Raw genomic sequence first — 144,179 nt, forward strand, 5'->3', positions numbered from 1 at the left:
GGAATCGAACCTGGGACCCTGGTGCTGTGAAGCAACAGTGCTAACCATTGTGCTACCGTGCCGCCCTTTGTGAACCTTGTTGATATATTTTGTTACTTGGTGATGGTGGGTTATAGTTCTCTCAGGGAGTCCGAGTTACTGTGGCAACGTGCACTTTTATGTGCATGTTGTAAACTGGAGTTATGGACCTTGATGGTAGAGTTTCCAACATTCTTGCCATTAGATGGGTTGACCAGGAATGCCTCCCGCTCTTATCCCCTGAAATTGCATTTGTTGGAAGGATTCATGGGTTCATACTCAACCTGCGGAACAGTGACACAGTGGTTAGCACTGCTGCCTCACAGCGCCAGGGATCCGGGTTCAATTCCGACCTTGGCTGACCACCTGTGTGGAGTTTGCACATTCTCCCCGTGTCTGCGTGGGTTTCCTCCGGGTGCCTAGTTTCCCCCCACAGTCCAAAGATGTACATGTTAGGTAGATTGGCCATGCTAAACTTGTCCCTTAGTGTCCAAAAGGTTGTGGGGGTTGTGTGGGGCAGTGGGCCTAGGTGGAGTGCTGTTTCAGAGGGTAGGTGCAGACTAGATGGAGCGAATGGTCTCCTCCTACACTGTAGTGATTCTATGACTATCTCTGTCTATGACTGCTTGGCTGCATAATGAACGCGCCCTCCTTGACCATCAAGTCCTGGACTGTACTCGAAAAAGATGCCACCTACACGATAGGTTTTTATTGATGATAGCAAGTTTGAAACTTTAATTGTTTACAATATTGTTTTTTCAACTTTCCCTGTGAGGAATCTACTCCAAATGATGTCTGAGAAAACCTCCTGGGTGACAGTATCAGCCACTCTCACTACATTTTTTATTAATGCAGACAACAGAAATAGTATCAGAAATAGCCAGTTGTACAGATTATTTTGCTGACGCATAAACATTTTTAAATCAAGAGAAATCATGCATTTGTGCCGATAGCCAAAGTTTACACATTTTGGAGAATGTCTGGGATACTATTGGAATATAACCAACAAAAGCTGTGCAGCCTTTCGACCTTCCCCCTTCCCCCAGGAGCAAGTAGTTTACCGGCGAGTTTCCACAGTGGTGGTGGGGGAGGGGGGGGGGGGGGGTGGGGGAGGGGGGTGGGGGGTGGGGGGGGGGGGGCTTGTCTTGTAATTGTCAACCGTAACTCTGGTAGAAGAGCCACAGAAAACACGAAAATGGGGTAAATGCTGGACAATCCTGGTGGATCCTCACCCTGAGTGCCTCCTCCCCACTCCGCTCAACCCAGATCGAGTTAATACATGTACAAAGCGAAAGCAGATTAAAGGTTGGAATTATTGGCCTGATTAAGTGTGTGCTGTTCATTCCAGCTGCAAACACATTATGCATCCACGGATATTCGCTTTCGCCTTCTTTTGCACAGTGTGAAAAACATGATTCCAGCGGTTAAACACATAACAGTTGGGACAACGATCATGATCCAAGTTTTCTTTGCTATACGGTAGCCTCCGGGATTCACAATCAATTTCACATTGATGGAGACCTTGGCTATATTAGATATCTTTGAGGACTGATTGATTTTGTCGTATGCACGGACAGCAAAGTAGATGTTTGTCCTATTTTGCAGCCCAGTATCCTGAAGGATAATTGAGACTGCTTCCCTCGAGCCAAATGGTTGTGGCCTCATGTTGGTCAAGTTAACCAGCGCGGCGTTTGAGAAACTGTCCCGTAGCTGTCGGAGGCTGGCACTCATTCTCATCTCATAGCGAGAAGCTGAGAAAAGAGGAAATGGAAAAGGATTGGAAATAAACGAATGCATTCATGCACAATTAATAAGGAATTGGATTTCCATTACTTAAATAAACACAGCACGAAAGCAAGGAATTTATGCTAAATTGACCAGAGTTGGCCAGCTTTGCACCGAGTTCAGGGTCCTGAATTTGAGGAAGAGTGTCACGATTTTGGAATCAGTGTGCGTACGGGGCCGCTATTGCGACACTTCAAATCAAAACAGGAAATTCTGAAAATGCTAAGAAGGGCAGTCAGCGGGAAGATTTCAGGCCCGTGACCTTTCTTCAGAACCAAGAAACTGAGTTATGCGGAGAAACTGGAGTAGCGGTGACTGTTCTCAGAGCAGATTGAGGGAAGATTTAACTGAAGGAGCTTTTGCGGTGATTGAAGGGTTTGAAGAAGATGGGCGCGATCAAACAGCCATGCGTGCTGTGGCACAACGTGGCCAATGGAAGCCAGGAGATCCCGCTCCCGGGACCTACCCGGCTCACAAAGCCTCATGAGATCTAATGCGAATTGTGGGTGGAATCACTTTTTGGCGAATCTGCGCCCAAGGCTTTGGGATCAATCGCCTTCACCTCGGAGTAGTCGGGTCAGCACCTTTCAGTGCTGGTGTTCGCAAACAGAGACCATATGGAATGGTACTCCTGGGAGTCTCCCAGGGGATTAGAGGCTAACACAGGTGCATGCACGTTTGGCAGGGTGGTACCCTGGCACTTCCTGTTGCCTCCCAGGCACAGCCAACCTGGGTGCCAACCTGGCACTGCCAAGGTGCCTAGGTGGCATTTCCAGCTGGCAGGGGCACTGCCAAGGTGCCAAGCTGGTATTTTCCGTGCGGTGGTGATCGGGCCGGGGTGCCCTGTGTGGGTGTTTGGAGGAGGTGCGGGGAGGACCCAGGGACCCCCTCATAGTGAGTTGGGGCTTATGGAGGGTGCACTGACGTACTCACTTACCTACCCACAATCACTATCAATCCCACTACACTGAGGAGTTCCAGCGATTTACAAGTTAACCAAATTGTTGTGGATCTGGAGTCAAAAGTCCCACTAAGGCCAACTAGCACGAAGCGGGCTGTTGCAGAGCTGCATGTTGGAGACCCAGCTAGCCTGTGCTACTAAAAGAAAGTCTGTGTCTTCTAATAGGGAGGTCTATTTTGGCTGAAGTAGATGCTGAAATTCTTTGCAGCAGTCTCCATGGTTCTAGAATACAGAACTGCAGACCTTGATGCAGGAAGAGAACAGGAGGAGAGAGAGTTAGGTCCTCTCTGTGGTGATATCATGGTTGTGTTGTAATTCACTGTCTGACCAGTTGGAGTCTCATAAGTATATAAGTGAATGTTAGAGTCAGTTGACCTCAGACTGACTGGAGACTGGAAGAGAGAAGTTCATACTGTTATTCATCTGTTGTTTTGTGTATAGTTGACCCACAGTTAATGTTAATAAATTGTTTATAGCTTTAGCTACAAGTGTTCTTGTAATACAAATCAGGCCATCCGACAAGAACATTACACTCTCTATCAACAGGATGCCCTCCAGACAACTGGAGAGGAAATGGGAGCAGAGGGCCATCACAGTCCATGTTAATAATGTTGTCCTGAGGAACTGGATGCAGAGCCACCAGAAGTTCAATCACCTCACACGTATAGTCAAGGTCAACGAATGCATCTTCAAATGTCACATTCCACCATTCTTTCCACTAGCCTCAGACACTAGCTCAATGCACCGCATCCCCCTCACTTTCCTACCCATCATTTATCAATCAGGACTCATACCTGCCATCACAAAATACTTCAGATGCTGGAAATCTAAACTAAATCACAAAATGCCAAAAACACACACTAGATCCTCCAACATCTTTGGAAAGAGCAAGAGTGTTAACATTTCAGAGAGCCAACACACCACCCCCTTTCCACCCACTAACCCTTTCCTGCCATGACTCATCTGTGCCTGGGTCCATGGCGATTCAAGATCACTAACCTGAAATGTTAACTCTGTCTATCTCTCCACAGACACTGCCAGACTTGCATTTTTTGTTCATATTCCAGAGTTCCAACATCTGCATTACTTAATCTGATTTTCGGTGTCAGAGATCCTGAGGAGACTTTGTTTAAATTCATTTACGGGATGTGGGCGTCGCTGCTTGTTCCTTCTCTGCTTCTCTCTCTCTCCCTCTGAGTTCTGGTTCTGGTTCTGCCTGCTGTTCCCTTTCTTCGGGTTTATATATTTTTCTAACAGTTATTAAGTTTTTATGACTTTAGGGGACAGTGAAAACAGCGCGAGAGGTGAGTGAGCCGGGAGTCTGAAAACAGCGCGGGAGCTGAGTGAGCCGGGACAGTGAAAACAGCGCGAGAGGTGAGTGAGCCGGACAGTGAAAACAGCGCGAGAGGTGAGTGAGCCTGGACAGTGAAAACAGCGCGAGAGGTGAGTGAGCCGGGACTCTGAAAACAGCGCGGGAGATTTAAAAAGCGCGGGAGCTGCGAGTCGGAGCGGAGATTTTAAAAGATCGCGGCCTAGTTTCGGGAGCCGTTCGGAGGAGGAGGAGCAGTCTCTGTCAGGGAGAGAACCTGAGAACATCTAAGACACTCAGAGGGTAAGAAGAGTAAGTGATTTTTACTCATTTTTACTTTTATACCTTTTTTCAAATTGTGTGTGTCGGGGGGAAACTGAAGTGACATCACAGAAAAGCTGTGGCCTGAGTGGCTGGTTGGGAATCTACACTAAATTAAAAAAATTAAGCATTGGTAACTAATTAAACATAATTACTTAATTATAATTTAGAGGGATATCTAAGACAGAGATCGGAGAGTACTAGATTTAGCTTTCGCATTTCTATTAGAAATCTAGTGCTAGGAAACAGATAGTTAACAGTAACTTTGAAAAAAAATGTTTAATATATTTTTTTTAAAAAAATTTTTGAATTTTAATTTTAATTAATTGACGCAATGTCAGTTAGAGGGGTGCAGTGCTCTGACTGTGAGATGTGGCAGGTCCGGGAGGCTTCCAGCGTCCCGGATTGCTTCATCTGCAGAAAGTGCACCCAACTGGAGCTCCTCACAGACCGCATGGTTCGGTTGGAGCAGCAATTGGATGCACTTAGGAGCATGCAGGTGGCGGAAAGCATCATAGATCGCAGTTATGTAAATGTCGTCACACCCAAGGTGCAGACAGAGAAATGGGTGACCACCTGAAAGGGCAGGCAGTCAGTGCAGGAATCCCCTGTGGTTGTCCCCCTCTCGAACAGGTATACCCCTTTGGATACTGTCGGGGGGGATAGCCTATCAGGGGAAAACAGCAGCAGCCAGAGCAGTGGCACCACGGCTGGCTCTGATGTTCAGAAGGGAGGTTCAAAGCGCAGAAGAGTAATAGTAATAGGGGACTCTATAGTCAGGGGCACAGATAGGCGCTTCTGTAGATGTAAAAGAGACTCCAGGATGGTATGTTGCCTCCCTGGTGCCAGGGTCCAGGATGTCTCCGAACGGGTAGAGGGCATCCTGAAGGGGGAGGGCAAACAGGCAGAGGTCGTTGTACATATTGGTACTAACGACATAGGCAGGAAGGGGCATGAGGTCCTGCAGCAGGAGTTCAGCGAGCTAGGCAGAAATTTAAAAGACAGGACCTCGAGGGTTGTAATCTTGGGATTACTCCCTGTGCCACGTGCCAGTGAGGCTAGAAATAGGAAGATAGAGCAGCTAAACACGTGGCTAAACAGCTGGTGTAGGAGGGAGGGTTTCCGTTATCTGGACCACTGGGAGCTCTTCCGGGGCAGGTGTGACCTATATAAGAAGGACGGGTTGCATCTAAACCGGAGAGGCATAAATATCCTGGCCGCGAGGTTTGCTAGTGTCACATGGGAGGGTTTAAACTAGTATGGCAGGGGGGTGGGCACGGGAGCAATAGGTCAGAAGGTGAGAGCATTGAGGGAGAACTAGGGAATAGGGACAGTGGGGCTCTGAGGCAGAGCAGAAAGGGAGAAGTTGCTGAACACAGCGGGTCTGGTGGCGTGAAGTGCATATGTTTTAATGCAAGAAGTATTACGGGTAAGGCAGATGAACTTAGAGCTTGGATTAGTACTTGGAACTATGATGTTGTTGCCATTACAGAGACCTGGTTGAGGGAAGGGCAGGATTGGCAGCAAAACGTTCCAGGATTTAGATGTTTCAGGCGGGATAGAGGGGGATGTAAAAGGGGAGGCGGAGTTGCGCTACTGGTTCGGGAGAATATCACAGCTGTACTGCGGGAGGACACCTCAGAGGGCAGTGAGGCTATATGGGGAGAGATCAGGAATAAGAAGGGTGCAGTCACAATGTTGGGGGTTTACTACAGGCCTCCCAACAGCCAGCGGGAGATAGAGGAGCAGATAGGTAGACAGATTTTGGAAAAGAGTAAAAACAACAGGGTTGTGGTGATGGGAGACTTCAACTTCCCCAATATTGACTGAGACTCACTTAGTGCCAGGGGCTTAGACGGGGCAGAGTTTGTAAGGAGCATCCAGGAGGGCTTCTTAAAACAATATGTAGACAGTCCAACTAGGGAAGGGGCGGTACTGGACCTGGTATTGGGGAATGAGCCCGGCCAGGTGGTAGATGTTTCAGTAGGGGAGCATTTCGGTAACAGTGACCACAATTTAGTAAGTTTTAAAGTACTGGTGGACAAGGATAAGAGTGGTCCTAGGATGAATGTGCTAAATTGGGGGAAGGCTAATTATAACAATATTAGGCGGGAACTGAAGAACATAGATTGGGGGCGGATGTTTGAGGGCAAATCAACATCTGACATGTGGGAGGCTTTCAAGTGGCAGTTGAAAGGAATTCAGGACCGGCATGTTCCTGTGAGGAAGAAGGATAAATACGGCAATTTTCGGGAACCTTGGATAACGAGAGATATTGTAGGCCTCGTCAAAAAGAAAAAGGTGGCATTTGTCAGGGCTAAAAGGCTGGGAACAGACGAAGCCTGCGTGGAATATAAGGAAAGTAGGAAGGAACTTAAGCAAGGAGTCAGGAGGGCTAGAAGGGGTCACGAAAAGTCATTGGAAAATAGGGTTAAGGAATATCCCAAGGCTTTTTACACGTACATAAAAAGCAAGAGGGTAGCCAGGGAAAGGGTTGGCCCACTGAAGGATAGGCAAGGGAATCTATGTGTGGAGCCAGAGGAAATGGGCGAGGTACTAAATGAATACTTTGCATCAGTATTCACCAAAGAGAAGAAATTGGTAGATGTTGAGTCTGGAGAAGGGTGTGTAGATAGCCTGGGTCACATTGAGATCCAAAAAGATGAGGTGTTGGGTGTCTTAAAAAATATTAAGGTAGATAAGTCCCCAGGGCCTGATGGGATCTACCCCAGAATACTGAAGGAGGCTGGAGAGGAAATTGCTGAGGCCTTGACAGAAATCTTTGGATCCTCACTGTCTTCAGGGGATGTCCCGGAGGACTGGAGAATAGCCAATGTTGTTCCTCTGTTTAAGAAGGGTAGCAAGGATAATCCAGGGAACTACAGGCCGGTGAGCCTTACTTCAGTGGTAGGGAAATTACTGGAGAGAATTCTTCGAGACAGGATCTACTCCCATTTGGAAGCAAATGGACGTATTAGTGAGAGGCAGCATGGTTTTGTGAAGGGGAGGTCGTGTCTCACTAACTTGATAGAGTTTTTCGAGGAGGTCACTAAGATGGTTGATGCAGGTAGGGCAGTAGATGTTGTCTATATGGACTTCAGTAAGGCCTTTGACAAGGTCCCTCATGGTAGACTAGTACAAAAGGTGAAGTCACACGGGATCAGGGGTGAGCTGGCAAGGTGGATACAGAACTGGCTAGGCCATAGAAGGCAGAGAGTAGCAATAGAAGGATGCTTTTCTAATTGGAGGGCTGTGACCAGTGGTGTTCCACAGGGATCAGTGCTGGGACCGTTGCTCTTTGTAGTATATATAAATGATTTGGAGGAAAATGTAACTGGTCTGATTAATAAGTTTGCAGACGACACAAAGGTTGGTGGAATTGCGGATAGCGATGAGGACTGTCAGAGGATACAGCAGGATTTAGATTGTTTGGAGACTTGGGCGGAGAGATGGCAGATGGAGTTTAATCCGGACAAATGTGAGGTAATGCATTTTGGAAGGTCTAATGCAGGTAGGGAATATACAGTGAATGGTAGAACCCTCAAGAGTATTGAAAGTCAAAGAGATCTAGGAGTACAGGTCCACAGGTCATTGAAAGGGGCAACACAGGTGGAGAAGGTAGTCAAGAAGGCATACGGCATGCTTGCCTTCATTGGCCGGGGCATTGAGTATATGAATTGGCAAGTCATGTTGCAGCTGTATAGAATCTTAGTTAGGCCACACTTGGAGTATAGTGTTCAATTCTGGTCGCCACACTACCAGAAGGATGTGGACGCTTTAGAGAGGGTGCAGAAGAGATTTACCAGAATGTTGCCTGGTATGGAGGGCATAAGCTATGAGGAGCGGTTGAATAAACTCGGTTTGTTCTCACTGGAACGAAGGAGGTTGAGGGGAGACCTGATAGAGGTCTACCAAATTATGAGGGGCATAGACAGAGTGGATAGTCAGAGGCTTTTCCCCAGGGTAGAGGGGTCAATTACTAGGGGGCATAGGTTTAAGGTGACAGGGGCAAGGTTTAGAGTAGATGTACGAGGCAAGTTTTTTACGCAGAGGGTAGTGGGTGCCTGGAACTCGCTACCGGAGGAGGTGGTGGAAGCAGGGACGATAGTGACATTTAAGGGGCATCTTGACAAATACATGAATAGGATGGGAATAGAGGGATACGGACCCAGGAAGTGTAGAAGATTGTAGTTTAGTCGGGCAGCATGGTCGGCACGGGCTTGGAGGGCCGAAGGGCCTGTTCCTGTGCTGTACATTTCTTTGTTCTTTATTCTTTATTGTAAAGTAACATTTTTCACTTTGATTGTAAAAAGTATCTTTGATCTAAACATTCTCATCCAACTAAGTATTCATTTTGACATGACCTCAGCTCTCAGATCTCTGATTACATTGTTTCCTTTGTGATGCTCAAAATGCTTTGGTTTTAATAGAGGTGTGAATTTTAATTCCTGTCATTTCTATAGTTTTATTTTCCAATTGTGTCCTCAGCTCATAATTTTGACTTTGATTTTGGTTTTGAATTATGTTTTGTGTAGACTGATAAGTTTTCTTTAATTTACCTGGTAATAGCAAATGTTCACAACTAGAATTCTCACCAAATTCAACTGAACCTCACCCTTCCCTTTCCCAGCTGCTCACGAAGATAGTTACTTTCAATGAAGGTGTGAGCCATTGTTTTTGGCTTCATTCAAAAACCTGTTTGTCTTGTTTGCTAAGCCTGCTTGACCAAGGCTATCTGCATTTTACAATCCTCTCCTGGCAGCTGCTGTTAACCCTTTGTGGGATCTTTCCCTGTATCCTCTCGTGTTTCTCTCAGACCAGATATTGCCAGACTTCCATGTTTCAAATGACACATCTTTCCATATTTTCAGTAACAAATGGCAGAGCAGATTCAAAGGGTCAGGTGACCTATTCCTGCTTCCAGGTCCTAGCCCCAAATTCCTACATTAAATATTAATTTGCCTCATAAGATGGACAATATGCATTGATACTACTGATGAAGAGCAATCGTGTTCCGTTAATGTACTGAGCAACATTTATACCTCAACGCTCCAGTCATTTATTTCATTAATTTGTTTGTCAGACTAGCTCAGCCCACAGGTCACACCACACACCGTGACTAGCCAATGGCACAGCTTTGTCTGCCTAATCCGCCATATCACCGAGGCTTGACTCAGTCCTCCGTATCCCTTGGTCCCTCTCTTCCTGCGACTGGGCAATTTTCTTTCATGTGTGAAATCACCACTGATCAGCCAACGTCATCAATCATCTGTTCAAACCAGTCCGAGAAAGAAAACCTCCTTTTCAGTGACATGAATTTAATAGCAATTACCTGCTCCCTCATCGCAATCTTCTCCTGGCGCTGTCCATTCCAGCTCAACTTTATCTTGAACTATTATTGCTTGAAGGTCTGTGATCTTACACGGTGGAAAGTCAACAGCGGGTGTTTCCGGGGAAACTAAAGCTCCTCCTGGTTGGACCCGGCTGAAGTTTAATTTATCCGGATTGTCCGTGTCGACTGGAGGTGTTGGGTGATTCGGATAAATATTGCCTGCATGAAAAGAAAGACACCCATACCTTGGATCCAGATTACTTAGACTTAACATTTAACAAAAAGCTGCATAAAATCATGGAATCATTACAGCAGAGATGGAGGCCATTTGGCCCATTGACATGATGCCATGACAGGTCTTCGTACAAAGGCCTTTCCTACAATTTCCCACAAGATATATTGCTGATCTGGGCTAAGCAGTGTGGCAAGTTGGGAAATTTTTGAAGGGAAGTTCCAGCATTCCCTCATTGTAATCCCAATTTAATTTACCAGGCATCGTTAGGGAATAACGAGTAGATCTACACACCCAAAGAACTATTTTATTCTGAATTTTTCTCCATATTGTTTTATTCTGATTTTCTTCTTTCTCTAAACCAAAAAGTTACAGATGCCGGGAACTGGTACAAAAGTAGAAAGAGGTTCTGATGAAAGATCATCAATTCTTTCTTTCTCTTTCCTCAGCGGCTACCCGACCTGCCGAATATTTCCTGCTTCTTTCATTCCAAATGTCACCTTGTTGTTTTCTTTTCTTTTTATGCTGAATCTTCTTTCTCTCTGCTGGGCTTATTTTGCTCTTTCTTTTGTCTTGTTCTGAAATGTAATAACTGCTCACACTTTGCTTCTTGGTTTGGCTCACTTTTGGGTCGAATTCCAGTGCGAAAGGGACAAAACACATGAACCCCCCGATAGCTCCATGTAGCAACGGTAGGCCACAATTTCACAATGATGACCCTGTGTATCGATTGTTAAATAGAGCAAGCTAGTTGCCATTGTATAGAATTTTATGATGTTGAATTTGAGTCGCCAGGTTAAAATGCACTTCAAATGTGACAGAGTTGTGGCTGAAAATCCTTTTCGACAGAAAGGGGTAATATCAAGAAGGAACTTAATGTAGTGTACATAAGGAAATATGCTGCTTTAAAAAAAATTCATTTACGGGATATTGGCGTCGCTGGTTAGGCCAGCATTAGTGGCCCATCCCTTGTTGTCCTTCAGAAGGTGGTGGTGAGTTGCCTACTTGAACCGCTGCACTCCTTGGGGTGTAGGTGCACCCACTATGCTGTTAGGGAGGGAGTTCCAGGATGTTGCCTCAGCGACAGCGAAGGAACGGCGATATATTTCAAGTCAGGGTGGTGAGTCTCTTGGATGGGAACATCCAGGTGGTGGTGTTCCCAGGTATCTGCTGCTCTTGTCCTTCTAGATGGTAGTGGTCGTGGGTTTGGAAGGTGCTGTCTAAGGAACCTTGGTGAGTTACTGCAGTGCATCTTGTAACTGGTACACACGGCTGCCACTGTTCGTCAGTGATGGACGGTTTGAATGTTTGTAGAAGGGGTGCCAATGAAGCGGGCTGCTTTGTCCTGGATGGTGTCGAGCTTCTTGAGTGTTGTTGGAGCTGCACTCATCCAGGTAAGTGGAGGGCATTCCATAACACTCCTGGCTGTGCCTTGTAGATGGTGGACAGGCTTTGGGGGGGTCAGGAGGTGAGTTACTCGCCGTAGTTGCCACAGTATTAATATGGTGAGTCCAGTTCAGTTTCTGCTCAATGGTAAACCCAGGATGTTGATAGTGGGGGATTCACGATTGGATTGGCACCCTTTCCACAAACATTTACTCACTCCACGACCGACAACGGTAGCAGCACTGTGTACCACCTCCAAGGTGCACTGCAGAACCTCAGAAGTGGGCGTGACTTGGCTTCCCCTGACGATCCTACACTTCAAATGAGGACTCTGGGAACATGTACGCTCCACATTTCTGAAGAGACCCGAGGGGAGATTCTACGACCCCCCCGCCGGGGCGGAGAATCGCCGAGGGGCGGCGTGAATCCTGCCCTGCCGCCCCGACGCCGGCTGCTGGATTCTCCGGAGCTGGTTTTTCGGCATGGGTGGGAATTGGGTCGCGCCGGTCGGGGGCCGTTGGCAGCGGCCCCCTCGGCGATTCCCCGCCCCGCGATGGGCCGAGTGGGCCCCCGTTTTCAGCCAGTCCTGCCGGCATAAATTACACCAGGTCCTTACCAGCGGGACCTGGCTCTGCGGGCGACCTGCGGAGTCCTCGGAGGGGCGCGGGGGGATCTGGCCCGGGGGGGGGGGGGGGGGGGGGTTGCCCCCACGGTGGCCTGGCCCGCAATCAGAGCCCACCAATCCGTGGGTGGGCCTGTGCCGTGGGGGCACTCTTTCCATCCGCGCCGGCCGCTGTAACGGTCCGCCATGGCCGGTGATGGCGCCAGTACACGCTGGCGCTCCCGCGCATGTGCCAACCCCGCCGGCGCCGGCCTAGCCCCTGAAGGTACGGAGTCCACACCTTCCGGGCGGCCCGACGACGGAGTGGTTCACGCCACTCCTCGGCGCCGGTACGGCCCACCCCACCGGATAGCGGAGAATCCCGGCCCTGGTTTGGGAGTCCAGGTGAGAAATACAGAGCTCTGGTGCAAGGTCAGGAAATAGGAGTGGGTGGAAATCTAAGTTTTGGTCCAATGTCATATCTAATAACCCAACACTTATTACATTGGCGGCACGGTATACAGTGATTAGCACCGTGACCTCACAGCAGCAGGGACCCGGGTTCGATTCTGACCTTGGGTAACTATCTGTATGGAGTTTGCACTTTCTCCGCGTACCTTTGTGGATTTCCTCCGGGTGCTCCGGTTTCCTCCCACAGTCCAAAGATGTGCAGGGTAGGTAGATTGGCCATGCTAAATTGTCCCTTAGTGTCTGATGATGTGCACGTTAACTGGGGTCACAGGGATAGAGCGGGGAATGGGCATAGGTTGGGTGCTCTTTCGGAGGGTTGGTGCAGACTCGATGGGCCAAATGGCCTCCTTCTGCACTGTAGGGATGCTATGGATTTTAGGATAGTGTTCTATCAATAAGAGAAGTAACAGACATCAGAACAACCCTCCACCCTACCCCATCACTATCCTTCCACTTTAGGACCTGATAAGAGCTGTAAGGACTGACATGAATTCTTGCACTTTATTGTGAGAAAATGTGAGCATTGTGCAAGTTATCTGGGCATCACAGATAGGAATTCAGACAAATAGCACTTAGTTCATACAGTGAACATATAACTCATACATCATCCTGGTATAAAATTGCATGCCACAGTGCGGGATCTCTACACACGCTACCATCTCATTGTCAAATGTGTATTACCGTTTTCCAAGAATCCTGGTATATACAGGGAAGGTCTCCCTGTCATCTTTACAGTCGCATCCTTTCCCTGCACGCGCACTTTAAGGGTGTACCTTCCTATTCCATTAAACTTGTGGAAATACTTGGTGTAGATGCCATCGTTTTTGACAATATCGGCACCTAAAGACATGAAACGGTAAACAGATGTACACTGAGATGAATAATAATACTGGACAGAAGTCTTGTTAAAATGGGACCGTAGTCAGCTCACAGAGTCAGATTGTACCATCTAAACTCAATTGTGCTAGTGAGAGTGATGTGCATCTGGACGATGTAATTTCAGGTGTGTCTAAAGAGGCAATGTGTAGGTGGAAATTTGAGATGTTCAGCATGGATGAGACACATTGGAGGAAGGGCAACACCCAGATTCGATGCTGTATCACTGTTGGGTGTGGCCAAGAGCATGATGGGAATACTTTTCCCCAGTAACCGGAGGGAGAAATCTACTTCTCTCACCAAGCAGACAGGGCTGGGATGATGAACAGCAGCAGCTTTGTGCCCAGGCCCTGGATTCAATGTAGGAAGTGGTTTAAAACAGTTCCTGTTGTTCAAGCCCTTCCCCTGCTTGCTTTCACTGTGTCTAATGTAGCATTCTCCACCACTCACTCCTCCCATTCAACTTTCAGCAGCATCCAATGTTTATCACTTCCCCAGTTATCTATCCACCATTATAACACACTCCCATCCTTGCTCGACATAATACATGTGTGTCATTGTCACCCTTTCCAAACAGGCTGTATACATCAGGAAGGGGTCAGTTAGCTGGATTAGCTCACTTAGTTAGACAGCTGGTTCATAGAACATAGAACATACAATGCAGAAGGAGACCATTCGGCTCATCGAGTCTGCACCGACCCACTCAAGCCCTCACTTCCACCCGATCCCCCGTAACCCAATAACCCCATCTAACTGTTTTTGGACACTAAGGACAATTTAGCATGGCCAATCCACCTACCCTTCACGTCTTTGGACTGTGGGAGGAAACCGGAGCACCCGGAGGAAACCCACGCAGACACGGGGAGAACGTGCAGACTCCGCACAGCCAGTGACCCAGCGGGGAATCGAACCTGGGATCCTGGCACTATGAAGCCACAGTGCTATCCGCTTGTGCTACCGTGCTGCCCACGTGTTGCAGAGCAAGGCCAGCAGCGCGGGTTCAATTCCCGTACCACCTTCTGAACCTTCGCCTGAGGTGTGGTGACCCTCAGGTTAAATCACCACTAGTCAGCTCTCAAAGGGGAGAGCAGCCTATGGTCCTCTGGGACTGTGGCAACTTTCATACATCAGGTGAATCTCTGACATGTTCCTTCTTGGCTCTTTGCCTGAAGAGAAAGCACAAAACCCAAGGAAACAGCTCAGTACTGGAGATGGCCTCCACAAGAAAAGGCTCAGCACTGGAGATGGCCTCCACAAGTAGTGCAGTTCACTGATACAGAACGGGATGGATGCCCATCAGTGAATATCCCTCCCAATTGGAGATGGAAGTCAGGAACCTCATCATAGATTATCATAGAATTTACAGTGCCGAAGGAGGCCATTCGGCCCATCGAGTCTGCACCAGCTCTTGGAAAGAGCACCCTACCCAAGGTCAACACCTCCACCCTATTCCCATAACCCAGTAACCCCACCCAACACTATGGGCAATTTTGGACACTAAGGGCAATTTATCATGGCCAATCCACCTAACCCGCACATCTTTGGACTGTGGGAGGAAACCGGAGCACCCGGAGGAAACCCAAGCACACACGGGGAGGATGTGCAGACTCCGCACAGACAGTGACCCAAGCCGGAATCGAACCTGGGACCCTGGAGCTGTGAAGCAATTGTGCTATCCACAATGCTACCGTGCTGCCCCATCTCCTCATCGGTAGCTGGTGACAGAATTACAAGTCTCTCTGTCACACATATGCTGAATGTATATCATCAATGACTTGAACAATGAGAGGACAGATTATGGTGAGAGCCAAGATAGTGACTCACTTTCGGTAAGCACAGCCCAAGCTCCATCAGCGGTTGTTACCTGGCCAGATGTGGAATGTTGAGCCCACAAACTCACCTGAAAGGATCATTTATTCTTTTCATGGTGTGTGGGTGTCACTGGCAAAGCCAACACATGTTGCCCGTCCCTTTCAGCCCTTGTTGGACCATTTCAGGGGGCAGTTAAAAAGCCAACCACCTTGCTGTGCGTCTGGGGCCAGACCGGTTAAGGATGGCAGATTTCCTTCCCTAACCAGGTGGTTATTATGACAGTGGTTTGATAATCGCCGCTACTGAGGTTGGCTTTAGAACTCCAAATTCCCCCAGCTGCCAGGGCGGGATTTGAACCCGTGTCCCCAGAGCACTGGAATGGGCCTCTGGATTGCCAGTCCAGTGACGTTACCACCAAGCCACCTTCTCTGTGCCCCCAGTTGCTGCACCCCCATAAAAAAGAAATTGGAGACTATCTGTACCCACCCTGAAGCGGGGAGCTTGCTGCCACATTGCGATATTTTCTCCCCTCAGCGTCAGTTCTAACCACGTCCACCACTTATTCAGGAGATATACCTGGTCAGAGTAAACAGACCTCTTCCGATGCTCCACCTGAGAGAGCTAAGGCACAGTATACAGGGAGTCACCAGCCCTTAAATCCTGCCTCGCTCCCTGTGTCGATGCTTTGGCGGAGTGAGAGGAATGCTCCACCCTCACAAGGCCTGCTTATGAGGTTGGCAGTGAAAAATGCAGAGCTGTCACAGCTAAGCCATGTCAACAAGCCTTTCTGTACTTCCTTTTGAATACTTCTTATGCAAAAAAAGCTATGTGGTCATATCCACATTTCAGATACGGACAACATTGTGGTGTTCTTTGTGTTGCTTATTTAGGATGTTTGGCGTAGTGTTCAACAAAGACCGCAGTATAGCTTTAACTTAAACAAAGCTATGATTTTATTTACACTACTAAACTGGAATTTGACACTTAGTCCTTAAGAATACAGAATTGATCAATAACATTTAACAACACTCATCTACTGCTAATCTCACTACTGGTAGAAACTACTATCTAACAGACTCGCACTACCTGCTCTTATGACTTTCACTAGCTATCTCCTGCATACACCCCTCCCCCAAGGTTTAGCACCACTGCCTTATACAGTTGCATCTGCACTCCCTCTAGTGACTACTCTCGACACAACCCTTAATACTGATAGTTCCGATAATACCACAAACATGAGCACACAGTCTATTTCGCAGGGTCACATTATTTATCTTACCTAGGCCATCATCAGAAAGGTTCTGTTCCACTGCGGGACCATTGGGTCGTTCAATTATTGCAGTCACTTTCACAAACAGGATGGGTAAAAACCCTTGACTGACCTCGGCGTAGATTATCATCGGGCTAGTCGAATCCTTTCTGTTGATGTGTGCATTGACCCTTACCGGGGGAACTTTCTCATTTGCTGCTCGGGATGTTACCGTGATAGTTATAACCTGTTCGGTTCCAAGATTCAGGATATTGTATTTCCAAGGTCCAGTCTGGGGAACGAATATTCGTTGTTAATTGTGGGACAGATAGGAAATCCCCGCGCCCCCATGATTTGTTCAGGAAAGTCTCCCAGTTCAATTGATGTTCTGTGCTGACTGAGCTGACCTCAGCCAAATCTCTACATTTGGCTCCAGTGCCGCTCGCTGGGGAGGGAAGGAACGTTGAGGACACGCCTGCCCCTGACTGCTCTCCAGGTAACAATCTTAGAAACTGGTCTGTATGAAATTCAGTGAACTCAGGGTTGGATCTTATTGGGGTGTCCCCCATGAGTTAAGTCCCAAGGCTGTTGCTGAGATTGAATTAATGTTTTGTGGTTCCCAGCATTCTCAATAATGCACTGGACGTGTGTGCCATATTGAAGAGCTACATTTCACACTGAGGGAATAACCAGGAACAGACACCATTGGCGATTGTGGGAACCTCAGACAACAAGAATTGTAAAGGAGCAGCAGACTGGAGAACATGGGAGCCGCAGCAGAATCAATAAATGATGTTAGAGTGACATTGGGATCAGCACAGGGGGAGGAGCAGGAGAACATAAGTATATAGGATATACATGATAGGATAGGAGCAGGAGGAGGCCTTTTGGCCCTTCGAGCCTGCTCCGCCATTTATCACGATCATGGCTGATCATCCAACTCAATAGCCAAATCTTGCTTTCTTCCCATAGCCTTTGATCCCATTCCCCCCAAGTGCTATATTTAGCTGCCTCTATATATTCAATGTTTTAGCATCAACTATTTCCTGTGGGAATGAATTCCACAGGCTCACCACTGTTTGGGTGAAGAAATGTCTCCTCATCTCTGTCCGAAATGGGTTACCCTGAATCTTCAGATTGTGACCCCTGGTTCTGGACACACACACCATTGGGAACATCTTCCCTGCATCTACCTTATCTAGTCCTGTTAAACTTTTATAAATGTCTAAAAGATCCCCCCTTATTCTTCTGAACTCCAGCAAGAATAATCCTAAACTAGTCAGTCTCTCCTCGTATGACAGTCCCGCCATCCCTGGAATCACTCCCTCGAGAGCAAGAACATTCTTCCTCAGAGAAGGAGACCAAAACTACACTCAATATTCTTGGTGTGGCCTCACCAAGGCCCTGTATAATTGCAGCAACACATCCCTGCTTCTGTACTCAAAACCTCTCGCAATGTAGGCCAACATTCCATTAGCCTTCTTTACCTCCTGCTGCACCTGCATGCTTACCTTCAGCGACTGGTGCACAAGGACACCCAGGTCCCGCTGCACACTCCCCTCTCCCTATTTGCAACCATTCAGATAGTAATCTGCCTTCCTGTTTTTGCTTCCAAAGTGAATAACCTCACACTTATCCAAATTAGACTGCATCTGCCATTGATTTGCCCACTCAACCAACCTGCCCAGATGATGCTGTAGGATCTCTGCAACCTCGTCACAGGTCATCCTCCCACCCAACTTGATATCATCTGCAAACTTTGAGATGTTACATTTTGTTCCTTCATCCGAATCATTAATATATAGTGAATAGCTGGTGTCCCAGCACCGATCCCTGTGGCACCCCACTTGTTACAGTTATATTACACTTTAAGGTAATATGTTGTTATTCTTTGCCTTGTGATCCAGAATGGTTTGATGAGTAGATGATAAAGAAACCACCAATCTTTATGTTGAAGCAAAACTAATTTATTGAATAACGATTAAATTAAATAGAGTTTGCACACTCTACAGAGCTATAACTATTAATACAGTAATCCATAATCTAATATTAACTAATGATGTACTCGAGCTACTTCTATCTCTAACCTTAACTATTCCTAGAGCTGTGATCAATCCCTCTCCTCTGCTAACACTGCCCAAGATTCCCTGAGGTCTGATATTTATACTGTGAACTGGTGGTGCCCTCTAGTGTTTGAATTACACTGATATGTAATAATTTGCCCTTCACTGGTATACCTATATGCATATCAGTACAGTTACTGTCTGCCAATTTGAAAAGGACCCATTAATTCCTACTCTCTGCCAACCAGCTTTCTATCCACCTCAATGCACTTCCCCCAATCCCATGTGCTTTAATTTTGCACAATAATCTCTTATGCGGTCTTTGTCAAATGCCTTCTGAAAGTCCAAGTACACCACATCGACTGGCTCCCCCGTGTCAACTGTACTGGTTACATCTTCAAAAATACCAACAGATTTATCAAGCATGATTTTCCATTCAAAAATCCATGTTGACTCTGACTAATCCTGCCACTGCTTTCTAAATGTTCCGCTATAAAGTCCTTGATAATGGATTCAAGAATTTTCCCCACTACCGATGTTAGGCACACTGGTCTATACTTCCCTGTTTTCTCTCTACCTCCCATTTTGAATATTGGAGTGACATTAGCTACCCTCCAATCTGTAGGGACTGTTCCAGAGTCTATAGAATTTAAAGTATCAGTGATTTGTCATCGGACTTGTGCGACTGAACCAAACCAAGTGGTCACATACGTAATTATACTGCTAAACTCTTAACTTTGTCAAAATGAAACTATAAATTAAAACCAGATCAGAAAATTGGTGTAAAATCAAAAGTCAATTTGATCATTTCTTAAATATTTAGAATGGACCAAATGGCCTCTTTGTGTGTTGTAGTCACTCTATGGGCAGAGGTTTATGTGCCCCAGGCGAGCACATGTCCGAGTGGAAGTACGTAAAATATCGCGTGATGATGTAAAATATCGAGGGCATTATCCGCCCTATTGCCCAGAATATTCCAGTGCCTTTGAAATCATTAAGTTGCCCATGGGCAGAATAGGCAATCTATTGTCCAACATTCTCCATCTCGGGTGACAAGTGGAAGGGAGGGGCGCGACCTCTCAACCTGAACGTCCCTTCCAATTTGGGACACCCTCCCCTCCGAGACTTGGAAGCTTTGGCCAACCACCACCACCCCCACCCGGCCCACCATCCCGTGATGCAATCACTACTTCCCGACCGCCCCAGGACATTGCCAACCATTCCGTCCCAGAGACCTCCAGGATTTACCTTGGGAACAGTCCTGGGACTCAGTTCCAGTCAGAGAGCTGCAGTATCTCTTCTGGCCACTGCAGCAATGTGCTTGGAGGAGTTGGAGAGCTGTCGACCTACCAGATTGGCCAACCAACACTCAATTGAGCCCGAAATGGCAGTGGGCCTCTGAGAGTTGGCAGGAGCGCAGTACATGCTGACTCTCAGGATGGCGCGCCTGCGGCACTCACCATCATAAACATTCGACTACATGATTCCATTTTAAGTTCATTTGCTTCATTCCATTTGTCATGTGTCTTCAAATGACCAATAACACACAAAAGACTGTTCTATAGAATGAGATTGTGTCTGAATGGAAGATGAATGGCAGTAGGTCGGTTGCACTTAGACAATACTGCCAGAGATAACAACGTTACATTGACAAGAAATAGACTGCAAAACATAAAGAATTGAAGGATGCAATTTGATCCATACCTGGGCAGTGCCGTCAATCTGAAGGCGGGCTGTCCACACAGTTTGATCTATCCTAAAGTCACCTTTGTTGTGAATCTTTCCATTGGGTTCGTGTACAAAGATATCTGGTGTCTGCTGCCCCCATGTAACTACAAAAAACGTATTATTCCCAACAGATTTATCGATGAAAACTGTACCATTCAACCAATGGCCGTTGTCAATCTTTGTTCCAGAACTTTCAAGCTGGGAGCAAACAAACAGAATCATTATATTTTTACAGAAAAGCACTTCACTTGGATGGCGCAAGAATAATTGCAAAGCCATTATCCAACCTGAATCGCTCGTTTGCTCGTGTCACCATTTCCTGATACTAATCCAGTGAAAGAATCAATTAGTCCATTTGTATCCAGGTTATCTGTGGCGGCAAACTGTAAACCCCCTAAATAATGAGAAAGAGAAATATCTCAAACACCGATAAAACCCATGGCCTAAGTAAACGAAGAACTTAGTTAAGAAATCGGCATCAAGGCGTTTAGCAATGTGACAGAATCTGCCCAGTGAAAGACAGTTAGGAATAAACTATTAAACGTTTCTGAGCTGATTTTAATACTGCCCATCCAGCAGTAGAAACGCACCTTGGGTTTGGGGTACCTTCAATGTTGTTCCACCATTTGTAATCTTTAGACATCTAGGGACTCAAGTCCAGGAATGTTCACATATACAGTATCCTTCGAACCAGTTCCACTATTCAATAAAATCATGAATAATCTAAACCCCAATCCAATCCCTCAAACAAATCTGATACATACAGTTATGAATTGAGAAAGCATTCTGTGCCTTTTATGAGGTAACTTGGCACACAATGAGACTGATGGGGAGCGGACCCAAAAGTGAGAGCACAGTGGAAATGGTGAGTGGGATCAAAGGGCACGAGGGGTGCCTGGGTTCATGGTTAACTAACCGTGTTTGAAACAAAATCAATGTATAATGTCACGGGAAAGCAGAGAGGTGATTCGTTGGTGAATATTTTCTCTCTTTCTTTCTCCAAACAAAGGTAAAAGAGCTGGGATGTGCGGAAACATGAATCAGGACATGTAGAACTGTAAGTGAAACAGAAATAGAGTTAACATCAAATGGTTATATGAACAGACGCAATGTGCAGGGGTAAGAGGAAAAGGCAGGAGAATGGTACCAAATCATAATGCTCATTTGGAGAGTAATTGCAAACACAATGTGCTGAATGGCCTCTGTCATGTGAGAGTACCTTTAAGAAATAGATGTTTAAGCAATGTACCTTTAAGAAATGGAGCTGATCATATTACTGAAGTGATGTCAGAGGGTGGGGGGAGCTGAGCTCACTTCTGCTTTTTGGAGTTTCAGTTTGAGAAGGCAGCTGGGAGTGTCTGTGTGTTTTGCTGAGAGCTGCAGGAAGAAACACAGAGATTTTGCAATCCAAAGACTATAAATGTATTGAATGTAACCTATAGTGCTCCTATTTTTGAAGTGTTTTGGATGTTTAAAGGAACAGTTTGAAGGATTATTTAGTGTTGTAGTCTTTTGGGAGTTATCTTTGAAGTAATGGGTGTTAAGATATTCAATGTTTGTTTTAGAAGGGTGTAGAAGCCAGGTATTTCCAATACACCTAATATAGATAAAAGATAGCTGTTTAAGTGTAAATATTAAGCCCCAGTTTTAAATTAAGGATTGAAGAGACACATATTCTGCAAATTAATTTTACATAGTTTAAAAGTAACACCGAAGTCTGATGAAACAAACACTTTTAACTACATTTCTTCAAGGACAAGGGCTGAATTCCATGGCAACGAGGTGACAAGAGTCCAGTAACTTAAAGGCTCTATTGTTCTCTTTTTGGGCCATTAGTGATTACAGCGTGAACCACATTCCATAACTTATAAAGCTGACAGTTTATAAATCCTTCAGAATCAAATATATTTGATTCCAACATTCTCAAAACATAACAATTTCTAGATTGAAACAGACTTTGATTTGCATTTTGCAAGTCATTTACAATAGCCAAGCCAGCATACAACCAGTTTTTTGCTGGCTTTGATAAAGCACCATATCGCATTCTTTAACATACACGAATATGCAGATACGCAACAAATAGAAGTAATGTCACATATTGAAAATGGACGGCTTGCCGTCAAATCAAATGTGTTTGAGTCTAACCCAAACCAATTAGGATTATATTGGGGTGTGATTAGATGATTTAAGACAGATATGAAAGGGTATAACTAAAGAAGTTTCGGCCCACCATTTTGAGTTTTAGTTTGAGGTTTAGTTGGGGATTAGTTTTGTTGTAGATTAGTTTTTTTAGGTAGATTGGGAGAGTAGGTTTTTGTGGGTACTTTGTTAGTTTTTTGTTTTGTTGGTTTGAAGCTGAAGATTAGCTCTCTCTCTCTTTTTTTCATATTTCATTTTCAGTCTTTGACTTTTAAAAGTTATTGTTGAGCTGTTTGCCTAAGCAAGAAGATAATATCTGTGATTCTTTAAAAGCTTCAAATTGTCTACGAATTGCCTTTTAAATGACTTTCAAATTGTAACCAATAGAAGACAAATAAAACAATTTTTATTGGCACCTGAGAAGTTCTAACTTAAATTTCTGCTGAGTTCCAGTAATCGCAAAGTGCTGCTGGTAACTGCATGGTAGAAATCCTTCAACTGATTAACTTGAGTTCATAGAATAAACATTGTTTTGTTTTAAAAAACACTTGTCCATTTCTGCTGTATCACACCTGGAGAGTACGCTGTGTGCTTCCCACACCACAATCTATTAAAAGTTGTGGGTCGGTTGAACTCCATGAAACACTTTGGGGTTCTGTAAAACCCAGACCCATAACAATTGGGGGCTCGAGGGGGTTAAAAGTCTATTGATTGGATTGGCTTAACGAACTTAAAGACAGTGAGGGGTGAGGGGTGGTTGATTTTTAGGTGTGGTATTTTAGTTTAAGTGGGGAGTGTGTTGTGGACGATGGCTCTTTCATAGGCTCAGAAGTTTTTGGGGTGGACACGGTAACACGCAATAATTTACGGACAGCGACTAAAAGCAGACTGTTAGATTTGGCAAAAGCATTGCAGTTAACATTTCCTGGCAAAATGCGAAAAGATGAGGTACTTACCGCGGTAGCTGAGCATTTAAATTTGCCTGAGTTACATTCTGACTCATTAGAAATGGCAAAGCTCCAGTTGCAGATTAAGCAATTTGAACATGAAAAAGAATTAAAGCAGCTTGAATATGCAATGAGAGAAAAAGAAAAGGAGAGAGAAGAAAAAAACAAAGAAAGAGCTAGAGATAGAGAGGAAAAAGAAAAAGAGAGAGAAGAAATAAACAAAGAAAGAGATAGTGAGGACAAGGAAAAAGAGAGAGAGTTTGAACTTCATAAAATTGCTATGAAACATGAAAATCAGTTAAAATTGGCAGACGCAAAGGGAAACATACAGTTGGATGAGATTGATGAGGATAGTGAGACAGAGCGTCATAGTCGAAGACATGGTGGAGATCTATTTAAATATGTCCAAGTATTGCCAAGGTTGACGAGAAGGATGTAGAATCCTTTTTCATTTCATGTGAGAAGGTTGTGAAACAAATGAAATGGCCACAGGACATGTGGGTATTACTGATTCAAACAAAGCTGGTAGGTAGAGCGAGTGAAGTGTTTGCATCACTACTGGAGGAGGTATCTGGAACATATGAGGAGGTGAAAAAATCCATTTTAGGTGAGTATGAGTTAGTGCCTGAAGCTTACAGACAAGGTTTAGAAATTTAAGGAAAGAATTTGGTCAAACAGAGTAATTTTGATAGGTGGATAAGGGCTTTGAAAATAGACCAAACGTATGAAGCTCTCAGAGAAATTATACTTTTGGAGGAGTTGAAAAATTCAATTCCTGATGTAGTGAGAACTCATGTGGAAGAGCAGAGGGTTAAAACTGCAAGATTAGCAGCAGAAATGGCAGATGATTATGAATTAATTCATAAATCAAAGCTTTCCGACATCAGTTTCAGCCGGAGAGGGATAGAAACTGGGGACATGAGAAATACTCAAGTGGTAAAGGTAAAGGTGATCTGATGGGAGACAATAAAGAGAGTGTACCTCTAGAAATCCAGGAGGGTGGACGAGAAATGAAAAGTTTCAAATGTTTTCACTGTAATAAACTAGGCCATGTAAAGTCACAGTGTTGGTGGTTGAAGAAAAGCACTGGGAAGACAGATGTGGGAAAACAGGATAAGACAGCGGGGTTTGTTAGAGTGGTAAAGGAAAGCCCAAGGGAAGTGAAGGAGGTGCAGACGATTGTACAGCCTGTTCAAGGAGTAATTGATAAGAAGGTGCCAGATGTCTTTACAGAATTTACTTGTGTGGGTAAGGTTTACTCATGTTTATCAGGAGGGGCAGGTAAAGAAGTCACAATTTTAAGAGATACAGGAGCTAGTCAATCTTTAATGGGAAGAGATGAGGAATTATGTAGTTTGGGAAGAATGTTGCCAGGAAAGGTGGTGATATGTGGAATTCAGGGTGAGAGGAGTAGCGTTCCATTATATAAGGTAAGGTTGGAAAGTCCAGTGAAGAGCGGTGAAGTGGTAGTAAGAGTAATAGAGAAACTATCTTGTCCAGAAATACAGTTTATCTTGGGTAATGATATAGCTGGATCGCAGGTGGGAGTGATGCCTAATGTGGTTGATAAGCCAGTGGAAAATCAGACAACTGAAGTGTTGAAGGACGAATATCCTGAGATTTTTCCGGATTGTGTAGTAACAAGGTCGCAAAGTCATAGGTTAAGACAAGAGTAGAAATCAAAGAGTGAAGATGAAGTGGAAGGGCAGTTACCAGAAACGATTTTTGATCAGATGGTCGAAAAAGAACAAGAACAGGTGGAGGATGAGGTGGATATTTTTAGTTCAGGAAAATTGGCGGAGTTACAACAGAAAGATGTAGAAATAAAACGGATATATCAGAAAGCATATACGGAAAAGGAATCTGAAAGTATACCAGAGTGTTATTACCGTAAAAGTGATGTCTTGATGAGAAAATGGAGATCTGTACATATGCAGGCGGATGAAAAGTGGGCAGAAGTTCATCAAGTAGTATTGCCGGTAGGGTATAGAAAGGAGGTGTTGTGAGCGGCACATGAGGTACCAGTGGGAGGTCATTTGGGGATAAGGAAAACTCAAGCTAAAATCCAGAAACATTTTTATTGGCCTGGACTACATAAAGCTGTAGTTCAATTTTGTCAATCATATCATACATGTCAAGTGATGGGGAAACCTCAAGCAGTGATAAAACCAGCACCCTTAATACCCATTCCAGCATTTGAGGAACCTTTCACAAAGGTCCTAATTGATTATGTAGGACCGCTTCCTAAAACAAAAAGTGGGAATTAATATCTTTTGACTATAATGGATGTGTCTGCTAGGTTTCCAGAGGCCATTCCAGTACGTAATATTGCAGCTAAAAAGATTGTGGAGGAGTTACATAAATTCTTTACTAGATATGGACTACCCACAGAAATTCAATCGGATCAAGGATCAAATTTTACCTCAAAGTTATTCAAAGAAGTTATGGATAGCTGAGGAATAAAACAATTTAAACCAACTGCGTACCATCCAGAACCGCAGGGAGCGTTAGAAAGGTGGCCTCAGACATTAAAGACAATGTTGAGGGCTTATTGTCAAGATTATCCAGAGGATTGGGATAAAGGAATACCATTCGTACTATTTGCAATTAGGGATGCACCTAATGAGTCAACCAAATTTAGTCCTTTTGAACTAATTTTTTGTCATGAGGTAAGAGGACCACTTAAATTGATTAAAGAAAAATTGGTGGGTGAAAAATTGGAAATTACACTATTGGATTACGTGTCAAATTTTAGGGAATGATTAACTAGAGCAGGTGAATTGGCTAGACAACATTTGAAAGTTGCCCAAAATGTGATGAAACGGGTAGCGGACAAGAAATCCAAAGTTCGTAGTTTTGCGAGTGGAGATAAAGTTTTAGTGTTGTTACCAGTGGTAGGTGAGCCTTTAAAAGCTAGGTTTTGTGGACCTTATCAGATTGAAAGGAAATTAAGTGAGGTGAATTATGTGGTAAAAACAGCAGATAGAAGGAAGACTCACCGAGTGTGTCATGTGAATATGCTTAAAAGGTACTTTGAAAGGGAAGGAGAGGAAAAGGAGGTTTTAATGATTCTAACTCAAAGTGACGAACCAAATCCAGATGACTGAATCTGACAGACCTCAAATTAAATTGGAAAATAAGGATGTTCTTAAAAATTGGGATGAATAGTTCAGTTATCTTCCAGAGGAAAAATGAACTGACCTGAAAGAGTTATTGATATCATATGGGCAAGTTTGTAGAGATAAATTGGGAAGTACTAAAATGGCTATACATGATGTAGATGTGGGAAATGCTGCTCCTATCAAACAACATCCATATGGACTTAATCCTTTAAAATTGGCACGGGTTAACAAAGAGATTGAGAGTATGCTTAAAAATGGCATAATTGAAGTGGGTTGCAGCCAATGGAGCTCACCCATAATGATGGTACCTAAACTAGACAGTACCCAACGGTTGTGTTTTGATTTGATTTGATTTATTATTGTCACATGTATTAGTATACGGTGAAAAGTGTTGTTTCTTGCATGCTGTACAAACAATGCATACCGTACATAAGGAAGGAAGGAGAGACTGCAGAATATAATGTTACAGTTATAGCAAGGTGTAGAGAAAAGATCAACTTAATACGAGGTAGGTCCATTCAAAAGTCTGATGGCAGTAGGGAAGAAGTGTGTGTGAACTATAGAAAGGTGAATGCAGTTACAAGAACGGATTCTTATCCTATCAGACAGCTACTGCGTGTCCTTGATAAGTATGTACCTGTCAGGCAGGGAGGAAGTGATCGAGCAAGGGAACCATGGTTTAATAAAGCAGTCGAAACACTTGTCAAGAGGAAGAAGGAGGCTTATGTAAAGATGAGACATGAAGGTTCAGTTAGGGCGCTCGAGAGTTACAAGTTAGCTAGGAAGGACCTAAAGAGAGAGCTAAGAAGAGCCAGGAGGGGACATGAGAAGTCTTTGGCAGGTAGGATCAAGGATAACCTTAAAGCTTTCTATAGATATGTCAGGAATAAAAGAATGACTAGGGTAAGAGTAGGGCCAGTCAAGGACAGTAGCGGGAAGTTGTGCGTGGAGTCCGAGGAGATAGGAGAGGCGCTAAATGAATATTTTTTGTCAGTATTCACACAGGAAAAAGATAGTGTTGTCGAGGAGAATACTGAGATTCAGGCTACTAGACTAGAAGTGCTTGAGGTTCATAAGGAGGAGGTGTTAGCAATTCTGGAAAGTGTGAAAATAGATAAGTCCCCTGGGCCGGATGGGATTTATCCTAGGATTCTCTGGGAAGCTAGGGAGGAGATTGCTGAGCCTTTGGCTTTGATCTTTAAGTCATCTTTGTCTACAGGAATAGTGCCAGAAGACTGGAGGATAGCAAATGTTGTCCCCTTGTTCAAGAAGGGGAGTAGAGACAACCCCGGTGACTATAGACCAGTGAGCCTTACTTCTGCTGTGGCAAAATCTTGGAAAGATTTATAAGAGATAGCATGTATAATCATCTGGAAAGGAATAATTTGATTAGAGATAGTGAACACGGTTTTGTGAAGGGTAGGTCATGCCTCACAAACCTTATTGAGTTCTTTCAGAGGGTGACCAAACAGGTGGATGAGGGTAAAGCAGTTGATGTGGTGTATATGGATTTCAGTAAAGCGTTTGATAAGGTTCCCCACGGTAGGCTGCTGCAGAAAATACAGAGGCATGGGATTCAGGGTGATTTAACAGTTTGGATCAGAAATTGGCTAGCTGGAAGAAGACAAAGGGTGGTGGTTGATGGGAAATGTTCAGACTGGAGTCCAGTTCCTAGTGGTGTACCACAAGGATCTGTTTTGGGGCCACTGCTGTTTGTCATTTTTATAAAGGACCTGGAAGAGGGCGTAGAAGGATGGGTGAGTAAACTTGCAGATGATACTAAAGTCGGTGGAATTGTGGACAGTGCGGAAGGATGTCACAAGTTACAGAGGGACATAGATAAGCTGCAGCGCTGGGCTGAGAGGTGGCAAATGGAGTTTAATGCAGAAAAGTATGAGGTGATTCATTTTGGAAGGAATAACAGGAAGACAGAGTACTGGGCTAATGGTAAGATTCTTGGCAGTGTGGATGAGCAGAGAGATCTCGGTGTCATAGATTATCATAGAATTTACAGTGCAGAAGGAGGCCATTCGGCCCATCGAGTCTGCACCGGCTCTTGGAAAGAGCACCCTACCCAAGGTCAACACCTCCACCCTATCCCCATAACCCAGTAACCCCACCCAACACTAAGGGCAATTTTGGACACTAAGGACAATTTATCATGGCCAATCCACCTAACCTGCACATCTTTGGACTGTGGGAGGAAACTGGAGCACCCGGAGGAAACCCACGCACACACGGGGAGGACGTGCAGACTCCGCACAGACAGTGACGCAAGCCAGAATCGAACCTGGGACCCTGGAGCTGTGAAGCAATTGTGCTATCCACAAGGCTACTGTGCTGCCCCAATAGTGAGTAGACTGGGGCGGTATTTGGCTGGGTTGGATTTGTCCTGTTTTTGTGCACTGGACAGACTTGGACAATTTTCTACAATAGCCTAGCTGTACTGGAACAGCTTGGCTGGGGGGATGGCGAGGTCTGGACCACAAGTTTCATACTATTGTTGGAATATTTTCAGGGCCCATAGCCTTGGCAGGATCCAGTGCCTTCAGTCATTTCTTGATATTGTGTGGAGTGAGTCGTATTGGCTGAAGACTGACATCTGTGATGCTGGGGACCTCTGGAAGAGGCTGAGATGAATCATCCACTTGGCATTTCTGACTGAAGATTGTTTTGCGAATGCCTCAGCCTTGTCTTTTGCACTGATGTGCTTGGCGCCTCCATCACTGAGGATGGGAGTATTTGCAGAGACTCCTCCTTGAGTGAGTTGCTTAATTGTTCACCGCCATTCACGGCTGGATGTGGCAGGACTACAGAGCTTAACTCTGATCCCTTGGTTGTGGACCGCTTAGCTCTGTCTATTGCTTCTGCTTATTCAGTTTGACATGCAAGTAGCGTTGTGTTGTAGCTCACCAGGTTGACACCTTATTTTACGATATGCCTGGTGCTGTTCCTGGCATGCTCTCCTTCACTCTTCATTGAACCGGGGTTGATCCCCTGTAATGGTAGAGTGGGGGATATGCCGGGTCATGAGGTTACAGATGGTGGTTTAATACAATTCTGCTGCTGCTGATAGAACATAAGAACTAGGCGCAGGAGTTGGTCATCTTGCCCCTCGAGCCTGCTCCGCCATTCAATGAGATCATGGCTGATCTTTTGTGGACTCAGCTCCACTTTCTGGCCTGAACACCATAACACTTAATCCCTTTATTCTTCAAAAAACCATCTATCTTTATCTTAAAAACATTTAATGAAGGAGCCTCTACTGCTTCACTGGACAAGGAATTCCATAGATTCACAACCCTTTGGGTGAAGAAGTTCCTCCTAAACTCAGTCCTAAATCTACTTCCCCTTATTTTGAGGCTGTGCCCCCTAGTTCTGCTTTCACCCGCCAGTGGAAACAACCTGCCCGCATCTATCCCATCTATTCCCTTCATAATTTTATATGTTTCTATAAGATCCCCCCTCACCCTTCTAAATTCCAACAAGTACAGTCCCAGACTACTCAACCTCTCCTCGTGATCCAACCCATTCAGCTCTGGGATGAACCTAGTGAATCTCCTCTGCACACCCTCCAGCGCCAGTACGTCCTTTCTCAGGTAAGGAGACCAAAACTGAACACAATACTCCAGGTGTGGCCTCACTAACATCTTATACAATTGCACTATAACCTCCCTAGTCTTAAACTCCATCCCTCTAGCAATGAAGGACAAAATTCCATTTGCCTTCTTAATCACCTGTTGCACCTGTAAACCAACTTTTTGCGACTCATGCACTAGCACACCCAGGTCTCTCTGCACAGCAGCATGTTTTAATATGTTATCATTTAAATAATAATCCCTTTTGCTGTTATTCCTACCAAAATGGATAACCTCACATTTGTCAACATTGTATTCCATCTGCCAGACCCTAGCCCATTCACTTAGCCTATCCAAATCCCTCTGCAGACTTCCGGTATCCTCTACACTTATTGCTTTACCACTCATCTTAGTATCGTCTGCAAACTTGAACACATTGCCCCTGGTCCCCAACTCCAAATCATCGATGTAAATTGTGAACAGTTGTGGGCCCAACACTGATCCCTGAGGGGCACCACTAGCTACTAATTGCCAACTCGAGAAACACCCATTAATCCCCACTCTTTGCTTTCTATTAATTAACCAATCCTCTCTCCATGGTACGACTTTACCCTTAATGCCATGCATCTTTATTTTATGCAGCAACCTTTTGTGTCGTACCTTGTCAAAGGCTTTCTGGATATCCAGATATACCACATCCATTGGTTCCCCGTTATCTACCGTACTGGTAATGTCCTCAAAAAATTCCACTAAATTAGTTAGGCACGACCTGCCCTTTATGAACCCATGCTGTGTCTGCCCAATGGGACAATTTCCATCCAGATGCCTCGCTATTTCTTCCTTGATGATAGATTCCAGCATCTTCCCTACTACCGAAGTTAAGCTCACTGGCCTATAATTACCCGCTTTCAACCTACCTCCTTTTTTAAACAATGGTGTCACATTTGCTAATTTCCAATCCGCCGGGACCACCCCAGAGTCTAGTGAATTTTGGTAAATTATCACTAGTGCATTTGCAATTTCCCTAGCCATCTCTTTTAGCACTCTGGGATGCATTCCATCAGGGCCAGGAGACTTGTCTACCTTTAGCCCCATTAGCTTGCCCATCACTACCTCCTTAATGATAACAATCCTCTCAAGGTCCTCACCTGTCATAGCCTCATTTCTATCAGTCATTGGCATGTTATTTGTGTCTTCCACTGTGAAGACCGACCCAAAAAACCTGTTCAGTTCCTCAGCCATTTTCTCATCTCCCATTATTAAATCTCCCTTCTCATCCTCCAAAGGACCAATATTTACCTTAGACACTGTTTTTTGTTTTATATATTTGTAGAAACTTTTACTATCTATTTTTATATTCTGAGCAAGTTTACTCTCATAATCTATCTTACTCTTCTTTATAGCTTTTTTAGTCGCTTTCTGTTGCCCCCTAAAGGTTTCCCAGTCTTCTAGTCTCCCACTAATCTTTGCCACTTTGTATGCTTTTTCCTTCAATTTGATACTCTCCCTTATTTCCTTAGATATCCACGGTCTATTTTCCCTCTTTCTACCGCCCTTCCTTTCTGTTGGTATAAACCTTTGCTGAGCACTGTGAAAAGTCACTTGGAAGGTTCTCCACTGTTCCTCAACTGTTTCACCATAAAGTCTTTGCTCCCAGTCTACCTTAGCTCGCTCTTCTCTCATCCCATTGTAATCTCCTTTGTTTAAGCACAAAACACTAGTGTTTGATTTTACCTTCTCACCCTCCATCTGTATTTTAAATTCCACCATATTGTGATCGCTCCTTCCGAGAGGATCCCTAACTATGAGATCATTAATCAATCCTGCCTCATTACACAGGACCAGATCTAGGACTGCTTGTTCCCTCGTAGGTTCCATTACATACTGTTCTAGGAAACTATCGCGGATACATTCTATAAACCCCTTCTCAAGGCTGCCTTGACTGACCTGGTTCAACCAATCGACATGTAGATTAAAATCCCCCATGATAACTGCTGTACCATTTCCACATGCATCAGTTATTTCTTTGTTCATTGCCTGTCCCACCATAATGTTACTATTTGGTGGCCTATAGACTACTCAGATCAGTGACTTTTTCGCCTTCCTATTCCTAATTTCCACCCAAATGGATTCAACCTTATCCTCCATAGAACTAATGTCATCCCTTGCTATTGCCCGGATGTCATCCTTAAATCACAGAGCTACTCCCTTACCATCCACTCTGTCCTTACGAATAGTTTGATACCCTCGGATATTTAACTCCCAGTCATGACCATCCTTTAACCATGTTTCAGTAATGGCCACTAAATCATTTCCCTTATTCCGAATACTACGAGCATTCAGGTAAAGTCCACTTAAGTTGGCTTTTATACCTCTGTTTTGAATCTTAACACCTCGATCAGTATCCTCTCCTAAGTTATATTTCCTCTTCACTTAACTCCTAATTTTCCATGTCGTTGAACCCATATCTTCATGTAACAACCTGCCGCGTCGCTTACCATTTATGTTTTTACTTCTCGTTTTATTCCTTTTAGTATTACTGGGCCTATTCACTGAGCTCCCCTCAGTCACTGTACCTTGTACTGTCACCCTTTTTGATTTTTGACTATGGCTTCTCTGCCTTACACTTTCCCCCTTACTGCCTTTTGTTCCTGTTCCTGTTTTACTACCTTCCGGCTTCCTGCATCAGTTCCCACCCCCCTGCCACATTAGTTTAAACCCTCACGTAGCCCACAGTGCCTCATGGATACCCAGTCTTGAGTTGATAGATCTGTTCAAAGTTTAGCCCAATGGAGGGTATCCTCAATGTGAAGAAGGGATTTTGTCTCCACAAGGAATGTTTGGTGGTAACTCCGACTGATAATGTCATGGACAGATGCATTCAGAGGATGAGGTCAAGTGTGTTTTTCCCTCTTGTTGGATCCCTCACCACCTGTCATAGACCCAGTTAGCAGCTATGTTCTTTAGGACCTGGGCAGCTCGGTCTGGGGGTACTACCGAGTCACTCTTGGTGACGGACATTGTAGTCCCCCACCTAGAGTACATTTTGCACCTTGTCACCCTCAGTATTTGCTCCATGTGGTGTTCAACAAGGAGCAGTACTGATTCATCAGCTGAGGGGGGTTGGTAAGAGGAAATCAGCAGGTGGATTGCTTGCCCATGTTTGAGGTGGTGCCATGAAACTTTGACAGAGTCAATGTAGAGGACAACTCCCTTGTGGTAAACCACTGTGTTCCTATATTAAGGGTTGTACGGTAGAACCTGCACTACAGGTTCACCTGGGCCCCTGCATGCTAGCTCCGCCCAGGAGCCGGGTTATAAATATGCGTGGCCTTCAGCTCGCAGCCATTACGTCAGCTGCTGTAGGAGGCCACACTTTAGATATTAATCAAGCCTCAGTTTGAATTCAACTTCGTCTCCAGCCAAATTGATCGTGCCTCAATTTATTAGTATCTGATTCAGAAGATGGACATCCGGATTAAACCAGATCGCCTGCAGCTGGATCCACACGCAAGCGACGCCAGAAAGGAATTTCAGCACAGGCTAGCTTGTTTTGAAGCGTATATCAACGCGGGGCCGACCCCTGTTCCAGAGGCTCAGAAGATTCAAATCTTGTACTCCAGACTCAGCTCTAAAATCTTCCCGCTGATCCAGGATGCGCCCAATTATGCCGACGCTATGACTCGACTCAAAGAGAGTTATGAGCAGAAGACGAACACGCTCTTCGCCAGACACGCGCTCGCAACGCGTACTCAACTACCTGGTGAGTCAATCGAGGACTTCTGGAGGGCCCTGATTCCACTAGTTCGGGACTGTGACTGCCAGGGTGTTACAGCTAAGGAGCACTCAGATCTCCTTATGAGGGACGCTTTTGTAACTGGGATTGGAGCCGATGTTATCAGGCAGCTGCTCCTAGAAGGGGCCACGCGCGACCTCGCAGAGACTAAAACACTAGCATTTTCCATGACGGTCGCCCTGCGCAATGTACAGTCCTATGCCCCCAACCGCGTGGCCCACTCCTCCTACGCTTCATGGGCCCCACAGGCAGCTGCCCCAGCAGGGACACTACCCACCCAGTACGCCCGCGCTACGTGCCAGCCGGTGATCACCGGGGGGCCCCGATGCTATTTTTGCGGCCAACAAAGATACCCCCGCCAACGCTGCCCAGCCCGCGCTGCCCTTTGTAAGGCCTGCGGGAAGAAGGGCCACTACGCAGCGGTGTGCCAGGCCCGCTCAGCGGCAGCAGTCGCCCCCACACCCCCCGGTCATGGATAATGGGCGCCGCTATCCTCCCCTCCTCCCAAGGCCATGTGCGAGCAATGAGTGCCGCCATCTTCTCCCCCGCACCAGGCCCGCTCAGCGGCAGCGGTCACCCCCACCTCCCCCCCGGTCACAGACAATGGGCGCCGCTATCCTCCCCTCCTTCCCAGGCCATGTGCGAGCAATGGGCGCCGCCATCTTCTCCCCCGCACACCACGTGCGCTTCATGGGCGCCACCATCTGGCTCCACCCCCGCAACGTGCATTCCATGGGCGCCGCCATTTTGTGACCCCCAGGACCTCCGGGCGCCGCCATCTTGTCCACCCCGCAGCACACGGAGACCAACGCCATTTCAGGACCCCGACGCAACGGCCGCCTCACTGCCCAACGATCAACCACGACTCGCATCCATGGTAATCGACCAGTCCAGACCACACAATCTGACCAATGCATCCACCAGCGTGAAAGTCAACGGCCACGTGACCTCCTGCCTACTGGACTCCAGGAGCACCGAGAGCTTTGTACATCCAAATACGGTAAGGCGCTGCTCCCTTAAGGTACACCCTACCAATCAAAGTATCTCCTTGGCCTCCGGATCCCATCGCGTAGCGATCCGGGGGTACTGCACGGTCACGCTCACAGTCCAAGGCGTAGAGTTCCACAGTTTTCGCCTCTACGTCCTCCCTAACCTCTGTGCTGCACTTATCCTTGGCCTGGATTTTCAGTGCAACCTCCAGAGCCTGACCCTTAAATTCGGCGGACCCTTACCACCCCTCACTGTGTGCGGCCTCACGACCCTAAAGGTCAATCCTCCTTCCCTCTTTGCCAATCTAACTCCAGATTGCAAATCCGTTGCCACCAGGAGCAGACAGTACAGCACCCAGGATAAGGCCTTCATCAGGTCCGAGGTCCAGCGGTTGCATTAGGAGGGAGTCATCGAGGCCAGCAACAGCACCTGGAGAGCTCAAGTAGTAGTGGTTAAGTCTGGGGCGAAAAATCGAATGGTCGTGGACTACAGCCAGACCATCAACAGGTACACGCAGCTCGACGCGTACCCCCTCCCACACATATCTGACATGGTTAACCAGATTGCACCGTACCGGGTCTTCTCAACGGTGGACCTGAAATCTGCTTACCACCAGCTCCCCATCCGTAAATCGGACTGGCCAGACACCACCTTCGAGGCAGACGGCCGGCTATATCACTTCCTTAGGGTCCCTTTCACCGTCACCAATGGGGTTTCGGTCTTCCAAAGGGAGATGGACCGAATGGTCGACCGGTACGGCTTGCGGGCCACGTTTCCGTACCTAGACAATGTGACCATCTGCGGCCATGATCAGCAGGACCACAACGCCAACCTCGCTAAATTTCTCCGCACCGCCACTCTCCTCAACCTCACGTATAACAAGGAGAAGTGTGTGTTCTGTACAAACCGCTTAGCCATCCTCAGCTACGTGGTCCAGAACGGAGTTCTGGGGCCCGATCCCGACCGCATGCACCCCCTCATGGAGCTTCCCCTCCCCCACTGCCCCAAGGCCCTCAAACGCTGCCTGGGGTTCTTCTCGTATTACGCTCAGTGGGTCCCAAACTATGCGGACAAGGCCCGCCCACTCATACAGTCCACTCATTTCCCCCTGACGGCAGAGGCCCAACAGGCCTTCGCCCGGATCAGAGCTGATATTGCCAAGGCCACAATGCACGCTGTAGACGAAACACTTCCTTTCCAAGTAGAAAGCGACCCATCAGACGTCACCCTTGCCGCCACCCTCAAGCAGGCAGACAGGCCCGTAGCATTCTTTTCCCGCACCCTCCATACCTCCAAAATTCGGAACTCATCCGTCGAAAAGGAGGCCCAGGCTATCGTTGAGGCTGTGCGACATTGGAGGCATTACCTGGCCAACAGGAGATTCACTCTCCTCGCTGACCAACGGTTGGTAGCCTTCATGTTCGACAACACGCAGCGGGGCAAGATCAAAAATGACAAAATCTTGCGGTGGAGAATCGAGCTCTCCACCTATAACTACGAGATTAAGTATCGCCCTGGCAAACTCAACGAGCCCCCAGACGCCCTATCCCGAGGTACATGTGCCAGCACACAGGTAGACCGACTCCGTACCCTGCACGACAGCCTTTGTCACCCAGGGGTCACTTGGTTGTACCACTTCATTAAGGCACAAAATTTGCCCTACTCCGTCGAGGAAGTAAGGACGATCACCAAGGACTGCCAGGTCTGTGCGGAGTGCAAACCGCACTTCTACCGGCCGGACCGCGCGCACCTGGTGAAGGCCTCCTGCCCCTTTGAACGCCTCAGCGTAGATTTCAAAGGCCCCCTTCCCTCCTCCGACCGACACATGTATTTCCTCAGTGTGATCAATGAATACTCCCGTTTTCCCTTCGCCATCCCATGCCCCGACATGACTTCTGCCACCGTCATTAAAGCCCTTAATTCTATCTTCACTCAATTCTAGCTTCCCCGCCTTAATCCACAGTGACAGGAGATCCTCTTTCATGAGTGATGAGCTGCGTCAGTTCCTGCTCAGCAGGAGTATCGCCTCCAGCAGAACGACGAGCTACAACCCCCGGGGAAACGGACAGGTAGAAAGGGAGAATGGGATGGTATGGAGGGCTGTCCAGCTGGCCCTACGGTCCAGAGGTCTCCCGGCCTCCCACTGGCAAGAGGTCCTCCCTGATGCACTACATTCCATTCACTCATTACTTTGCACTGCTACTAACAGTACACCGCATGAACGCCGTTTTGCATTCCCCAGGAAGTCCACATCCGGGGCATCACTCCCAACTTGGCTCACAGCTCCGGGAACGGTGCTTCTCCATAAACATGTGCGGCTCCACAAGGCGGACCCATTGGTGGAAAGGGTGCACCTGCTCCACGTAAACCCACAGTACGCCTACGTGGCGTTCCCCGACGGCCGCCAGGATAGTCTCCCTCAGGGACCTGGCACCAGCAGGTTCCACCCCCACACCACCCCCGTCGCCCCTGGCCCCACCCTCCCCCGCCGCCCCATCACCCCCCTAGGACCGTCCGTCCTCCCCCTGCCCACCCCCGTTGATGAAGAGGATTTCGGCACGCTCCCGGAGTCAACTTCGACCACGACAGCACCAACATCGCCGGCTCCACTTCGTCGATCCCAGAGGACGATCAAGGCGCCGGACCTGCTGAACCTCTGACCGGCCCATCGGTTGACCAGAGACATTTTTTTCCCACTGTTCTGTAAATATTAAAGATTGCGAATTGTATCTAGTTATCCACCACCCCCGCCGGACTCAATTTTAACAGGGGGTGAATGTGGTAAACCACTGTGTTCCTATATTAAGGGTTGAACGGTAGAACCTGCACTACAGGTTCACCTGGGCCCCTGCATGCTAGCTTCGCCCAGGAGCCGGGTTATAAATATGCGTGGCCTTCAGCCAGCAGCCATTTCGTCAGCTGCTGTAGGAGGCCACACTTCAGGGGCGAGATTCTCCGACCACCCGCCGGGTCGGAGAATCGCCGGGGGCTGGCGTGAATCCCGCCCCCGCCGGTTACCGAATTCTCTACCACCGGATATTCGGCGGGGGCGGGAATAGCGGCGCGCCGGTTGGCGGGCCACCCCTGCGATTCTCCGGCCCGGATGGGCTGAAGTCCCGCCACTAAAATGCCTGTCCCGCCGGCGTAGATTAAACCACCTACCTTACCGGCGGGACAAGGCGGCGCGGGCGGGCTCCGGGGTCCTGGGGGGGGTGCGAGGGGTGATCTGGCCCCGGGGGGTGCCCCCACGGTGGCCTGACCCGCGATCGGGGCCCTCCGATCCGCAGGCGTGCCTGTGCCGTGGGGGCACTCTTTCCCTTCCGCCTTCGCCACGGTCTCCACCATGGCGGAGGCGGAAGAGACTCCCTCCACTGCGCATGCGCGGGAATGCTGTCAGCGGCCGCTAACGCTCCCGCACATGCGCCACCCGGAGATGTCATTTCTGCGCCAGATGGCGGGGCACCAAAGGCCTTTCCTGCCAGCTGACGGGGCGGAAATTCGTCCGGCGCCGGCCTAGCCCCTTAAGTTTGGGGCTCGGCCCCCAAAGATGCGGAGCATTCTGCACCTTTGGGGCGGCGCGATGCCCGACTGATTTGCGCCGTTTTGAGCGCCAGTCGGCGGACATCGCGCTGTTTTCCGGAGAATTTCGCCCCAGAAACTAATAAAGCCTCAGTTTGAATTCAACTTCGTCTCCAGCCAAACTGATCGTGCCTCAGCCCTCCCATATAGCACTGTGCCTCCACCTCTGCTAGTGATGGTGGTGTCTGGGATATTATCATAGAATCCCGACAGTGCAGGGGGGAGGCCATTCAGCCCATCGAGTCTGCACCGAACCTTGCAAAGAACACCCTACCTAGGCCCATACCCCCACCCTACCCTTATAATCCAGTAACCTCACTTAACCTATTGAACACTAAAGGGCAATTTAACATGACCAAGCCACTTAACATGCACTTTTTTGGACTATGGGAGGAAACCAGAGCACCCGGAAGCAATCCACACAGACTCAGGGAGAACGTGCAGACTCCACACAGTCACCGAAGGCCGGAATTTGAACCAGGGTCTGTGGTGCTGTCAGACAGCAGGGCTAACCACTGTGCTACGGTGCCACCCTAAATGTCTTTAAGATTAAGACCATAAGAGCACAAGCGGGAGACATAGCAGTAGGCCATTGGGCCCATCAAGTCTGCTCTGCCATTCAATGAGATCATGTCTGTTTGTGAAAATGTTTGAATAAAGGATTTTTTTTTGAAGCTATAGAAAAAGATCCACTTGATGCGGAGACAAGAATTGCGGACCAGAAAGATAAGATAGCTCCTAATAGATCCCACAGGAATGTTAGAGGAGAGGTCTTCACCAAGAGACTGATGAAAATGTTGAACTCAATCCTGCTCAAGTAGTTGAGATGATGTACATATGTCCATTTGAGGATGTGGGAGAGAAGCATGGAGAAGAAAGGAATAAAAGGATAGATTGATGGGGTGAAATCAAGGTTGGAGCAGGCTTAGGTGGAGGTTCATTATTAGCAGGAACCCTTTGCACTGAATGGCCAGTTCCTCTATGTAAAATATTATGTAATACTATGCCACTCATCTTAGTGTAATCTGAACACTTTGACTTTTGGTTCTCCATTGTGTTTGCTTAATTATGCTATTATTCAATCTTGTGTGACATTGCTTACGATAAATTAAAAATTACACTGCATTCAGTTTCCTTCTGGTTAGCTGTGTTTGTGGCTAAAACAGGGCAGCACCAGGACAAAAAACATTCACCCAATCCCACCAATTTCCCATCGGAGGTCGACCCAGTAATTGGAATGCAATCGCATGGAATTCCCTATTTCAGCTGCGATGTTGGCTAAATCATTTTAAGCATCTTAACGCTTCCACCATAATGAAAGGGCCTTTCAGCGTTTATTACCTGTCATGTTTGACAGCTGTTCCAACGCTACGGCCGCACTTGGTCCTAATGCTATAGTGTGGACAACTGCCCCACTTTGTTTAACCTCGGCGAAGCAACTGCTTATTCCACTGTCCTCCCCATCAGTCAGCAAAATGATTTCATCACCGCCCGTGGCACCGTCATCACCGCGAAGTACCTACAAAACAGTTAGTTACTGTCAACACGGGAAAATAATGTGTTGTTGAAAGTTCCTTCAGCTTATCAAATGTTACCTGGAATCCAGACCGAACACCGGCACAGATATTTGTTCCGCCTGAAGCTGATTTCGGTAGCAGTCGGACAAGTTCTTTCCTCACATCATCATTATCAATCAATTTCAAATGTGTTTGAATACTGGCACCACTGCTAAAAGTGACAATTCCAACTTTCGATTTCACTTCAACGATCTGCACTAAGAATATCGCTGCTGCTTGTCGGAGTCTGTTAATACGATTCTCCTATTTAATAGAGAGAACAATGCAATATTTGCAGCACGGTAGCATAGTGGTTAGCACAATTGCTTCACAGCTCCAGGGTCCCAGGTTCGATTCCGGCTTGGGTCACTGTCTGTGCGGAGTCTGCACGTCCTCCCCGTGTGTGCGTGGGTTTCCTCCCACAGTCCAAAGATGTGCAGGTTAGGTGGATTGGCCATGTTAAATTGTCCTTAGTGTCCAAAATTGCCCTTAGTGATGGGTGGGGTTACTGGGTTATGGGGATAGGGTAGAGGTGTTGACCTTGGGTAGGGTGCTCTTTCCAAGAGCTGGTGCAGACTCGATGGGCCGAATGGCCTCCTTCTGCACTGTAAATTCTATGAAATATGCGGCGTTCAATAATTTATTTGGTTTACTTCTACATGGTATTAAAAATAAAATTTGGAAAAACTAATTTAAACTGGTCGACTGTGAGCAGCTCAACTGGACCCGATCCAATTTCCATTGAAGAAAGCAGCCGTTGATAATTGATGTTTATTCCAGCAAGCAGACTGCTTGGCCCTGGATGGTCATTGTTCTTCTAGCTGCACTCAGGCAAGTGGAGAGCGTTCAGGCACACTCCTGATTTGTGTCTTGTTGCTGGTGCTGAGGGGAGGTGGTGGTGATATTAATAATCTTCATTAGTGTCACAAGGAGGCTTACATTAACATTGCAATGAAGTTACTGTGAAAATCCCCTCGTTGCCACATTCTGGCGCCTGTTCGGGTACACGGAGGGAGAAGTCAGAATGTCCAATTCACCTAACAGCACGTCTTTCGGGACTTGTGGGAGGAAACCGGAGCACCCGGAGGAAACCCACGCAGACACGGGGAGAACGTGCAGACTCCGCACAGACAGTGACCCAAGCCGGGAATCGAACCCGGGACCCTGGCGCTGTGAAGCAACAGTGGTAACCACTGTGCTACCGTGCCAGTATAGTGGTATTGCCATTCGCCTGGCCTACATGTAACTCCAGATCTGTCATGATATTCAGACATGCACATAATGAGACAACAGACAGGCAGCTAATGAACACAGAGAACAGGACATAACCAATCAGCGGGCAGAACACTTGGGGGTGGTTTCCCACTATAAAAGGCACGAGGCACTCACACTCCATCTCTTTCCACTGGGGACATCTACAGAGTGAGTCAGGTGTATATATCACATAACACCTCCAGCACGTGGGGAAGAGCTAGTCTGGTTCAGTCAGACAGAGTAATCACACTTAGGTTTGCAGAGAGTTGAACTTACAGAGAACTGTGCTAACTGTGTGACAGGTTCAATAAATCAAATTGAACTAACTTCAAGATCTGGGGCGTCATTCTCCGACCCCCCGCCGGGTCGGAGAATGGCCGTTGGCCGCCGTGAATCCCGCCCCCGCCCCGCCGAAGTCTCCGGTACCGGAGATTGGGTGGGGGCGGGAATCGGGCCGCGCCGGTTGGCGGGACCCCCCGTTCAATTCTCCGGCCCGGATGGGCCGAAGTCCCGCCCAGAAATTGCCTGTCCCGCCGGCGTAAATTAAACCTGGTATTTACCGGCGGGACCAGGCGGCGTGGGCGGACTCCGGGGTCCTGGGGGGGGGGCGCGGGGCGATCTGACCCCGGGGGGTGCCCCCACGGTGGCCTGGCCCGCGATCGGGGCCCACCGATCCGCGGGCGGGCCTGTGCCGTGGGTGAACTCTTTCCCTTCCGCCTCCGCCACGGCCTCCACCATGGCGGAGGCGGAAGAGACACTCCCCACTGCGCATGCGCGGGAAACTTTCAGCGGCCGCTGACGCTCCCGCGCATGCGCCGGGAAACTGACAGCGGCCGCTGACGCTCCCGCGCATGCGCCGCATTTCCGCGCCAGCTGGCGGGGCAACAAACGCCATTTCCGCCAGCTGGCGGGGCGGAAATCCCTCCGGCGTCGGCCTAGCCCCTCAATGTTGGGGCTAGGCCGCCAAAGATGCGGAGCATTCCGCACCTTTGGGCCGGCGCGATGCCCGTCTGATTGGCGCCGTCTTTGGCGCCAGTCGGCGGACATCGCGCCGTTGGGGGAGAATTTCGCCCCTGGAGTCTATTTCAGTTATAGCTGCATCCAGTTGCAGCCCGTGTTATCTCAGTGTGCTTAACACAAGATCCACAGCAATTAGGGAAGGTTATTAAATGCTGGCCCAGCTTGAAATGCCCACATCCCATGATATGAATTTTGTTTATGAGTCCCAAAAGGAAAACTCAGTTCGGACCAGTGTTCCTATTTTCCTGTTTCACTGTTGTTTTTTCCATCTGGAAATACCCAGCTTCTGAACTCCTCTAGCTTCCTGTCTGAAAGTACACAACAGTCCGGACCTGCATCTAAAACAACGCTTTCTGTGAAATACACTTTGCAAAAGGTCTTACCGACCCCATGCTTCCGGATGTATCAAGGACTAAGCAGATCACACGGTCTTTGGCCTGTAGGATTGTAAATGTCGGTGTCACCGAACCAGTGTGGGGTGGGCGATTGTTTCTGAAATCCTCTGACTCTCTGATCACTTCCCAAATGCTCCTGTAATCGCACATTTTGTTCTGCTTGGTCGGTGCTTCGGGATTGTGAGTTTTATTGTCACAGAATTCAACCACCTAGGTATTTGGAGAGAACGAAAATGCCATGGGTTGAAGGGGCTTCAGGGATAACAGCGCTGCTTAAAAGCACTAAGCAAAGTCTCGAAAAGCATGAAAATCTACAACAAAGATATAAAATGATGGAAATACTCAGCAGGTCTGACAATATTTGTGGAAACAATCCTTGTGGTGAAGGCACGCTCACAATGCTATTAGGGGAAGTGTTCTGGATTTTGATGCAGTGAAGTTAAAGGAATGGCGATATATTTCAAGCCTAGATTGTACGTGATTGGAGCAGAATTTGTTCCCAGGGGCCAGCCCTGCTTGTCCTATAAAGAGTAAATATCAGGGGCGGTATTCTCCCGTACCCGGCGGGGCTGGATGGTGCGGTGTGAACCACTCTGGCGTCGGGCCGCCCCAAAGATGCGGAATCCTCCGCACCTTCAGGGGCTCGGCCGGCGCCGGAGTGGTTAGCGCCGGCCGGCCGGGGTGGAAGGCCTTTGGTGCTGCGCCAGCCGGGGCCGAAGGGACTCCGCCGGCCGGCGCGGGTCCGCGCATGCGCGGGAGCGTCAGCTGCTGACATCATCCCCGCGCATGCGCAGGGGGGAGGTTCACATTCGCGCCGGACATCGCGGAGGCTTACAAGGCCGGCGCGTAGGAAAAGAGTGCCCCCGCGGCACAGGCCCACCCGCGGGTCGGTGGGCCCCAATCGTGGGCCAGGCCACCATGGGGGCACCCCCCAGGGACAGATCACCCCGCCCCCCCCACCCCCCAGGACCTGGGTGTCCGTCCGCGCCGCCAGGTCCCACCGGTAAGGCACCTAATCCAATTTACGTCGGCGGGACCTGCATAGAACGAGCGGGACTTCGGCCCATCGCGGGTCGGAGAATCGTCGGGGGGGGGGGGGGCCAATGCGAGTGGCCGGCGACTGTCGGGGCGGGATTCCCACCCCCGCCAAATCTCCGGCGCGGGATTCCCACCCCCGCCAAATCTCCGGCGCGGGATTCCCACCCCCGTCAAATCTCCGGCGCCGGAGAATTCGGCAGTCACGCCGCCCCCCCCCCCCCCCCCCCCCCCCCCCGGCGATTCTCCGACCCGGCGGGAGGTCGGAGAATCCCGCCCCACATGTTTGGGAGGGTTTGCTGTAAAAGGCTTTGCGAGTTACTGATGTGCACCCAGCAGCGCATACACCTCGCAGCGATGGTGCACCAGTGATGGAGGGAGCGAATGTTTAAGGTGATAGATAGGCTGCCATGTCCTCGATAGCAGTACATTTCTGGAATGTTGTTGCGGCTGCCCCTCTCCAAGTGCAGAGCATTCCATCCCAGTCCTCACTTGTGCCTTGCAGTCAGGGTGGGAAGATGAGCAAATCACTGCAGGATCTCCAACCCCTCACCTAATTTTGTCGCCACGGTATTTATACGGCTGGTGCAGTTCGGTACCTGGTCAGTGGCAATCCCCAGAAGGTTGATGGTGGGGATTGGGCAATGGTAGCAGCATTGCACAGCAAGTGTGCTGGCTAGACGCTCTCTAGCTAGAGATGGTCATTGCTTTGTACTTTTGTGGCACTATTTGCTACTTATCAGCCCAAACCTGAATGTTTTTGCTTGGCTTGCTGCATGCGGCTACGGTCTGCTTTGTTATTTGAAGAATTACGAATTGAATTGAAAACTACGTATTCAACAGCAAACAGCCCCGAATGCAAGGAAAATCATCGATGAAGCAACTGAAGGTAACTTGTCCTGAGAGGCTGCTCAGAGGAGGTCTTGTAATAAGACCTGGGGCTAATGTAATAAGCTGTGTAAGTGTTACAAGATCTAAATTGTGAACGATATTTGAAAATAGCGCCTTCTGGTAACTCCACTTACACTTGGCAATCCCTGTAGGTACATTATTGAAGAGGATGAACTCTGATCCTTCGCCGGAAAGAATTTGCAATCCCCTTTCGGCAACCCTGTGTTGGCATCGTTGTCACAAACCGAACAAGAGCTGCCAGGGCATTCAGCAGTCTTTCCTGTTATTTCTTCTGAACATCTAAAAGTCAAAATAATATTTTTTAAATGCATTTGATTCCGGGTAACACTTCTCGTAGAAGAGATCTATTAATGAGTTGGGCCATGTTTATGCAGACAATACCAAGGAGTGAAAACTCGTTGAGACTTTGGCCGGGATTCTCCGTTGCGAGTCCGCCCCGCTATCCCGCTGAGAGCGAGGACGGAGAACTTGGCCCTCAGCTAAATCTCCCATTCATGGCAACGGGATTGGAGAATCCCGCTGCCGTGAACGGACAGAGGATTCCGTCCTTATTTTCATTTTTCATCATTTCATCAATTATGGCCTCTTTCTCCCAACACTGGGCGCGATTCTCCGCAAACGGCGCGATGTCCGCCGACCGGCGCTGCCCCAAGCATCACTAATTCTCCGGCCCGGATTGGGCTAGCAGCGGCGTGACGCTATCCGCGCTGGCTCATGTGGTTCACGCCGCACGGCGTGACGGCTCAAAAGACGCGCTGCTCCCGCCACCCGACCAGAAGACCCGACCGGATGGCCGCCCGCCGCGCAGCCCCTAGGTTCCAAAACCGCGACATCGAGGCGCTCCTGGACGCAGAGGAGCAGAGGAGGGAGGCCCTGTATCCCGGACACGGCCGCAGGGTCGCCCCACGCCACAGCCGACGTCTGTGGAGGGAGGTGGCAGAGGCCGTCAGCGCTGTGGCCCTGACATCACGGACTGGCAGCCAGTGCCACAAGAAGGTGAACGACCTCGTCAGGGCAGCCAGGGTGAGACCCCCCTCCCTGTCCGATATCCATATCCCCCATATCCCCACTCCCCCATATCCCCCCTCCCCATATCCCCCATATCCCCCCTCCCCCTCCCCATATCCCCTCTCCCCCATATCCCCCCTCCCCCATATCCCCTCTCCCCCATATCCCCCTTCCCCCATATCCCCCCTCTCCCATATCCTCCCTCCCCCATATCCTCCATATCCCCCAAGTGAATCCAGCCCTAACCTTAACCTCTGCAATGCACGCGCAACCGATGGCGTGCATTCATATACCTGCCTAACACTGTTGCCTTTTACCCCTGCCACCAACACCGCCCCCCCCCCCCCCAACAGGAGAAGCGAACACACAACACCAGGGAGCATGTGAGGACTGGAAGAGGCCCAGCTGATGAGAGGCCACTCACCGAACATGAGGAAAGGGCCCTGGAACTGGCTGGCGGGCCTGAGGACCGGGAGGTTACAGATGCAGAGGTCGGCGGCCCACCAGCAAGTGAGCCACCGACAGCATGTCCCCATATCCCCCCTCCCCCATATACCCCCTCCCCATATCCCCCATATCCCCCCTCCCCCATATCCCCCCTCCCCCAAATCACCTGATCACTGCCTGCGTGTCTAACCATGCATGCTTCATTGTGTATCGCAGGAGCAAACGTTGGGGCACCCATCCCCGCAGATGCAGACCGCCTGCAGGATACCCCTCGGAGGCCATGGGAGACAGAGAGACCCGGACCCTCTGGCATGTGACACTCGCAAGATGCCCCACAGAGACATGGGATACGGAGAGACCTGGAGCAACAGGGAGACGACGCCCCCATCTCATGCGGGTGCGGCAACGCAGGCGTGTGCCACCCAGCGACGAGGGGGGCAGCCACAGGCCCCCGTCGCAGCCGAGCCACGAAACCACAACCCAGGACACCCCGACCCAGGACACCCCTACCCAGGAAACTGAAATACCGGACAGTGACACAGAGTGGATGGGTGGAGACGAACCGCCACCCCAAAGTACCATGGACTCAAAGTCGGACGATGCGCACGACACAACGCCACTGCTGTCACCAACACCCTCCACCATCACAGAGACACTCACCTCGGTTGGGCACTTTAGTGATGAGGCGCCTGGTACACTCACTGGTGCGCACAACACAGCCGTCCCGGTACAGCAGGTGGAGGTAGGAGCAGCAGAGGGGCCGGGCGGTCGGAGGGCAGCCCGGCGCAAGCGAACATCTGCCGCCCAGATGGATCCCGGGTTCCTGGAGTTACCACACCCACACATAGATCCGATGCAACCACCGACCCGGAGACGAGCGAAGAGGGTGACGGCCGGCTTGCGGCGGCTGCAGTCGCAGGTGGAGGAGTCCACCCTCATCCAGGAGCTGGGAGTGGTGCCGGTCATGCGTGCCACCCAGGCCGACACCGCACGGGTGGCGTCCGCGGTGGAGGCAATGGGTGCGACGGTGTCAGACATGGGGAACGGTTTGCGAGGTCTGGGGCTTTCCGTGCAGGCGGCGTCTGTGGCCCAGGACATGGCTGCCCAATCACAGGAGGCCATGAGCCAGCGCCAGCGGCAGATGGCAGAGGCACTCAACGCCGTGGCCCAGTCTCAGCAGGCCATGGCCCAGTCTCTGCAGGCCATGGCCCAGTCTCTGCAGGCCATCGCTGAGGGCATCGGCGCCATTGCCCATGCGCGAGCCGGCAACAGTCACAGACAAGGATGGGCAACTCCCTGAGCTGCATGGTTGCAAACCTGCAGACCCCTGTCGATACCAGCACGGGCCTCCAGGACTGGCAGCGCCAGGTGTCGGGGGGGCATCGGATGGCCAGTCCGTTCGCATCCCCCACCCATGTAGAGGCCCGGGGGCCATCGGGCACCCGAGGGAGGAGGAGGTGCTGTGGTCCATCCCGGGTCCCCCTGTAGGGGAGGCCCCGGAACACCTCAACACCTCGGGCTCCCCCCCTTCCGTCCCTGGTGCATCGGGTGGGCAACGGGCAGGACAGGCTGGCAGGTCACCATCCCAGTTGCCCAGGCCGCAGCCTGGCCCATCTAGGCCAGGACGCCCCAGGAAACGGCCGGCAAAGGGATCTCGGGTGAGAGGGCAGGAATCACAGGAGTCCACCTCCAGTTCTGCTGTACCGTCTGGGGAAACACCTAGGCATAGTCAAAGGGCCCGTAAGGACAAACAATTAGACACTGAGTAAGTTGGCACGGGTGCAGGGCACAGATGAGTTTTAGGGGCTAGGGCACGTGCATGCACTGCTTTTGTTATTAAAGTCAATGTTACACCTACAGAAGCTGCCTTTGTGCTCTGTCCAAAGCGTGCGGGGGTGTCATGTACGTTGAGCGCAAGTGTGTGTGTGAGGGGTGGTCTTACCTCGGCCCCAGGTGAGTCTGCCCCCTTCCCCCTGGGCCGCCATCAACATCCCCTGGGCAGAGGACGGAACCGTGCGCTGCAGTGTCACAGCCGCATGCAGGGATGGTCCGGGTGGATGGTGGTACTGTGGCCATGGGTCAGACATAGTCCAACGATGTGGAGCCAGGAGCTCATCGCAGGGCGGGTTGTCATCATCCTCCATGGCCTGCAATAGACACGTGTCCACCGGCGCCCGTGATAACCCGGCCATTGTGCCGCATGTGGATCGGCAATGGGGGGGGTGGTGTGCATGCGGGTGGGGTGGGTGGGGTTGGGGAGGGGAGTGAGGGTGCTGGGTGGGTGGATGGGTGGGGGGGTGAGGGTGTTCGGTTGTTGCCATGGTGTGCGGTCTGTGGCCATACTACCCGATTCCCACGCCCCTCTAGTCAGTGAAGTGGGCGTCTATCAGCCTGTCCCGTGCCCGCTGGCCCAGCCGGTAACGGTGGACAGCCACCCGCCCATGTCTAGCCCATCTGCCCTGACCATTGCCCCCATCCCCCTCATCTGGGGATGACTGCGCCTCTTCCTGCTGCTCCTCCACTCCGCCCTCCTCTGCCTGCGGCACATCGCCCCTCTGCTGGGCTATGTTGTGCAGGACACAGCACACCACAATGATGCGGCCGACCTTATCTGACCAATACTGGAGGGCGCCCCCAGAGAGGTCCAGGCACCTGAAACTCATCTTCAGCACGCCAAAGCACCTCTCGATCACACCCCTTGTCGCTACATGGGCATCATTGTAGCGGTTCTCCGCCTCATTGCGTGGCCTCCGTATAGGCTTCATCAGCCACGACCGCAATGGGTAGCCCCTGTCGCCCAGCAACCAGCCCCTCAGCCGGGGATGGCATCCCTCGTGCATGCCGGGAATGTATGACCGCGACAACATGTATGAGTCGTGTACACTGCCCGGTACCGGGCCCAGACGTGCAGGATAATCATGCGGTGATTGCAGACCACCTGGATGTTCATTGAATAGGTCCCCTTCCTATTGGTGAACATAGAACATAGAACATAGAAAATACAGCACAGAACAGGCCCTTCGGCCCACGATGTTGTGCCGAACCTTTGTCCTAGATTAATCATAGATTAACATTGAATTTACAGTGCAGAAGGAGGCCATTCGGCCCTTTGAGTCTGCACCGGCTCTTGGAAAGAGCACCCTACCCAAACTCCCCTCCCCGGCACGCACCTCCCCGTCCCCCTCCCCGTCGGTCATCCTCCCGTCCCCCATCCCCGGCACGAACCCACCCGTCCCCCTCCCCGGCACGCACCTCCTCGTCCCCCTCCCCGGCAGTCATCCTCCCGTCCCCCTCCCCGGCACGCACCCCCCCGTCCCGCTCCCCGGCACGTACCTCCCCGTCCCCCTCCCCGGCACGCACCCCCCCCCCCCCGTCCCCCTCCCCGGCACGCACCTCCTCGTCACCCTCCCCGGCAGTCATCCTCCCGTCCCCCTCCCCGGCACGCACACCCCCCGTCCCCCTCCCCGGCACGCACCTCCTTGTCCCCCTCCCCGGCACGCACCCCCTCGTCACCCTCCCCGGCAGTCATCCTCCCGTCCCCCTCCCCGGCACGCACCTCCCCATCCCCCTCCCTGGCACGCACCCCCCGTCCCCCTCCCCGGCACGCACCTCCCCATCCCCCTCCCCGGCACGCACCTCCCCATCCCCCTCCCTGGCACGCACCCCCCGTCCCCCTCCCCGGCACGCACCTCCCCATCCCCCTCCCCGGCACGCACCTCCCCATCCCCCTCCCTGGCACGCACCCCCCGTCCCCCTCCCTGGCACGCACCCCCCCGTCTGCCTCCCCGACACGCACCACATCGTCTCCCTCACCGGCACGCACCTCCCTGTCCCCCTGCCCGGCACGCACCCCCCCGTCCCCCGTCCCCCTCGCCGGCACGCAGCCCCCCGCCCCCCCCATCCCCCTCCCCGCCCTCCCCATCCCCTTCCCATGCACGCACCCCCCCCCTCCCCGGCACGCACCTCCCCGTCCCCCTCCCCAGCAGTCATCCTCCCGTCCCTCTCCCCGGCACGCACCCCCTCGTCCCCCTCCCCGGCACGCACCACCTCGCCTCCCTCACCGGTACGCACCACCCCCCCCCGGCACGCACCTAACCCTCCCCCTCCCCGGCACGCACCCCCCCGTCCCCCTCCCCGGCAGTCATCCTCCCGTCCCCCTCCCCGGCACGCACACCCCCCGTCCCCCTCCCCGGCACGCACCCCCCCCCGTCCGCCTCCCCGACACGCACCACCTCGTCTCCCTCACCGGCACGCACCTCCCTGTCCCCCTCCCCGGCACGCACCCCCCCGCCCTCACGTCCCCCTCCCCGGCACGCACCCCCCCGCCCCCCGTCCCCCTCCCCAGCACGCACAACCCCGTCCCCTTCCACGGCAACGCACCCTTCCCCCCTCCACGGCACGCACCTCCCCGTCCCCCTCTCCAGAAGTCATTCTCCCGTCCCCCTCCCCGGCACGCACCCCTCCGTCCCCCCCCCGGCACGCACCTCCCCATCCCCCTCCCCGGCACGAACCCACCCGCCCCTCTCCCCGGCACGCACCTTCTCATCCCCCTCCCCGGCACGCACCCCCCCCCCCCGTCCCCCTCCCCGGAACGCACCCCCCCGTCCGCCTCCCCGGCACGCACCTCCCCATCCCCCTCCCCGGCACGCACCTCCCCGTCCCTCTCCCCGGCACGCACCACCCCGTCCCCCTCCCCGTCAGTCATCCTCCTGTCCCCCTCCCCGGCACGCACCTCCGTCCCCCTTCCCGGCACTTAGCCTCCCGTCCCACTCCCCGGCACGCACCTCCTCGTCCCCCTCCCCGGCAGTCATCCTCCCGTCCCCCTCCCCGGCACGCACCTCCCCGTCCCCCTCCCCGTCGGTCATCCTCCCGTCCCCCTCCCCGGCAGGAACACCCCCGTCCCCCTCCCCGGCACGCACCACCCCGTCCCCCTCCCCGGCAAGCACGCCCCCGTCCCCCTCCCCGGCAAGCACGCCCCCGTCCCCCTCCCCGGCAAGCACCACTCCGTCCCCCTCCACGGCAGGCACACCCTCACCCCCCTCCCCGGCACGCACCTCCCCGTCCCCCTCCCCGTCGGTGATCCTCCCTTCCCCCTCCCCGACACTCACACCCCCGTCCCCCTCCCCGGCACACACCTCCACGTTCCCCTCCTCGGCACGCACGCCCCCCTCCCCGGCACGCACCTCCACGTCCCCCTCCCCGGCACGCATGCCCCTGTCCCCCTCCCCGGTACGAACCCCCCCCCGTCCCCCTCCCCAGCACGCACCCTCATCCCCCTCCCCGGCACTACCCACCCGTCCCCCTCCCCGGCACGCACCCTCATCCCCCTCCCCGGCACTACCCACCCGTCCCCCTCCCCGGCACGCAACCCCCCGGCCCCCTCCCCGGCACGGACCTCCCCGTCCCCCTCCCCGTCGGTCATCCTCCCGTCCCCCAACCCCGGCACGAACCCTCCACGGCACGCACCTCCTCGTCCCCCTCCCCGGCAGTCATCCTCCCGTCCCCCTCCCCGGCACGCACCTCCCCGTCCCCCTCCCCGTCGGTGATCCTCCCTTCCCCCTCCCCGACACTCACACCCCCGTCCCCCTCCCCGGCACACACCTCCACGTTCCCCTCCTCGGCACGCACGCCCCCCTCCCCGGCACGCACCTCCACGTCCCCCTCCCCGGCACGCATGCCCCTGTCCCCCTCCCCGGTACGAACCCCCCCCCGTCCCCCTCCCCAGCACGCACCCTCATCCCCCTCCCCGGCACTACCCACCCGTCCCCCTCCCCGGCACGCACCCTCATCCCCCTCCCCGGCACTACCCACCCGTCCCCCTCCCCGGCACGCAACCCCCCGGCCCCCTCCCCGGCACGGACCTCCCCGTCCCCCTCCCCGTCGGTCATCCTCCCGTCCCCCAACCCCGGCACGAACCCTCCACGGCACGCACCTCCTCGTCCCCCTCCCCGGCAGTCATCCTCCCGTCCCCCTCCCCGGCACGCACCCCCCCGTCCCGCTCCCGGCACGTACCTCCCCGTCCCCCTCCCCGGCAGTCATCCTCCCGTCCCCCTCCCCGGCACGCACCCCCCCGTCCCGCTCCCGGCACGTACCTCCCCGTCCCCCTCCCCGGCACGCACCCCCCCCCCCCCCCCCGCGGCACGCACATACCCATCCCCCTCCCCGGCACGCACCGCCGCCGTCCCCCTCCCCGGCACACCCCCCACCCGTCCCCCTCCCCGGCACGCACACCACCCGCCCCCCTCCCCGGCACGCACCTCCCTGTCCCTCTCCCCGGCACGCACCACCTTGCCTCCCTCACCGGCACGCACGTCCCTGTCCCCCTCCCGGGCACGCACCCCCGCCCCCCTCCCCGGTACGCACCACACCCCCCCGGCACGCACCTACACCTCCCCCTCCCCGGCACGCACCCCCCCGTCCCCCTCCCCGGCAGTCATCCTCCCGTCCCCCTCCCCGGCACGCACACCCCCCGTCCCCATCCCCGGCAGCCATCCTCCAGTCCCCATCCCAGGCACGCACCTCCCCATCCCCCTCCCCGGCACGCACCTCCCCGTCCCTCTCCCCGGCACGCACCTCCTCGTCCCCCTCCCCGGCAGTCATCCTCCCGTCACGCACCTCCCCGTCCCCCTCCCTGTCGGTCATCCTCCCGTCCCCCTCCCCGACACTCACACTCACACCCCCGTCCCCCTCACCGGCACGCACCTCCCTGTCCCCCTCCCGGGCACGCACACCCCCGCCCCCCCGTCCCCCTCCCCGGCACGCACCCCCCCGCCCTCACGTCCCCCTCCCCGGCACGCACCCCCCCGCCCCCCCGTCCCCCTCCCCGGCACGCACATCCCCGTCCCCTTCCACGGCAACGCACCCTTCCCCCCTCCACGGCACGCACCTCCCCGTCCCCCTCTCCAGCAGTCATTCTCCCGTCCCCCTCCCCGGCTCGCACCTCCGTCCCCCTCCCCGGCAGTCATCCTCTCGTCCCCCTCCCCGGCACGCACCTCCCCGTCCCCCTCCCCGTCGGTCATCCTCCCGTCCCCCTCCCCGGCAGGAACACCCCCGTCCCCCTCCCCGACACTCACACTCACACCCCCGTCCCCCTCCCCGGCACGCACCACCCCGTCCCCCTCCCCGGCAAGCACGCCCCCGTCCCCCTCCCCGGCATGCACCCCTCCGCCCCCCTCCCCGGCACGCACCTCCCCTTCCCCCTCCCCGTCGGTGATCCTCCCTTCCCCCTCCCCGACACTCACACCCCCGTCCCCCTCCCCGGCACACACCTCCCCGTTCCCCTCCTCGGCACGCACGCCCCCCTCCCCGGCACGCACCTCCACGTCCCCCTCCCCGGCACGCACGCCCCTGTCCCCCTCCCCGGTACGCACCCACCCCCCGTCCCCCTCCCCGGCACGCACCTCCACGTCCCCCTCCCCGGTATGCACCCCCCCCGTCCCCCTCCCCAGCACGCACCCTCATCCCCCTCCCCGGCACGCACCCTCATCCCCCTCCCCGGCACTACCCACCCGTCCCCCTCCCCGGCACGCAACCCCCCGGCCCCCTCCCTGGCACGGACTTCCCCGTCCCCCTCCCCGTCGGTCATCCTCCCGTCCCCCAACCCCGGCACGAACCCTCCCCGGCACGCACCTCCTCGTCCCCCTCCACGGCAGGCACTCCCCCGTCCCCCTCCCCGTCGGTCTTCCTCCTGTCCCCCTCCACGGCAGGCACTCCCCCGTCCCCCTCCCCGGCATGCACCCCTCCGCCCCCCTCCCCGGCACGCACCCCCCCGTCCCCCTCCCCGTCGGTGATCCTCCCTTCCCCCTCCCCGACACTCACACCCCCGTCCCCCTCCCCGGCACACACCTCCCCGTTCCCCTCCTTGGCACGCACGCCCCCCTCCCCGGCACGCACCTCCACGTCCCCCTCCCCGGCACGCACGCCCCTGTCCCCCTCCCCGGTACGCACACCCCCCCGTCCCCCTCCCCAGCACGCACCCTCATCCCCCTCCCCGGCACTACCCACCCGTCCCCCTCCCCGGCACGCACCCCCCCGGCCCCCTCCCCGGCACGCAACCCCCCGGCCCCCTCCCCGGCACGGACTTCCCCGTCCCCCTCCCCGTCGGTCATCCTCCCGTCCCCCAACCCCGGCACGAACCCTCCCCGGCACGCACCTCCTCGTCCCCCTCCCCGGCAGTCATCCTCCCGTCCCCCTCCCCGGCACGCACCCCCCCGTCCCCCTCCCCGGCACGCACCCCCCCCCCGGCACGCACCTACCCATCCCCCTCCCCGGCACGCACCGCCACGGTCCCCCTCCCCGGCACACCCCCCCCCCCATCCCCCTCCCCGGCACGCACACCCCCCGTCTCCCTCCCCGGCACGCACCCCCTCGTCCCCCTCCCCGGCATGCACCCCCCCGCCCCCCGCTCCCATAGAACATAGAACATAGAAAATACAGCACAGAACAGGCCCTTCGGCCCACGATGTTGTGCCGAACCTTTGTCCTAGATTAATCATAGATTATCATTGAATTTACAGTGCAGAAGGAGGCCATTCGGCCCCTTGAGTCTGCACCAGCTCTTGGAAAGAGCACCCTACCCAAACTCAACACCTCCACCCAACACCAAGGGCAATTTGGACATTAAGGGCAATTTATCATTGGCCAATTCACCTAACCCGCATTAGGCTGAATTTGGTGCTTTGTGAGTGCGATAGTGAGAGTTTGGTGACCGAGGGAGTTAGGTGAGGAGGGAGTAAGGTGCTCCTTTCATTTTGTTTCCGACATTTCCACAAAGAGTGTGAAGAGAGCCAGGAGTTTACAGGAAGTGTAGCTGACTGGGAGCAGAGTCGGAGGGCGGAGATCTAGTTAGTCCACACAGCAGCTATATTCTGTCAGGTAAGAGGGGATGGAGGCTAGGCCAGTTACATGCTCCTCCTGTAGGATGTGGGTGGCGAGGGATACCACCGGTGTCCCCGCTGACTATACCTGCGGGAAGTGCACCCAACTTCAGCTCCTCAAAGACCGTGTCAGGGAACTGGAGCTGAAGCTGGATGAACTTCGGATCATCCGGGAGGCAGAGGGGGTGATTGAGAAGAGTTACAGGGAGGTAACCACACCCAAGGTACAGGACAAGAATAGCTGGGTTACAGTCAGGGGGAAAAAAACAAACAGGCAGACAGTGCAGGGATCCCTCGTGGCCGTTCCCCTTCAAAACAAGTATACCGTTTTGGATGCTGTTGGGGGGGATGACCTACCGGGGGAAGGCCCCAGCGGCCAGGTCTCTGGCACTGAGTCTGGCTCTGGGGCTCAGAAGGGAAGGGGGGAGAATAGAAAAGCAATAGTTGTAGGAGATTCAATGGTTAGGGGAATAGATAGGAGATTCTGTGGTCGCGAGCGAGACTCCCGGAAGGTATGTTGCCTCCCGGGTGCCAGGGCCAGGGATGTCTCGGATCGTGTCTTCAGGATCCTTAAGGGGGAGGGGGAGCAGCCAGAAGTCGTGGTGCACATTGGTACCAACGACATAGGTAGGAAAAGGGGTGTGGAGGTAATAAACAAGTTTAGGGAGTTAGGCTGGAAGTTAAAAGCCAGGACAGACAGAGTTGTCATCTCTGGTTTGTTGCCGGTGCCACGTGATAGCGAGGCTAGGAATAGGGAGAGAGTGCAGTTGAACACGTGGCTGCAGGAATGGTGTAGGAGGGAGGGCTTCAGGTATTTGGATAATTGGAGCGCATTCTGGGGAAGGTGGGACCTGTACAAGCAGGACGGGTTGCACCTGAACCAGAGGGGCACCAATATCCTGGGAGGGAGGTTTTCTAGTACTCTTCGGGAGGGTTTAAACTAATTTGGCAGGGGAATGGGAACCGGATTTGTAGTCCAGCAACTAAGGTAGCTGATATTCAGGACGCCAAAGCTTGTAATGAGGCAGTGGGGAAGGGAACACTGACAAAGGAGAGTATTTGCAGGCACGGAGATGGGTTGAAGTGTGTATACTTCAACGCAAGAAGCATCAGGAATAAGGTGGGTGAACTTAAGGCATGGATCGGTACTTGGGACTACGATGTGGTGGCCATCACGGAAACTTGGATAGAAGAGGGGCAGAAATGGTTGTTGGAGGTCCCTGGTTATAGATGTTTCAATAAGATTAGGGAGGGTGGTAAAAGAGGTGGGGGGGTGGCATTTTTAATTAGAGATAGTATAACAGCTGCAGAAAGGCAGTTTGAGGAGTATCACCCTATTGAGGTAGTATGGGTTGAAGTCAGAAATAGGAAAGGAGCAGTCACCTTGTTAGGAGTTTTCTATAGGCCCCCCAATAGTAGCAGAGATGTGGAGGAACAGATTGGGAAACAGATTTTGGAAAGGTGCAGAAGTCACAGGGTAGTAGTCATGGGCGACTTTAACTTCCCAAATATTGAGTGGAAACTCTTTAGATCAAATAGTTTGGATGGGGTGGTGTTTGTGCAGTGTGTCCAGGAAGCTTTTCTAACACAGTATGTAGATTGTCCAACCAGAGGAGGGGCAATATTGGATTTAGTACTGGGTAATGAACCAGGGCAAGTGATAGATTTGTTAGTGGGGGAGCATTTTGGAGATAGTGACCACAATTCTGTGACTTTCACTTTAGTAATGGAGAGGGATAGGTACGTGCAACAGGGCAAGGTTTACAATTGGGGGAAGGGTAAATACGATGTTGTCAGACAAGAATTGAAGTGCATAAGTTGGGAACATAGGCTGGCAGGGAAGGACACAAGTGAAATGTGGAACTTGTTCAAGGAACAGGTGCTACGTGTCCTTGATATGTATGTCCCTGTCAGGCAGGGAAGAGATGGTCAAGTGAGGGAACCATGGTTGACAAGAGAGGTTGAATGTCTTGTTAAGAGGAAAAAGGTGACTTATGTAAGGCTGAGGAAACAAGGTTCAGACAGGGCATTGGAGGGATACAAGATAGCCAGGAGGGAACTGAAGAAAGGGATTAGGAGAGCTAAGAGAGGGCATGAACAATCTTTGGCGGGTAGGATCAAGGAAAACCCCAAGGCCTTTTACACATATGTGAGAAATATGAGAATGACTAGAGCGAGGGTAGGTCCGATCAAGGACGGTAGCGGGAGATTGTGTATTGAGTCTGAAGAGATAGGAGAGGTCTTGAATGAGTACTTTTCTTCTGTATTTACAAATGAGAGGGGCGATATTGTTGGAGAGGACAGTGTGAAACAGATTGGTAAGCTCGAGGAAATACTTGTTAGGAAGGAAGATGTGTTGGGCATTTTGAAAAACTTGAGGATAGACAAGTCCCCCGGGCCTGACGGGATATATCCAAGGATTCTATGGGAAGCAAGAGATGAAATTGCAGAGCCGTTGGCAATTATCTTTTCGTCCTCACTGTCAACCGGGGTGGTACCAGGGGATTGGAGAGTGGCGAATGTCGTGCCCCTGTTCAAAAAAGGAACTAGGGATAACCCTGGGAATTACAGGCCAGTTAGTCTTACTTCGGTGGTAGGCAAAGTAATGGAAAGGGTACTGAAGGATAGGATTTCTGAGCATCTGGAAAGACACTGCTTGATTAGGGATAGTCAGCACGGATTTGTGAGGGGTAGGTCTTGCCTTACAAATCTTATTGAATTCTTTGAGGAGGTGACCAAGCATGTGGATGAAGGTAAAGCAGTGGATGTAGTGTACATGGATTTTAGTAAGGCATTTGATAAAGTTCCCCATGGTAGGCTTCTGCACAAAGTAAGGAGGCATGGGATAGTGGGATATTTGGCCAGTTGGATAACGAACTGGCTAACCGATAGAAGTCAGAGAGTGGTGGTGGATGGCAAATATTCAGCCTGGATCCCAGTTACCAGTGGTGTACCGCAGGGATCAGTTCTGGGTCCTCTGCTGTTTGTGATTTTCATTAATGACTTGGATGAGGGAGTTGAAGGGTGGGTCAGTAAATTTGCAGACGATACGAAGATTGGTGGAGTTGTGGATAGTAAGGAGGGCTGTTGTCGGCTGCAAAGAGACATAGATAGGATGCAGAGCTGGGCTGAGAAGTGGCAGATGGAGTTTAACCCTGAAAAGTGTGAGGTTGTCCATTTTGGAAGGACAAATATGAATGCGGAATACAGGGTTAACGGTAGAGTTCTTGGCATTGTGGAGGAGCAGAGAGACCTTGGGGTCTATGTTCATACATCTTTGAAAGTTGCCACTCAAGTGGATAGAGCTGTGAAGAAGGCCTATGGTGTGCTCGCGTTCATTAACAGAGGGATTGAATTTAAGAGCCATGAGGTAATGATGCAGCTGTACAAAACCTTGGTAAGGCCACATTTGGAGTACTGTGTACAGTTCTGGTCGCCTCATTTTAGGAAGGATGTGGAAGCTCTGGAAAAGGTGCAAAGAAGATTTACCAGGATGTTGCCTGGAATGGAGAGTAGGTCTTACGAGGAAAGGTTGAGGGTGCTAGGCCTTTTCTCATTAGAGCGGAGAAGGATGAGGGGCGACTTGATAGAGGTTTATAAGATGATCAGGGGAATAGATAGAGTAGACAGTCAGAGACTTTTTCCCCAGGTGGAACACACCATTACAAGGGGACATAAATTTAAGGTGAAAAGTGGAAGATATAGGAGGGATATCAGAGGTAGGTTCTTTACCCAGAGAGTAGTGGGGGCATGGAATGCACTGCCTGTGGAAGTAGTTGAGTCGGAAACATTAGGGACCTTCAAGCAGCTGTTGGATAGGTACATGGATTACGGGAAAATGATATAGTGTAGATTTATTTGTTCTTAAGGGCAGCACGGTAGCATTGTGGATAGCACAATTGCTTCACAGATCCATGGTCCCAGGTTCGATTCCGGCTTGGGTCACTGTCTGTGCGGAGTCTGCACGTCCTCCCCCGTGTCTGCGTGGGTTTCCTCCGGGTGCTCCGGTTTCCTCCCCGGTACGCACCACCCCCACCCCCCCCCCCCCCGGCACGCACCTACACCTCCCCCTCCCCGGCACGCAACCCCCCGTCCCCCTCCCCAGCAGTCATCCTCCCGTCCCCCTCCCCGGCACGCACCCCCACCCCCCCCCCCCCCCGTCCGCCTCCCCGACACGCACTACCTCGTCTCCCTCCCCGGCACGCACCTCCCTGTCCCCCTCCCCGGCACGCACCCCCCTATCCACCTCCCCGGTACGCACCCCCCCCCCCGTCCGCCTCCCCGACACGCACCTCCCTGTCCCCCTCCCCGGTACGCACCCCCCCCCCCGTCCGCCTCCCCGACACGCACCACCTCGTCTCCCTCACCGGCAGTCATCCTCCCGTCCCCCTCCCCGGCAACGCACCCTTCCCCCCTCCCCGGCTCGCACCTCCCCATCCCCCTCCCCGGCACGAACCCACCCGCCCCCCTCCCCAGCGTCCCCCTCCCCCCCCCCCGTCCCCCCCTCCCCCCCGTCCCCCCCGTCCCCCCCTCCCCCCCGTCCCCCCCCCCTCCCGTGTCCCCCCCTCCCCCCCGCCCCCCCCCCTCCCGTGTCCCCCCGCCCCCCCTCCCGTCCCCCCTCCCCCCCCCCCGTCCCCCGTCCCCCCTCCCCCCCTCCCGTGTCCCCCCCGTCCCCCCTCCCGTGTCCCCCCCGTCCCCCCTCCCCCCCCCGTCCCCCCTCCCCCCCCCCCGTCCCCCCTCCCCCCCCCCGTCCTCCCTCCCCCCGTCCCCCCGTCCCCCCCTCCCCCCCCCTCCCTCCCCCCCCCGTCCTCCCTCCCCCCGTCCCCCCCTCCCCCCCCTCCCTCCCCCCGTCCCCCCCTCCCCCCCCTCCCTCCCCCCGTCCCCCCCTGCCCCCCTCCCTCCCCCCCCCGTCCCCCCTCCCCCCCCTCCCTCCCCCGTCCCCCCTCCCCCCCCTCCCCCCCCTCCCCCCCCCTCCCCCCCCCCGTCCCCCCCTCCCCCCCCCGTCCCCCCCTCTCCCCCCCCCCCCTCCCCCCCCGTCCCCCCCTCCCCCCCCGTCCCCCCCTCTCCCCCACCCCTCCCCCCCCCCCCGTCCCCCCCTACCCCCCCCCCGCCCCCCCCCCTCCCCCCCCCGTCCCCCCCCCCGTCCCCCCCCCCGTCCCCCCCCGTCCCCCCCCTCCCCCCCCCGTCCCCCCCTCTCCCCCCCCCGTCCCCCCCTCTCCCCCCCCGTCTCCCCCTCTCCCCCCCCCTCCCCCCCCGTCCCCCCCTCCCCACCCCCCTCCCCCCCCCCCGTCCCCCCTCCCCCCCCCGTCCCCCCCTCCCCCCCTCCCTCCCCCCCCGTCCTCCCTCCCCCCGTTCCCCCCTCCCCCCCCTCCCTCCCCCCCCCGTCCTCCCTCCCCCCGTCCCCCCCTCCCCCCCCTCCCTCCCCCGTCCCCCCCCTCCCCCCCTCCCTCCCCCCGTCCCCCCTCCCCCCCCCGTCGTCCCCCCCGTCCCCCCTCCCCCCCCTCCCTCCCCCCGTCCCCCCCTCCCCCCCTCCCCCCCCCTCCCCCCCCCTCCCCTCCCCCGTCCCCCCCTCCCCCCCCCGTCCCCCCCTCTCCCCCCCCCCTCCCCCCCCTCCCCCCCCCGTCCCCCCTCCCCCCCCCGTCCCCCCCCTCTCCCCCCCCCGTCCCCCCCTCTCCCCCCCCCTCCCCCCCCCGTCCCCCCCTCCCCCCCCCGTCCCCCCCTCTCCCCCCCCCCTCCCCCCCCGTCCCCCCCTACCCCCCCGCCCCCCCCTCCCCCCCCCGTCCACCCCCCCCCCGCCCCCCCCGTCCCCCCCCCCTCCCCCCCCGTCCCCCCCTCCCCCCCCCCGTCCCCCCCTCTCCCCCCTCTCCCCCCCCCCGTCCCCCCCTCTCCCCCCCCCGTCTCCCCCTCTCCCCCCCCCCTCCCCCCCCCGTCCCCCCCTCCCCACCCCCCCTCCCCCCCCCGTCCCCCCTCCCCCCCCCGTCCCCCCCCCCCTCCCCCCCGTCCCCCCTCCCCCCCCGTCCCCCCCCTCCCCCCCTCCCCCCCCCCGTCCCCCCTCCCCCCCCCCTCCCCCCCCGTCCCCCCTCCCCCCCCGTCCCCGTCCCCCGTCCCCCCCGTCCCCCCTCCCCCCCCCCCCCCGTCCCCCCCGTCCCCCCTCCCCCCCCCTCCCCCCCCCCCGTCCCCCCCCTCCCCCCCCCCGTCCCCCCCCTCCCCCCCCCGTCCTCCCTCCCCCCGTCCCCTCCTCCCCCCCCTCCCTCCCCCCCCCCGTCCTCCCTCCCCCCGTCCCCCCTCCCCCCCCCTCCCTCCCCCCGCCCCCCCTCCCCCCCCTCCCTCCCCCCCCCCTCCCCCCCCCCCGTCCCCCCCCCCTCCCCCCGTCCCCCCCTCCCCCCCTCCCCCCCCCCTCCCCCCCTCCCCCCCCCGTCCCCCCCTCCCCCCCGTCCCCCCCTCTCCCCCCCCCTCCCCCCCCTCCCCCCCCATCCCCCCTCCCCCCCCCCGTCCCCCCCTCTCCCCCCCCCCTCCCCCCCCCCGTCCCCGTCCCCCCGTCCCCCCGTCCCCCCCCGTCCCCCCCTCCCCCCCGTCCCCCCCCTCCCCCCCCCCGTCCCCCCCTCTCCCCCCCCCGTCCCCCCCTCTCCCCCCCCCGTCTCCCCCTCTCCCCCCCCCTCCCCCCCCCCGTCCCCCCCTCCCCACCCCCCCTCCCCCCCGTCCCCCCCCCCGTCCCCCCTCCCCCCCCCCCCCCGTCCCCCCCTCCCCCCCCCTCCCCCCCCGTCCCCCCTCCCCCCCCCCGTCCCCCCCCTCGTCCCCCCTCCCCCCCCCGTCCCCCCCTCCCCCCTCCCCCCCCCCGTCCCCCCTCCCCCCCCCCATCCCCCCCCCGTCCCCCCTGTCCCCCCTCCCCCCCCCCGTCCCCCCCGTCCCCCCTCCCCCCCCCTCCCCCCCCGTCCCCCCTCCCCCCCGTCCCCCCTCCCCCCCCCCGTCCCCCCTCCCCCCCCGTCCCCCCTCCCCCCCCCCGTCCCCCCTCCCCCCCCCCCGTCCGTCCCCCCCCCCCCATCCCCCGTCCCCCCGTCCCCGTCCCCCTCCCCGGCACGCACCACTCCGCCCCCCTCCCCGTCGGTGATCCTCCCTTCCCCCTCCCCGACACTCACACCTCCCCGTTCTCCTCCTCGGCACGCACCTCCCCCCTCCCCGGCACGCACCTCCTCGTCTCCCTCCCCGTCGGTCATCCTCCCGTCCCCCTCCCCGGCACGCACCTCCCCGTCCCCCTTCCCATCGGTGTTCCTCCCGTCCCCCTCCCCGACACTCACACCCCCATCCCCCTCCCCGGCACGCACGCCCCTGTCCCCCTCCCCGGCACGCACGCCCCTGTCCCCCTCCCCGGCACGCACGCCCCTGTCCCCCTCCCCGGCACGCACGCCCCTGTCCCCCTCCCCGGCACGCACCCACCCGTCCCCCTCCCCGGCACGCACCCCCCCCATCCCCGGCACGCACCTCCCCGTCCCCCTCCCCGTCCCCCTCCCCAGCAGTCATCCTCCCGTCCCCCTCCCCGGCACGCACACCCCCCCCTACCCGGCACGCACCTCCCCGTCCCCCTCCCCGGCAGCCATCCTCCCGTCCCCCTCCCCGGCACGCACCCCCCCGCCCCCCCGTCCCCCTCCCGGGCACGCACCTCCCCATCCCCTTCCCCGGCACGCACCCCCCCTCCCCGGCACGCACCTCCATCCCCCTCCCCGGCACTACCCACCCGTCCCCCTCCCCGCCACGCACCCACCCGTCCCCCTCCCCGCCACGCACCCACCCGTCCCCCTCCCCGCCACGCACCCACCCGTCCCCCTCCCCGCCACGCACCCACCCGTCCCCCTCCCCGCCACGCACCCACCCGTCCCCCTCCCCGCCACGCACCCACCCGCCCCCCTCCCCGGCACGCATCACCCCCGCCCCCCTCCCCGGCACGCATCCCCCCCATCCCCGGCACGCACATCCCCGTCTCCTTCCCCGGCACGCACCCCCCCGCCCCCCTCCCCGGCACGCATCCCCCCCGCCCCCCTCCCCGGCACGCATCCCCCCCGCCCCCCTCCCCGGCACGCATCCCCCCCATCCCCGGCACGCACACCCCCCGTCCCCCTCCCCGGCACGCACACCCCCCGTCCCCCTCCCCGGCACGCACCTCCCTGTCCCCCACCCCGGCACGCACCCCCCCGCCCCCCTCCCCGGCACGCACCACCTCGTCCCCCTCCCCGGCACACACCTCCCTGTCCCCCACCCCGGCACGCACCCCCCCGCCCCCCTCCCCGGCACGCACCCCCCCGTCCCCCTCCCCAGCAGTCATCCTCCCGTCCCCGGCAGGCACATCCCCGTCCCCTTCCCCGGCACACCCCCCCCCCTCCCTCCCTGGCACGCAACTCCCCGTTCCCCTCCCCGGCAGCCATCCTCCCGTCCTCCTCCGCGGCACGCACCCCTCCGTCCCCCTCCCCGGCACACACCTCCCCGTCCCTCTCCCCGGCACGCACCTCCCCGTCCCCCTCCCCGTCGGTCATCCTCCTGTCGCCCATCCCGGCACGCACCTCCGTCCCCCTCCCCGGCACTTAGCCCCCCGTCCCGCTCCCCGGCACGCACCTCCCCGTATTCCACCCCGGCAGTCATCCTCCCGTCCCCCTCCCCAGCACGCACCCCCCTGTCCCCTTCCCCGGCACGCACTTTCCCATCCCCCTCCCCGGCACCCACCCCCCCCCTCCCTGGCACGCACCTCCCCATCCTCCTCCCGGGCACACACCTCCCCGTCCCCCTCCCTGGCACGAAACCCCCCGTCCCCCTCCCCCTCCCCGGCACGCACCTCCTCGTCACCCTCCCCGGCAGTCATCCTCCTGTCCCCTCTCCCGCATGCAACCCCCCTCCCCTCCCCGACACGCACACCCCCGTCCGCCTCCCCGGCACGAACCTCCCCGTCCCCCTCCCCGGCACACACCACCTCGTCCCCCTCCCCGGCAGTCATCCTCCCATCCCCCTCCCCGGCACGCACACCCCCGTCCCGCTCCCCGGCACGTACCTCCCCGTCCCCCTCCCCGGCACGCACACCCCCGTCCGCCTCCCCGGCACGAACCTCCCCGTCCCCCTCCCCCTCCCCGGCACACACCACCTCGTCCCCCTCCCCGGCAGTCATCCTCCCATCCCCCTCCCCGGCACGAACCTCCCCGTCCCCCTCCCCGTCGGTCATCCTCCCATCCCCCTCCCCGGCACGCACACCCCCGTCCCGCTCCCCGGCACGCACACCCCCGTCCCGCTCCCCGGCACGTACCTCCCCGTCCCCCTCCCCGGCACGCACACCCCCGTCCGCCTCCCCGGCACGAACCTCCCCGTCCCCCTCCCCCTCCCCGGCACACACCACCTCGTCCCCCTCCCCGGCAGTCATCCTCCCCTCCCCCTCCCCGGCACACACCACCTCGTCCCCCTCCCCGTCGGTCATCCTCCCATCCCCCTCCCCGGCAGGCACCCCCCGACCCCCTCCCCGACACTCACCCCCCCCGTCCACCTCCCCGGCACGCACCTCCCGGTCCCCCTCCCCAGCACGCACGCCCCCGTCCCCCTCCCAGGCACGTACCCCCCCGTCCCCCTCCCCGGCGCGCACCCCCGTCCCCCTCCCCGGCACTCACCTCCCCGTCCCCCTAACCGTCGGTCATCCTCCTGTCCCCCATCCCCGGCACACACCCCCCTGCCCCCCGTCCACCTCCCCAGCACGCACCTCCCCGTTCCCCTCCCCGGCACGCACCCGCCCCCCCCTCCCCGGCACGCACCCCCCCATCCCCCTCCCCGGCACGCACCCCCCCGTCCCCCTCCTCGGCATTTAGCCCCCCGTCCCCCTCCTCGGCACTTAGCCCCCCGTCCCCCTCCCCGGCACGCACTTTCCCATCCCCCTCCCCGGCACCCAACCACCCCCCCCCCCCCCCCCTCCCTGGCACGCAACGCCCCATCCTCCACCCGGGCACGAACCCTCTCGTCCCCCTCCCCGGCACGCACCTCCCAGTCCCCCTCTCCTCGGCACGCACACCCCCGTCCGCCTCCCCGGCACACACCACCTCGTCCCCCTCCCCGGCAGTCATCCTCCCATCCCCCTCCCCGGCACGCACCTCCCCGTCCCCCTCCCCGTCGGTCATCCTCCCGTCCCCCTCCCCGGCACGCACCTCCCCATCCCCCTCCCCGGCACGCACCTCCCCATCCCCCTCCCCGGCACGCACCTCCCCATCCCCCTCTCCGGCACGCACCCCCCCATCCCCCTCCCCGGCACTCACCCCCGTCCCACTCCTCGGCATTTAGCTCCCCGTCCCCCCCTCTCCCCCCCCCTCCCCCCCCCCCCCCCCCGTCCCCCCCCCCCCCGTCCCCCCGTCCCCCCGTCCCCCGTCCCCCCGTCCCCGTCCCCCTCCCCGTCGGTGATCCTCCCTTCCCCCTCCCCGACACTCACACCTCCCCGTTCCCCTCCTCGGCACGCACCTCCCCCCTCCCCGGCACGCACCTCCTCGTCTCCCTCCCCGTCGGTCATCCTCCCGTCCCCCTCCCCGGCAGGCACCCCTCCGTCCCCCTCCCCGGCACGCACCCCCCCGCCCCCCTCCCCGGCACGCACCCCCCCGTCCCCCTCCCCAGCAGTCATCCTCCCGTCCCCGGCAGGCACATCCCCGTCCCCTTCCCCGGCACCCCCCCCCCCCCCCTCCCTCCCTGGCACGCAATTCCCCGTCCCCCTCCCCGGCAGCCATCCTCCCGTCCTCCTCCCCGGCACGCACCCCTCCGTCCCCCTCCCCGGCACACACCTCCCCGTCCCCCTCCCCGGCACGCACCTCCCCGTCCCTCTCCCCGGCACGCACCTCCCCGTCCCCCTCCCCGTCGGTCATCCTCCTGTCCCCCATCCCGGCACGCACCTCCGTCCCCCTCCCCGGCACTTAGCCCCCCGTCCCGCTCCCCGGCACGCACCTCACCGTATTCCACCCCGGCAGTCATCCTCCCGTCCCCCTCCCCAGCACGCACCCCCCTGTCCCCTTCCCCGGCACGCACTTTCCCATCCCCCTCCCCGGCACCCACCCCCCCCCCTCCCTGGCACGCACCTCCCCGTCCCCCTCCCTGGCACGAAACCCCCCGTCCCCCTCCCCTCCCCGACACGCACCTCCCCGTCCCCCTCCCCGGCACGCACACCCCCGTCCGCCTCCCCGGCACACACCACCTCGTCCCCCTCCCCGGCAGTCATCCTCCCATCCCCCTCCCCGGCACGAACCTCCCCGTCCCCCTCCCCGTCAGTCATCCTCCCATCCCCCTCCCCGGCAGGCACCCCCCGACCCCCTCCCCGACACTCACCCCCCCCGTCCACCTCCCCGGCACGCACCTCCCGGTCCCCCTCCCCAGCACGCACGCCCCCGTCCCCCTCCCAGGCACGTACCCCCCCGTCCCCCTCCCCGGCGCGCACCCCCGTCCCCCTCTCCGGCACTCACCTCCCCGTCCCCCTAACCGTCGGTCATCCTCCTGTCCCCCATCCCCGGCACGCACCCCCCTGCCCCCCGTCCACCTCCCCAGCACGCACCTCCCCGTTCCCCTCCCCGGCACGCACCCGCCCCCCCCCTCCCCGGCACGCACCTCCCCGTCACCCACCCCGGCACGCACCTCCCCATCCCCCTCTCCGGCACGCACCCCCCCGTCCCCCTCCTCGGCATTTAGCCCCCCGTCCCCCTCCTCGGCATTTAGCCCCCCGTCCCCCTCCCCGGCACGCACCCCCCCCGTCCCCTTCCCCGGCACTCACTTTCCCATCCCCCTCCCCGGCACCCAACCACCCCCCCCCCCCCCCTCCCTGGCACGCAACGCCCCATCCTCCACCCGGGCACGAACCCTCTCGTCCCCCTCCCCGGCACGAACCCCCCGCCCCCCCCCCGTCCCCCTCCCCGGCACGCACCTCCTCGTCACCCTCCCCGGCAGTCATCCTCCTGTCCCCTCTCCCGCATGCACCCACCCTCCCCCTCCCCGGCACGCACCTCCCAGTCCCCCTCTCCTCGGCACGCACACCCCCGTCCGCCTCCCCGGCAGTCATCCTCCCATCCCCCTCCCCGGCACGCACCTCCCCGTCACCCTCCCCGGCAGTCATCCTCCCGTCTCCCTCCCCGGCACGCACCTCCCCATCCCCCTCTCCGGCACGCACCCCCCCATCCCCCTCCCCGGCACTCACCCCCGTCCCACTCCTCGGCATTTAGCTCCCCGTCCCCCTCCTCGGCACGCACCTCCCCGTCCCCCACCCCGGCACGCACCTCCCCATCCCCCTCTCCGGCACGCACCCCCCCGTCCCCCTCCTCGGCATTTAGCCCCCCGTCCCCCTCCTCGGCATTTAGCCCCCCGTCCCCCTCCCCGGCACGCACCCCCCCGTCCCCTTCCCCGGCACTCACTTTCCCATCCCCCTCCCCGGCACCCAACCACCCCCCCCCCCCCCCTCCCTGGCACGCAACGCCCCATCCTCCACCCGGGCACGAACCCTCTCGTCCCCCTCCCCGGCACGAACCCCCCGCCCCCCCCCGTCCCCCTCCCCGGCACGCACCTCCTCGTCACCCTCCCCGGCAGTCATCCTCCTGTCCCCTCTCCCGCATGCACCCACCCTCCCCCTCCCCGGCACGCACCTCCCAGTCCCCCTCTCCTCGGCACGCACACCCCCGTCCGCCTCCCCGGCACACACCACCTCGTCCCCCTCCCCGGCAGTCATCCTCCCATCCCCCTCCCCGGCACGCACCTCCCCGTCACCCTCCCCGGCAGTCATCCTCCCGTCTCCCTCCCCGGCACGCACCTCCCCATCCCCCTCTCCGGCACGCACCCCCCCATCCCCCTCCCCGGCACTCACCCCCGTCCCACTCCTCGGCATTTAGCTCCCCGTCCCCCTCCTCGGCACGCACCTCCCCGTCCCCCACCCCGGCAGTCATCCTCCCGTCCCCCTCCCCGGCACCCACCCCCACCCCCTCCCTGGCACGCACCTCCCCATCCTCCTCCCGGGCACGCACCCTCCCGTCCCCCTCCCGGGCACGAACCCCCCCCGCCCCCCCCCCCGTCCCCCGTCCCCCTCCCCGGCACGCACCTCCTCGTCACCCTCCCCGGCAGTCATCCTCCTGTCCCCTCTCCCGCATGCACCCCCCCTCCCCCTCCCCGGCACGCACCTCCCTGTCCCCCTCCCCGGCACGCACACCCCCGCCTGCCTCCCCGGCACACACCTCCCCGTCCCCCTCCCCGTCGGTCATCCTCCCATCCCCCTCCCCGGCACGCGCCTCCCCGTCACCCTCCCCGGCACGCACCCCCCCATCCCCCTCCCCGGCACGCACCCCCGTCCCCCTCCTCGGCATTTAGCCCCCCTTCCCCCCCCCCCCCCCCCGGCACGCACCTCCCCGTCCCCCTCCGCGTCGGTCATCCTCCCGTCCCCCTCCCCGGCACGTACCTCCCCGTCCCCCTCACCGGCACGCACCTCCCCCCCTTCCCCCTCCCCGGCAAGCACGTCCTCGTCCCCCTCCCCGGCATGCACGCCCCTCCCAAGCACGCACCTCCCCATCCCCCTCCCCGGCACGCACCTCCCCGTCCCCCTCATCCGTCGGTCATCCTCCCGTCCCCCTCCCCGGCACGTACCTCCCCGTCCCCCTCACCGGCACGCACCTCCCCCCTGTCCCCCTCCCCGGCAAGCACGTCCTCGTCCCCCTCCCCGGCATGCACGCCCCTCCCAGGCACGCACCTCCCCATCCCCCTCCCCGGCACGCACCTCCCCGTCCCCCTCATCCGTCGGTCAACCTCCCGTCCCCCTCTCCAGCACGCACCTCCCCGTCCCCCTCCCCGGCACGCACCCCCCCCAGTCCCCCATCCCCGTCACGCACCCCCCCCCCGCCCCCCGTCCCCCTCCCCGACACGCACCTCCTCGTCTCACTCCCCGGCACGCACCTCCCCGTCCCCCTCCCCGGCACGCACTCCCCCCCCCTCCCCGGCACGCACCTCCACGTCACCCTCCCCGGCACGCATCCCCCCGTCCCCCTCCCCGGCACGCACCTCCCCATCCCCCTCCCCGGCACGCACCTCCCCGGCCCCCTCCACGGCATGCAACCCCCCGTCCCCCTCCCCGGCACGCACCCCCGTCCCCCTCCCCGGCATTTTGCCCCCCGGCACGCACCTCCCCGTCCCCCTCCCCGTCGGTCATCCTCCCGTCTCCCAGCCCCGGCACGCACCCCCCCCCCCGTCCTCCACCGCGGCACGCACCTCCTCGTCCCCCTCCCCGGCAGTTATCCTCCCTTCACCCTCCCCGGCACGCCCCCCCCCCCCCCCCGTCCCCCCGTGCCCCTCCCCGGCACGTACCTCCCCGTCCCCCTCCCCGGCATGCACCTCCCCCGTCCCCCTCCCCGGCACGTACCTCCCCGTCCCCCTCCCCGGCACGCACCTCCCCCCGTCCCCCTCCCCCGTCCCCCTCCCCGGCAAGCACCTCCCCGTCCCCCTCCCCGGCACGCACCTCCCCGTCCCCCTCCCCGGCAGTTATCCTCCCGTCCCCCTCCCCGGCACGCACCCCCTCCGTCCCCCTCTCCGGCACGCACCTCCCCATCCCCCTCCCCGGCACGCACCTCCTCGTCCCCCTCCCCGTCGGTCATTCTCCCGTCCCCCTCCCCAGCACGAAACCCCCCGTCCCCCTCCCCAGTGGGGGGTTGGAGAATCGCGCCCTCTGTTCCTAAATGTTGAACACTTCAGCACAAGAACACAAGTAAGAGGAGCAGTTGGTTATATATATATATAGATATAAATGATTTGGGTGAGAATGTAGGAAGCATGGTTAGAAAGTTTGGTGACATCAAGATTGGTGGCGTAGTGGACAGTGAAGAAGATTAGATAAGATTGCAACAGGATCATGACCAATTGGGCCAATGGGCCGATGAATGGCAGATGGAGTTTAATTTGGATAAATGTGAGGTGATGCATTTTGGTGGATCAAAATCAGGGCAGGACCTACTCAGTCAATGGTAGGGAGTTGGGAAGAGTTACAGAACAAAGAGATCTCGGGGTACAGGTTCATAGTTCCTTGAAGGTGGAGTCGCAGGTGAACAGGATGGTGAAGAAGGCATTCAGCCTGCTAGGATTTATTGGTCAGAATATTGGTCAGAGTTGAGACGTCTTGTTGAAGTTGTACAAGACATTGGTAAGACCACACATGGAATACTGTGTTCAGTTCTTATAGGAAGGATATTGTAAAACTAGACAGAGTGCAGAAGAGATTTACGAGGATGCTACCAGGACTTGATGGTCTGAGTTATAAGGAGAGGCTGGATAGGCTGGGACTTTATCCCCTGGAGCGTAGGAGACTGTGACAGTTGAGGAGTATTTATCTAAGATCTGACTGATTAGTCGAGGTTGTAAGCTACCAGACAAAGTCTTGTGAATATCTAAAGTAAGACTCGCTATATGGGAGATCCAATTATAGTATACACAATGTGCCTTGTGTTCACTACCTTCAGTGTACAGGAGAGACTGTGACTTCGATGACTATCTTATCCTTAACGTGACTAAATAGTTCTAATTCTTGAGAGCTAGGCATGGGCAAGTGACCCTCCAGATAGCCTCAAAGGGTGAGAATATGATGAGTCTTAGTTAAATGTCACTCTTATTTAGTAAAATAGACACGGATCTGTATGGTAAAATATATACGCAATTTATTTAAAGAAAAAGGGTTATACAAGTGTTTTGATAAATGATACAGTTTGACAGATACAGGATACGTGATGAGTTAGCCTGTGACCTTCTTAACTACATAATTAATTAAGCTACAAACGTTTCATACTCACAACGGCTAGTTGTCTCGGAATTCGATGCTCAGTCACGAGCAGAATTCTACGAGTCGAGACTGCAGTTTGAACACCCAGTAATATCCGAAACACTTCTCCAAGCGAAACTCTAACTTTCGCAGCTTTTGCTTGAATATTTATATTGTTTTTACACTCAGGGAGAGCTCGGGAGTTCGAGGGGAGCCTTAGCATAGCCCCTGCTTCTGAAAAACAAGTTAACTCCCCACAGTTATTTCGAGACAAAGAACAGTCTCTCTCTTGGTTGGCAAGGCCTTAGTTCCAGGGAGGCCTATCAGGGCACCTGTTTCTAAAGATTCGAGGTTGATACCTCTGGTAGCTATCTCCAGAAAATCACCAGCCTCCTTTCTTGGCAGGGTCTCTTGCCAAGGAGCAGCCTCCCTTAGTGGCAAGGCCACTAGACAAGCAATAACTTCCCTTAGTGGCAAAGCTTATTTCCAGACAAGGCCACAAGACTTGATGAGTTCACTGCATCTGCACTCTTACACAGATAATACATATTAAAAAACATTATTGCGATAAGTAATGGTTTACATTGATAATGGACTCATCAGTCATCAGTTTTTAATCTAGGGTTAAATAAATGATTTAATATCGCATCAGCTCTGATCAGCTTATAATATAAAGTGAATATATGATTTAATATAAAATCAGTTCTGATCAGCCTTTAATATAGGTGGATGCCGCCACAAGACTTAGGGGTGAACTTATAGAGGACTTTAAAATAATTGGGAGCATAGATAAGGTAGATAGTCAACATGTCAGGGGCTGTTTAGCACAGGGCTAAATCGCTGGCTTTGAAAGCAGACCAAGGCAGGCCAGCAGCACGGTTCAATTCCCGTACCAGCCTCCCCGAACAGGCGCTGGAATGTGGAGACTAGGGGCTTTTCACAGTAACTTCATTTGAAGCCTACTTGTGGCAATAAGCGATTTTCATTTCATTTCATTTTCATTCTTTTCCCAAAGGTAGAGGTGTCTAGAACTAGAGGGCACAGGTTTAAGGTGAGAGGGGAGAGATACAAAAGAGACCAGAGGAGAAATTTCTTCACACAGCGGGTGGTGAGCATCTGGAACAGGCTGGCAGAGGCAGTGTTAAAGGTGTGAAAGATTTTGCCTTTTATAAAGCAGTTAGACAGTTCCATGGGCAGGGTGGGTATAGAGGGATACGGGCCAAATGCAGGCAAATGGGACTAGCTTAGTGATAGAAACTGGGCGGCATGGACAAGCTGGGCCGAAGGGCCTGTTTCCATGCTGTAAACATCTCCTTAGCTCAATCCTAAATGATTGGCTGCTTATCCTAGCCGTGAATCTGTGATTTTGGATTCCCCAACCAGCAAGAACAAGCTCTTGGTCTCCACCCTCTCGAGCCCCCTCGGAATCTTGTACGTTTCAATGAGATCACCTCTCCTTCTTCTAAACTCCAGAGAACAAAGATCAATACAGCACAGGAACAGGCCCTTCGGCCCTCCAAGCCTGTGCCGGTCATGATACCACCCTTGGCCAAAACCCTCAGCACTTCCTTGTGCCGTATCCCTCTATACCCATCCTATCCAAGTGTTTGTCACGATGCCTTTTGAACGGCGTTAATGTATCTGCTTCCACAACCTCCCCTGGCAACGCGTTTCAGACACTCACCACCCACTGCATAAAAAACCTGCCTCGCATATCTCCTCTAAACTTTGCCCTATGGACCTTAAACCTATGCCCCCTGGTGACTAACCCCTCCATCTGGGAAAGAGTGCCTGCCCACCCACTCTATCCATGCCCCTCATAATTTTGTAGACCTCTATCAGGTTACCCCTCAACCTCCGTCTTTCTAATGAAAACAGTCCGAGTCTATTCAGATTCTCCGCATAGCTAACACCCTCCAGACCAGGCAACATCCTGGCAAACCTCCTCTGCACCCTCTCCAAAGCCTCCACATCCTTCTGGTAGTGTGGCGACCAGAATTGTGCGCAATATTCCAAGTGCGGCCTTACCAAGGTTCGATACAACTGTATACTCAGTGCCCTGTCCAATGAAGGCAAGCATTCTGTATGCTTTCTTGACTACCTTGTCCACTCGTGTTGCCACCTTTAAAGATCTGTGGACCTGCACACACAGATCTCTCTGACTTTCTATATTCCTAAGAGTTTTGCCATTTACAGTATATGTGCCCTCTATGTTAGACCTACTAAAATGCATTACCTCACATTTGTCCGGATTAATTCTCCAACCTATCTATGTTCTGCTGTATTTCTGACAATCCTCAACACTACCTGCCGCTCCACCAACCCTGGTGTCATCCACAAACTTACTAATCAGACCGGCTACATTTTCCTCCAAATCCTTTATGTACACTACAAACAACAGAGGCTTAAGCACCGATCCCTGTGGAACACCACTAGTCACAACCTTCCATTCAGAAAAACACCCTTCTACTGCTACCCTTTTCCTTCTGTGACCGAGTCAGTTCTGTATCAATCTTACCACCTCACCTCTGATCCCGTGTGACTTCACCTTTTGTACCAGTCTGCCATGAGGCACCTTGTCAAAGGCTTTACTGAAGTCCATGTAAACAACATCCACCGCCCTCCCCTCATCAATCATCTTTGTCACCTCCTCAAAAAACTTGATCAAGTTATTGAGGCACATCCTCCCCTTCACAAAACCATGCCGTCTATCGCTTATGAGTCCATTTGTTTCCAAGTGGGTGTAAATCCTGTCCCTGAGAATTATCTCCAATAATTTACCTACTACCGACGTGAGGCTCACCAGCCTATAGTTACCAGGATTATCCCTGCTACCTTGCTTAAACAGCGGAACCACATTAGCTATTCTCCAGTCCTCTGGGACATCACCTGTAGCCAATGAGGATACAAAGATGTCAGTCAAGGTCCCAGCAATTTCCTCCCTTGCTTCCCTCAGTATTCTGGGGTAAATCCCATCAGGCCCAGGAGACTTATCTGCCTTAATGTCTTTTAAATCACCCTACACCTCCTCCTTTTTGATGTCAACATTACCCAGACTATCCACACACCCTACCCAAGAATCATCTTCCACAAAGTCCTTTTCTTTGGTAAACACTGATGCAAAGTACTCATTTAGTACCTCACCCATTTCTGCTGTCTCAACGCATAGATTCTCCCCACTGTCCTTAAGTGGCCCAATCCTTTCCCTGACCACCCCCTTGCATTTTACATATGAATAAAAAGCTTTGGGATTCACCTTAATCCTACTTGCCAAGGACATTTCATGACCCCTCCTAGCCCTCCTAATTTCCTGCTTCAGTACCTTCCTACTTTCTTTATACTCTTCCAGGGTTTCGACTATCCCTATCCTTCTAGACCGTACAAAAGTCTCCTTTTTCTTTTTCACGAAGTTCACACTGTTTCTTGTTATCCAAGGCTCCCTAAACTTCCCATACTTATCCTTCGTTCTCTCGGGAACGTGACTTTCCTGATCAACTGTCACTTCAAAGACTCCCACATGTCCGATGTTGACTTACTATCCAACAGCCGCACCCAATCAAAATCTTTAATTCCTGTCTAATGTTATCGTAATTTGTCTTTCCCCAGTTTAGCACCTTAACACGAGGGTTACCCTCATCCCTGTCCAAAACCCTTAAAACCTACGGAATTGTGGTCACTACTCCCAAAATGTTCCCCTACTGAAATCTCAAACACGTGTCCAGGCTCATTCCGAAATACCTGGTCCAGTACTGCCCCATCCCTAGTTGAACTCTCTACATATTACATTAAGAAGGCTTCCTGGATACACCTTACAAACTCTGCCCCATCCTAACCCCTGACACTAAGTGAGTCCCAGTCAATATAGAGGAAATTAAAATCCCCTACCTGTTACTTTTGCACCTGTCCAAAATCTCTCTACTTACCTGCTCCTCTGTCTTTCGCATGCAGTTGAGAGGCCGATAATAAATGCCTAACATTGTGATTGCCCCCTTCCTGTTCCTGAGCTCTACCTAGATTGCCTCATTTTATAAGCCCTCCAAGATGTCCTCCCGCAGTACGGCTATAATATTCTCCTCAACCAGTAATGCTACTCCCTCTCCCCTTTTACAGCCCCCTCTATCTCTCCTGAAGCATCTATATCCTCCAACGTTCAGCTGCCAATCCCGCCCTTCCTTTAACCATGTTTCTGTGATACCCACAACATCGTAATTCCAAGTACTAATAAGTGCTCTATAGGCCTAATTTTCTCAGCTTCTCCTCATAGCACAACCCCATGTCCCAGGGACCAATTTAGTGAACCTTCACTTTACCACCTCCAATGCAAACATATCTTTCCTTAAATATGCAGACCAAAACCGCACGAGCTGGGAAAAGTTTGTTATCTCTGCCAGCCGGTATTGCCAGCATAATTGGTTTAAAACTTTCTGGACCCCACTTTTTGGGGCATGGGGATTTCCTGCAGGACCTGCCCGCGCCGGTTCTGTTGCAGATGGGTAGCATGCAAATTTGGTGTTCCTACAATTACCATAATTGTAGCTTGGGGCCAAGTGAGTTCCATGCTTCGTGCTGCTTCTGCACCCAGCAAGGGGTCGAGGAGCAAGTGCTAAGAGCATGAGCTGAAGCCAGTCTGCTTTACTTAAAAGCAGTCTATCTGTCTCAAACAGTAATGGTGTTGGAATTTAAAACATGCAGGGCAAACACCAGAGAAGAAGGAGGGTTGCAAAGTGACTCATGTGGCACTGGAGGCCTTGGCAGTTGAGGTGGACAGGAAGAGAGACATCATGTCTCCTTCGGGACCTAGGAGGCCTTAAGCACCACCCTCAGAGCAGACTGGAAGAAGATGGCCCGGCAGGTCAATTCGCAGAGTGTTGACCTGAGGACCTGACAGCGATGCTGCAAGAAACCTGATGACCTCACGCAAGTGGGCAAGGTCATTGAACGCATCTTCACATTGAATCTCCCAATCGGCCAGAACAGCAATCTCTCACAGTGCTTAATTCACCTTTCCCTAACACTCACCTTCTTGAGCCGGCACCCCAGCATCTACTGGAAGTCATTTGAGAAGGTGCCACATCAAAGGTTAGTGTGTAAAATAAAAGCTCATGGTGACGGGGTAACATATTGACATGGATAGAAGATCGGCTGGCTAACAGGAAACAGATGGTAGGCAGAAATGGGACTTTTCCTAGTTGGCCACAGGGGTGCCACAGTGATCAGTGCTGGAGCCTCAACCGTTTACACTTTATCCAAATGACTTGGATAAAGGGAGCAAAGGGATGGTTGCCAAATTTGCGGATAACACAATGATAGGTAGGACAGTAAGTTGTGAAGAGTAAGCAAGGAGGCTACAAAGGGATATAGATAAGGTAAGTGAGTGGGCAAAGATCGGGAAAATGTGGGGAACTGTCCATTTTGGAAGAAAACGTGAGGAAAAAAAATCATATTCTCTAAAAGGTGATAGATTTCAGAGATAAACGCAGGTTACTGCGGATGCTGGACTATGGAACAAAAACAGAAAATACTGAACAATCTCAGCAGGTCTGACAGCATCTGTGGAGCGAGAAGGGAGCTCATGTTTCGAGTCTGAATGACTCTTTGTATAAGCTGGAGAGAACTGGAAATAGGATGAGATTTATATTGTGGGCGTGGGGAGGGTAGAGTGGGGCAGTGGGGCTGGATGAGGGGGCCAGTGATAGGTGGAGATTGACAAAGATGTCATGGACAGTAAGACAAAGGGAGCGTAAATGGGGGTGATTAATGCTATGAAGGGTGCTGATAGTGGCACATAAAGAGATTAGAATGTGTTAATGGCAGAACAAAGGTGAGCAGTGTGTCAAAGGACAACTAGGAACGGGGAACAGATATCTCAAGTGGGGGAGGGGGGGCAATGGTGAGGGAAAAACAGATCAATGGAAGAAATGAAAATGAATTGATAGAAATAAAAATGGGGTGAAGGTGGACGAGAGAGTTCACAGTCTGAAATTGTTGAACTCAATGATAAGTCCGGAGGGCTGTAACGTGCCTAATCGGAAGATGAGGTGCTGTCCCTCCAGTTTGCGCTGGGCTTCACTGGAACATTGCAGCAGGCCAAGGGCAGACATGTGGACGTGAGAGCAGGACGGTGAGTTGAAATGGCAAGCGACAGGTGGAGCTGGGTCCCGCTGTGGACGGACCGGAGGTGTTCTGCAAAGCGGTCACCCAGTCTGCGTTTAGTCTCTCCGATGTAAAGCTCTTGGGGGGGGTTTCTCCGGGTCTGCTAGCCAGCCATGAGAATCATGATGGCACTTAGACAGTGCTTTGCATGACCAACGGACATTCACAGTCGACGAGGTAGTTTTGAAGGATCATCACTGGTGCTTTGTACAAAACCTGGCAATCAATTTGCTCACAGCAAGGTCTGACAAAGTTCAATAACGATCAGCTGATATTGGCCAGCACACCAGAGACAACCATCCTGCTCTTCTTTAAAAGCAGTGGTTAGCACTGCTGCCTCACTGCGTCAGAGACCACGTTTCAATTCCAGTGGTGTCACTGCACTTGTAATCCAGAGGCCTAGGCTAACGCTCGGGGGTCATGGGCTCAAATCCCACCACGGCAGCTGGTGGAATTTCATTAATCTCTGTGGAATATAAGGTTTGTGTCAGTTATTGCGACCATGACAACTATCATAAATTGTTGTCAAAACCCACCTGGTTCACTTTAGGGAAGGAAATCTGCCGTCCGTACTTGGACTTAATTGGCTGCACTGGGCTTTGGAATGCCCAGTGGTCAGGAAAGGTGCTACATAAATGCAAACCTTTCAAGTAATTGTCATCTTGCCTGGAAATCTCGAAAGCTGTTTTGTTTTTACTGAAGAACATTCAGCTCGAGTTGTCCTACCTCGTCGCTTCAGGAACTCCATCGTCCGATATATAAAAAGGCTCCAGATCATTATATTCTTCAAACACTCCCCACCGAAATAGGGCCCACTCGTGAACGAATACTCGCCCTGCAAAAACAAAGTGTGTTTGTTGTTCAAAATTGTGAAAATTGCTTTCACTTTCTGTGAAGTAGCAATGGTGCTTCAGAAAAAATAAACTGGGCCAAGGTCCTCTCAGGCATGTTAAATGCACCATCAGCGGCATGAGGTTATTCTGTGGCATGACAAAAATAAAGAATATTCAATGCCCCCCTGTTCATGGTGGTTTCTGCAGCAATGTCACTGAGCATGGCACAGAATTGGGGTGTCAAAGGATCCAGCCGAAAACTTTAGTTCTCTAACTTCCTGATGGGAAAGGAGCCTGGAAACTATGTTTTTCAGTTGTAACATTGCGGGGCGCAGTCCAGAGAAGGGTGGCCTGGATGGCACAGTGTTTACCACTGATGCCTCGCAGTGCCAGAGATCAAGATTCAATTCTGGCCTCCGGTGACTATCTGTGTCGAGTTTGCACTTTCTCCCCATTGTAATGATATGTATATAGTCAGTATAGTGAAGGGTTAATAATCACATCTATGTTTAAATCAAACAGTGGAGGGCATTACTAATTCACTGTATAAAAGACAGCGGGCGGGATTCTCTGATCCTGAGGCTAAGTATTGACGCCATCGGAAACGCCGTCACCCAAGATCCGGGTTGGAGAATCGGCGGAGGGCCGCGCAAATTGCAACCCGCCGCCCCGATGCCGGGTCGCAATTCTCCGCAAAATCCGCACCATTGGGGCCGGCGTGGTTGGCGCGGCGCCGGTCGGGGGCCGTTCTATGCAGCCCCTCCCCCTGCGATTCTCCGGCCCAGATGGGCCGAGTGGGCGTACAAAAATACCCGAGTCCCGCCGGCGGCATTCTAACAAGCTCTGAGCCAGCGGGACCTCGGCGTTGAAGGGTCCGGGAGCGGCCTGTGGGGCCGGTGGGACTGCGCATGCGCGTGTTCGTGCCTCCAAGGGCCAGAATTGCTGATGCTGGGGCCGTGTTGACGCCATCAAGAAACGCCACGCCGTTTCCGATGGCGTCAACACTTAGCCTCAGGATCAGAGAATCCCACCCAGCAATTCTGGCCCCTACAGGGGGCCAGCACGGCGTGGAGTGCTTCACGCCGCTCGAGCTGCTGATCCGGCTGGAGCGGAGTGGGTCCGGCGCGAACCCACACTTGCGGGTGTGTTTAAGGCCACCTAAAAGTGCGCAAAGCCCCTCCAAGTATAAGAAGGAACCCCCACGAGAGATTCGCTCCCTTGGATTCGGCTCTCAAGTGGAGAGACCCATCGACCAGCATCACCAGAAACAAGTAAGTTCAAGGTCAATGCTCGCTACCAGACGGACGACCTTAGCTGTTCTCCTGCTACCTCTTCGAACCCAACAGCCTCAGATCCGAACAACGGCCATTGTTTCTCTGACTAAGTGGGCACACGAAGTTAAGTATAGGCGTTAGCGTTAGAGATAGTTTAGTTTGTAGTACTGTTGTGCATGAGTAGATCTTACTGTGTGTGTAAATCAATAGTATTGACTTTGAACTAACTAACTGGCGTATTGGCTCTTTGATCAGTATTCGGGTTGAACCTTGTGGCGGTATCGAGAGATACCTGGCGACTCTGAAAGTAGAAACATAATTAGGATTAAGAAAGGTGACCATATTGACCGCCATATTTATAACCAGATAAACAGAGCAACATTACTGGCGACATCTGATGGGACTCGACCTAGAAGTGGCTTTGTCACTCCGAGAGAACCCAAATTTGAATTAGAATCCAATTGGAAAAAGAAAAACCACAAGCGTAAGACCAATACCGGTCAGACCTCCAAGATTCGGAAGTGTGTTATTTGCATGCGTACTAACAGGGGTATAAGGTAAACCTGAGAGATTTTGTTGCGTTAAAACTGTCGGGAGTTTTATAGACCGGAAATTAGCTTGAGCCGTACCCATGTTTGCATCACCACTTTATTCCCCCCTGTTCCAAATTCGATAGAAACCCCAGAGATAGAGATAGAAATGGCAATGAAGGCAATGGAATGCCTTATGAACCCCCAGGAATTCGAGATCGCAGCGACCAGTAGAGTAGGACAGTGTCCCGTATGGGAAGAGGAAATTCGAAAATATCTCAAAGGGAAAGGATGGCCCCTTTGGAGTGAATTTTGTGCGACCGATGAAACAGGTCCCGGAAGTATAGGGCATACTTGGTGGGAGAACCTGACAGAGATCCATAGGAAGAGCTTCGGGAAAGCTCGTAAGCCGATGCCAATCGTGTCCTGCTTGGCATAATTGCGAGGCACAGAGGAGGTTGTGAGGACGCTCCGCAGAGAGATTGAGGAGAGAGACAAGAGTAGTGACGGAGACGTGAGTAAGTACAAGAAAGTTAACAGGGAACTGAGAGAGCAGTTAGCGGCGAAGGACAAGGAGATGGCGGATGTCAAACGGGCACACCAATCTTGTCTCGCCCATTTAAGCAGCTTTCAGTCGCAATATGATAAGGCCTACCAAGACACGCAAGGTAAGAGAAGAAACAGAACACCAAGTCGAGCAGTTACAGAAACAATGTAACGATTTAAAAGCAGCCCCACGAGCACTCCACAGTTCCACGACGGAACAAAGGCAGAGCTCGGTAGACCACGCTAAATGCCGAAAGCAAATTGCAGACCTGCAATCCCTGCTTTCTGGACAAATTGCCTTGAGAGGGTCGGTACAAGGGTTCTTTAGGCGGTGGCAACCGTTCTTAGACTTTCTGGCAGAACGCTAGACATTGGTCAATGGCAGCAGCAGCTCAGGGGGTGGAGGGGGGTTACTTTATTTTTGTTTATGTTATTTACACTGGAAGGGTCTGAGGGAGTGTATACACCTGTTGTCTTAAGTTGGGGTGTTAATGTTAATTTAATGTTTAGGTACGGAGTTTGGGGGGTTGCTTTTTTAGATTGTGTTTTGTACTTACCCCTGTTGGGTTCTTTTTTCTTTCTCATTTTGTTATTGATATTTTATGAAAACCTTTAATAAAAATTATTTTTTTAAAAAAATCATAGATGGCTGGTGATGCGCCCTCCAACCAGCAGGTGAAAGTACAGACACACCATGTGGTCTCAAGACAGTGGTCATGTGACAAGGCACTCCGCTATAAGTGGGGACACATCCGGTCATCAGCAGATGGTTGTAAGACGTACATGAGGGTAGTACAAAGAAACTCCATGATAACTTGCTCTGTAACAGATCGCTATCTTACAACGTGATTCAATAAAGATCCTGGTTTGGACAAGTCTCAAGTCATTTGGTAGATTCCTTGCTAGACATCGAACACAGAACAAAACAAAGGTAGGTAAAGAGTGTCAAAGTAACTGATCTGCTCCTTTCCTCTGTAATCAGTGATGAAGTACATACTTACAAGGGTTAATTACCTTTTGAGGCAAAAACAGGAATAAGACTGTTTAGTATAAAGTTTGGGGTGAAGTGAATATACCGGCCCTTCTCTCCACATCCACCATACTGTAGAGTGTACGGGTCATCTCCATATTTAAGGTACGATTCAGCAACGATCACATCAGCCTAGGGAAAGACAAATGGATGTTTTCATATGAGAATCACTGCAACAGAAACACACGCACACACATAACAAAAGGAGTACGCTACCTAGAGCAGAAATATAAATATTAGTAAATATCCTTGCAACACTTGGAGTTGAATTTTTGTGGGGTTTTCCCAATCTGTTGCCATGACTTTGTCCTGTGATTTGGCAAATGTCCACATTATGAGTAATTATAGCCGTGTTACTGAAAGGATAAGTAACCATCCAGGGACTACAGTGTTAAAGTGCCTTGTGTACTCAAAACTGGCTGGACATTCATCATAGTCCGAGAACTTTGTCCCATGGTGCCGAGTGGCCTGGAACAGTCCAGCATTAATAAACTGCTCTGGGTCCCTTCTCCCCTTTGACACCTGCCTCTGGCTCCTCCACTATTGGTGTCGGATCTTAATTTCAATGAATATTTCTGGAGCGGTTCATGTGGGCGGCACAGTGGCGTAATGGTTAGCACTGCCTCTTCACAGCGGCAGTGACCCAGGTTTCTGTTGCAGCGTTGGGTGACTGTGAAGTTTGCACACTCTCTGTGTGTCTGCGGGTGCTTCCTCCGGTTGCTCCGGTTTCCTCCCACACTCCAAAGATGGGCGGTTTAGGTAGATTGGCCAGATACATTACACCATAGGATCCAAAGATGTGCAGGTTAGGTGGAGTTATGGGATTACAGGGACAGAGGAGGGGGAGTGAGCCTTGGAGGGTCAGTGCAGACTCAGTGGGCCAAATGGCCTCCTTCTGCACTGTAGGAATTCTCTGTTTCGACTCCACCTCCTCCCACCCTCCTGGAGACAGGTGCCCGATTCATCAATGTCCCTTGGATCCAGCAGCGTATTTTCTAATTTTTTTCCCCATGTTCCCTGATGCCAGAAACCCATTCCGAGGTCTCCGATGGCCCCTCTATTCTAATATTTAATGGCAACCCCCATGTAATGCTCCTAGACTTTGGTCCCGTAACTGTTATGCTTCCTTATGTCATAAACTCCATTCTCAATACAGTACACAGCCCTGGATCAATGGAACCGAGACTCCTTGCCCCAATGCAGATTCCCAGAAGATCCAATGTGCAATATGGAGAGATGCTGGCCTCTACCCAGTCAGTGCTGTCAGAGCCTGTCACCTGGCTTTCCTCAGTACTACCATCTCCTGGAATGGCCTCTGTAAGGATCCTCCTGCTTAAACCTGGTTTCCCCCGTGTATCCCCTTTATTTTCTGTTATTTCTGGACAGTTGCTCGGACCTATGCCTTTCAGAAGGACTTCACTTTAATTTTAAAAACAATGGACCCCACCCCCGGCACAATGTACTGTTTGGTCTGGTCTCTGGACATCCCCGATACAATGTACTGTTTGGTCTGGTCTCTGGACATCCCCGGTACAATGTGCTGTTTGGTCTGGTCTCTGGACATCCCCGGTACAATGTGCTGTTTGGTCTGGTCTCTGGACATCCCCGGTACAATGTACTGTTTGGTCTGGTCTCTGGACATCCCCGGTACAATGTGCTGTTTGGTCTGGTCTCTGGACATCCCCGATACAATGTGCTGTTTGGTCTGGTCTCTGGACATCCCCGGTACAATGTGCTGTTTGGTCTGGTCTCTGGACATCCCCGGTACAATGTGCTGTTTGGTCTGGTCTCTGGACATCCCCGGTACAATGTGCTGTTTGGTTTGGCCTCTGGACACCCCCGGTACAATGTGCTGTTTGGTTTGGCCTCTGGACACCCCCGGTACAATGTGCTGTTTGGTTTGGCCTCTAGACATCCCCGGTACAATGTGCTGTTTGGTTTGGTCTCTGGACACCCCCGGTACAATGTGCTGTTTGGTTTGGCCTCTGGACACCCCCGGTACAATGTGCTGTTTGGTTTGGCCTCTGGACACCCCCGGTACAATGTGCTGTTTAGTTTGGCCTCTGGACACCCCCGGTACAATGTGCTGTTTAGTTTGGCCTCTGGATACCCCCGGTACAATGTGCTGTTTAGTTTGGCCTCTGGACATCCCCGGTACAATGTGCTGTTTGGTCTGGTCTCTGGACATCCCCGGTACAATGTGCTGTTTCGTTTGGCCTCTAGACATCCCCGGTACAATGTGCTGTTTGGTCTGGTCTCTGGACACCCCCGGTACAATGTGCTGTTTGGTCTGGTCTCTGGACACCCCCGGTACAATGTGCTGTTTGGTCTGGTCTCTGGACATCCCCGGTACAATGTGCTGTTTGGTCTGGTCTCTGGACACCCCCGGTACAATGTGCTGTTTGGTCTGGTCTCTGGACACCCCCGGTACAATGTGCTGTTTAGTTTGGCCTCTGGACACCCCCGGTACAATGTGTAATTTGGTTTGGCCTCTGGAGATCCGGTATAATGTCCATCCTAAAGCACCAGAACAATTTCACAAATATCATGTAACAAAAACAGAACTTATTATAAACAAACACGTTAGGAGCGGGAGTAGGTCATCCAATAAGATTTTGGCTGACCTGATTGTGCCCTGAGTGACACTTTCCTGCCATCCCTGATACTCTTTGACTCCCTTGTGAGTCAAGAATCTATCTACGTCTGCCTTAAAACTATTCAATGACCCTGCCTCCTCTACTTCCTGGGAAAGAGAGGTCCACAGACTCATGACCTTCTGCGGGACAAGAATTTCTCCTCCACTCTGTCGTAAATGGCAGATCCCTTGGGCGGGATTCTCCGCCCGCCAGCCCTGTTTTCCAGCGTGGCGCCCCCTCGCCAGCAGCGGGATTCCCCGCCACGCTGCCAGCGAATGGGGTTCTCCATTGTGGCCACCCCAACGCCGCCGGGAAACCCGCGGGTGTGGGTGCGTTGCGGCGAAGAGGAGGCTCCCACCGACGGAGAATCCCGCAGCTTATATTGAAAACCATGTACCCATTTCTCAACTCTGACACAAGCGATTGACACTTTAAGAGTTCATTGCAAAAGATTTCCTCTTTTCTTGTTAAATAGGGTATTCTTTAACTCACTATGGGTGAGTTGTTCAGTAATAGATAGTCAGTGCGACAACATGCACATTTAATCAAACCTTTAGGAAGTGTCAGATTCCGCTGGGAATTTCCGTGGAATTGCACCGGTTCTGCCGGAAGTTTGGCAGAAGCTTGGTGCAAAGATCCACTACCAAGTGTTAACAGGTTTTCAAGAGAATTCCCAGGGGCCAACAAGGATCAGGCTTGAAGGGATTTGTCAGTCTTCGCCGCTCACGTCTTACCTTCTCGTAGGATTCAGTCGTGGGTCTGTGAATGGAGCTGGAATTAACCGGCCATGTTCGAGGCAGCAGGATTTTCACATCCGAATAATAAACCTGTTGCTTGGTTGCCTGGTGAAGGTAGGAGGAGGCAGCTGTCACTATTTCCTGTGAAGCAAAGGCAAACTTGAAATCATGATCTTGCTTCATTAATGGAATGATCGCCGTAGAATTCTGTTCGGTTGGCGGTCGGCAGCACCACCCAAAGCTGCAGGCTGGCTGTCCGACCTCTCGGAATCTTTCCAAATGGAGAAAATCAAATTCGCCATCCGAGGGTCAGACGACGGCTTCCACAGAATGTGGGAGCCATTCACCCAATTGTTCCGGGACCTGTTTGTGGCCAACGAACAAGCAGAAGAATGGCCAGGTAGCCAAGAACCAGGGGAAAGTAGCCAAGGCGTGAGAGGGAGCGATAGACCCAGGGGAGAGGGCGGGGGGGGACAGCTAAACCTAAGAGAAAAGAAAGGTGAACCACCAGGAGAAGGGGAAGGGGGGCAGATGGGGAGGGAAGAGGACGGAGACAGGAAACAATAGAGGGGAAACAGAGATGGGAGAGGGTAGGCAAGGGAATAATAGCCGGAAGGAGAGCATGGGAGATGATAGCAAACTTGGCAAACACAGGAACAGAGAGCAAGGAAAATACGGGCAAAAGACGGGACGAGCGGCCGAAGCGGAGGTGAATGCGAGACGACAACGGCAGCGAAATCCGTCCGGGAGAAGCAAGTGACAACACCAACACCAGATCCATTCCCGTATTGCCCTCTCTGTATTGGACATAACCAATGTAATTGTTTCTCCGGCACCCAAATGTATATGCACCTCCCCAGTTCCCACCCCCCCCCCCCACAAACAGGTGCCTTAGGTGTTAAAAATAATATTGCTAACTGTACAGAGTTGCTGTTGTTGAGCTAGTGTACAATATCATACCAGTTTTTTTTTTCTTTAGTTTTCTTCTCTTCTCTGTATATGAATTTTATTCTGTGTACATAACTGTAAATATACTTTGTTCAAAAACCCAATAAAAAACATTTATTTAAAAAAATTAATGGAATGCTGGCAGGGAAGAGGACTTAACATATTTCTTTCATTCTTCCCCCTTCTCATTCTAAACAAAGCAGAGGCTATTACACTTCTTCAGATAGCACATCAATATCTCACCTGAATATTTCCAATCATCTTGTCATTATATTGGATTCCGGGGTTAATGGCAATAAGTACGTCTCTATATCCATTATTCTCCAACTTTAGTCCAGAACCGTTTGTAATATAATCACACAGAAGATAGCTGAGCACCAAGTCAAAGGTTTTTTGAACCCTCATCATTGCACTCTGGCTTTGGTCTGCTCAAGAATACTTCCTGTGTATTAAATGACACATTGGCTGTGTCACTCACATCCTGAGAATGAGTTGAAAATAATTATTGGAGGGCTGTGCTTGTACTAAGAAGAGAGTGAAATGACACCAGAAGATTCAGAGTCTGCGACCATGACCAGGAGTTGGATTAGGAATAAATCTAAAACCACCAAACCAAACAGAAGGCATGAGTCCCTTCACACATTAAATTTATAAAAAGTCCCTTACTCTGAGGGGCCAGATGAGTGAAGTTTGAAGTGAATTTAATTTATGGCTTCAGTTCGAGGGAAGTCATTTTCTCATCAAGGTTTATACAGCCCAGACAAATTGATGATCAGAAGGATGCCTACCTAAACTTCTCGCCTTAACATACTCTGCACTTCAACACAGCGTAGGGCAATCATGTGGGAACGTGTTCTGTGGTTAGGTTTATTCATGTTGCAATCCTGTCAGAATTAAGTGCATGCTCTAATTATAAGTGAGAGCAATTGTTACTAATTGGGAAAAGGTTAGGGCGTTATAGAAAATAGGATCAGGGGTAGTCCATTCGGCCCTTTCACTCTGCTCTGCTATTCAATATAATCATGGCTGGTCCTCTTGCCGGGGTTTTCTGGCTATCCCTCGGCAGTTTTCTCCAGGTGAGTGTTAATGGTGCCATTAAGGGATGAAGAGTGTTTATGGCAGCAAAAGGTGAGATAGCAGAATGTGTTAATGTCATGGACATAGACAAGGGGGAGTGTGAATTGTGCCATTTCATGGACATAATGGCTCGTTTGCCCTTTCAACTCTTGCATGTCCACACGTCTGCCCTGAGCCTGCTGCATTGCTCCATTGATGCCCAACGCAAACTGGAAGAACAAAGCCTCATCTTCTGATCACCCCGCCCCCCCCCCACCTTTTCATTGTTTGGTGTTAGTAGTTTTTACGCACCTTGGCCTGCCCAACACAGCCCCACCTCTCCCCCGTTTGCCACCTGCCCCAGGTTGCTCAGTTTCTCCCATTAACACATTCTGCTATCTCACCTTTTGCCACCAATAGCACTCTTCATCCCTTAGAGGCACCATTGACACTCCCCTTTGTGTCATGTCTATGACATATTTGTCAATGCCTCCTTTTCCCCGACCTATCCTTTGTGGCCACCTAAAATGGTGTCCAGCAAGGGATGCTGGGAAAAGTGGTCAAGCATGTGGTCAAGCAGGCTGCAGGCAGATCAAATAAAACTACAGAAAAAGGCTTCGCAGACTTCAAACAAATTCACAGCTTGATGCGAATAACATAAGTAAAGGACTATCTCCAGGCCACCAACAGGATCAATAGAGCTGTCTTGTTAATCACAATTGTTTACCAGGCACAGCGTCACCTAACTTCCTTATTTGGATGGGCCTACATGTTTCCAACACTTTCAAGCATGGCCACTGAGTGCCCACCCCAAAATTGATGTGGCAGCCCCTGATTGGACTTTATCGATCAGGCTGATCGAGCCCTGATCAATTGATTGACAAATGACCCAGAGACCGCCCACCAAAAGAGTCACGAAATGCAAACAGCAGAAGAGTTACTGCACTGATTCATTCTTTCTCTGAGCAGCAGTAACTAACAACGGTGACGTCCACCAGCCGACGAAGGAGATCATCCACACTACCAACAGAAGGAAGACCAGAGCCAGAAGAGAACCAGATTGATAACCAACTACAGACAACAGGCCTGTATCTGCCCAATGCTTGTCAGCCTTTGCCAAGTCAAGTTCAGATCTTGGAACTATTGGGGTATAGTGTCACCTATGATTGGGAGTGTTTGATTGAATAACCATAAGCATTGTGTGAGCGTGAATAAATATTGTTCATTTTTATAAACTGAGTCTCTTAGTCATCTGTCCACCGTATACGAGTTAAGACACACTGTGGTTTAGAAAGGGCAACATGTTGGCACCCCAGATGGGACGCGATTAGCAGTAACGATTGTTGCTCTGAAAGATCCCACAAATCTAATTAAAATCAGAAACCACAGGCGTATACGATTAGGATCGGAAAATAGGTCATAAACCGGACCCGTAGTCCAATCAACCCCCCCCCCCCCCATAGCCAGAGATGAGCGACCGGAGTTCGCAGGTAGCAAAGTGTCCCATATGGGAGGAGAACATTTGGGAATATATGAAGAGAAAGGGATGGGTCCTTTGGGCAGAATTTTGTGAGAATACAGAGACAGGTCCCGGAGCAATAGGACGAACCTATTGTGAGCACCTGAATAAAGCGCATGGAAAGCGCGTGCTAAAGTATAAGAAAGTGATTGCAGTAATGTGCTGCATGGCGCAACTAATGGGAACAGAGGAGGTCTTATCGACCGTCCGCATGCAACTAGCAGACGGAAAAGAGGAAGTAAAGAAATCATAGGAGCATTAAGAGAGGAAATAAAGCATTTAAACAAAGCACATCAGCAAGAGCTAATTCAAGTAACAAATGCCTGGAAGGAAGAAGGGAAGGTAAGCAGCACATGGCAGGGCGAGGTAGATAGAATAAAGAACGAATGGCAGGGAGACGCAGATAGAGCAAAAAGTGCCTGGCAAGGAGACGTCGATAGGGTAAACAACGCACACCAGCAGGAGATAGCAAAGCTGCAGGACGAGATAGCACAATTAAAAGTGGAAGGGCAAAAGGACGTGGCAAAATTAAAAGATGAGAGTCAGGATTAGGTGAAGGAATTAAAAGAGGAACAGCAGACAGAGATAAAAAGATTACAGAGAGAGCTGAAAAAGACAGGGAGATTAGAGATCTAAAATGTTCAAACCAGGCTAACGTGGTGCATTTAGGCAGCTTTCAAACTCAATGTGAAAAAGCTTACCAAGAGACCCAACGGGCTGCCGTGGTAAGAGATGAGGCCTAGCAGAAGGTCACCCGCTTAGACGTGAAGTGCAGCAATCTGCAGGCAGCATTAAAAGCGCTCCATCAGACCAGTCAGGATCAGCGACAAGCGACCGCTGACCATTCTAACTGCCAGCGCAAAATTAATAAATTAAAATCATTGCTCTCGGTCCAAGATGGTTTTCCAAGAAGTAGATTTAGGACTGAATTTAGGAGGAACTTCTTCACCCAAAGGGTTGTGAATCTATGGAATTCCTTGCCCAGTGAAGCAGTAGAGGCTCCTCCATTAAATGTTTTTAAGATAAAGATAGATAGTTTTTTGAAGAATAAAGGGATTAAGGGGTATGGTGTTCGGGCCGGAGAGTGGAGCTGAGTCCACAAAAGATCAGCCATGATCTCATTGAATGGCGGAGCAGGCTCGAGGGGCCAGATGGCCTACTCCTGCTCCTAGTTCTTATGTTCTTATGGGTACCTTCGGGACAGTTGAGTTAGGAGAGAAACAGAGGGCAGATTGGGCAGATCTTCATGAAAAGGCAAAAATGTACGTCATGGAGACCGAGAGTTGGGATCCCCCACCACAACCCCCAGAAATAACCATACCGAACGCGCCACCACTAACCACAGAGAAAGTTGTACCCGTTAAACCACCGGATTCACCGCCAGTGCCAATGCACCCAGTCAGCACCGAGAGGGAGGGAGGGGATAGCCTAAGCCGGGCAATTACCAAGACAACTCCACTTACAGTGACCCAACTGAGTGATGCCTGTAGTAAAATCACCACTACCGCAGACCCACACTGCTTCTTTGAGGAGATTAGACAACAGAAAATAATGTCTGGGCGAGGCAAAAGGGAGGAAGTAAAACGCATAGTAACGTGCCTTAGTCTGTCAGTCAGGCCAGCATTACCATCACTCCAAAACGTGGGACAAGGAACTTTAGAGGACATGAAAGAGGCCATATCAACAGCAGTGGGATATAATAAGGGAGATCCCGTAGATGGTTTAAACAAATGTAGGCAAAGGAAAGGGGAACATCCGGCCGCCTTCGCTAGTCGGCACTGGATTCATTTTAAAGGGGTGTATGGAGACTTGCAGTGCTCTGCATTAGATAACTCCGACTCCTCCAAATGGGCACAGATGTTAGTATCCCACGCTACCGAGGCAGGCAAAAAGGCTTGCATAAATTTTGACTCCGCCTACCACACGCACAATGAAGCACAGGTTCTTCACCGCTTATCCAGAGTTTGGGAACAGTCAGTCCAGGAGACCCACGAGCACGTATCGATAAGGAGGCAACTATGCATCCTCTGAGGGCTAACCAGGGTCCAGCGTGGCGAAAGGAGTGTAGAGAACCCCAGTACCCAAGGGATCCGGCCCCGCCGTACATGCCTCAGGGAAGGGATAGGGTAGTATGGTTTAATTGTGGACAATCAAGCCATTTTGCTCGTGATTGCGGGAGTCCCCCAGCATCGTACACACGACCCCCGAGACCACCCGTCCCCTTGCCTAGATCAAACCCCAGATGTGACCGGGAACGCTACCCACGCCAGTTTGAAGAACCCAGCCGCCCCATGCATAATGTGGATACTTACGCGCACAAACTTGCCTATAACTCACTAGACTGACGGTGTCCGGCCTCTCCGATGTGGGTTTGCGATACCCGGTGGGATTGAGTTGGAAGACCACTGGTTATAGGAGAGGTCAGAGGCCACCCCATTGAATTCCTTTGGGATACTGGAGGCTCCCAGTCTACCATTAATACATCCACTTTGCACACACGCGTCCCATGGCCGACCACAAATACTATTACACTTAGTGGGTATACTGGACATATGCAAGAGAGTCGTATCACGGCATAGGTAACATAGACACTGATCATTCAGTGGTATTAATCGACCTTCCCCCACCCACCGAGCACATTTTAAGGGTAGATTTCATAAATCGGCACAATCTCTCTTTTGATCCAGTAAGTCGCTGCATCTGGCAGATGGCCACTATCCGTCGCGCCCCATCAATTGTTCCTGTTGGAGAATACGTAAATCGAGTTTGCACAATAGGGGAGTTTTGGTTTTACCCCTGAGCTATTAGCACCAATCCGACAATTAGGGAAATCCTTCAAAAGAACACAGGGTTGTTTGCCCGACATAAACATGACTGTGGGCAAATGACAGGGGAGGTATGAATCGTGGGGCCAGATCCAAAACTTCAAAAACAATATGGGTTCCCTGGACAAGCGGAGGATGAGATTGCTAAGGTGATTGATAGCTTATTGCAGCAGGGAGTAATCAGACCAGTAGCATCTACAAATACTGCACCAATTTGGCCAGTCAAAAAGCCAGACGGATCATGGCGTCTGACTATTGATTATAGAGAATTAAATAAGGTAACCCCACTCACAGCCCCTACTGTAGCCACCAGCCCTGTGACCATGATGAAACAAGGGGTGCAGGCAAAACTTTTCACCGTGCTGGATATCAGCAATGGGTTTTGGTCCATTCCTCTAGACCGAGCCTGCCAGTATAAGTTTGCCTTCACGCTCCAAGGCCAACAATATACTTGACGGTGGAATATACTTGGACGTGCCTTCCACAGGGTTTTCACAATTCCCCTTCTCCGGATGCGAGGGGCACTTGCTAGCTGTATTCTGGGCCGTACAATATTTTGCCTATATTACTGGACACAATCCAGTTACCATTCTTAAAGAGCACACTCCAACCCAACTCCTCTTCGACGATAGACTAAAAGACGGGTCAGTATGTCAGGTCCGTGCTGCACGTTGGACATTATTACTGCAGAGTAGGGATATTACGGTAAAACGAACTAAGGTCCCCACTTTTCTGGTGCCTCACCATGAGTGCTAGATTTTAGCAACCAAACACCCTACAGGTCCGTTTATTCCCAAACCTCTAGAACGACAGACACCTAACAAACAGCCGGCCACCCCACACAGCGACCATGCCCCACAAATTTATGTGAACGGTTCATCCTCAATAGAGGACGGTAATAAAATAACTGGTTGTGGGATTGATGTAGAGGATGCACACGGATGCCCGTTAGAGGAAATAGCCCGCAAACTACCTGGACATCTTGGTGCACAAGCAGCCGAGCTAGCTGCAGTAGCTTATGTGGCTACCCACCCCGATTCGTTTCCCCCTCCAGCCAACATGCATTCTGATAGCGTGTATGTCTGTAACAGCCTCACAGAGTTCCTTCCCCTCTGGCAATCCCGAGGTTTTGGCTCTGTAGGTGGCAAACCTCTGCCATCAGCCCCTTTGTTAAAATATATTTTGCAGGAGGCTGCTGGTCGCATATATGGCATTGTTAAAGTCAAGAGTCAGCACCGTGCCTCCCCTCACGGTAACTGTAAGGGTGACGTCTCAGCCAAAGCCGGTGCCCGAAATGGGTACATCTGGCAACTATCCGTAGGTGAATCGATAAGCGCAGTCCCCGTTTCACAGACCAATATTTCTGACTTAGCCCAGGCCCAGCGCTTCGACAGAGATCTCAAAGCAGTCCTAGACGGAACATGCCCGGCCCCATATGGCAAGTGGAGAGATAAACTCGATATCAGGGATTGGCTGATTTTGAAAGATGGTAATTATGTGGGCCCCACTCAGGATCGGAACCAGCTTATTTACCAGTTCCACGAAGGACAGGGACACCAAGGCATAGATGCCACATTAAACCACCTGAAGACATTCAGTTGGTGGCCGGAACTTAGGGACGATGTCACGTATTGTTGAGTGCCCCGAATAACCCCGATAGATATACCAGGAAGGGACAATTGAGACACACTCGCCCCTGGCCAAATCTACAGGTGGACTATATCGGCCCCCTCCCGCAATGCAGGAATGGTTTTAAGTATACGTTGGTAGTTATTGATACATTCACTAAATGGGTTGAAGCATTTCCTGCCTGGTCCAACACAGCCAAGGCCACCGCAAAAATCTTGACCCACCAAATCTTTGCTATGAGGTCTTCCCCGCTGTATAGAGACCAACCAGGAAACACATTTTACAGTGATGCAAAACGTTATGGCCATGTTTGGGGTTAAACAAAAGTTCCATTTTGCATACCACCCCCAGCCCAGTGGAATTGTGGAGCGGATGAACAGCACTTTAAAGGCTATCATTAGGAAGACAGTGCAGCAGAACAACACCACCTGGGACACAGTGCTTCCCTTTGCCCTGATGATCATTAGAAATACTGTTTCCAGCTCCACAGCATTCACCACACACCGGTTATGACGGGTCAACCTATGAAGGGTGATGAATACCTGTTAGGGCTTGATCTTGCCGACCCAACTATTGCAGCCCTGACACATGAGAAGGCCGCCCAGCAACTAACCGACAATATTAAAGCAGCCCAATTAGCTGATGCAGTCCGGTTAGGAGCTCCGAAGAGTAATCCCTATTTTGATAAGCAAGTGCACTCGGTCGAATGCACAGTCGGACAGCAAGTGATGGTCACCCTCTGCAACCCCAGTTCCTTCCTCTCCCCAACATTTGCAGGTCCTTACACTATAACAGACAAAGTTAGTCCCTCAGTATACAAAATCCTTTATACTAATGGAAAGGCTGGTTGGTTCCATTTTAAATCAGCTCAAAGCTTACGGGACCCAATATAGCCACGCCCATCATCTTACGTTAGCAATGGGGGAAGATGACACCTCTGTTTACATCCCTTCATGGTTCCGCCTCTCAAGTGGCGTTCTGCCTCGACCTCATGTTCAACCCATAGTCCAAGTCCCTCCACCTGATTTGGGCGTAGCACATAAACTCTACATTTGAGGATGGCCGTATTGTGTCGGTTATTCTTCCCTCACCTGGACGTGTTGTACCTGTGGCCTCTGGTCAGCAACATTCCGATCTCCCTGTACTTCACCGGACCTCTTTCACGTTCACTCCCGCCACATCCCCCTCTTGGGCAAGGGATCATACCAGTCGTCTTGTTCGTATACCTGATGATGACACTGAACAGACCTCTCAGGAGGATAATGACCAATGGCAGGTTTGGAAACCAGGCAAGTCCTGTGATTCTGTGGATGAGCCTCTCCTGGATGAACTACAGAATGTAATGTGGCACGTGGATTATTGACATGTCCAGATAGAACATAGAACATAGAACAATACAGCGCAGTACAGGCCCTTCGGCCCACGATGTTGCACCGAAACAAAAGCCATCTAACCTACACTATGCCATTATCATCCATATGTTTATCCAATAAACTTTTAAATGCCCTCAATGTTGGCGAGTTCACTACTGTAGCAGGTAGGGCATTCCACGGCCTCACTACTCTTTGCGTAAAGAACCTACCTCTGACCTCTGTCCTATATCTATTACCCCTCAGTTTAAAGTTATGTCCCCTCGTGCCAGCCATATCCATCCGCGGGAGAAGGCTCTCACTGTCCACCCTATCCAACCCCCTGATCATTTTGTATGCCTCTATTAAGTCTCCTCTTAACCTTCTTCTCTCCAACGAAAACAACCTCAAGTCCGTCAGCCTTTCCTCATAAGATTTTCCCTCCATACCAGGCAACATCCTGGTAAATCTCCTCTGCACCCGCTCCAAAGCCTCCACGTCCTTCCTATAATGCGGTGACCAGAACTGTACGCAATACTCCAAATGCGGCCGGACCAGAGTTCTGTACAGCTGCAACATGACCTCCCGACTCCGGAACTCAATCCCTCTACCAATAAAGGCCAACACTCCATAGGCCTTCTTCACAACCCTATCAACCTGGGTGGCAACTTTCAGGGATCTATGTACATGGACACCTAGATCCCTCTGCTCAGCCACACTTTCAAGAACTTTACCATTAGCCAAATATTCCGCATTCCTGTTATTCCTTCCAAAGTGAATCACCTCACACTTCTCTACATTAAACTCCATTTGCCACCTCTCAGCCCAGCTCTGCAGCTTATCTATATCCCTCTGTAACCTGCTACATCCTTCCACACTATCGACAACACCACCGACTTTAGTATCGTCTGCAAATTTACTCACCCACCCTTCTGCGCCTTCCTCTAGGTCATTGATAAAAATGACAAACAGCAACGGCCCCAGAACAGATCCTTGTGGTACTCCACTTGTGACTGTACTCCATTCTGAACATTTCCCATCAACCACCACCCTCTGTCTTCTTTCAGCTAGCCAATTTCTGATCCACATCTCTAAATCACCCTCAATCCCCAGCCTCCGTATTTTTTGCAATAGCCTACCGTGGGGAACCTTATCAAACGCTTTGCTGAAATCCATATACACCACATCAACTGCTCTACCCTCGTCTACCTGTTCAGTCACCTTCTCAAAGAACTCAATAAGGTTTGTGAGGCATGACCTACCCTTCACAAAGCCATGCTGACTATCCCTGATCATATTATTCCTATCTAGATGATTATAAATCTTGTCCCTTATAATCCCCTCCAAGACTTTACCCACTACAGACGTGAGGCTCACCGGTCTATAGTTGCCGGGGTTGTCTCTGCTCCCCTTTTTGAACAAAGGGACCACATTTTCTGTCCTCCAGTCCTCTGGCACTATTCCTGTAGCCAATGATGACATAAAAATCAAAGCCAAAGGTCCAGCAATCTCTTCCCTGGCCTCCCATAGAATCCTAGGATAAATCCCATCAGGTCCCGGGGACTTATCTATTTTCAGCCTGTCCAGAATTGCCAACACCTCTTCCCTACGTACCTCAATGCCATCTATTCTATTAGCCTGGGGCTCAGCATTCTCCTCCACAACATTATCTTTTTCCTGAGTGAATACTGACGAAAAATATTCATTTAGTATCTCGCCTATCTCTTCAGACTCCACACACAATTTCCCATCCCTGTCCTTGACTGGTCCTACTCTTTCCCTAGTCATTCGCTTATTCCTGACATACCTATAGAAAGCTTTTGGGTTTTCCTTGATCCTTCCTGCCAAATACTTCTCATGTCCCCTCCTTGCTCGTCTTAGCTCTCTCTTTAGATCCTTCCTCGCTACCTTGTAACTATCCATCGCCCCAACCGAAACTTCACACTTCATCTTCACATCGGCCTTCTTCTTCCTCTTAACAAGAGATTCCACTTCCTTGGTAAACCACGGTTCCCTCGCTCGACGCCTTCCTCCCTGTCTGACCGGTACTTACTTATCAAGAACACGCAGTAGCTGATCCTTGAACAAGCCCCACTTATCCAGTGTGCCCAACACTTGCAGCCTACTTCTCCACCTTATCCCCCCCAAGTCACGTCTAATGGCATCATAATTGCCCTTCCCCCAGCTATAACTCTTGCCCTGCGGTGTATACTTATCCCTTTCCATCATTAACGTAAACGTCACCGAATTGTGGTCACTGTCCCCAAAGTGCTCTCCTACCTCCAAATCCAACACCTGGCCTGGTTCATTACCCAAAACCAAATCCAACGTGGCCTCGCCTCTTGTTGGCCTGTCAACATATTGTTTCAGGAAACCCTCCTGCACACACTGTACAAAAAACGACCCATCTATTGTACTCGAACTATATATTTTCCAGTCAATATTTGGAAAGTTAAAGTCTCCCATAATAACTACCCTGTTACTTTCGCTCATATCCAGAATCATCTTCGCCATCCTTTCCTCTACATCCCTAGAACTATTAGGAGGCCTATAAAAAACTCCCAACAGGGTGACCTCTCCTTTCCTGTTTCTAACTTCAGCCAATACTACCTCGGAAGAAGAGTCCCCATCTAGCATCCTCTCCGCCACCGTAATACTGCTCTTGACTAGCAGCGCCACACCTCCCCCTCTTTTGCCTCCTTCTCTGAGCTTACTAAAACACCTAAACCCCGGAACCTGCAACATCCATTCCTGTCCCTGCTCTATCCATGTCTCCGAAATGGCCACAACATCGAAGTCCCAGGTAGCAACCCACGCTGCCAGTTCCCCTACCTTGTTTCGTATACTCCTGGCATTGAAGTAGACACACTTCAAACCACCTACCTGAACGCTGGCCCCCTCCTGCGACGTCAAATCTGTGCTCCTGACCTCTATACTCTCATTCTCCCTTACCCTAAAACTACAATCAAGGTTCCCATGCCCCTGCTGCATTAGTTTAAACCCCCCCAAAGAGCACTAACAAATCTCCCCCCCAGGATATTTGTGCCCCTCAGGTTCAGATGTAGACCATCCTGTCTGTAGAGGTCCCACCTTCCCCAGAAAGAGCCCCAGTTATCCAAAAATCTGAAACCCTCCCGCCTGCACCATCCCTGTAGCCACGTGTTTAAATGCTCTCTCTCCCTATTCCTCATCTCACTATCACGTGGCACGGGCAACAACCCAGAGATAACAACTCTGTTTGTTCTAGTTCTGAGCTTCCATCCTAGCTCCCTGAAAGCCTGCCTGACATCCTTGTCCCCTTTCCTACCTATGTCGTTGGTGCCAATGTGGACCACGACTTGGGGCTGCTCCCCCTCCCCCCTAAGGACCCGGAAAACACGATCCGAGACATCACGTACCCTTGCACCTGGGAGGCAACATACCAAACGTGAGTCTCTCACGCTCCCACAAAATCTCCTATCTGTGCCCCTGACTATAGAGTCCCCAATTACTAATGCTCTGCTCCTCTCCCCCCTTCCCTTCTGAGCAACAGGGACAGACTCCGTGCCAGAGGCCCGTACCCCATGGCTTACCCCTGGTAAGTCGTCCCCCCCACAAGTATCCAAAGCGGTATACTTGTTTCTCAGGGGAACGACCGCAGGGGATCCCTGCACTGACTGTTTTTTCCCAGTCCCTCTTACAGTTACCCACCTATCTCCAATCTTTGGTGTAACTAATTCCCTGAAGCTGCTATCTATGACCCCTTCTGCCTCCCGAATGATCCGAAGTTCTTCCAACTCCAGCTCCAGTTCCCTAACTCGGTCTTGGAGGAGCTGGAGATGGCAGCACTTCCTGCAGGTAAAATCAGCAGGGACACTAACTGCATCCCTCACCTCAAACATCCTGCAGGAGGAACATTGCACTCCCTTCCCTGCCATTCCTCTAACTTTCTACCAAGATCTGGCTAACAACTAAATTAAATTTTTATAAAAAATAATAATAATATAATAAAAATATGGTACTTACCTCAGACCAATGGGTTTTATTATTAGGTTAGAGGAGGAGGGTGGGTGGGAGACACTACACGTGTAGTGTCTCGGGTTTCCTCTCCACCAGAATTTATTGGTGAGGGTCTTCCCAGACGTCCGCGGGTCGACTTCCTGATCCCGCCTAAAAAACTAATTTAAAAAAAAAGAAAAATTCTCAGCTCCTGCTGAAATTGACTAACCAGCCAGCTCCACTCCCGCCGAAATCGACTGGCCTGCCCCTGCAAAGAGAAGTGCTTTTAAAGGTTGACTTACCTCCCAGCAACCTCCTTCCGCAATGCTCCCGCTGAAATTGACTAACCAGCTGCTCTCACGCCGCCGAAATGGACTGGCCTGCCCCTGCAAAGAGAAGTGCTTTTAAAGGTTGACTTACCTCCCAGCAACCTCCTTCCGCAATGCTCCCGCTAAAATTGACTAACCAGCTGCTCTCACGCCGCCGAAATCGACAAGATGATGATGTTCAGCGTACCTCTTCACAATCCTCAGGTAGCAGAATTTCTGATGGTGCCAGCCCCACCCAGTCATCACTACCTGCGCTTTCGTTACATTGCAGTGGCAATATCGAAACACTTTTGCTTGTTAAGGTGTTTGCTGTTTTTACATTCCAAAACATGTGTGTGCTGCTTAATTGGACCCATCTGATTGCCCTGCATTTGGCCTGATAGAAACCTCCTTGCTCCCGGGATGAAACATTATAAAACTGACCACCCTAAAATTCGGCCAGTTAAGCAGGTTGCACTCTAAGCATCGACCGCAATCGGGTGTGTTTCAAGTTACGATAAGTGCCTTGTCTCCTTTGGTTTTATTAAAAGAAAACAGGGTTGGGGGGGGTGGGGGGAGTGACAATATAAATTCAGATATTAAACATGCAGTAACAGAAACTATGCTTCATTTCCTCAGGACAGCACGGTAGCACAAGTGGCTAGCACTGTGACTTCACAGCGCCAAGGTCCCAGGTTCGATTCCCCGCTGGGACACTGTCTATGCGGAGTCTGCACGTTCTCCCCGTGTCTGCGTGGGTTTCCTCCGGGTGCTCCGGTTTCCTCCCACAGTCCAAAGACGTGCAGGTTAGGTGGATTGGCCATGCTAAATTGCCCTTAATATCCAAAAAGGTTAGGAGGGGTTATTGGGTTACAGGGATAGGGTGGAAGTGAGGGCTTAAGTGGGTCGGTGCAGACTCGATGGGCCAAATGGCCTCCTTCTGCACTGTGTTCCAAGTTCTATGTACATCGGTCTACTTTTCATCGGATTCGCCGGAATCAGCACTCAGTACATTCCAAATCAGACAAACGTTTTATATCCGGGTTAATTATGGTTTGCTCCGCCTGACGCAGGGGAATGTGAGGATGGTGTATTATGGATACACCCCAATAAAAGTATCATGTTTGTGTGTAATAATCAGAGGCTTATTTACAAAAAGCCAAATGGAAGCTCAGTTGAATGCTACCTGAGCGTCACCATTAAAGGGGATTGGTGGGGCTTTTCAAATAATGTGTGTCCCGCAATTGGATGTTTAGCTAATAGCCGCGAGAAAGGATTGGAACTTGGGCAGAGGTGCCCTGGGACATTGATAGAGGGTAATTTTGCCCTATACAAGATCAGGACAGGACCAAAGCCAGCACCAGACACACCATGCTCTATTTGTCCTGAAGCCACACCTGGGCCACAAAATAGATTAGTCCTAAAACACACAGGGAAAATCCTGTATGATAACATTGTCTATGAATTGGTACCTGTGGTGGTGAACATAGCTGGAACCCAACGGCCAGAGTGGTGCTCTCCTCAACTTAAAAGACTTTCAGTGGGATTTTCCGACCCCCGCCGGGTCGGAGAATCCCGGGGGCGGCATGAATCCTGCCCCGCCGCTCCGTCGCCGGCTGCCGTATTCTCCGGCGGCGCTTTTCCGGCGGGTCGGGGATCACGCCACGCAGGTCAGGGGGATGTTGGATGTTGGCAGCGGTCCCCCCGGCAATTCTCCAGGCCCCGATGGGCCGAGCGGCTGTCGGCTTCTGGCCAGTCCCGCCGGCTTGAAATGGACATGGTCCCACACGGCGGGACCTGGCTGGTAGGCCGGCTGGTGCGGTCCTCGGGCGGGCACGGGGGAATCCAGCCCCCGGGAGGGGGGGGCACAATGACCTGGCCTGCGATCGGGGCACACCGATTAGCGGGCGGGCCAGTGCCGTAGGGGCACTCCTTCCTTCTGCGCCGGTCTCTGTAAGGCTCCGCCACTGCCAGCGTGGTGAAGACACCCCCCCCTGCGCATGCGCAAGAATACGCCGGCCGGTCTGCGCATGCGCGGAACCACGCCAGCGGTTCTGCGCCTGCACTAACTCGCGCCGGCCCTTCGCCACTGGTTGGCGCGGCGCCAACCCACCGCCGGCCTATACCCCGGAAGTGCGGAGGATTCCGCAACTTCCGGTTGGCCCGACGCTGGAGTGGTTCCTGCCATTTTTTTACCCCGCCGTCGTGCCACCGGGGGATTCGGGAGATTCCCGTCCCTGATCTTCATCTGACCCACCGACTGTTAGGAAGGAAGGTAGAAATGGACGAGAGGCAGGACCAAGTTTAAAGAGGATTAGTGAATGATGTAGCAACAGCATACGGAGCAGGAGTATCCACTATTAATTCCCTTGGTTTGGCTAATTTGGACAATAAACTTAGACGCCTGACCCGGCAGGTAAAACATGCTCTAAATTCCATCAATGAGGACAGGCGACAGGACGCAGAGGGAGAAGTAACTGGAAATGCAGCCAACAGCCATATAGTAGCTGTGTTAGAGGGACATGCCAGAACCATAAATCAACCTTGTGCACTGTAAATTCTATGATTCTAAAAGGAAAAATTGGAAGGCTATGACCCACAGCAAAATAGGACCCTCTGTCGTGTATATGGGCAGTGGATGATAGAACATCTGAGGGAAAATTTGGAACAGGCACAAAGAAGACAGGTCCCATTGTGGATCAGTGACGAGCAGATGGAGCATTTATTCATCGGGGGCAAACATCCAAAGTTATCTCGCTGCCAAATGAGACAGTTGACTGAAGTTTGGTTCAATGATGACTGCAGAGGAACCCCAGGGAAGGCTCTGGGAATGATCTTAGGGCTCCCCATCATCACCAGTGACCAAGTAGGGTTTAGAGCTTTTGAGGTAGACAATACAGGGACCATACAGGAGGACATCTGGATTGGACATGACGTAACTTTATCGTACGCAGTAGAAAAGGAAAGGAGGCTTATAGGGACCACTGCGGACAGATGTCAGCAAACTGATGACATTATTGCATGCCCGTACCCAGTCTATCTCAATGAGCATGCATTATGTGGCTTCCGAATGAACACCACACTGAGCTGCACAGTAGAAGCTCGCAGCTTGGACACAGACATCACTCGGGTAGCATGCAAGGGAGCAGGAGAATACTGCCTGTCTACCTCCTTGACACAATACCAATACGGGAACACACACTGCGACATTACTAACAGCACATTTTGTATTAAACCAGACATGCCAGCCAGGGTGGGTCTTAAACAATTAATTGACATACATAAAAGAGACAGGGTGGACGTAAACGCTACTGATGAGCTCCAGCAGCACCTGGGGGACTATTAATAGGCAGACAATACAAAATTAAAACCCCTGCCAGAAGAACTAAACCAAATTCGGCTGAAATTGTCTACTGCCCACAGAACCTTCGCCAAAATAGTCCAACTAACCCAGGACTTACAAAGGCAAATTGCTGAAATTAAAGTCACCAACTGGTGGGATGATTTTTGGAACTGGGGCTCAAATATACAAGTACATCCATTCATTCAACTCATCTCACATTTGGCTATCATCCTGATCCTGTTCACGTTAGTCTACCTCATCATCCTTACAGTCAAATTTCGCCATTGGCAAGCGAAAGTCACTCAAGGTCAGGATATGAGACCCATGCTTGCAGCTCGGGCTCCTCTGTTGACACCATCTTAAGAATCTTTGGGACTCATGTATTTTTGCGATGTTTGTACTCATCGTACCTGCTGAAATAGTTTTTGATATTTCCGTGATTTTATATTTCATTGTAATAAGCTGTGTTGTAACTTGTAAGTTTACTTTTCATTAATGTACCTGCATCTTTTGTCGTTTATTAGCTGTATCGGTAATGTTATTTGTATTTTGTAAAAAGGATGGGTTATTGGGTGGTTGTACCAAGACGGACTTGACTTGGCAAGTGACTGGGGATGCTGGACAGGTGTTGGCCTCGAGTCTGTGGAGGAGCGATATGTGGCCACCTAAAATGGTGTCCAGCAAGGGATGCTGGGAAAAGTGGTCAAGCATATGGACAAGCAGGCTGCAGGCAGATCAAATAAAACTACAGAAAAAGGCTTCGCAGACTTCAAACAAATTCACAGCTTGATGCGAATAACATAAGTAAAGGGCTATCTCCAGGCCACCAACAGGATCAATAGAGCTGTCTTGTTAATCACAATTGTTTACCAGGCACAGCGGCACCTAACTTCCTTATTTGGAAGGGCCTACATGTTCCTAACACCTTCAAGCATGGCCACTGAGTGCCCACCCCAAAATTGATGTGGCAGCCCCTGATTGGACTTTATCGATCAGGCTGACCAGCCCTGATCAATTGATTGACAAATGACCCAGAGACCGCCCACCAAAAGAGTCACGAAATGCAAACAGCAGAAGAGTTACTGCACTGATTCATTCTTTCTCTGAGCAGCAGTAACTAACAACGGTGACGTCCACCAGCCGACGAAGGAGATCATCCACACTACCAACAGAAGGAAGACCAGAGCCAGAAGAGAACCAGATTAATAACCAACTAAGAGAGGACTACAGACAACAGGCCTGTATCTGCCCAATGCTTGCCAGCCTTTGCCAAGTTAAGTTCAGATCTTGGAACTATTGGGGTATAGTGTGAGCATGAATGAATATTGTTCTGTTTTATAAACTGAGTCTCATATCATGTCCACTGTATACGAGTTAAGACACGCTGTGGTTTAGAAAGGGCAACACCCTGATCTTCTATTCAGCTCCACCTCCTCTGCCCCCTTTCCAGTTATATAACTTTGTATATTTTTACGATGTTTCAGTTCTGTAGAAGAGTCATTTAGTTCCAAAATGTTAACTCTGTTTCTCTCTCCCCAGATGCTGCCAGACCTGCTGAGTTTATGCAATATTTTTGCTTTTTCTTGTGCCCTGCACTCTGCAGTTCTCTTCCAAAATCATTAGCCCCCCCCCCCCCCCACTCCGTTCATTTCTTTCTGCCTCCAATTGGCCATTAAACATTTTGCCTGTTTCAGTGTTGCCTCAGTTCCCAAACTGCCTTCCATGTCCCTCTCCTAGAAAACATCCTGTAAGGAGAACGTTCCTTTCTGCCACAGGAGAACCACATAAACACCAGTAGCTGTCGCGTGAAAGGCTTGCTGGTTTCGTCATCACAGAAGAGTTCAGAAAGGAGAGTCAAAAAGGTGGTTTATTTCCGAAAGAAAGTATTCACAAGTAGCAGTCCCAGTCTCAGTCGGAACAGCACTGTAGTTCAGCTCCTACCTGGGCCTCCTCTTATGGTACTGAATAACCTACCCATTGAGGGCCTCTGCCGCTCACCTGGTGGTCAGCAGCACCACCCAACAGCTGCAGGCTGGCTGGCAGACCTGTCGGAATTTCACCACCTGGAGAAGATCAGGGATAACATCCGAAGGTCGGACGATGGCTTCCACAAAGCGTGTGGGCAATTCATCAGCCTATTCCAAGACCTATTTGAAGCCAATAACGGAGAGAAAGTGAGGGGGACAGGGGGACGTATAGAAAGCACCAAGGTCACATAAAGCAAACAGAAACAAGGGGGTGGGGGGGGTGCAGGGGAGGGGAGAGCAGACACCGGGTAGATACCCAGGGTGACATCTCCTGTACAGTATACAAATGTAAACTTCAATAAAAAGTATTTATTAAAAAAAGATGACATCAAGACTGTATTGAGTAATGATACTAGCACTAAGGGCCAAAATGTTGAATCGATCTGGGTGGAAATAAAAAAACATGGGGAAAAACTCCTTGGTAGGAGTAATCTACAGGCCCCCAAGCAATACTTCCAAACTAGGGCATAGTATAAACCAAGAAATAATGAGGGCTCGTGAGAAGGGCACAGCGGTAAGCATTGGTGATTTTAATATGCATATTGACTGGATTAATCAAATTGGCAAGGGTAGCCTCGAGGGAGGTTTCATAGTGTATGAGGGATGGTTTCTTATAGCAGAATGTTATCGAGCCAACCAGGGAGCAGGCTATTTTAGATTTAGTATCATGTAACGAAGCAGGTTTGATAAATAGTCTTGTCGTTGAGGATCCTCTTGGAAGGAGTGATCGCAGCATGGTAGAATTTCAAATTCAGATTGAGCGAGAAGAGACAGAGTGCCATATAGAATTTTAGCATTGGGCAGAGGTAATTATAGAGGCCTGAGGAAAGAAATGGCTCAAGCAGACTGGGCACAAATAATTGATGTTAGGACAGTTGAGGAACAATGGCGGATGTTCAGGGAGATATTAAATACTTTTCAATTAAAGTATATTTCTGAGAGGATGAGGAATTGTAAAATGGAGAAAAACATTCCATGGCTGAACAAGGAAGTGAAGGAAGACAAAAACTAGGGCATATCATACTGCAAAAGCTAGTGGTAATCTGGAGGATTGGGAGAGCTTTAAGGTTCAGCAAAAGGTTTTAAAAATAAAATCAAAAGAGCTAAGATGAACTACGAAAGAAAACTACAGAAAACATAAACACTGACACGAAATGCTTCTATAAGAGGAAGAGAATAGCAAAAGTAAATGATGACCCTTTAGAGGACAATACTGGTGAGGTAATGGGGAACACAGAGACGGTGGAGGCACTGAACCAACATTTTGCCTTTGTCTTCGTGGTAGAGGGTAATTAAAAAATTCTAACTACTGCAGTTAATGCAGCGGAAGATGGTATTGAATAAAGTGATGGGATTGAAGGCAGATAAGTCTCCAGGACCTGATGGCCTGTGCCCTTGGGTATTAAAGGAGGTGACAGCAGAGATAGTGGATGCATTGATTCTGATATTTCAGAACTCCCGAGATTCAGGAAGGGTCCTGGTGGATCGGGAACACGCTAATGTGATGCCCCTATTCAAAAAGGGAGAGAGGCAAAAAGTAGGAAACTACAGACTGGTTAGCTTGACCTCTGTGGTTGGGAAGTTGTTGGAATCAATCATTAAGGAGAAGATGACTGAACATTTGGAAAGACAAAGCTCAATCCACCAGTGTCAGCATAGTTTTATGAAGGGTAAGTCATGCTTGACAAACTTGCTTGAGCTCTTTAAGGATGTAACCAGCATGGTGGATAATGGGGACCCTATGGATGTGATATATCTATAATAATAATAACTCTTACAGCAGCAGGTTTATTTTTAATCACTAGCTTTCGGAGCACAGCTCCTTCATCAGGTGAATGAAGAGGTGGGTTCCAGGAACATATGTATAGACAAAATCAATGATGCAAGATGATACTTTGAATGTGTGTTTTTACAGATAATTAAGTCTTTGCAGGTCCAGAGAGTGCGACTGGAGAGAGGGATAGTCACAAGTTAAAGAGGTATGAATTGTCTCAAACCAGGACAGTTGATAGGATTTTGCAAGTCCAGGCCAGATGGTTGGGGGGTGAATGTAATGCGACATGAATCAAAGGTCCCAGTTGAGGCCATACTTCTGTGTGCGGAACTTGGCTAGCAGTTTCTGCTTGGCGATTCTCCGCCTCCTCTGCAATGGAGTCATCGCGCAGCGCACAACGTTGGGCCGTGTTCCTGACCGCGCAGGTGGCGTGTGGTCTCAGCGATCGGGAACCCGGCGTGGCGGCTGCATTCTGTGTTCAGCCAGGAGCTGTGCTCGTGGCCGGGGAGGGGCTTGCGCAAGAGCTGCTGGAGGTGGGGGGGGGGGGGGCAGGGGTGGGGGGCGAAAGGGGGTACCATTTGGCATGTCGGGCCGTGCATGGCAAGCGCCATGTTTTACGGCACGACCGCTGCAGGTCATTGCCCTGGGCGTGAGCGGCCATGGACCCTGTCATTCTACAGCCGTTTATATCATGGGAGCCGGGGATGAAGGGGCTGACGTATGAGGAGAGATTAAACAGTTTGGGCTAATACTCGCTGGAGTTTAGAAGGATGAGAGGGGATCTGATTGAGATGTATAAAATACTAAATGGGATTGACAAAGTAAACGTAGACTAAATGTCCCCCCTTGTGGGGCAATCTAAAATGAGAGGTCACAGATATATGTTGAGAGGGGGTAGACTTAGAACTGAGATGAGAAGGAACTACTTCTTGTAGATGGTGTTGAATTTGTGGAACTCACTGCCCCATAGTGCGGTGGGGGCTGCATCATTAAATGGCTTCAAGAAGGAGATAGATATATTTCTGATTTTAAAAATGGGTTAAAAGGGATATAGGAAACAGGTCGAGGAGGTGAATTTGAGACCAGGAAGAGATCAGCCATGGATCTGATTAAATGGCGGAACAGGCTCGAAGGGCTCAATTGTCGACTTTTGCTTCTAATTGCTGTGTCCCTATGTTCCATACCCCAGATGGTCTTGGGTAGGGATGGCCTATCATCGCAAAACCCCACCAATTTGCATAATAGTGCCATAAACCCGACAATGGACTCCTTTGTGGTCCTCTCGGCCGTATTAAATTGGTACCTCTGTACGATAACCCACGGGTTGGGATCGTAGTGGTTTGCCACGAGTGGCGCTAACTCTTCAAACACCTTGGAGCCTGGGCCGGGAGGTATGCTAGGCGCTTTAGCTGAAAGTGGGGACCCGCAGACAGTCAGAAGAATCAACGTCTGATGATAATCCCCAACGAAAGTGTTCACCTTGAAAATATAGAGCATGCGCTCCGTGTGCTGAGCCACCCGGTACTCTACACCCACATTGAATGCATCGAATCTGCCAAAAGAGTGCAAACCTCATTCCGTCATGAAGAGGGGTGATCGTGCTCCAAATGGTTAGCAGCTCCGACTGTAGCTCCGCTTAATCCTTATCGCCAATTTAGTAGTCCGGTGTCCGGAAAGGAGAGTCAGAAAGGTGGTTTATTTTCAATTGGGAAGTCTTTACAGTCCTATAGCCCTGCTGCCTCATGGCGCCGAGGGCTCGGTTCGATCCCGGCCCCGGGTAACCCTCCATGTGGAGTTTGCACATTCTCCCCGTGTCTGCGTGGGTCTCACCCCCACAAACACAAAGATGTGCAGTGTAAGTGGAGTGACCACGCTAAATTTCTCCTTAATTGGAAACATTTTGGAAAAAGGAAAAAATGAAAATAATAAACAGCCCCAATATCAGTCGGGAGTACTCTGCAGTTCGGCGCCTACCTGGGCCGGCTTTTGTGGTACTGAACTAAGTATCCCGCTGACGGGCCTCCGCCCCTCCTCGGGGGAGCCCGTACTGCAGGGAAGATTAATCGGGCCATCCACGTGGGGGTTACAACAACTGACTTGATGCCTTCCTTCACCACCATTGTTGGGTTTAGTGTAAACATTTATGGCTTATCTACGACAATCATTCTGTAACATTCTTCTGAAGAATCTGTAAAGTAGAGGCTGGCCTTCAAGGCATCATGGTCCTTGGTCCCAGGTTCAATTCCGGCTTGGGTCACTGTCTGTGCGGAGTCTGCACATCCTCCCCGTGTGTGCGTGGGTTTCCTCTGGGTGCTCCGGTTTCCTCCCACAGTCCAAAGATGTGCAGGTTAGGTGGATTGGCCATGATAAATTGCCCTTAGTGTCCAACATTGCCCTTAGTGTTGGGTCGGGTTACTGGGTTATGGGGATAGGGTGGAGGTGTTGACCTTGGGTAGGGTGCTCTTTCCAAGAGCCGGTGCAGACTCGATGGGCCGAATGGCCTCCTTCTGCACTGTAAATTCTATGACTCTATGGTCAGCCTCACTGAAATGTGTCAATTTGTAATTGGTGGAATATATTTGTGTGTGGAAGTGTGCACAGCCTCTATAAAAAGTGGAAGTGGAAGCAGGGGGGGGGGGGGGGGGGGGGGGTATATACCAACTTACCAATTATTACAGGAATGATGTGGTTTAATTTAGAAGCCAGAGGCTATGAAGTACCTCATTCTTGTTAAAAATAAGGCAATTCAACTCCAGCGCCAGATATAAATTACGAGTTAATTGAATTTGAATGAATACTACAGCAATGAGATAAATGACAAGATATACAGTTTTCGAACATACTCTCAATACTAAAACATCTTCCACAGTGGTTAGCACAGTTGCTTCACAGCTCCAGGGTCCCAGGTTCGATTCCAGGCTTGGGTCACTGTCTGTGCGGACTCTGCCCGTGTCTGCGTGGGTTTCCTCCGGGTGCACCGGTTTTCTCCCACGAGTCCCAAAAGACGAGCTGTGAGGTGAATTGAACATTCTGAATTCTCCCTCTGTGTACCCAAACAGGCGCTGGAATGTGGCAACTAGGGGGTTTTCACAGTAAATTGATTGCAGTGTAAATGTAAGCCTGCTTGTGACACTAATAAAGATTATTATTATTACAGTAGCAATGGAAGAGATAAGGACTTTAAGGTTAATGATATAAAAGTGACAACAACGTTTAAAGTGACCGAAACAGAGGTAATGGTGTGTAGTCAAACCATTACATAACCTCACTATGAAAGCTCAGGAAAGCCAAGAAGGTAGGTTAGGCAGTATTTAACAAACCAACACAAAGTAAAAACCACCACCTGGTACAAAGGACCCAGCCGGGGCGACCGATCACCGTGGTCCCAGTCTGGGCCGGCTTTCATTAGGTTGATTTACAAGGCCCAGGTGGGCAGGCCGCCACCCACAGCCGAGGGAGCTTGTATTCCACGGGTCCCATTGAGATCAGTTGAGGTGTCTCCATGGGTCTCATGAGAGTTATTACACTCACCTCGAAAATTACAAATCTATCAGGATAGAGACGGCTGTCTGGGAGGAGCCCGCTCGGGACAATCGGATGAAACAAGTGTGAATGACTCTTGACCCTTGAATTATTCCCAGATCCCTGTTGATTCAAGTGGGTGCACACGGAGCTGTTAAAAGTCAATCATTTTGGACAATGGGCTCCAGCTGAGAAGTGGAATCCACTGACCCTGTAATCTAATCACTTTAAACAATGCACCTGCAATGTGGGCTCTGCAATTCGCTGTAACAATGTTTGGGAACTTTCCACTTTGTGAATAGAGGTCACGTGGTTCGAAGTTAACCCTTTGTGTTTAAAGAAAGAGTTTTTTTCAGGGGTAGCAAGAACAAATACACCCAGGGTAACAGAGAGAAGAGAACTCATCATCCCTCTCTCTCTTTCTCTCTAACCATCCTGTAAATGTGTCCCCTATCTGTATCTGATCAGTCAAATATTCCAGGAAACATCTTCAACATAAACCAAACAGCTGATAACTTCAGACAAAAATGCAGAGACCGTCTGTCAAGTCTTTAAATTGTCACGGCGGAGAATCCAGAAAAGAAATCACTGAACATGGTCTGAATCTTTGATCCCCTTCTCTAAGGAATGATATACCGGCATTGGAGGCAGCATAGAGAAGGTTCACTAGGTTGATCGCAGGGTATGGAGGGATTTTACTATGAGGAGGTTGTGTAGGTTGGGCCTGTACACATTGAAGTTTAGAAGAATGAGAGGTGACCTTATTGAGGCATGTAAGATTCGCAGGGGTTTGGCAGGGTCGATGGTAAGGTGTGCTTTCTCCTTACGCCAGCCGCACCCCCGTACAAAGGAGAAGTTCAGGGGTCATCGGGCACCCCGAGGGAGGAGGAGTTGATGGGGCCCCAACCGTGGCCCCTGCAGGGGAGGTGCTGAAACATTATAGTGCATCAGCTGCTCCCCTCCCCTTTCCCCTTTCCCTGGTGCATCAGATTAGCAGTAGGGAGAGCAGGATGGCATCGCGCCACTTAGGATACCCGAGCGATTGCCGGACACATCCAAGCCCGGTTGCTCCAGAAGACGCCCGCCAAAAGGGGTCCAGGTCACAGGGCGGGCGTCATAGCAGACCACCTCCACCCCTGATGTACCACGTGTGGAGCCACCTAGATGGAGTGTCAGGGCCGGTAAGGCCAGAGAGTTAGACAGCAGTTAAGTTGGCATCTGTGCAGCACATAGGATAGCAATAGGGGCTAGGCATGTTCACCTGTTCACAATAAAAGCCTTTCACAATGTTCCAACCTGCCTCAGTGCTGTGTCAGAAGAGTGTGAGTTATGGGCTGGTCTGGCCTCAGAGGGGATACTAGGCAGCATGCCACCACGATGTGGGAGACCCTCCTGGGGCTATATTGGAGGGCCACTCCAGAGCAGTGCAGGCACCTGATCTGCATCTTCAGGAAACCGATGCAGTGATCGATCATGGCCCTGGTTGTGGCATGGGTACCATCGTAGTGGGTCTCCACATCGATCTGTGGCCTCCGGTAGGCATTTTCAGCCACGACCACAGCGGATAACCCCTGTCGCCAACCCCTCACCAGGGGGAGGGCCTTGAAGATGTCGCATACCGTCGAGTCTGCCAGGATGAAGGCGTTGTGCATGCTGCCTGGGTATCGGGCATGATGTGCAGCTCAAGGTCACACACCAGGTACACGTTCATGGAGTGGAACCTCTTTTGGTTCATGAAGAGTACCCTGTCATGTGCTGGTGCTCGGGGTGTTGGGGGACATGCATCCCCCTGGACTTGTGGCTTCCTGGTGATGGCGGGGATTCCCACTGCCCGAGGAACTCCAAGGCTTGGTCCACAGGCTGATGTAATGCCCCGACCGGGCACATAGACCCGCCGTTACAGCGCAGATACACCTGTGCAACGAAGTCTGAGAGATCTGCTTGGAGGCCGAAGGGCCTGCACCTGTGCTGTATTGTTCTTTGTTGTTTGAGATCCCAGACAGGTCGTCCCTCAGCGTCAGCAATGCTCCAGTGACGAAAATGTCCAGGGCAACCGTGTCCTTCATGTCCACCGGGAGTGGGTGTCCTCCTCCATACCCCCATGGTTCCTGGTGCGCCATGATGTGCGCCATGATGCGGCAGATATGCCATACGGTGTCCCTGCTCAGCCGGAGTCTTCAACGACAAGCCCAGTCCGGCAGGTCAAAGAACAAAGAACAATCCTGCACAGGAACAGGCTCTTTGGCCCTCCAAGCCTGCACCGGTCATGATATCACCCGTGGCCAAAACCTCAGCACTTCCAAGTGCCGTATCCCTCTATACCCATCCTATCCATGTATTTGTCAAGGTGCCTTTTGAACGCCATTAATGTATCAGCTTCCACAACCTCCTCTGGCAACACGTTCCAGGCCCTCACCACCCTCTGCGTAAAAAACATGCCTCGTACATCTCTACTTTGCCCCACGGACCTTAAACCTATGCCACCTAGTGACTGACCCCTCCACCCTGGGAAAGAGTGCCTGTCCATCCACTCTATCCATGCCTCTCATAATCTTGTAGACCTCAATCAGGTCACCCCTCAACTTCCATCGTTCTAATGAAAACAGTCCGAGTCTGTTCAGCCTCTCCGCATAGCTAACGCCCTCCATACCAGGCAACATCCTGGTAAACCTCCTCTGCACCCTCTCCAAAGCCTCCACACCCTTCTGGTAGTGTGGCGACCAGAATTGTGCGCAATATTCCAAGTGCGTCCTTACCAGTTAACTTCATTACAGTGTTAATGTAAGACTACTTGTGACAACAATGAAGATTATTATGAGATTATTATTATTACAACTGTAGCATGACTTGCCAGTTTTTATACTCGAAGCCCCGTCCAATGAAGGCAAGCATTCCGTATGCTTTTTTGACTACCTTGTCCACTTGTGTTGCCACTTTCAAGATCTGTGGACCTGTACGCCCAGATCTCTCTGACTTTCTATATTCCGAAGAGTTTTGCCATTTACTGTATATTTCGCCTGTTTGTTAGAATAACCAAAATGCATTACCTCACATTTGTCTGGATTAAACTTCATTTGCCATTTCTCTGCCCAAGTCTCCAACCTATCTATGTCCTGCTGTATCTCCTGACAATCCTCAACACTATCTGCCACTCCACCAACCTTGGTGTCATCCACAAACTTACTAATCAGACCAGCTGCATTTTCCTCCAAATCGTTTATGTATACTACAAACAACAGAGACCCCAGCACTGATCCCTGTGAAACACCACTAGCCATAACCTTCCATTCAGAAAAACACCCTTCCACTGCTACCCTCTGCCTTCTGTGACCAAGCCAGTTCTGTATCCAGATTGCCACTTCACCTCTGATCCCGTGTGACTTCACCTTTTGTACCAGTCTGCCATGAGGCACCTTGTCAACGGCTTTATTGAAGTCCATGTAAACAACATCCACCGCCCTCCCCTCATAAATCATCTTTGTCACCTCCTAAAAAAACTCAATCAAGTTGGTGAGGCACTACCTCCCCTTCACAAAACCATGCTGTCTATCGCTAAGGGCGGCAGGGTAGCATAGTGGTTAGCACTGTTGCTTCACGGTGTCAAGGTCCCAGGTTTGATTCCCAGCTTGGGTCACTGTCTGTGTGGAGTCCTCACGTTCTCCCCGTGTCTTCGTGGGTTTCCTCCGGGTGCTCCGGTTTCCTCCCACAAGTCCCGAAAGACGTGCTTTTGGGTAATTTGGACATTCTGAATTCTCCCTCTGTGTACCCGAACAGGCGCCGCAATGTGGCGACCCGGGGCTTTTCACAGTAACTTCATTGCAGTGTTAATGTAAGCCTACTTGTGACAAAAAAGATTATTTTATTTTTTTTTTAAATTTTAAATTTAGAGTACCCAATTAAGGGGCAATTTAGCATGGCCAATCCATCTAGCCGGGACATCTTTGGGTTCTGGGGGTGAAACCCACACAGACATGGGGAGAATGTGCAAACTCCACACGGACAGTGACCCAGGGCCGGGATTCGAACCCGGGTCCTCAGCGGCGCAGTCCTAGTGCTAACCACTGCGTTACATGTCGCCCTAATTTTAAAAATCAATGAGTCAATTTGTTTCCAAATGGGTATAAATCCTGTCCCTAAGAATTCTCTCCAACTACTAACCACTGACGCTCACCGGCCTATAGTTTCCTGGATTATCCCTGCTACTTTTCTTAAACTGCGGAACCACATTAGCTATTCTCCAGTCCTCTGGGATCTCACCTGTAGCCAATGAGGATACAAAGATGTCAGTCAAGGCCCCAGCAATTTCCTCCCTTGCTTCCCTCAGTATTTTGGGATAAATTCCATCAGGCCCAGGAGACTTATCTGCCTTAATGTCTTTTAAATCACCCTACACCTCCTCCTTTTTGATGTCAACATTACCCAGACTATCCACACACCCTACCCAAGAATCATCTTCCAAAAAGTCCTTTTCTTTGGTAAACACTGATGCAAAGTACTCATTTAGTACCTCACCCATTTCTGCTGTCTCAACGCATAGATTCTCCCCACTGTCCTTAAGTGGCCCAATCCTTTCCCTGACCACCCTCTTGCATTTTACATATGAATAAAAAGCTTTAGGATTCACCTTAATTCTACTTAAAAAGGACCTTTTCATGACCCCTCCTAGCCCTCCTAATTTCCATTTTAGGTACCTTCCTACTTTCTTTATACTACTCAAGGGTTTTGACTGTCCCCACCCTTCCAGACCGTACAAAAGCCTCCTTTTTCTTTTTGACGAGGTTCACAATATCCCTCGTTATCCGAGGCTCCCTAAACTTCCCATACTTATCCTTCGTTCTCTCAGGAACGTAGCTTTTCTGAATCCTAAATTAACTGTCGCTTGAAAGATTCCCACATGTCCAAATGTTAATTTGCCCTCCAACAGCCGCACCCAAATTCTTCAATTCCTGTCTAATGTTATTATAATTTGCCTTTCCCCAGTTTAGCGCCTTACCCGCATCCCTATCCAAAGGTATCCTAAAACTTATGGAATTGTGGTCACTACTCCCAAAATGTTTCCTTACTGAAACCTCAACCACGTGTCCAGGCTCATTCCCCAATACCAAGTCCATACCACCCCTTCCCTAGTTGGACTATCTACATATTGCATCAAGAAACCTTCCTGGATACACCTTACAAACTCTGCCCCACCCAAGCCCTCAGCACTCAGTGAGTCCCAGTCAATATAGGGAAGTTAAAACCCCCTACCACAACAACCTTGGTACTTTTGCACCTGTCCAAAATCTCTCTACTTATCTGCTCCTCTATCTCTCGCTGGCAATTTGGGGGGCCTGTAATAGACCCCCAACATTGTGATTGCCCCCTTGTTGTTCCTGAGCTCTACCCAGATTGTCTCAATGTATGAACCCTCCGAGGTACCCTCCCGCAGTACGGCTGTAGTATTTTCCTTAATCAGTATTGCTACTCCCCCACCCCATTTACATCCCCCTCTATCTCTCCATAAGCATCTATATCCTCCAACATCCAGCTTCCAATCCTGCCCTTCCTTGAACCGTGTTTCTGTGATAGCCACAACATCATAGTGTACTAATAAGTGCTCTAAGTTTGTCTTCCTTACCCGCTATACTTTTGGCGTTGAAGAAAATTCACTTCAAACCATTGTGTTTGAGCAGATAGGATGATGTTGTTGTTCTCTTATTTTGGTTCTCTATTTCCCCATCAGTTATTACACCTTCTAAGCTCACATTCTGGTTCCCACCTCCCTGCCATATCATTTTAAATCCTCCCGAGTGAATCGAGCAAAACTCCCAGCCAGGATATCAGTGCCACTCCAGTTTAGATGCAACGCATCCTTCTTGTACAGGTCCCACCTGCCCAGGAAGAGATCCCAATGGTCCAGAAATCTGAAACCCTCCCTCCTACACCACCAGTTTATCCATGTATTTAGCCGCACGATCCTCCTATTTCTAGCCTCACTGGCACGTGGCACAGGGAGTAATCCTGAGATTGCAATCTGAGAGGTCCTGCTTCTTACCTTACTGCCTAACTCCCTGAACTCCTTCTGCAGGACCTCATCACTCTTCCTGCCTATGTCATTAGTACCTATGTGTACTACGACCTCTGGCTGTTCACCCTTCCCCTTCAAGATTCTTTCTGCCCGTTTAGCGACATCCTGGACCCTGGCACCAAGGAGTCAACATACCATCCTGGAGTCTCTTTCACGTCCACAGAAGCGCTTATCTGTACCCCTAACTATAGAGTCCCCTATAACTATTGCTCTAGCACACTTTGTCCCACCCTGCTTAATAACAGAGCCAGTTGTGGTGCCAGTGTTCTGGGTTGCTGATGTTTTCCCCTGATAGTCCATCCCCCCCAACAGTATCCAAAACGGTATACTTGCTAGAGATGGGGATGACCACAAGGGATTCCTGAACTGACTGCCTGCCCTTTCTAGCGGTCACCCATCTGTCTGCCTGCACTTTGGGTGTGACCACATCCCTAATACTCCTGTCTATGACGCATTCCGCCACCCTGATGCTCCCAACTGCATCCAACTGCTGCTCCAACCTCACTGGTCTGTGAGGAGCTGCAATTGGGTGCACTTCCTGCAGATGTAGTTGTCCGAGATGCTGGGAGCATCACGCATCTCCCAAATCTCACAAGTGCAGCACTTAACCCCACTGACCGATATTTCTATCACCAATTAAAGAAAATCTATTATACTCTTACCTTCACTTATCGCTGCAGATACCTGAGATATATCATTTACCTTCCCTGGATGCTCTCTGGATCTCTCCCTGCAGATTAACAGTTACAAAGCAAGAAGAACAAAACAAAAAGGGAAAAAGCACCTCCTCCCACTCTGCACCGAATTACCACGCTGCTCCAAATTACCAACTTTCAATCCCCACTCTGGCTGCCTCACTCAGGATGTCTCCAACGTTGCGTGCGCAAAGCTTGAAGGACAGGCGCTGCCGGTACTCATGGGGCCCAATGCGGCACCTCCTTCCCATCTCCTCCTCAACCTGTTGAGTGGCTAACTCTACATCCACACCGGCTGGCTCCCATTCCTCTGGGACAGGCTCCCCTGATGCAGCCCCTCCCCGAGCAGCTCCTGCTCGTACAGCCTCAGCATCCGTCAGGGCTGCGGCGGCCAGGCAGGTGCCAATTATTCCTGGTTGGATTCCAAAATCCATTGTCTGCAGAGAGTGAAAGGCAGGCATGTTAGCATGGTGCATACCCTCTTGCCCAACCAGATCCAATAGGCTACGCGGTGGCCCCAGCCTGCACTGCAGCCCCTTCCCACACATGTCAAACTCCACCCTCCCTCCTCTCCTGTGCCCACACCTACCCTTGGCAATCTGCCATCCACACCGCACCCCTCGACCCATCGGTGCCCGGCATCACCTGGCACCTGTCCCTGACGGCAGGGGTACTGGTAGCTAGCGCTTCCTATGCCAGATGTACGCCCTGCGGCCCTCATCCAGCCGCTTCATTTCGGTCTACTGTGGGCGTTCCTCTTTGGTGGGGCATGTGATGCCCCGCTGGGAGGTTGGCACCAGGTTGGGGGGTGGAGTGGGGGAACCCGTTCGGCCGGTGTCACTCTGCACAACCACGGGCCATGGTGGCTGGTCTGTGGGCTGCGCAGCAAGATGTTTGCCTTGCGGGCCGATGCAATGGTAGTCCATGCCTGAACACCCCGGTCCCAGAGGTCACTCCAGCCTCGAGGTCCATCTCCTGGTCACCCCCCTACCCCCCGCTACTTCCAACCCCCGGCTCTGGCAGACGCCCTCCTCCAGCGAGCCAGCCCAGCCAACGGCAAGACCGGCAGCCCACAGTCATGCCTCTGGGAACATGTCCTGCTTCCTCTCTCTCCCTCAGCAGCCATGATGCCTGTTTCCTGAGAAGTGATAAGAGGGAGGTGGGAGCCATTCTCCCACTTCTCACTTCGCTGTAGCACCAGAATAAATGCAGAAGTTCAGCTATTAAAAGAAACTGAGGGGAAAACAAGAAGTGGCCCGAAGTGCCTATTATGCTGTAATGTATGCAGTGTTTTTCAAACATTTTTTTCCGGGGACCCATTTTTACCAACTGGCCAACCTTCGGGACCCAACCCAGCCAACCTTCGCAACCCACGCCGGCCGACCTTCGCGACCCACGCCGGCCAACCTTCGCGACCCACGCCGGCCGACCTTCGGGTCCCAACCCAGCCAACCTTCGCGACCCACGCCGGCCGACCTTCGCGACCCACGCCGGCCGACCTTCGCGACCCACGCCGGCCAACCTTCGCAACCCACGCCGGCCGACCTTCGCGACCCACGCCGGCCGACCTTCGGGTCCCAACCCAGCCAACCTTCGCGACCCACGCCGGCCAACCTTCGCGACCCACGCCGGCCGACCTTTGCGGCCCACAATTTTCTCTTACCTTGTTTGATACTGACAAAAATGGAGAAAATGGTTTTGGGTCCATTTGGCCCCAATGGTCCCTTTGTCCCTTTCGTCCCCCGAACTTGAAAAAAAAGGCTGCGACCATATTAAAAAAAATGCGTCCGCACTGCGCATGCGTGTCTGATCATCGGTGCGCATGTGCATAGTTTTGCGCATGCGCACCGTTGATCGGGCATGCATGCGCAGTGCGGCCCAATTTTTAAATTTGTTCCTGGCCATTTTGAAGGCCGCTCGCCGCCGGCATTATTAAAAGCCGGCTGTTGCGCGCGGATTTGCGCGATAGGGATGGCCGCGACGGACGGCTCCCTGACCCTTCCGACACCCACCCGCGATCCACCGCGGGTTGCGCCCCTGAGTTTGACAATGCCTGATGTATTGGGTCGATGTCCTAACAATTACATCACATTGGCCCAAGCACCTTACCAAGGACAAGTTTACCCTTATAGGGTCCAGGGACAAAGACGAAAGAAGGACACTTGGGACATCTCAAGAGTTCCTCAGGGGAGCGTCCTCAGCCCCGCCATCTTCAGCTCCTTCATCACCAACCCTCCATCTCACATAAAGACGGGAATGTGGTTGGTGTTTATTGCACAGTATTCAGTTCCATTTGTAACTTTTATGATAATAAAGCAATCTGTAGCTGCATTCACAAGACCAGGGAAAGATTCAAACTTGGACTGGAAAGTAACAACTAATACTTGCACCAGACAAGTGACAATAATTATCTCCAGGAGAGGAACAACCTCCTCCCTGACCAATTACTGAAATGGACCCTGAAGTGTTGGGTGCTCTGCCACACAGATGAACCAACACGGTTGTGAATGGTACAACGCAGTTTTATTTCAAACATCTATTTACACTGGTAAACTGTTTACTGAGGTTCGATTATGACCCTTGATTCTGTGAACCTATTCCTAATTCTATCTTGTAGTGGCACTCAGCACATGGTGGATGTCTGAGTGGCCTGCACTGAGCTCTGTGTCCGGAGCCGCCTCCTGCTCGAGTGCCCAGGAAGCGTCGTATTCCCTGTTTTGTACTGTGTATGCTCTTGACTGTGATTGGCTGTTGTGTTGTGTGTGTTGATTGGTCCGTTGATCTGTCCATCAGTATATCATATCATAGAATTTACAGTGCAGAAGGAGGCCATTCGGCCCATCGAGTCTACACCGGCCCCCGGAAAAGTACCCTACCCAAGGTCAACACCTCCACCCTATCCCCATAACCCAGTAACCCCACCCAACCCAACACTAAGGCCAATTTTGGACACTAAGGGCAATTTATCATGGCCAATCCACCTAACCTGCACATCTTTGGACTGTGGGAGGAAACCGGAGAACCCGGAGGAAACCCACGCACACACGGGGAGGATGTGCAGACTCCGCACAGACAGTGACCCAAGCCAGAATCGAACCTGGGACCCTGGAGCTGTGAAGCAATTGTGCTATCCACAATGCTACCGAGCTGCCCATGCATATGTATGCATGCATGTGCTATGATGGTTACCTGAATATCATGACATCCCCCCCTTTTTTTTACAAGAACATGTGCCTACGTGGTCATAAATAGAGATGTGTACTGAGTGCAGCTAAATGTGTGTGTGTGTAATATTTACAGCATGTACATGGGGCTAAACTATATACAAGGGGCGATGTCGGGTGCGACATAACAACGAGGTTGTACCATAAACAAAGAACGGTTGAACGATAGAACAAATTCCTGTAACGATAAGAACATAAACATATTAACACAGTGGTAGTATGAGTTCAATGTATAAACAGTCTCATAAGTCCAGTCTAGTAGGTGGGCGACAAATTTGGGTTGACCGTTAGGGTGGCACACCATTCATCACCCGGATTGATTGTGTTAACTTGCACCGGCTGGTGGGTCCTGGGTGGAGACATTCGGTTCCCATCAATGACCGCAACACGGAAGGCGTCCTGGTCGTCTGTGTCACTGGTCTGGATATCGTCTGGGCACGATTCGTAATAAGGAGGCTGAATGGTCCGCACGTCCCTGCGAGGTTGTCGGAATTGGGGAACATTGACAGGTTGAGCTGCTCGACAGCAGGCAGCGTAGTGGCCCATCTTGCCACAACGGAGGCATTGTCGGGTTCTTGCGGGACATTGCCGCTTTAAATGTGCGGCTCCACAGTTGCCGCACGTCGTGACGTCATGGCGTTCGTTGCGACACTGCGCATGCGCGGTTCGGTCTTGCGTCGAGTGCGCCTGCGCATCACGTCCCTCAGTGTTGCCGTAGTTTTTGGCGCGCACAAGCGCGGGAAGCCTCAAAAAGCGAGTGAAATGTCCGCCCTCGTCCGGGCTGCGGGCCGGGAGGAACCCGATCGCCTGGGCCCGTTCAGCCTCGTAGGCTGCCTGCCTCGCCGATCCGGCCGCGTAGGACCCCTGCCGCGACGATTCGGCCGCCTGAAATTGGGTATAGCGGCTAGTCGCGTTTTCGTGCAGGACACAGGCTTCGATTGCGGAGGTTAAGGTGAGGCCTTTTATTTTTAAGAGCTGTTGGCGTAAGGTGCCCAAGGCGACCCCAAAAACGATCTGGTCCCGAATCATGGAATCTGAGGTGGTGTCCTATCCGCAGGACTGCGCGAGGATGCGGAGATGCGTAAGGAATGACTGAAAGAGCTCATCCTTACCTTGCAGGCGCTGCTGGAAGAGATACCTCTTGAAGCTCTCTTTGACCTCGACGTTGAAGTGTTGGTCGAGCTTGAGAAGGACCGTCTTGTATTTGATCTTGTCCTCGCCTTCCGCGAACACCAGGGAGTTGTAGACATGGCTGGCGTGTTGACCTGCGGTGGGGAGGAGGATGGCGATCTTTCTGGTGTCCGAGGCGCTTTACTTTTCGTTGGCTTCCAGAAAGAGCTGGAAGCGCTGTTTGAACAGCTTCCAATTAACACCGAGGTTTCCAGCGACTTGCAGCGGCTGCGGTGTGCTGACGGTGTCCATGGCGCAGGATGGCAGATTCCGGAGGATCTGTAGGTAGGTACCAAATTCACTCCTGGTACTATGAAGTGTTGGGTACTCTGCTACACAGATGAACCAACACGGTTGTGAATGGTACAACGCAGTTTTATTTCAAACATCTATTTACACTGGTAAACTGTTTACTGAGGTTCGATCATGACCCTTGATTCTGTGGACCTATTCCTAATTCTATCTTGTAGTGGCACTCAGCACATGGTGGATGTCTGAGTGGCCTGCACTGAGCTCTGTGCCCGGAGCCGTCTCCTGCTCGAGTGCCCAGGAAGTGTTGTGTTCCCTGTTTTGTAGTGTGTATGCTCTTGCCTGTGATTGGCTGTCGTGTTGTGTGTGTTGATTGGTCCGTTGATCTGTCCATCAGTATGTATGTATGTATGTGCTATGATGTTTACCTGAATATCATGACAGGCCCCGGGAGGCCAGCAAAATGCCACGGCTACAATTGCAGGGCAGTGGCTGAGTATTCTCCAGCTGGTACCTCATCCCCTGACTTCCCAAATATTCTCTGCCACCAAGAAAGACAAGCCAGCAGGTGCCTGGGAACACCACCGGCCCCAAGTTCTCCCTCCAGGTCGCTCGCCACCCTGACCTGAAATATGTTCACCATCTTTTTACTGCCCTTGGGTCTAAATGCTGCAATCCTGTTTTTAACAGGACTGTGGGTTCACCGATTCTTTATGGATTTGTTCTCGGACGTGGGCATCACTGGCTGGTTGAGCATTTATTGTCCATCATTAATTGCCCTTGAGTAGTTGGTGCTGAGCTGTGTCCTTGAACTGCGCAGCCCATGTGGCGTAGGTTCACCCACCATGCTGTTGGAGAGGGAGTTCCCGGATTTTGAACCAGCGACAGTGAAGGAACAGCGATATATTTCCAAGTCAGATTGGTGAGTGACGTGGAGGGGAACTTGCAGGTGGTGGTGTTCCCGGGTATCTGCTGCCCTTGTCCTTCTAGATGGTGGAGTTTGTGAGTTTGAAAGGTGCTGTCAAAGGGAACTTGGTGAGTTGCTGCAGTGCATCTTGTAGATGGTACACGGTGCTACCACTGGGCATCGGTGGTGGAGGGAATTAATGTTTAAGCTGGTGGATGGGGTGCCAATCAAGCGGGTTATTTTTTACTAGATAGTATTGAGATTCATGCTGTTGGAGCTGCAAGCATCCCGGCAAGGGACCTTTCACCATGAACTCCCGGAGACCACATAACTTCCCCGTCCAAGGTTGCAGCAAATCGCGGAGGCTACGTGACTCCCAGTCCATGGGATGAGAGTGGATCAAAGCTGAGCCTGGGCTTTAATATCCACAGTTAATAATGGGACTGAGGGATTGTAGGAGTTATGCTGTTACTGTGCCTTGTAAATAGTTGCTTGTAAATAGCCTGTAAATAAATAGTTGTTGCCTTTATCCATTGCTGGTCACCTGTGCTTTTGTTGCTACATTGGCAACGAGGAGAAAATAAATTGTTGCTCCATTTGCAAGGACAAGCGAAGGTGGCCTTTCCGACTGATTCAAAGCAACTCCAGTATACTGCAAAATATATACTATCATGCCGGTTTTTAGAAAGTTCAAATCTTTTGATGTGAATGAGGATAATTGGGTACAATGTGCAGAATGAATGCATTATATTTTGGAGAAAATAATATAGAGAAGATAATTATTTTTCTCACAGCTTGAGACACCCAGACATACAGTTTAGTAAGAGGTTTGACCTACCCAGGGGCCCCTGATTAAAAATCATTTAGCGAATTTGTGCAGTTGGTTAAGAATAATTATCATCCGCAACCCTCTATCATTCTTCAGAGGTACACATTTAATTAGAAGGGGAGGGTCTTGAGAGAAACTGGTGCGGTATTAAGGAAACTGGCAGAATATTGTGAGTTTGGAACAAGGGGCGGCAGGGTAGCACAGTTGTTAGCACTGCTGCCTCACAGCAATCGCGACCCAGGTTCGATTCTGACCTTGTGTGAGATTCCTCCAGGTGCTCCAGTTTCCCACTCCAGTCCAAAGATGTATAGGTTAGGCTACAGGGATGGGGTAGGGGAGTGGGCCTAGGTAGAGCACCCTTTCAGAGGGTCGGTGAAGACTTGACAGGCCGAATGGCCTCCTTCTACACTATAGGAATTCTATGATCCCTGAGTGATAATAAGAAGTCTGAACACATCAGGTTAAAGTCCAACAGGTTTGTTTGAAATCACTAGCTTTCGGAGCACTGCTCCTTCGTCAGGTGAATGGAGAGGTATGTTCCAGAAACATATATATAGACAAAGCGAAAGATACAAGACAATGCTTGGAATGCGAGCATTTGCAGGTAATTAAGTCTTTTCAGATCCAGAGAGAGGGGTAACCCCAGGTTAAAGAGGTGTGAATTGTATCAAGCCTTCAGGACGCGCAACAACGCAGAATCGCCAAACAGAAACTTACAGCCAAGTTCCACACACATGAGTGCGGCCTCACCCGGGACCTTGGATTCATGTTTCATTACATTCATGCCCCACCATCTGGCCTGCGAAATCCTACCAACTGTCCTGGCTTGAGACAATTCACACCTCTTTAACCTGGGGTTACCCCATCTCTGGATCTGTAAAAAGTTAATTACCTGCAAATGCTCGCATTCCAAGCATTGTCTGGCATCTTTATCTTTGTCTATATAAATGTTTCTGGAACGTACCTCTTCATTCACCTGAGGAGGGAGCAGTGCTCTGAAAGCTAGTGATTTGAAACAAACCTGTTGGGTTTTAACCTGGTGTTGTAAGACTTCTTACCCGCAGATCCGACCAAGGAACACATCCGCCATCTTAACAGACTGATCAATACCTTGGATCCAGATCTTCAGAGCACCCTACGTGCTCTCATCCCACGTACTCTACTGCGAGATCTCTACTGCCTCCCGAAAATACACAAGGCCAACACACCAGGCCGTCCTATCATTTCAGTCAATGGGACCCTGTGTGAGAACCTCTCTGGCTACATCGAGGGCATCTTGAAACCCATCGTACAAGGTACACCCAGCTTCTGTCGCGACACGACGGACTTCCCACAGAAACTCAGCACCCATGGACCAGTTGAACCAGGAACATTCCTCGTCACAATGGACGTCTCGGCACTCTACACCAGCATCCCCCATGACGACGGCATTGCTGCAACAGCCTCAGTACTCAACACCGACAACTGCCAATCTCCAGTCGCAATTCTGCAACTCATCCGCTTCATTCTGGATCGCAACGTCTTCACCTACGACAACAAGTTCTTCATCCAGACGCACGGAACAGTCATGGGGACCAAATTCGCACCCCAATACGCCAACATCTTCATGCACAAGTTTGAACAGGACCTACTCACCGCACAGGACCTACAACCGACGTTATACACCAGATACATCGATGACATTTTGTTCCTTTGGACCCACAGCAAAGAATCACTGAAACGACTACACGATGACATCAATAAGTTCCATCCAACCATCAGACTAACCATGGGCTACTCTCCAAAATCAATGGCATTCTTGGACACACTCGTCTCCATCAAGGACGATCACTTCAGCACTTCGCTTTACCGCAAACCCAAGGATAACCTCACGATGCTCCACTTCTCCAGCTTCCACCTAAACACATTGAAGGAGGCTGGAGAGGAAATTGCTGAGGCCTTGACAGAAATCTTTGGATCCTCACTGTCTTCAGGGGATGTCCCGGAGGACTGGAGAATAGCCAATGTTGTTCCTCTGTTTAAGAAGGGTAGCAAGGATAATCCAGGGAACTACAGGCCGGTGAGCCTTACGTCAGTGGTACGGAAATTACTGGAGAGAATTCTTCGAGACAGGATCTACTCCCATTTGGAAGCAAATGGACGTATTAGTGAGAGGCAGCATGGTTTTGTGAAGGGGAGGTCGTGTCTCACTAACTTGATAGAGTTTTTCGAGGAGGTCACTAAGATGGTTGATGCAGGTAGGGCAGTAGATGTTGTCTATATGGACTTCAGTAAGGCCTTTGACAAGGTCCCTCATGGTAGACTAGTACAAAAGGTGAAGTCACACGGGATCAGGGGTGAGCTGGCAAGGTGGATACAGAACTGGCTAGGCCATAGAAGGCAGAGGGTAGCAATGGAGGGATGCTTTTCTAATTGGAGGGCTGTGACCAGTGGTGTTCCACAGGGATCAGTGCTGGGACCTTTGCTCTTTGTAGTATATATAAATGATTTGGAGGAAAATGTAACTGGTCTGATTAGTAAGTTTGCAGACGACACAAAGGTTGGTGGAATTGCGGATAGCGATGAGGACTGTCTGAGGATACAGCAGGATTTAGATTGTCTGGAGACTTGGGCGGAGAGATGGCAGATGGAGATTAATCCGGACAAATGTGAGGTAATGCATTTTGGAAGGGCTAATGCAGGTAGGGAATATACAGTGAATGGTAGAACCCTCAAGAGTATTGAAAGTCAAAGAGATCTAGGAGTACAGGTCCACAGGTCATTGAAAGGGGCAACACAGGTGGAGAAGGTAGTCAAGAAGGCATACGGCATGCTTGCCTTCATTGGCCGGGGCATTGAGTATAAGAATTGGCAAGTCATGTTGCAGCTGTATAGAACCTTAGTTAGGCCACACTTGGAGTATAGTGTTCAATTCTGGTCGCCACACTACCAGAAGGATGTGGAGGCTTTAGAGAGGGTGCAAAAGAGATTTACCAGAATGTTGCCTGGTATGGAGGGCATAACCTGGGGTTACCCCATCTCTGGATCTGTAAAGATTTAATCACCTGCTAATGCTCGTATTCCAAGCATTGTCTGGCTTCTTTGAATCTGTCTATATATATGTTTCTGGAACATACCTCTTCATTCACCTGAGGAAGGAGCAGCACTCCGAAAGCTAGTGACATCGAAACAAACCTGTTGGACTTTAACCTGGTGTTGTAAGACTTCTTACTGTGATATTATCAGGTATTACGGTACCTGAGAGGCTGAAGTACCATTGGTTAAACCTAGGGTTTTACCATTGGCTGTAGAGTATGGTAGTTCCGTCCCGATAGGTGGGGTATAACAACTCCTGCCGTCCCAGCAGCCCTCATTCTGTACCTGAGCTGTTGGGGAATACTTCTAGCTTATTAAAGCCTTCAGTTGCACTACAACCTCGTTTTAGTAGTTATTGATCGTGCATCAATTTAATAAGCTAGATTTAAGAAGAAAGGATGGAGCTCCGAATCAAGTCGGAGTGTCTGCAACTCAGTCCCCACGCGGCGAACTCAGCGGCGATCTTTAAGCACTGGCTGCCGTGTTTTAAAGGCTACCTGGAGACGGCCGAAGGCACACCCTCGGGGGAGCAGAAACTGCACGTCCTGCACTCAAGGGTAAGTCCAGAGATCTACACCCTCATCGAGGAGGCGGAAGACTTTGATGCAGCAATCGAACATTTAAAAGGACACTATATTCGCCCAGTAAACCAGGTCTACACTCGTCACCTGCTGGCAACAAGACGACAAACCCCCAGGGAATCGTTGGAGGAATTCTACCGCGCGCTACTGGTGCTGGGCAGAAGCTGTGGCTGCCCGCAAGTTTCGGCGAGTGAGCACACGGAACTCCTAGTCCGGGACGCCTTGGTAGCAGGTATGAGTTCTTCACTAATCCGCCAGCGTCTTTTAGAAAAAGACACCCTGGGGCTTAGGGAGGCACGGGCCCTTGCAGGGTCCATGGACGTGGCCTCCAGGAACGCATGAGCCTACGTGCCTGACCGCGCGGCGGCCCCCTGGGCAGCGTGGAATCCCGCAGCGGCTGATACAGAGACCTTCCCCGTTTCCCCGCAAGCCTGCGCCGTAAGGCGGCCTGCCAACCCCGATGGGCCCCGTTGTTTCTTTTGTGGGCAGGAAAAGCACCCCCGCCAGCGCTGCCCGGCCCGCACATCCATCTGCAAGGGATGCAGCAAAAAGGGCCATTTCGTGGGGGCCTGCCAGGCATGAGCGGCGGCCGCGGTCTCCAGCGGCGACTCCGGACCGCCACAGCAAACATCTCCACGGGCCCCGTGCGGCCAGCGGTCGCCGCCACCCCCATATCCAAGGGCCACGTGCGGAACTCGGGTGCCGCCATATTGTTCCTCTGTAACCACGCTGAAAAGATGGGCGTCGCCATTTTGTGCACCCCCGACCACCATGTGCGACCAATGGGAGGCGCCATCTTGGATAGGGCCCCAGGACTCCAGCTCTGCCGACCACGCACTGCCTGAACAAAATCCACAACTACTGCATCTGGCCTCGGTGACTCTGGACCAAACTTGACCTCGAACACTCTCAACAGCAACAACGACTGTCTTCATCAACGGCCGCGAGACGTCCTGCCTGATCGACTCTGGGAGCACGGAGAGCTTTATACACCCCGACACGGTAAGGCGCTGTTCCCTCCTTATCCATCCTGTTAATCAAAGAATCTCACTGGCCTCCGGTTCCCACTCAATGGAGATAAAGGGGTTCTGTCTAGCAAACCACACAGTCTAGGGAAGAGAATTCAAAAATGTCCGCCTCTATGTCCTTCCCCACCTCCGCGCGGCCACACTCCTGGGTTTAGACTTTCAGTGTAACCTGCAAAGTCTGACCTTCCAATTCGGCGGCCCTATACCCCCCCGTACTGTCTGCGGCCTCGCGACCCTGAAGGTCGACCAGCCTTATAAGGTCTTCTCCACGGTGGATCTCAAGTCCGCCTACCACCAGCTCCCCATCTGCACTAGTGACCGCAAATACACTGCTTTCGAGGCAGACGGGCGGCTCTATCACTTCTTAAGGGTTCCCTTCGGTGTCACTAACGAGGTCTCAGTCTTCCAGCGCGAGATGGACCGAATGGTCGACCGGTACTGTTTACGGGCAATGTTCCTGTCGTGTTGGGTGCTCTGCTACACAGACGAACCAACACGGTTGCGGATGGTACAACTCAGTTTTATTACCAACAATATTTACAATGGTAAACTGGTTACTGTGGTTCGTTCATTACCCTTGAATCTGTGGACCTATCCCTAACACTATCTTGGAGAGGCAGTCAGCACATGGTGGATGTCTGAGTGGCTTGCTATGAGCTCTGTGCCCTCAGCTGTCTCCTGCTGGAATGCGCAGGAAGTGTCGTGTTCCCCGTTTTATAGTGTGTATGCTCTTGCCTGTGATTTTGTGTGTGAATTAATTGGTCCGTTGATCTGTCCATCAGTATGTATGTATGTTTGCACCATGATGTTTACCTGAATATCATGACATCCCCCCTTTTTTTTACAAGAACATGTGCCTATGTGGTTATAAATAGAGATGTGTACTGAGTGCAGCTGGATGTGTGTGCGTGCGATATCTACAGCATGTATATGAGGCTTAACTATATACTTGGGGCGATGTCCGGTGCGACATAGCAACGAGGTTGTACCATAAACAACACATGTGGAAATGTTAAACGTCAAAACGACAAGGAAAAAGAGAAACATATTAACACAGTGGTATGATACATCAGTGAGTTCAATGTGCAAACAGGCTCATAAGTCCAGCCTAGTAGGTGGGCGACAAATTCGGGTTGACCGCCTCAAGGGTGGGTCAGGATCCACCGGCTGAGGAATGGGCCTGGCCACGGCAACGACGGAATGGGCATGGTGGCAGGAAGCCTCCACGAAGTCGACATCAGGAACAACAGGAGGGCGTGGCACCGGTGTAAGTTCCCGTAGCGAGCGTGGAAGCAGGTGAAGAGCCCGGCGATTGCGCCTGCGAATGGAGCCATCAGGCATGCGAACCAGGAACGAGCGGGGAGCCACGCGTCGGAGAACTTCGGCAGGTGCTGACCAGCCACCTTCTGGTAGATGAATGCGGACGTTGCCCCCAGGCGCCAGTGCGGGAAGATCAGTTGCCCGTGTGTCATGTGCCACCTTCTGGCGAACACGCTGCTGTCGCATCCTGTGCAGTACTGGATGGCGCAGTGGTCCTGAGGGCGCGACCCATCAACAGCTGGGCTGGTGAGAGGCCAGTGGCTAGTGGGGCCGAGCGATAGGCTAGCAGAGCTAAGCAGAAATCCGATCTGGCAGCAGCAGCCTTGCAGAGGAGCTGCTTGACGATGTGAACGCCCTTCTCCGCCTTTCCATTGGACTGCGGATGCAGAGGGCTGGACGTCATGTGTGTGAAGCCATACGAAGCAGCAAAGGAAGACCATTCCTGGCTGGCGAAACTGGGCCCATTGTCCGACATGACAGTCATCGGAATGCCGTGGCGAGCGAAGGTGTCTTTGCAGGCCCTTATGACAGCGGATGATGTCAAATTGTGCAGGCGTATGACCTCTGGATAGTTTGAAAAGTAATCTATGACGATTACATAGTCCCTGCCGAGCGCGTGAAAAAGGTCCACACCCACCTTCGCCCAGGGGGACGTCACCAGCTCATGGGGCTGAAGCGTCTCAGGAGGTTGCGCCGGCTGAAACCTTTGGCAGGTGGGGCAGTTGAGCACCATATTGGCAATGTCATCACTGATGCCCGGCCAGTATACCGCCTCTCGGGCCCTCCGTCTGCACTTCTCGACCCCCAGATGGCCTTTGTGTAGTTGGTCGAGGACCAGCTTGTGCATGCTGTGTGGAATCACAATCCGGTCCAGCTTTAGGAGGACACCATCAATGACGGCCAAGTCGTCCCGGACATTGTAGAACTGTGGGCACTGTCCTTTGAGCCACCCCCCATCATGTGGTGCATCACACGTTGTAGAAGGGGGTCAGCCGCAGTCTCCCGGCGAATACGGGCCAGACTGGAGTCATCGGCTGGCAGATTTGCCGAAGTGAAGGTCACCTGCGCTTCGACCTGACAGACAAACCCCTCCGAGTCGGGCGGTGTGCTCACTGCTCTAGGTAGGGCATCCGCAATGATATGGTCCTTTCCCGGGGTGTAGACCAGTTGGAAGTCGTACCTCCTGAGTTTGAGTAGGATGCGCCGGAGGCGAGGGGTCATCGCGTTCAGGTCATTATGTATGATGCTGACCAGGGGGCGATGGTCAGTCTCAACGGTAAACTGGGGGAGACCATACACGTAGTCATGGAACTTGTCTATTCCGGTTAGCAAACCTAGGCACTCCTTTTCGATCTGCGCATAGCGCTGTTCTGTGGGGGTCATGGCCCGCGAGGCTCAGGCGACCGGGGCCCATGACGCAGTGTCATCCCGCTGTAGGAGTACCACCCCAATGCCAGACTGGCTGGCATCAGTCGAAATTTTAGTGTCACGAGATGTGTCGAAAAACGGCAATACCGGGACTGTGGTGAGCTTAATTTTGAGCTCCTCCCATTCCTTCTGGTGTGCGGGCAGCCACTGGAACTCCGTGGACTTTTTGACGAGGTGGCGCAGAGTCGTCGTGTGGGAGGCAAGATTGGGAATGAACTTCCCCAGGAAGTTGACCATGCCTAGGAAGCGTAGCACTGCTTTCTTGTCTGCCGGCTGCAGCATGGCTGTAATGGTGCTCACCTTGTCTGCATCCGGACGGACCCCTGACCGGGAAATGTGGTTCCCCAGAAACTTCAGCTCGGTTTGGGCGAAAGAATGCTTGGCTCGGTTGAGGCGCAGGCCGTTTTCCCGTATCCGCGCAAAGACGCGCTGGAGACGATTGATGTGCTCCTGTGCTGTGGTGGACCAGATGATGACGTCGTCAACGTAGACGCGCACCCCTTCGGTGCCCTCCATCATCTGTTCCATGATCCTGTGAAAGACCTCGGATGCCGAGATGATGCCAAACGGTATTCTGTTATAGCAGAAACTGCCGAAAGTGGTGTTGAAGGTGCACAGCTTCCTGCTGGACTGGTCCAGTTGGATCTGCCAAAAATCCTTCGAGGCATCCAGCTTTGTAAAGATTTGAGCCCAGGCCATTTCGCTCGTGATTTCTTCCTGTTTGGGTATGGGGTAGTGTTCCCTCATTATGTTGTTGTTCAGGTCTTTCGGGTCAATGCAGATCCGGAGTTCGCCAGAGGGCTTCTTAACACACACCATGGAGCTGACCCATGGCGTGGGCTCCGTGACCCGGGATAGCACCCCTTGGTCCTGGAGATCCTGCAGCTGCTGCTTGAGGCGGTCTTTGAGTGGCACTGGGACCCTGCGAGCTGCGTGAATGACCGGGGTGGCGTCTGGTTTGAGTCATATTCTGTAGGTATAGGGCAGTGTGCCCATGCCCTCGAATGCCTCCTGGTTGTGGCGAGGAGCGATTGAAGCTGTGCCCTAAATTCTGCATTCGGGAAGTCTGATGTGCCTTCTGGAGACAGAGCATGGACCCGCTGCACGAGGTGGAGAACCTTGCATGTCTGTGCGCCTAGCAGGGAGTCCTTTGATGTTCCGACTATTTTGAATGAGAGTGTGGCCGTGTATGTGTTGTGTGTCACCTGGAGCTGGCCGGATCCCATGGCCGGGATAATGTTTCCATTGTAGTCGACCGTCTTGCAACGGGATGGCCGAATTGGTGGTCTGACCTTAAAGTCGTAGAAGGCTGACCATGCTATTAGGTTGGCGGAGGCACCAGTGTCCAGACGGAATGTTATCGGTGATCGGTTGACCGTTAGGTGGCACACCATTCATCACCCGGATTGACAGTGTTCACTAGCAACGGCTGGTGGGTCCTGCCTGGAGACATCCAGTTCGTATAAATGACCGCAACACGGAAGGCGTCCCGGTCGTCTGTGTCACTGGTTTGGATATCGTCTGGGCACGACTCATAGTACGGAGGCTGAATGGTCCGCACGTCCCTGCGAGGTTGTCGGAATTGGGGAGTATTGGCAGGTTGAGCTGCTCGACAGCAGGCAGCGTAGTGGCCCATCTTGCCACAGCGGAGGCAGTGTCGGTTTTTTGCCGGACATTGCTGCTTTAAATGTGCAGCTCCACAGTTGCCGCACGTCGTGACGTCATGGCGTTCGTTGCGCATGCGCAGTTCGGTCTTGCGTCGAGCGCGCCTGCGCATCATGTCCCTCTGCGTCGACGTCTTTTTTGGCACGCACAAGCACGGGAGGCCGCGGAAAGCGCGCGAAATGGCCGCCCTCGTCCGGGCCGTGGGCCGGGACGAACTCGATCGCCTGGACCCGTTCGGCCTCGTAGGGAGCCTGCCTCGCCAATCCGGCTGCTTGGGACCCCTGCCGCGCCGATTCGGCCGCCTGAAATTGGGAGTAGCGGCTAGTCGTGTTTTCATGAAGGACACAGGCTTCGATTGCGGAGGCTAGAGTGAGGCCTTTAATTTTGAGGAGCTGCTGGCGTAGGGCGCCCGAGGTGACCCCAAAAACAATCTGGTCCCGAATCATTGAATCGGAGGTGGTGTCGTAACCGCAGGACTGCGCGAGGATACGGAGGTGTGTAAGGAAAGATTGAAAGGGCTCACCCTTATCCTGGAGGCGCTACTGGAAGAGATATCTCTCAAAACTCTCATTTACCTCGATGCTGAAGTGTTGCTCGAGTTTGAGAAGGACCGTCTTGTACTTGGTCTTGTCCTCACCTTCCGCGAACACCAGGGAGTTGTAGATATGGATGGCATGTTGCCCCGCCGTGGAGAGGAGGAGGGCGATTTTTCTGGTGTCCGAAGCGCTCTCCCTTTCGGTGGCATCCAGGAAGAACTGGAAGCGCTGTTTAAACAGCTTCCAATTGACGCCGAGGTTTCCAGCGATTTGTAGCGGCTGCGGCGTGCTGACGGTGTCCATGGCGCAGGATGGCGGATTCCTGAGGATTCGTAGGTAGGTCTCACAATTACCAGGTTCCAATCCTGGTACTATGTCGTGTTGGGTGCTCTGCTACACAGACGAACCAACACGGTTGCGGATGGTACAACTCAGTTTTATTGCTAACAATATTTACAATGGTAAACTGGTTACTGTGGTTCGTTCATTACCCTTGTGGACCTATCCCTAACACTATCTTGGAGAGGCACTCAGCACATGGTGGATGTCTGAGTGGCTTACTGTGAGCTCTGTGCCCTGAGCTGTCTCCTGCTGGAATGAGCGGGAAGTGTTGTGTTCCCCGTTTTATAGTGTGTATGCTCTTGCCTGTGATTGGCTGTGGTGTTGTGTGTGTATTGTTTGGTCCGTTGATCTGTCCATCAGTATGTATGTGTGTTTGCACCATGATGTTTATCTGAATATTATGACAGTTCCCGTATCTCGATAATGTCACCATCTGTGGCCACGACCAGCAGGACCACGACACCAACCTCCGAAAATTTCTCCAGACCGCTAAAATCCTTAACCTAACATACAATAAGGATAAATGCGTGTTTAGCACCGACCGCCTAGCCATCCTTGGCTACGTAGTGCAAAATGGAGTTATAGGCCCCGACCCTGAACACATGCGCCCCCTTATGGAGTTCCCCCTCCCTCACTGCCCCAAAGCCCTGAAGCGCTGCCTAGGGTTTTTCAGTTATTACTCCCAGTGGGTCCCCAACTATGCAGACAAAGCCCTTCCCCGATCCAATCCAAACTTTCCCCCTGTGGATAGAGGCCCGCCAGGCCTTCAGCCGCATCAAAGCAGACATTGCAAAGGCTACGATGCACGCCATCGACGAGTCCCTCCCCTTCCAGGTCAAGGGTGATGCATCCGACGTAGCTCTGGCGGCCACCCTCAACCAAGCGGGCAGACCCATGGCCTTCTTCTCCCGTACCCTCCATGCTTCCGAAATTCGCCACTCCTCAGTCGAGAAGGAGGCCCAGGCCATAGTAGAAGCTGTGCGACATTGGAGGCATTACCTGGCCGGCAGGAGGTTCACTATCCTCACTGACCAACGGTCGGTGGCGTTCATGTTCGATAATACACAGTGGGGCAAGATAAAAAATGAATTGTTCTTGCGGTGGAGGATCGAACTCTCCACCTACAACTACGAGATCTTGCATCGTCCCGGGAAGCTAAACGAGCCTCCTGACGCCCTGTCCCGCGGCACAAGTGCCACCGCACAAGTGGACCGCCTCCGAGCCCTCCACGAGGACCTCTGCCACCCGGGGGTCACTCGCTGTTTCCATTTCGTTAAGACCCGCCCTACTCCATCGAGGAGGCCAGGACAGCCACCAGGGACTGCCAAATCTGCGCGGAGTGCAAACCGCACTTCTACAGGCCAGAGAGAGCGCACCTGATTAAGGCTTCCCGTCCCTTTGAACGCCTCAGCATGGATTTCAAAGGCCTCCTCCCCTCCACCGACCACAACATGTATTTCCTGAACGTGATTGACGAGTACTCCCGGTTCCCATTCGCCATCCCCTGCCCCGACATGACCGCAACCACCGTCATCAAGGCCCCCCATAGCATCTTTGCACTGTTCGGTTTCCCCGCTTACATACACAGTGATAGGGGTCCTCCTTTATGAGCGATGAACTGCGTCAATTCCTGCTCAGCAAGGGCATCGCCTCGAGCAGGACGACAAGTTACAACTCCCGGGGAAACGGACAGGTAGAGAGGGAGAACGGAATGGTCTGGAAGATCGTCCTACTAGCCCTACGGTCCAGGAACCTCCCAGTCTCCTGCTGGCAAGAAGTCCTCCAGGAGGCCCTCCATTCCATACGGTCACTGCTTTGTACGACCACCAATCAGACACCTCACGAACGTCTCCTCGTCTTTCCGAGGAAGTCCTCCTCCGGGACCTCGCTCCCGACCTGGCTGGCAACACCCGGACCCATCCTGCTCCAAAAACATGTGCGGGCGCACAAGTTGGACCCGTTGGTCGAGGGAGTCCATTTGCTACACACTAACCCCCAATACGCCTACATGGCGTTCCCTGACGGCCAAAAAGATATGGTCTCCCTACGGGACCTGGCGCCTGCCGGAATCCCATGTACATCCCAGCCACCAGTCCCACCCCCCCCCCTCCACCGCAGCACCTTACAGGAGGATCAGTCCTCCCGCCGCCCCTGCCTAGGCCCCCCCCCCACCGACGCCCCCTACAGGCACCCCCTTCCCGGGTCAGCCGTTTTTCCCACCAGCGCCGTCTAGGGGTGACAAAGCTGCCATGGAGGCCGAAGCCACGCTCCCGGAGTCGCAGACGCCCGAGCCCCCACCGGAGGCACCACCGAGGCTCAGACGATCACAGAGGACGACCAAGGCGCCCGACCGACTGATTGCAATATTTTAACTGATCTGTAAATATTAAACACTGAATGTACATGTCTGCCATGCTTGTAAATAATCACTAAACACTGTAAGGAGGTATCACGGTACCTCCATAACTGATCATACTATGTTGTTATATTTTGTAGTTGCTGACCACCACCCCCGCCGGACTCTTTTTTTAACAGGGGGTGAATGTGGTATTATCCGGTATTACGGTACCTGAGAGGCTGAAGTACCATTGGTTAAACCTAGGGGTTTCACCATTGGCTGTAGAGTATGGTAGCTCCGCCCGGAGGGGGGCCTGTATTAAATGTCATCCGGAAATACTCTGAAGTTTTCCAAGAAGAACTAGGGGCACGATTTAACAGAAAATTTCTAAATGTCATTCCAGCGCGGTTGGCCGGGTGTTTCCTGACGGTCAAGTAGGCAAGATCACGGTCCATATTTAACAGCACTTAGTGCCGGAAATGAACCCCCGCAAGCTTCACGCCATTACTGGCTGTCCCACTGTTGGACTGGCCAGATTCGTGCCTCGACAGCTCTCCGCTAAGGGGGAGATGCTTTTAAACGCTCCCTCGCAACCCACCTCCAGCCAGCACACAAGCCTGGCACCATGCAGGCCTGCTCCCCGCTTTGGTGATACTGACGTGGCCAGGTTTCTGGACACCGTGGATGTGAGGCGGGACATCCTGTCCTCCCAAAAGGGTCGGAGGACCAACACTGGGGCCACCAATTCCGCCTGGGAGGCAGTGGCAGCGGCCGTCAGTTCGGGCAGCCTGGCGAGGAGGACCGCTGTACAGTGCAGGAAGAAGACCAACGATCTCCATCGATCGAGCAGCAAGGGCAAGTTAGCACCAGCCCACTGGCATCACTCCGCCTGCCACCCCCCACCCCCAGACCTCCAACCCCACCCCCAATCAGGTTAGCGGCTGGCACCTCACACCACCCACCCAGGCAGGAGAAGTGAGTCCATAATAGATGTGAAAGGGCCCAGACGGCTGGCGAAGTCCTCACCCACTATGAGGAATGGGTCCTGGAGACCGCGGGGTTGACTGAGGAGATAGCGGTCACCGATAGCATACTGCATAAGTGAGGATCCACTGCCCCCTCCCCAAATGGCCTGGCTCAAGTGAAGTGTTCACGTCAGACAAAATGATCCCTCCCTCTTACTGACCACATGTCTCTTCTGTCACAGGATCTCCACCTGATGGGGCCAGGCCATCTGGTGTCACCCCCACACCTGACGCCCAAGAGAGCACCTCAGAGGAGAGCTCCGAGGAGATCACCATCAAGGTGTCACAGCTATCATCCCTACCTTCCATCAGCACAAACCTCGGTGGGCAACATTAGTGACCGGCTTTTGGGACACAATCTGGTGAGCACAGGCAGGAACATCCAGGGAAGTCAGCAGTCGGAGGCCTCCTGGATCCCAGGACTGAACTGAGGCCCAGTCAGATGCTGAGCCTCTGGCAAAGTTATCCCGGAGCTAGTGCTGGGACACGGTCATGTGATTCAGGCGGGGATGCCAGTGCCAGTGAATGCATAGCCGATTGGAGGAGTCCCAAATGCCATGGGCGCAGGAGTTGGAACCGGCAATGAGTGGCACCGAGGCCAAAACTGCTCGGGCGGGAAAAAAAACAGAAAATACGAGACAATCTCAGCAGGTCTGACAGCAACTATGGAGAGAAAGGTTGTGGTGATATGCATGTGCACATCAATGTATCCAGTTATCTATCAATGTATATAGTTATTGGTACAACCTCGATCCATCCTGTGACTTGAGAGATTCAACAGTTGGTAGTAAGTCGTACTAGAGGACAGTCATACAAGAAGTATCTTCAGGAGACTTCAATGAATTGATTTATCAGAGATCCACCATGTGACTCGAGAGGTTCAGCAGTTGGTAGTAAGTCGTACGGGAGAACAGTTGCACTAGAAGTAGCTCTAGGAGAATTCACTGAATTAATTTATGAGTTACCCTTTGTATTATAGTTCATTAGTTATCTTTCCATGTGTTCATCGTGTTCACAAATTATCTTACGAGTCAAAGAACTGGATGTTCTCATAGATTATCCTAGAATTTACAGTGCAGAAGGAGGCCTTCGGCCCATCGAGTCTGCACCGGCTCTTGGAAAGTGCACCCTACCCAAGGTCAACACCTCCACACCCTATCCCCATAACCCAGTAACCCCACCCAACACTAAGGGTAATTCTGGACACTACAGGCAATTTTATCATGGCCAATCCACCTAACCTGCACATCTTTGGACTGTGGGAGGAAACCGGGGCACCCGGAGGAAACCCACGCACACACGGGGAGGATGTGCAGACTCCGCACAGACAGTGACCCAAGCCGGAATCGAACCTGGGACCCTGGAGCTGTGAAGCAATTGTGCTAACCACCATGCTACCGTGCTGATCTGTGTTGATCTTTACCACGATCAAAACATCGAACATAACAAAAGGGAGATAACGTTTTGAGTCTGGATGACTCTTTGTCAAAGCTAGAGAGAACTGGAAATGGAGTCAGGTTTATACTGTACTGGGGGTGGGACATGGAGTGGTGGGGCTGGATAGGGGGCCAGTGATAGGTGGAGATTGACAAGGATGTCTAGGACAGGAGACAAAGGGAACATAAATGGGGGTGATTAAGGCTAAGAAGGGTGCTGATAGTGACACATTCAGAGATTATAATGTACCAATGGGCGAACAAAGGTGTGTCAAAGGACAACCAGGAACAGACGGCCCAAGTTGAGTGGGGGGAGGGGAAACAATGGTGAGGGAAAAACAGATCAATGGAAGAAAATAAATTGATAGAAATAAAAATGAGGACTAGAAAGGGAATAGATAGGGTGATCAGTTGGAGGCTTTTTCCCAGGGCGGAAATGACAATTACAAGGGGGCACAAGTTCAAGGTGAGGGGGGGATAGGTTCAGTGGAGATGTGCGGGGGAAGTTTTTTACACAGAGGGTGTGGTGGCCTGGAATGCACTGTCAAGTGAGGTGGTTGAGGCAGATACATTAGCGACCTCTAAGATTTATTTGGATAGGCACATGAACAGACGGGGTATAGAAGGACACAGCCGGTTGGTCTAGAAAGGGTACCTGAAAGGCTTTGAGGGCCGAAAGGCCTGTTCCTGTGCTGTATTGTTCTTTGTTCATGTAACTCCGCTGTTTAGGAAGGGAGGGAGGCAGAAGACGGGAAATTATAGGTCGGTTAGCCTGACTTCGATCATTGATAAGATTTTTAGAGTCCATTATTAAAGATGAGATCACGGAGTACTTGGAGATGCATGATAAAATAGGACTGAGTCAGCACAGCTTCGTCAAGCGGAGGTCATGGCTGACAAATCTGTTCGAGTTCTTTGAGGAGGTAACAAGGAAGATGGACAAAGGAGAACCAGCGGACGTGATTTATTTATATTTCCAGAAGGCCTTTGACAAGGTGCCACATAGGAGACTGTTAAATAAGTTAAGAGCGCCCTGCTGCCTCACGGCGCTGAGGTCCCAGGTTCGATCCCGGCTCTGGGTCGCTGTCCGTGTGCAGTTTGCACATTCTCCCCATGTTTGCATGGGTTTCACCCCCACAACCCAAAGATGTGCAGGGTAGGTGCATTGGCCACGCTAAATTGCCCCTTAATTGGAAAAAATGAATTGGGTATTCTAAATTTACAACAAAACATTTTTTAAGTTAAGAGACCATGGTGTTAAGGGTAAGATCCAGTACCAGCCTCCCCAAACAGGCGCCGGAATGTGGCGACTAGGGGCTTTGCACAGTAACTTCATTGAAGCCTACTCGTGACAATAAGCAATATTTTTTTTTTAAGATCGTGGCATGGATAGAGAATTGGCTGACTGGCAGAAGGCAGAGAGTGGGGATAAAGGGGTCTTTTTCAGGATGGCAGCCGGTGACTAGTGGTGTGCCTCAGGGGTTGGTGCTGGGACCACAACTTTTCACAATATACATTAACGATCTGGAAGAAGGAACTGATGGCACTGTTGCTGAGTTTGCAGATGATGCAATGATCTGTAGAGGGACTGGCAGTATTGAGGAAGTAGAGGGGCTGCAGAAGGACTTGGACAGGCTAGTAGAGTGGGCAAAGAAGTGGCAGATGGAATACAGTGTGGAAATGTGTGAAGTTCTCACTTTGGAAGGAGGAATAGAGGCATAGATCATTTTCTACATCGGGAAATGCTTAGGAAATCAGAAGCACGATTCTCTTAAGGTTAATTTGCAGGTTCAGTGGGCAATTAGGAAGGCAAATGCAATGTTAGCATTCATAGATTATCATAGAATTTACAGTGCAGAAGGAGGCCATTCGGCCCATTGAGTCTGCACCGGCTCTTGGAAAGAGCACCCTACCCAAGGTCAACACGGCCACCCTATCCCCATAACCCAGTAACCCCACCCAACACTAAGGGCAATTTTGGACACTAAGGGCAATTTATCATGGCCAGTCCACCTAACCTGCACATTCATGTTGAGAAGGGATATACTTCTGAGGCTGGAAAAGGCTCTGGTCAGACTCCATTTGGAGTACTGTGAGCAGTTCTTTGGGCTACGTACCTAAGGAAGGATGTGTTGGCCTTGGAAAGGGTTCAGAGGAGGTTCACAAGAATGATTCCTGGAAAGAAGAGCTTGTCGTATGAGGAACGATTGAGGACTCTGGGTCTGTACTCGTTGGAGTTTAGAAGGATGAGGGGAGATCTTATTGAAACTTACAGGATACGGACTTCCGGTGGCACCCTTGAGGAAGCAGGTCGCAGGTCGGATCGCTCCCGCCCGCGATGGGCAAACGGACCTGTTTCGCAGGATTTTTTCGGGACCTGGCGACCTGAATCGGTAGAGGGGACGAAAGGAAGAGGTCCCCCCCCCCCCCCCCCCCCCCCGGGTATAGACAGTTGGACCAGAAGTGGTCAAGTGGAGCGGCGAAGTTCGAAGCGGGAGCAGCGGGGACCCCAGACCGGGCAGCGAAGCATGGCGGACGGCAGGGACCAGGGAGCAGAGGCTCACTGGCCAAGAGAGCAGCAGATGGAGTTTTTTAAGAGCTGCTTCACCGAACTGAAGAGGGACACGTTGGACCGATGAGGGCGGTGATGGATCGAATGGTCGAGGCACAGGCGGTCCAAGAGAAGGCGCTCAGGGAGGTCGAGGTGAAGCTCTCCACCCAGGCGGAAATGGTAACGGAGCTGGAGCACGAGGTGGAGGAGCTGAACTCTCGCCAGAGGAGGATGCAGGAGCAGCTTGAAGAGCTGGGGAATAGAGCCAGGAGGCAGAACCTGAGGATCGTGGGCCTCCCCGAGGGCTGTGAGGGATCGGAGACGGGCGCATACGTGTTGGGTATGCTCGGGGCGCTGATGGGACAGGAGGCCTTCCCTCGACCCCTGGAGTTGGATGGGGCGCATAGAGCCCCCGCAAGGAAGCCCAGGACGGGCGACAGACCGAGGGCTTTGGTGGTTCGCTTTCACCGGCTTGCCGACAGGGATCGTGTGCTGCGATGGGCCAAGGGGAGAGGAGCAGCAGATGGGAGAACTGTGAGGTGCGCATCTACCAGGACTTGGGAACGGAGCTGGCCAAGAGGCGTGCAGGATTCATCAAGAGGGGGGCAGCCGGAAAGGAGAGCAGAGAATACTTGAGGGCAAGGGGGGGGCGGGTGATCAGGGATCCCCGGGGCAGAAAGTCGCTTGCAGGGGACAACGTAGGAAACCGACAGCAGCAGCATCCGGGGGGGGGGGGGAAGGTTAGTACCACGTTAGCTTAGTTGAACACGTGGGGCATGGGCAAACAGAGCTGATAGGGGAAGTGCCTTATTAACATGTTTATTCTATCCCACTGTTCGTTTTCAATATGTTAAGGCTTTTGTATATGGCCTTGTTTCTCTGTAAATGTTACAAATCTGTTTTAAATAAAAAATTTCAAAAAGAAACGTACAGGATACTGCGAGGCCTGGATAGAGTGGACGTGGAGAGGGTGTTTCCACTTGTAGGAAAAACTAGAACCAGAGGACACGATCTCAGACTAAAGCGACGATCCTTTAAAACAGAGATGAGGAGGAATTTCTTCAGCCAGAGGGTGGTGAATCTGTGGAACTCTTTGCCGCAGAAGGCTGAGGAGGCCAAATCACTGAGTGTCTTTCAGACAGCGATAGATGGGTTCTTGATAAATAAGGGGATCAGGGGTTATGGGGAGAAGGCAGGAGAATGGGGATGAGAAAAATATCAACCATGATTGAATGGCGGAGCGGACTCGATGGGCCGAGTGGCCTAATTCTGCTCCTCTGTCTTATGGTCTTATGGGTGAAGGTGGGGGAGAGAGTTCACAGTCTGAAATTGTTGAACTGAATGTTAAGTCCGGAGGGCTGTAACGTGCCGAATCGGAAGATGAGGTGCTGTCCCTCCAGTTTGCGTTGGGCTTCACTGGAACATTGCAACAGGTCAAGGACGGACATGTGGACGTGAGAGCAGGACGGTGAGTTAAAATGGCAAACGACCGGGATGACTGGGTCCTGACTGCGGACAGACCAGAGATGTTCTGCAAAGCGATCACTCAGTCTGAGTTTAGTCTCTCCAATGTAGAATAGACCGTACTTGGAGCAGCGAATGCAATGGGCCAGATTGAAGGAGGTGCACGTGAAGCGCTGCCTCACTTGAAACGAGTGTTTAGGGCCTGAGAAGGTGAGCAGGGAGGAGGTAAAAGGGCAGATGTTACACCTTCTGTGATTGGGTGGGAAGGTGCCGTGCGAAGAGGGTGAGGTGTTGGGGGTGATGGAGGAGTGGACCAGGGTATTCCGGAGTGAATGGTCCCTGTGAAATGAAGACAGTGGGAATGAGGGCAAGATGTGTTTGGTGGTGAAATCATGCTGAAGTTGGCGGAACTGGCAGAGGATGATTCTTTCAATTAGATTACAAAAGCAAGGAAGTCATGTTGGACTTGTATAGAACGTTGGTGAGGCCACAGCTGGAGTACTGTGTGCAGTTCTGGCGCCACATTATAGGAAGGATGTGATTGCTCTGGAGGGGGTGCAGAGGAGATTCACCAAGATGTTGCCTGGGATGGAGCATTTTAGTTATAAATAGAGGTTGGATAGGCTTAGGTTGTTTTGTTGGAGCAGAGAATACTGTGGAGTGACCTGATTGAGGTGTACAAGAGTTTTAGGTGCATGGACAGGGTGGATAGGGAACAGCTGTTTCCCTTAGTTGAAGGGTCGGTTACAGGGGACACAAGTTCAAGGTGAACGGCACGAGGTTCAGGGGGATTTGAGGGAAAATGTTTTTATCCAGAGGGTGGCGATGGTCTGGAACGCACTGCCTGGGAGGGTGGGAGGGGCGGGTTGCCTCACATCCTTTAAAAAATACCCGGGTGAGCACTTAGCACATCTTAACATTCAAGGCTACGGGCTAAGTGCTATCAAATGGGATCAGGGTCGGCAGATCAGGTGCCTTTCATGCGGCAGTGCAGCCTTGATGGGCCGAAGGGCCTTTTCTGCACTGTATTTTTCGGTGATTCTGTGGAGGCTGGTGGGGTGGAAAGTGAGGACAAGGGTCGGAGACCACAGTGGAAAGCCTGGGGCACGAAGTCAGCCTCTTGAGTGGCGGTGTCCGAGGCAAGGTTCAGACAGTGACGGCCATGGTGGAGGGGATCAACATCATGGTGCAGACAATGGGGAGCCGCCAGGGCTGGCAAAGCCAGATGACTCAGAGGCCTCTGGAGTTCACTCCAGCTGCCCCTCCATCCCATGGAGACCCCCCAGGGCCCTACAGGCATCGTCAAGAAGGAGGAAGCACTGGAGGCCGACCCAGAGATGATGATGGTCTCCAGACCCTCCGCTTCCCCCTCCCCTGACACCAGCGCGATTCAAGGTCAGCGGATGGAACAGGGTCACACGGCGATGCCTGTGACATCAGTTAGTTAGCCGGGGCCTTCCGACTCCAGGCTCGCTAGAGGACGTCTGCCAAGGGCACCAAAGGCCACAGAGAGCAGCAGGCTGCCTCCACCTCCTATGTGCATCCTGGGGATATACCGAGATGTGGCAGTAGAACACGAAAGATTAAGAAGTTTAAGGATCACGGAGTGGGCACTGGGGGTGGGGTCTCTGTCGCTTGGGACAATGGAAATATCAAATGTTCACTATTAAAACATGTAACACCTGAAACATGTGAAGGCCCTCTGTCGTGTTAATCTTCACAGTGCGCCTGTTGCACCCTCACCTCCTGTTGTCCTCTGCTCCCTGCATCCCCCGTCCTCGGGCACAGTGGTCCAAGATCAAAGCCCCGGACGCAGACCCCATTTAGAGGATGGTGTGTGAGCGCGCTGTCAGCAGAAAGACAGGAGACAGACTTTGGCAGAAACTGAGGAGCACCAGAGCGAACCTCATTCTCCTGCCTCGTATAGTGACCGCTGACAGTGCCGACACAGGCCCATCACCCTTGCAGCGGGGAAACAGGGTGGTTGGGGAGGATGGGGTGTGGGAGGGAATGGGTGGAAATGATGGGGATGGGTATGGGGGGTGGCTAATGGGAGGAGGCGGTGAATTTGGGGGAGTTGTGGGAGGAAGGGGATGAGCTGACGGACAAAGACTCGTCCTATGAGAAGTGGGCCAGGCTGAGGGCCTCGCTGGCTCTCCGGGCATGCCCGTCCCTGTCCTCCATCCTCCAGCTGTTCCCATGGGACTCCCCAGGCTTGTCCTCCATTCGCTCCCGGTCCAACTCCTTGGATGAGGCTGCATGTCGCTCCTCCTCCTCCAGCACGTCGCCCCGCTGCTGTACTATGTTGTGGAGGGCAGAGCACACCACCACAAAGCAGTAGACCCTCCGAGGGGTTCACGATCGAACAGTTCAAAAGCTGCCTTAACCTGAGGAGGGGCGGAAACCATGCTACTGCACTAGTTGCGTCTTTGTATAATTTCCCAGGAGGCCGCCTGGTGAGTCGAAAGGTGACAGACCTTCTCCCCGTATTGGTAAATCATACCCCTTGAGCGCCGCAACTGCTGACTACCCTGCCAATAGTTCGAACTGTGTTTCCCGCTTTTTCCTACTTGCCAGGAGCTCTGGGGTAGGGTCAAGTGAGTACTGGTGGTCCAGCTCAGGAATGGAGTCTGCCAGCCTCTGCTGCTCCACCCTCACTGTTCTCACAAAATGGAGCTTTATAGGAGATTATTTGCCCCTTAAGGACCTCCCGCAGCATGGAAGGTGATACAGATTTGGTTTCATTAAATTTGATATGGTCCTCTATGGCAGTGGACATACAAATTTATGCGCTCGGGGTGTTGTGCCCAACCTCCGTGCCGGACATTGGGTCGGGCCAGACACCAGCACCAAATCAACCAAGTGCGGGGCATGGTCCGAAATAACAAACGCCGAGCACTCAGCCATCACTGAAGAGAGGAGTGACCTATCCACCACGAAAAAGTCAATCAGCGAATTTATCCGATGAACATGTGAGGGGAACAAAAAAATCTTTATTTTGGAGGAAGAAGTTTCAAAGATCTAACCCCCCCCCCCCACCGCACCCCCCACCCCCACCCCCCCCCCCCCCCCCCACCCCCCCATCCATCTGCTCCTTGAAAGACAATAAAGCCCTGGCCATCCCCTGATGGAGTCATAGATTTGAGCTTGGGTCCAATCTAGGGTCCAGGACACAGTTGAGATCCCCATCCAAAATAAGCTGACACGAGTCTAAATGGGAAGGTCAGCACGGTATTAATAAAATTCGTACTGTTCGAGTTCGGGGCATAAATATTAACCGTACGCCACTGGAATGCCGTAGGTGTCAGCCAAAATCTTTAGAGGCCAAAAACTGAACCCTTTTATTAATATTGCACAGTGTAACAGACAACCATTCTTCCGTGTTCATATATAAGGGGCGGAATTCTCCGAACCCCCGCCGCGCGAATCGCGCCATGCCACCCCAACGCCGGGACGCAATTCTCCGCAATGTGGAGAATCGGCACCATTGGCGCCGGCGTGGTCGGCGCGGCGCCGGTCAGGGTATGCGCCAATTCTCCGGGCCGGATGGGCCGAGCGGTCGTCAACAAAAAGCCGAGTCCCGCGGGCGCCGTTCGAACCTGCTGTGGGCCGGCGGGACCTCGGCGTTGAAGAGCACGGATGCGGCCTGTGGGGGGGGAAGGGAG

At 52.5% G+C, this 144,179-nt stretch overlaps 1 protein-coding gene across 1 annotated transcript; it reads right to left on the reverse strand.

The window, feature by feature from the left end:
• Positions 1-1,156: 1,156 nt before the first annotated feature.
• Positions 1,157-85,659, reverse strand: LOC140426089 (calcium-activated chloride channel regulator 1-like). Its single transcript, XM_072510432.1, has 14 exons — positions 85,498-85,659; positions 84,304-84,447; positions 80,918-81,065; positions 77,447-77,555; positions 44,581-44,746; positions 42,509-42,730; positions 39,891-40,115; positions 39,637-39,814; positions 20,432-20,538; positions 20,121-20,342; positions 16,384-16,645; positions 13,098-13,256; positions 9,727-9,945; positions 1,157-1,769 (listed from the first exon to the last, which is right to left on the reverse strand). Exons 1-14 carry the CDS (start codon positions 85,657-85,659, stop codon positions 1,378-1,380), a joined length of 2,715 nt encoding a protein of 904 aa, XP_072366533.1. The 3' UTR covers positions 1,157-1,377.
• Between the last annotated feature and the right edge of the window lie 58,520 nt (positions 85,660-144,179).

The sequence above is a fragment of the Scyliorhinus torazame genome, chromosome 7 (genome assembly GCF_047496885.1).
Source record: "Scyliorhinus torazame isolate Kashiwa2021f chromosome 7, sScyTor2.1, whole genome shotgun sequence".
NCBI classification, from domain to species: Eukaryota; Metazoa; Chordata; class Chondrichthyes; order Carcharhiniformes; family Scyliorhinidae; genus Scyliorhinus; species Scyliorhinus torazame.

Bases quoted from the DNA above. Each gene is read 5' to 3' on its own strand.
- LOC140426089 (XM_072510432.1), bottom strand. From the start codon at position 85,659: ATGAGGGTTCAAAAAACCTTTGACTTGGTGCTCAGCTATCTTCTGTGT. The intron at 13,257-16,383 runs GTAAGATAAATA...TCATGTCTTTAG, and splicing joins CCTTTCTGATGATGGCCTAG to GTGCCGATATTGTCAAAAAC. The intron at 9,946-13,097 runs GTAATACACATT...CTTTTCATGCAG, and splicing joins ACCAGGATTCTTGGAAAACG to GCAATATTTATCCGAATCAC.